The 140,537-nt window shown below is 49.4% G+C and overlaps 8 protein-coding genes across 9 annotated transcripts; all 8 read right to left on the reverse strand.

Moving 5' to 3' along the window:
• Positions 1–14,972: 14,972 nt before the first annotated feature.
• LOC147090558 (zona pellucida sperm-binding protein 3-like) lies at positions 14,973–17,888 on the reverse strand. Its single transcript, XM_085977304.1, has 9 exons — positions 17,441–17,888; positions 16,793–16,908; positions 16,602–16,705; positions 16,334–16,511; positions 16,117–16,243; positions 15,613–15,701; positions 15,407–15,528; positions 15,201–15,335; positions 14,973–15,122 (listed from the first exon to the last, which is right to left on the reverse strand). The coding sequence occupies exons 1-9, from the start codon at positions 17,840–17,842 to the stop codon at positions 14,998–15,000; spliced, it is 1,398 nt and encodes a 465-aa protein (XP_085833430.1). The 5' UTR covers positions 17,843–17,888; the 3' UTR covers positions 14,973–14,997.
• An 11,911-nt stretch (positions 17,889–29,799) lies between these two features.
• On the reverse strand, positions 29,800–31,965 carry LOC147090559 (zona pellucida sperm-binding protein 3-like). Its single transcript, XM_085977065.1, has 6 exons — positions 31,899–31,965; positions 30,587–30,651; positions 30,419–30,510; positions 30,181–30,332; positions 29,983–30,114; positions 29,800–29,906 (listed from the first exon to the last, which is right to left on the reverse strand). The coding sequence occupies exons 1-6, from the start codon at positions 31,963–31,965 to the stop codon at positions 29,800–29,802; spliced, it is 615 nt and encodes a 204-aa protein (XP_085833191.1).
• Positions 31,966–35,657: 3,692 nt separating this feature from the next.
• On the reverse strand, positions 35,658–36,582 carry LOC147090560 (zona pellucida sperm-binding protein 3-like). Its single transcript, XM_085977308.1, has 4 exons — positions 36,293–36,582; positions 36,087–36,208; positions 35,881–36,015; positions 35,658–35,802 (listed from the first exon to the last, which is right to left on the reverse strand). Exons 1-4 carry the CDS (start codon positions 36,406–36,408, stop codon positions 35,678–35,680), a joined length of 498 nt encoding a protein of 165 aa, XP_085833434.1. The 5' UTR covers positions 36,409–36,582; the 3' UTR covers positions 35,658–35,677.
• Positions 36,583–36,749: 167 nt separating this feature from the next.
• On the reverse strand, positions 36,750–38,565 carry LOC147090561 (zona pellucida sperm-binding protein 3-like). The gene is made up of 5 exons (XM_085977066.1): positions 38,121–38,565; positions 37,474–37,589; positions 37,283–37,386; positions 37,015–37,192; positions 36,750–36,924 (listed from the first exon to the last, which is right to left on the reverse strand). The coding sequence occupies exons 1-5, from the start codon at positions 38,520–38,522 to the stop codon at positions 36,750–36,752; spliced, it is 975 nt and encodes a 324-aa protein (XP_085833192.1). The 5' UTR covers positions 38,523–38,565.
• A 15,122-nt stretch (positions 38,566–53,687) lies between these two features.
• LOC147090562 (zona pellucida sperm-binding protein 3-like) lies at positions 53,688–60,716 on the reverse strand. The gene is made up of 7 exons (XM_085977312.1): positions 60,293–60,716; positions 55,107–55,222; positions 54,916–55,019; positions 54,648–54,825; positions 54,430–54,556; positions 53,929–54,017; positions 53,688–53,844 (listed from the first exon to the last, which is right to left on the reverse strand). The coding sequence occupies exons 1-7, from the start codon at positions 60,692–60,694 to the stop codon at positions 53,703–53,705; spliced, it is 1,158 nt and encodes a 385-aa protein (XP_085833438.1). The 5' UTR covers positions 60,695–60,716; the 3' UTR covers positions 53,688–53,702.
• Positions 60,717–65,315: 4,599 nt separating this feature from the next.
• LOC147090563 (zona pellucida sperm-binding protein 3-like) lies at positions 65,316–74,749 on the reverse strand. Its single transcript, XM_085977067.1, is given in 14 exon segments — positions 65,316–65,422; positions 65,754–65,818; positions 65,905–65,996; positions 66,073–66,178; positions 71,842–71,962; positions 72,039–72,173; positions 72,245–72,366; positions 72,451–72,539; positions 72,958–73,087; positions 73,200–73,377; positions 73,468–73,495; positions 73,497–73,572; positions 73,660–73,775; positions 74,308–74,749. Coding segments are annotated over 14 exon segments (1,800 nt in total). The 5' UTR covers positions 74,743–74,749.
• Positions 74,750–85,232: 10,483 nt separating this feature from the next.
• Positions 85,233–107,792, reverse strand: LOC147090564 (zona pellucida sperm-binding protein 3-like). 2 transcript variants are annotated; one of them, XM_085977310.1, is made up of 9 exons: positions 107,345–107,792; positions 106,694–106,809; positions 106,503–106,606; positions 106,235–106,412; positions 106,007–106,133; positions 105,503–105,591; positions 105,299–105,420; positions 85,461–85,595; positions 85,233–85,382 (listed from the first exon to the last, which is right to left on the reverse strand). In XM_085977310.1, exons 1-9 carry the CDS (start codon positions 107,744–107,746, stop codon positions 85,258–85,260), a joined length of 1,398 nt encoding a protein of 465 aa, XP_085833436.1. In that variant the 5' UTR covers positions 107,747–107,792; the 3' UTR covers positions 85,233–85,257. The 2 variants fall into 2 exon arrangements, with proteins under 2 accessions (XP_085833436.1, XP_085833435.1); XM_085977309.1 differs by lacking the exons at positions 105,299–105,420; positions 105,503–105,591; positions 106,007–106,133; ... (2 more) ...; positions 106,694–106,809; positions 107,345–107,792 and adding exons at positions 85,667–85,788; positions 85,871–85,959; positions 86,372–86,498; ... (2 more) ...; positions 87,048–87,163; positions 92,798–93,236.
• Positions 107,793–123,844: 16,052 nt separating this feature from the next.
• LOC147090565 (zona pellucida sperm-binding protein 3-like) lies at positions 123,845–133,101 on the reverse strand. The gene is made up of 12 exons (XM_085977070.1): positions 132,654–133,101; positions 132,002–132,117; positions 131,811–131,914; positions 131,543–131,720; positions 131,326–131,452; positions 130,820–130,908; positions 130,616–130,737; positions 130,410–130,544; positions 124,632–124,696; positions 124,464–124,555; positions 124,226–124,377; positions 123,845–123,951 (listed from the first exon to the last, which is right to left on the reverse strand). Exons 1-12 carry the CDS (start codon positions 133,053–133,055, stop codon positions 123,845–123,847), a joined length of 1,689 nt encoding a protein of 562 aa, XP_085833196.1. The 5' UTR covers positions 133,056–133,101.
• Positions 133,102–140,537: the final 7,436 nt, after the last annotated feature.

Genomic DNA, 140,537 nt, shown 5'->3' on the forward strand with positions numbered 1-140,537 from the left:
TACTCGTGTCAATAAGACTCTCCATTCCCTGCGGTGCCCACTGGTCACAGGAGGCCTCGAGTGTACCAGTGGGCATTGCCCACTCCCTCTCCAGGGAGCCTGGCACGCACACACTTGGAGTCCAATGGGTTTTCCAGAAGCTTCTACAAATGGCTGGATGCGGACGGGATCATTGCCTCATTGTACCGGATCGAAAAGTTGGACCTTAATCAGTTGATATGTACTGTGGGACATTAGTTTGGACAGACACTTTGTTCTTGTTGGTGGTGTCCTGTCTCTTGTGGGGAGGACCTCTTATAGATGATCAGTGTGGGACTGAGCTTCACCCATTGCCCCTAACTCGTAGTCTGTAAAACAGGACAAGCTCCCCCGCCCCTGCTGATAACAGAAAGGACATCACGAGGGAGAAACAGTCTGATGCGCTATCAATTACTCATAAAAGACTGAGAGTTAAGAGAGTAACTAAAGGCTTTTATTAACAAAAGAATGAAGGTCTGCCTCGAGTGGTCGACCGGTCCAGAATACAAAGGGGCTGGGGAGCAGTCACCTTTATACTAGGACTTGTGGGAGGAGTCAGCCGAGGCATGTCCAGGCATGTACACAGTGGAATACAAACAGTGGTTTACCACATTCACCCCTTGTTTAAAATTGAGTCCGGCGGGGTGAAGTGTATTAAAAGTTAGTGTATTGGAGTCTCTCCGGAGGTCTTGTCTGCCGCTGTGATCGGCGTGGCGGCGGCAGGGGTAGTGGAGCTTCCGGCGTCGAGTCCCGCGTAGGCTGTGGCACAGGCGTGTCGTCCTCGTAGGTGTCGAGCGGGCCGCTGGGCCCAGGCCTGCCGTCTGCTGGGGCTGGATATCGGATCGTGGGGGGGGGGTGGTAGTGAGTAGTGGGTTACTGCGGCCCCCGAGGGTGCAAGGTCTCTTATGGAGACTGTGTCCTCCCGCCCGTCCGGGTATGCAATGTAAGCCTACTGGGGGTTGGCGTGGAGGAGGTCGACCCTCTCGACCAGGGGGTCCATTTTATGGGTCCTCACGTGCCTTCCCAGTAGGACCGGCCCTGGGGACGTCAGCCATGGCGGTAGCGATGTCCCCGATGTGGACTTCCTTGGGAAGACAAACATTTTCTCATGAGGGGTGGCGTTAGTGGCAGTGCAGAGCAGTGACCGAATAGAGTGGAGCGCATCGGGGAGCATATCCTGCCAGCGGGAGGTTGGAAGGCCCCTAGACTTTAAGGCTAGCAGGGCGGCCTTCCAAACTGTCGCATTTTCTCTTTCCACCTGTCCGTTCCCCCGGGGGTTGTAACTGGTGGTCCTGCTTGTGGCAATACCCCTAGTTAGCAGGTACTGACGGAGTTCGTCTCTCATAAACGATGAGCCCCGGTCGCTATGGATATAGCTGGGGAAACCGAACAGGGTGAAGAGGTCGTTCAGACATTTAATGACCGTGGCACTGGTCATGTCCGGGCAGGGGATGGCGAACGGGAAACGGGAGTACTCATCAATAATATTGAGGAAGTACACATTGCGGTCGGAGGAGGGGAGAGGCCCTTTAAAATCAACGCTCAGGCGCTCGAAGGGGCGAGTGGCTTTTATCAGGTGGGCCCTGTCTGGTCTATAAAAGTGCGGTTTGCACTCAGCGCAGACTTGGCAGTTCCTGGTCATGGTCCTGACCTCCTCAATAGAGTAAGGCAGGTTGCGGGCCTTGATGAAGTGGAAGAACCTGGTGACCCCCGGGTGGCAGAGGTCATTGTGGAGGGCCCGCAGTCTATCGATCTGCGCGCTGGCGCAGGTGCAACGCGATAGCGCATCCGGGGGTTCATTGAGCTTCCCGGGCCGGTACAAGATCTCGTAATTGTAGGTGGAAAGTTCGATTCTCCACCTCAAGATCTTGTCATTTTTGATTTTGCCCCTCTGCTTGTTGTTAAACATGAAAGCAACTGAACGTTGGTCAGTGAGCAGGGTAAATCGTTTTCCGGCCAGGTAGTGCCTCCAATGACGCACAGCCTCCACAATCGCCTGGGCCTCCTTCTCAACAGCGGAGTGTCTGGTCTCCGGGCCTTGGAGGGTTCGTGAAAAGAAGGCCACGGGTCTCCCCGCCTGATTGAGGGTAGCGGCCAGGGCAAAGTCGGACGCGTCGCTTTCCACCTGGAAGGGGATGGATTCGTCCACTGCGTGCATGGTGGCTTTGGCAATGTCTTCCTTGATACGGTGGAAGGCTAAGCGGGCCTCTGCCGTCAAGGGAAAAGAGGTGGACTTGATCAGCGGATGGGCCTTGTCCGCATAGTAGGGGACCCACTGGGCATAATAGGAGAAAAACCCTAGGCACCTCTTCAGGGCCTTGAGGCAGTGGGGCAGTGGGAGTTCCATAAGGGGACGCATCCGGTCGGGGTCGGGGCCGATGACTCCGTGTTCCACAACACAGCCAAGGATGGCGAGGCGGTTTGTGCGGAATATGCGCTTCTCCTTGTTATATGTCAGGTTCAGGAGTTGGGCGGTGCGGAGGAATTTTTCGAGGTTTGCGTCATGGTCCTGCAAGTCACGGCCGCAGATGGTCACATTGTCCAGATATGGGAAAGTGGCCTGCAACGCATTTTGATCTACCATCCGGTCCATCTCCCTTTGGAAGACGGAGACCCCGTTGGTGACGCCAAAGGGAACCCTAAGGAAGTGATAGAGGCGGCCGTTTGCCTCAAAGGCAGTATACTGGCGGTCCTCAGGGCGGATAGGGAGCTGGTGGTACGCTGATTTCAGGTCAATGGTCGAGAAGACGCGGTACTGCGCGATCTGGTTGACCATATCAGCTATGCGGGGGAGTGGGTAGGCGTCCAGCAGGGTGTAGCGATTTATTGTCTGGCTGTAGTCGATGACCAGGCGCTGCTTCTCGCCGGTCTTAACGACCACAACCTGGGCTCGCCAGGGGCTGGTGCTGCCCTCAATAATCCCTTCCTTCAGGAGCCGCTCCACTTCGGTTTTAATGAAAACCCTGTCCCCGGCACTGTATCGCCTGCTCTTTGTGGCGATGGACTTACAGTCGGGGGTGAGGTTAGCAAACAGTGGGGGGGGGGGGGGGGTGACTCTGAGTGTGGAGAGGTTGCACCTGGTGCGCGGCGGGCAATTTGGGAGCTGCTGGCTGCGGACTGTGAGTGGGGGTAGGGGTCCACCGTACGCCATCGTAACACTTTTAAGGTGGCACTGAAAATCTAACCCCAGCAGGACGGCAGTGCAGAGGTCGGGCAGGACCAGAAGTTTAAAATGATCGTACACGGTCCCGTCTACTACGAGTGTCACCACGCAGTAGCCGCCGATGTCCGCCGACTGGGACTCGGAGGCCATAGAAATCCGCTGGTGCGCAGGCAGGACTGGGAGAGAGCAACGCCGCACCGTGTCGGGGTGGATGAAGCTCTCCGTGCTCCCAGAGTCAAAAAGGCAGATTGTATCGTGGCCATTTACCTTAATGTCCATTGTGGAGCTGGCCAGCTGGTGCGGTCTCGCTTGGTCCAGTGTAACGGATGCCAGCGTAGGGGTCGGTGTGTCGCTGCGGGTATCAGATGAGGCGGTGTTGGGGGCCTGCTGCATTCCGGCTGTCGTCCAAGATGGCGGCGTCCATGATCCCCATGTGGCTGGAGGCATCCAAAATGGCTGCTGTACCGGTGGTTCGCACATGGCCGGGGAGGCCCAAGATGGCGGCCCGCATGGCCCACACGCGGCACTGCTGGGGTTCGGGGTGGCTTTGGCCCTGCAGACGTTAGCGTAGTGTCCCTTCTTCCCGCAGCCCGAGCAGATCGCGTTTTTCGCCGGGCAGCGCGCTCTGGGGTGTTTTGCCTGGCCACAGAAAGTAGCATTTCTGGCCTTGGGGCACTGCTGTCTGGCCTTGGGACACTGCTGCGGTAGTTGGGCCGTTGCTGGGGTGTGGCTGGGGTGGCACGGCGCTATGAGGCGGTCCTACCGTGTCCCAGGCTGTCATTCCCCGCGGCGTCCACGGTGCAGAGGAGTAGGCATCCATGCCCCGGTAGGCTGCATCCAGTGATAGTGCGAGTTCAGAGGCCTTGTTGAGGTCGAGGTCACTCTGCTCCAACAGTCGCTGTCGGGTGTAATTGGATCTGTGGCCCGCTACAAAAGCGTCCCGGATAAGTTCCTCTGTGTACACGGCGGCCTTTACATCCTTACAACCACAGGCCCGGCCAAGCACAGACAGTGCCTGAAGGTATTCCACGGTCGATTCCCCAGGTTGTTGTTTACGACTCCCCAGAAGGTGCCTGGCGTACACTTCGTTCACTGGGCGCGTGTGCTGGTCCTTGAGGAGCTTGATAGCGTCCGCGTACGAGGTCGCGTCTTGGATGACCGAGTACACTCGGTGGTCCACTTTGGAGGTCAGGACATCCAGTTTGTCCTCGTCCGATTTGATTGCTGCGGAGGCGGTCAGGAATTTTTCGAAACACTTAAGCCAGTGAGTAAACTTGGTGGATGAGTCCGCCTCCCGATGATCTAAGTCCAGGCATGCTGGTGTGAGGATCTTCTCCATTATAAAAATTTTGTTAATAAAATTGATGCGCTATCAATTACTCATAAAAGACTGAGAGTTAAGAGAGTAACTAAAGGCTTTTATTAACAAAAGAATGAAGGTCTGCCCCGAGTGGTCGACCGGTCCAGAATACAAAGGGGCTGGGGAGCAGTCACCTTTATACTAGGACTTGTGGGAGGAGTCAGCCGAGGCATGTCCAGGCATGTACACAGTGGAATACAAACAGTGGTTTACCACACAGTCTATCCAATTAAAACCCCAAAATAGAGGCAAAGTCACTCTAAGTACAATTGTCCAGTTTCATACAGACTGATCAAGGGTGTGATGGTAAATGGAGACTGTCACACTGGAACAACAACACCAACTTGTCATCATATCGCACCTTTAATGCAGAAGAACATCCCAAGGTGCCAATGGTGGAGTGAAGGAAGGGGAGGATCCAGAAAAGACCAGAGCTGTGGGAACATGAGATCTGAGGGAGGTGGTTAATAGGGTGTGATCCTCTGAGGTTGGGATTTGGTACCTTGTTTGCGCAGAGCAGAGGGAGCTTTACTCTGTATCTAACACGCGCTGTACCTGCCCTGTGAGTGTTTGATGGGACAGTGTAGAGGGAGCTTTACTCTGTATCTAACCCCGTGCTGTACCTGCCCTGGGAGTGTTTGATGGGACAGTGTAGAGGGAGCTTTACTCTGTATCTAATCCAGCAGTAACCTGTATCTAACTCATGCTGTATCTGCCCTGGGAGTGTTGGATAAGACAGTGTAGAGGGAGCTTTAATCTTTTTCTAACCCGTGCTGTACCTGCCAAGGAAGTGTTTGATGGGACTGTGTAGAGGGAGCTTTACTCTGTATCTAACCCATGCTGTACCTGCCCTGGGAGTGTTTGATGGGACATTGTAAAGGGAGCTCTACTCTGTATCTAACCCATGCTGTACCTGCCCTGGGAGTGTTTGATGGGACTGTGTAGAGGGAGCTTTACTCTTGTAGGGGGTGGTGGTGTGGGGTGGCGCGTACGCCCAGTCAGTTATGCCTCTGACTGTTTGTGAGCGGTTTGAATTGCTCCCACGCCCCTGGGTTCTAGACACCGGACTTAGGTACAGGTGGCGATACAGAAAAGACTCGAGTACACAGGTGGTTTGGATGTGAGAAAACCAAGATTTTTATTGAAACAGAAATTAACACAATCTTACGAGAAGTTACTAGTATAAAATTACAGGCAAATACGAAATAACTATACTTATACAGGGAATGGGGAACACACGGCACATCGAGGGAAAACAGCTATCTTAACAATCCCCTTATCCTTATCCCACCCCTTATACCTAACTAGATTAAGCTATGAGGGGCCAGAATTCATGCTCGCCAATCCAAAGATAAAAGCCAACTGTTGACGAGTGTGAATTTTGAAGTCTGGTTTCTGGTCCTTCTAGGTACCCCGTCGCCACGTGGTCTTCAGGGGTGCGGTGCTGGGTCAGCTACTGCGACACACCTTCTCCCCTCCACGACCGTCGTCGTCTTGTCTCGATGGGTTGTCCTCTTCTCCCTCGGGCGGTCGTCGACGGTAACGTTATATTTACCGGACAGTCACCAGTCGTTACCGTTTAGATTTTACTAGCCATGCACCAACGCCTGTATATTCATTGTGGCGTAGACACCTGCGTTATCGCATTGTTCAACAAGATGTTTGTCTTCACCGTCCTCAAGGACTTTCTTCCCCAAGCGTCAGCTTATAACTAGGCGCTTGGTTTACTTATCGATACGTTTTTCGCTGCCCTGCTCTGCCCTTATCGAGTTATTATCATCTTCTTCGTCTCCACTCGTCTCGTCTCGTCGGACTACTATACGAGTCCTGGGCTACCTGCTCAACTTCGTCTCGCCCCTTTCTGTGGCCTGGGCGTCCTGGATGGCTGCGGACTTGGGCCTCGCTCCCCTTCCTAACAGTTGGTATGGTGTTACTGGCAACTGAAAATCTGCTCCGGGGAGAGAACCCGCCATGAGGCCAGGGCACGAGTACAAGTGGCAGCCCAAGAGGCCGGAGCCACGAGAGCAGAGTCAAGGGCAAGAGCAAGAGAGCAAGAGAGCGAGATTGCTACCCGGGGCCTTCAGCTATACTCCTCACGATAACCCTTATCTGCGCGCCAAATCAGGTTAGTTCTTTGTCCCAATCTTGGCGGGCTAGTTTAAATAATTGTCGCAATCTAAACTAACTGTTTTTAGATGGCCGGTAATCGCACCTACTGGCCCGATTTCTGAGTTGTTTTGTTATTAATACATCTTAATCGGCCTGACCAGCCTCGATGGCTTCCCTAAGCTGTTTCTGATTATTTATGCAAACAACTTGATGGCCTTAAGTATAGGCCTAACTGGTTTTGGTCTGCCTGCGATTTGGCTTAAAGCATAATTCAAAGTCCTGTCTGCTTTTCAAAATACAAAAGTCTCTCTTCACAGAAACTGCAGCTTTGGTTTCGATTTCCCAAAAGCTGCTTGTGCCACAGAGACCAAGCTTTTTAAATCTTGCAGGCTTTTGGCCACGAGGTGCGGACACCATCTTTGGGTACCCTTTTTAAAATGTCCACGCAGGGTCCCTTTTATTAATAATAATCTTGGGGAAATGTGGAAGTTTGGCGAATCTTACACTCTGTATCTAACCTGTGCTGTAGCTGCCCTGGGAGTGTTTGATGGGACAGTGTCGAGGGAGCTTTACTCTGCATCTAACTCGTGCTGTAACCTGTATCTAACTCGTGCTGCAACCTGTATCCAACTCATGCTGTATCCTGCACTGGGAGTGTTTGATGGGACAGTGTAGAGCGTCCTTTACTTTGTATCTAAACCCCGACCCCATCGAGCCCTCTATTTCATTCTCCCTCATCTATGCTACCAGCCTCCCTTACAAATGAACAGGAGGAGTCCATTCAGGCCCTCGAGCCTGTTCCGCCATTCAATTCGATCATGGTCGATCTGTATCTCAACTCCAAATGTATCTACTTCAACCACTCCATTTCCACATTCTGTGTAAAGAATGTCCTCCTAAATTCTTAATTTGATCTGTTAATGGCCATCTTATATTCCTGCCCCTTTGTCCTCACCATCTTGTTGAAGTGGTGCCTTGTTACACCGCCCAATGTTCAACTAAGCAAAGGATTCAACTCACGTAAATCAGACAAAAACCTGACAGAGTCAAAGGAGGAGACATTAGGACAGGTAAATGCCTGGACACTGATGTAGGTTTGAAGCAATGTATTAGGAGGAGAGGTTGAGGGTTTTAGGGAGAGAATGTCTGAGCTGAGGTGCCAGATGTCTGAAGGCACGGCCACCAACAGGGGGTGATGGGAGGTGGGGTGGGCGAAGGATTTTGGGCGGGTGGGGGAAATGCACCAGAGGCCAGAGTGCAATGAAAAGATAATTGATCATTTACCAATCCCCTCAGCACTGTTTGATTCCACTACCCACCCATGTGTGATGGTGGGTGGTAGGTTACATCACTATATTCAAAAAGGCAATTGTAATTAACCTTTAAGGGATGTTAAATGTGGAACAGAGCCAGCAGAGTGACAGTACCAGGCCAAGACACACCTACCGCCAGTGGACAAGGAGCAAGATGGCCAATTAAGGAGATGCTGCTTTGGTCTAGTCTCTTGACCCCGATGTGGGACTGGAACCTTCTCACAGCGGACTCTTGCTGGGTGTCTGTAACCCCATCTACTCGCTCTAGAAAGATGGCAGAAACTCCCCATCGCTTTCATCCCTTTACAAAGGTCACAATATTACTGCAGAGAAGCTGGGATTGTTCTCCTTAGAGCAGAGAAGGTCAAGGGAGGGGTTCAAAATGGTAAGGGTTTTGATTAAAGTAAATAAGGAGAAACGGTTTCCACTGACAGAAGGGTTAGTAAATAACGTCATTGACAAGAGAGCCAGAGATGAGGAGACTTCTAATATAAAGAAGAAGTTGTGATCTGGAACACGCTGCCTGAAAGGGCGGTGGAAGCAGATTCAATAGTGTCTTTCAAAAATGGGAATTGGATAAATACAAAGAGGTGAAAATGGCAGGGATATGGGGAAGAGCCGGGGGGAGTGGGACTAATTGGAGAGCTCTTTCAAAGAGCTAGCACAGGCATGATGGGCCGAATGGCCTCCTTCTGTGTTGTATGATTCTAGTTGCCATCCTATTAAGGCCACAATCTTATTCCAGGTGCAAATGCCTTCTTTCAACTGCCGAAAACTCAGTGTGTGGTGAAATTGTCAGTCAAATATAGGCCTCCAAAACTGGTCTAGTGTCATTTAGACAACTTAGTTCAAACCACCATGACAGTGTATTTAAAATCCAGTTCAACACCAAAGACTGTAACTCAACCAAGTCACATTTCAATTTTATTGAAGCATTTTTTGACAAACAAAGCAGCTCAATTGAGGGAGAGGATTCAGTTGTGTTTCCTGGACAGTAGGAAGGCCACCAGAGAGGTGGAGATCAGGACCCCAGCTGCCAACGTCACAGCCACGACCAGAAGCAGCTCAGAACACACATCACCTGCCAAGAACGAGAAGCCAATATGGAGTCAGGAGTCACAGGACTGGAATTGGGTTTTCATGCAATCAAAACTCACCACGATAAGAACTCGGAACATCCTCACGAGTCCCAACAGCTTCACTATCCACCGAATGAACTAGGTCCAGATCTACATCCAGAACAATCAGAGGTCCAAGTGAGGCCTCACTCTCCCACACAGGCTCAGACTCTGCAACAATTAGTTCCATCCAGTTACAAAACATCCTTCTTCACCCTCAACACCCAACACAACATTCCAAGCTCAGATGGGACCTCCCTCCTGCACCTGGAGTGTGGTCTTCCTCCAGATCGCAATCTCTCGCCCCTGCAGTTGCCCCCATCACAACAGGCACAAACCTCATTGGATCCTTCCAGCAGGGACAGGTCCAACTCGTTCACCAGGGACCATCTAAACAAGGAAGCAAGCCATCGGTCAGAATGCATCCATACGCCAAAAAGAAAGAGGTCCACCATTCGGGGGTAGATTCCTCTCACCGGTTGGCTGGCTTCTGGAAGGAACAGGCTTTGTTGACCGAATCCGTCCTTTGATCTGCTGCAGCTACTCTCAGGTGGCAACTGATGAAGATCTGCAGGAGACACATCCAGGAGTTACTCAGCGTCAACGCTCACCGTCTTACCTTCCAACATCTGGCCAACTCTTACCAGGTCCCTGGCATCCTCAAAGAAGCGGAACGCATCCAAGTTGAACCGGAGCTTGTCCCGGTGATCTCGCGGCGACACAAAAGACGAAAGGGAGTTTTCGCCTCAGCTGTGTCAACAGGCAACTGGAAAGAGGGTGGGAAAGAGCTGCCCGATTGCCTGCCTGTCTTCCGCGGCCACGTTCGCGCCCGCGTGGCCCTGGATATGGAGTACGCGGTATCCACTGGCACGCTTGAGTCCTTCCGCGACCGGTGGACGCCGCGGAGAATGGAGTGCATCATCACCCCCGGCAACCAAATTTTAATTTGATTTGTTAAGGTTCCTTTCAAATTTATGTTAATTTACAGACCTTATCGTTTGTGACCCTTTAAAAAGGGAGCACATGGTTGACTTTTAATAGGCCGTTGCCTATGATAAAGAAAGAGGCAGAGATTGGGTTGACCTTCTCCAAAACCATCACTAGGAAGACACTGGGTGATGTCATCAACCAAAAACCAAACCAGAGTGCCCCCATTGGGTGGAGAGCTTTGGGAACCATCGGCCCAAAGTCGCCTGTAAAAGAAAGAAAGACTTGCATTTATATCGCGCCTTTCACAGCCTCAGGACATCCCAAAGCGCTTTACAGCCAATGAGGTACTTTTTGGAGCGCAGTCACTATTGTAATGTCGGAAAGAAAGCAGCAATTTGCGCACAGCAAGCTCCCACAAACAGCAACGTGATAATGACCAGATCATCTGTTTTTAGTGATGTTGATTGAGGGATAAATATTTGCCAGGACACCTGGGGAAAACTCCCCTGCTCTTCTACGAAATAGTGGCCATGGGATCTTTTACGCCCGTCTGAGAGGGAAGACGGGGCCTCAGTTTAGCATTGCGGCCGAAAGACAGCACCTCCGACAGTGCAGCACTCCCTCAGTCCTGCCCTGGGGTGTCAGCCTAGATTATTATGCTCGAGTCTCTGGAGTGGGACTTAAATCCACAACCCTCTAAGTCAGAGGCAAGGGTGAGTTTGGGATCGATACAGGGTTATGGAGAGAGCAGGGTAGTGGGATTAGTTTGGGATTGATACAGGGCTATGGGGAGAGAGCGGGGTAGTGGGATTAGTTTGGGATTGATACAGGGCTATGAGGAGAGAGAGGGACAGTGAGATTAGTTTGGGATTGATACAGGGCTATGGGGAGAGAGCGGGGCAGTGGGATTAGTTTGGGATTGATACAGGGCTATGGGGAGAGAGCGGGGAAGTGGGATTAGTTTTGGATTGATACAGGGCTATGGGGAGAGAGCGGGGCAGTGGGATTAGTTTGGGATTGATCCAGGGCTATGGGGAGAGAGCAGGGCAGTGGGATTAGTTTGGGATCGATACAAAACTATGGGGAGAGAGCAGGGCAGTGGGATTAGTTTGGGATTGATACAGGGCTATGGGGAGAGAGCGGGGCAGTGGGATTAGTTTTGGATTGATACAGGGCTATGGGGAAGAGAGCAGGGCAGTGGGATTAGTTTGGGATTGATACAAAACTATGGGGAGAGAGCAGGGCAATGGGATTAGTTTGGGATTGATCCAGGGCTTTGGGGAGAGAGTAGGGCAGTGGAATTAGCTTGGGATTGATACAGGGCTATGGGGAGAGAGCGGGGCAGTGGAATTAGTTTGGGATTGATACAGGGCTGTGGAGAGAGAGCGGGGCAGTGGGATTAGTTTGGGATTGATACAGGGCTATGGTGACCATGTGGGGCAGTCAGGTTAGTTTGGGATTGATACAGGGCTATGGGGAGAGAGCGGGGCAGTGGGATTAGTTTGGAGATTGATACAGGGCTATTCGGGTAGAGCGGGCCAGTGGGATTAGTTTGGGATTGATACAGGGCTATGGAGAGAGAGAGCGGGGCAGTGGGGTTATTTTGGCATTTATACAGGGCTATGGGAAGAGAGTAGATCAGTGGGATTAGTTTTGGACAGTGACGGCTGATTTACCATTTTGGACAGGTGTGGCCTACACTGCCTAACCAAGCCAGCTTGTTCCCATGGCAATGGGGCCTTGGCACAGTCCTCCCAGCAATCTGCCTGACACTTTTTGCATAGTCTTAGTGATGAAATGCCAACAAAAAAGACAGGGCTGAAGTGGGAACTGCCTGACCATCGTGAGCCGGAACGCTCAACCGCTGAGTCGAGGACATGACTACGACCCCTGCACTGGAAGTCTCGGAGAGGCAGGTTTGGATTGCTGCATCGGAGAGAGAGAGCTGGCACTGATTTGATGGGCTGAACGGCCTCCCGCTGCGCTGCGAACCTCGGGGGTTCAGAGACACCCGAGCCAACAAACTCATCTGATTGGCGGTCCGACAGAAAACCGCTCCCACCGCACGTGCTCAAAAGTTTCTACCCCCATCGCAGGCAGAAGAGTCTCTGATCTTCAAATGTAATTCACTGCCTGAAGTGTTGTGAGGCATTTTAACGTGGTAAGGAACCATATAATTGCAGATGTTATCAATAAACCTGAAACCTGCCCCAACAGTAGATCATCTTAAAGGTGTCAGCTGGTAGCACACTTGCCTCGGAGTCAGAAGGTCGAGGGTTCAAGTCCCACTCCAGAGACTTGAGCCCATAATCCAGGCTGACACTCCCAGTGCAATGCTGAGGGAGTGCTGCACTGTCAGAGGTGCCATCTTTTGGGTGAAACGTTAAACCGAGGTCCCATCTGCCCTCTTAGGTGAATGTAAAAGATCCTACGGCTGCTATTGGAAGAAGAGCAGGAGGAGTTCTCCCCAGTGTCCTGGGGACAATATTTATCCCTCAATCAACATCACTAAATACAGATTATCTGGTCATTTTCACATTGCTGTTTTTGGAAGCTTGCAAATTGGCTGCTGCGTTTCCCACATTACGACAGTGACTCCATTTCAAAAGTACTTCATTGGCTGTAAAGCGCTTTGGGACATCCTGAGGCCTCCAGCCCTACAACACCCCCGTCTCCGAGATATCTGCACTTCTCCAATTCTGCCCTCTGGAGGATCCCAGATTTCAATCGCTCCACCGTTGGCGGCCTTGTCTTCAGCTGCCTGGGCCCCAAGCTCTGGAATTCCCTCCCTAAACCTCTCCAGCGCTCCATGCTCCTTAATAACTCCCTCTTTGACCAAGCTTTTGGTTATCTGCCTTAATATCTCCTTATGTGGCTTGGTGTCAAATTTTAATTGAAAGCGCTTCTGGGACATTTCAGTACGTTGAAGGGGCGACATAAATGTAAGTGGTTAAGTATTGACAACAGTCCTACTGCAGATTTCAGCCAGCATTCACTGACCAGAGTTGGCCACGAGAGATACAAAAGTGTGCTCGTTAAGTTTGTGTGGATTCTAGCCCCACCTGATGTTGGAGATCCAGTACGGCAACTCAATCCCACTTGGGGACCTAGTATGTTGGTTAGACATAATTATTTTTTATTGTAGGTCCCACACTCACGTCAGAGAGAGATGTTTAGAAAGAACAATCTTTTATTTATACAGCACCATACCATGTTCAGGATGTCCCACCAACACCTTAAACATTCACTCCCTCCACCACCGGCACACTGTGGCTGCAGTGTGTACCATCTACAAGATGCACTGCAGCAACTCACCAAGGCTTCTTCGGCAGCATCTCCCAAATCCATGACCTCTACCAGCTAGAAGGACAAGGGCAGCAGGCGCATGGGAACACCAGCACCTCCAAGTTCCCCTCCAAGTCACACACACCATCCTGACTTGGAAATATATCACCGTCCCTTCATATAGTCGCTGGGTCAAAATCCTACAACTCCCTGCCCAACTGCACAAACTGCAGCTGGACTAGAAAGCAGCTCACCACCACCTTCAAGCCTAACTAGGCATGGGCAATAAATGCAGGTCTTGGCAGTGACACCCACATCCCATGAACAAATTAAAAAATGCACTTCATAACCAATGAATTACTTCTGAAATGTAGTCACTGTTGTCAGAAACATGGCAGCCCATCAAGAGCCTACAAACAGCAATGTGATAATGGCCAGATCATCTTATGATGTTGGCTGATGGATAACAATTGGTCAGAGGGAAGAACTCCCCTGCTCTTCTTCCAAAAAGTGCCACAGGATCTTTTACATCCACCCGAGGGGCCAGAAGTGGCCTCGGTTTAACTTCTCATCCGAAAGATGGCACCTCCGACAGTGCAGCACTGGGAGTGTCAGCCTGGCTTTTGTACGCAAGCTTTCTATAGTGGGATTTGAACCTACGACCTTCCGACTCAGGCTAGAGTGCTGTCCACTGAGCCACGGCCAAGACCGAAAGCCATTTAAGGGGCCTTCAGAGATGCAATTCCTCAGGTGACTAATCCTGCAGGTTAACAAGCCATCGACAGCACAGAAACAGGCTATTCAGCCCAATTGTCCACGCCAGTGTTTATGCTCCACACGAGCCTCCTCCCACCCTTCATCTCACCCAAACAGCATATCCTTCCTCCCTCATGCTTAGAGCTCCCCCTTAAATGCAGCTACACCATTCGCCTCAACCACTCCGTGATAGCGAGATCCACATTCTCACCACTCTCTGGGTAAAGAAGTTTCTCCTGAATTCACCATTGGAGTCATTAGTTAGTTACTACCTTGTAGTTACAGGCCCCTAGTCCTGGTCTTGCCCCCAAGTGGAAACATCGATATCTAACCCATCGCACCCAGTCATAATTTTAAACACCCTCAGCCTTCTCTTTCCTAGAGAAGGCAACCCAAACAGGTCAATCTTTCCTAATAAGTCAAATCTCAGTTCTGGCATCAGCCTAATAAAGGTTTTGCACCCTCTCTAGTGCTGCTATCATTTTTAGAATATGGACATCTACCCCATTTAGACTCATTATCCCAGTCAGTTATAGAGGACTAAACAACCTCCACTTCTAGTAATAAACTAATCCCAGCATTAAAATTTCCAGGAACGTTGCAATTTCATGGGGCTCAATAATCAGTCCCACTAACCTCAATCCACAAGAGCCCCACAAAGCTCCTTAACAAGGGACAAACAGCAGGCCAAGATAACTAGCTCCAGGCAAACACTTCCAAGTTGCTGTTAATAAACTAGTGAAATGGGGCAGATACCCCAGTAGCCTGATATCTGGTGAAAAGCTTAAATACACTCAGCAGGCATGCCACTGGGTCAAGAATCATTAATGGAAGTAAATAAATATGGAAAACTTCCCATATTCAGAATGCAAATCCCCAGCCGTGATCAATGACCAAATGCAAGCAATAACCATGACAGATTTGCTAATTTCACCACTTTATTAATCACAAGTTGTTGCGCAGGGTTTGCTTGTGTTTCCTGTACAGGAACAAGGCGATCAAAGAAGCAGAGATCAGAGAGACAGCAGTCACAGTCAGGGCCACCATCAGGACCACCTCAGACTCAGCACCTAAACAGCAATGAGAAACCAACAGTGAGTGAAAGAAATACTGAGGGGGAAATGGAAACTAGCAGTCGGCCAACTCACCACCTGGAGACCTCTCCGCCATCCGTTGCTCAACCTCATTAAGGGACGCAGTTGCCAGGTCTGTCACATCAGTGTCCAGAATGACCAGGGGTCCAAGGGAGGCCTCACCCTCCCACTTCAATTCAGCATCACTCCCTGCAATATCAAACATTCCAGTTAGAGAGGGTAAAGGGCAACCTCCAACATCTAGAGAATCAATGTCCTACCAGCGTCAGGTACAAGATCCCTCCTTGCTCTGGAATCAAATCCAAACTCCCTTGTGGCACTGCAGTTGCCCAAGTGACAACAGGCACAAACGTCATTGTTAGAGACTTCCAATGGGGTCCAGCTAAACAAGAGAATCAGTTTCACAATCAGGTTGGGCATCACTTCCCCACACAACACATCCCTGAGGGAGAGAGGGGGCACTTACACATTCTGCATCTTCTGGAAAGTACAAGCTTTGCTCATGGAATCTCTCCGATCCACTGCAGCAACCTTCAGGTGACAGGAGATGAAAATCTGAGGGACACAGTCAACACAAGTCATTATATAGTGACTCCCTCCCAACTTGGGAACTCAATGAACAGGTGGATTCAGGGGACAAGTAGCAGAATGGATAGCAAGCTGGCTAGAAACAGAGAAAAGTGGTTAATGTTAGTGATTCATAGGATCACAGGATATACAGCAGAGGGATTTCAGGGGAAACTTCTTTACCAGAGAGTGGTGAGAATGTGGAACTCGCTACCACAGGGAGTGGTTGAGGCGAATAGTGTAGATTCATTTAAGGGGAAGCTAGATAAACACAGGTGGGAGAAAGGAATAGAAGGATATGTTGGAGAGTTAGATGAAGAGGAGATGGAGGACACTCATGTGGAGCACAACCCAGTTATGCAGATTGGCTGTAAATACTTTGCAGTGGTCGGCTTCCTCTTACCAAGGAACGATCATCGCCAAAGAAGCGGAAGGCATCCAAGTCAAAGTGGAGCTTGTCCAGCTCACGCTCGTCTCTTGGCAACACGAAGGTTGAGAAGGAGTCCTCAGCTTTGCTGTCCAGGAGGCAACTGAAGAAATAATTTTAAGAAAGGGACATGGAGTGAATCAAGAGAAGCCATTGAGACAGGATCAGCTGGAGAAAGCAGAGTGCTCCTTACCCATTGTAGTCAATGATGCTGTATCTCGGGGCGGAGTCCTCGTCTGGGCTCAACGTAGCGACACAGCGATCAATGTAGAGCTTCAGGGGCATGTGGTTGGTCATTGAAACAGAGGCCTCAATGTGAATGAGGTCACCCAGGTAGTAGACAGTCGAGGTGCGCTCTGTGAGCCAGTCATCTGAAGTACAAGAGGGACAAGGGTTGGAGACTGGGTACAACTGCCAGTGGGTGACTACAGGAAGTCATTCCCCATCCACCCATCACATACCGTTCATTAGGCGCAGAGAGAATGACAGAAGCCCCTCTCCAGACTTGGTGGAGCTGAACGGGATCCAGGTGGGCTTGATCGGGTTACTGCTCACATTGCCCTTCCTGGAAAGACAATGGAGCCATTTTAGGACAAGGTCAGAGAACTACACCAGCTGTAGACGTTATTCGCGACAGTGTAAAGAATCTTACCTAAAATAGTGGCACTCAATGGGAACGACAGCTCCATTAGTTCTCACAATGACAGATCCATGGGCCTTGGGGGTGTGGTTCAGGTGGTTGGCATAGACCAGGAAATCTCCAGACATCTGAAAGACATCAGGTTCAGAAATGGACAACATTCTACTCAGGTGGTTGGAAGTTGTGCAGCCTCAGTAGCTAAAGCAAGGAGGGGGATTGCAAGCACAAGACAATTAAACAGAATAAAGATTCAATGAAAGGACAGCTTCACTTCAATAAAAGGAGCCACAGGTTGATAATTTAGAGCAATGAATAGAACAAGATTAAAGCCTCATTTAAGCCAGACTCCCCTGTATTCTGATACAAAGGAGTGGAAGAAAAAAAACTCAATATTGTCGATAACTAAACCCCCAGTGACCTGAAAATCCACAAGACAGGATGTAAGGAAGGAAAAGTTAAGAACTAAGTGAAGGATCAAGGCCAATAAGGCCGAGATCAAAGTTGGAGACACTCAGGAAAACCAGTTAAAGCAAAGGACAATACATAATTCAACACAAGTCTGGAGGTTTTAAAAGCAGGAGACAGGAATCAGGGTAGGAAAAACAAGTTGGGTCTATTCCAGACACCAAGCTTAGAGCAAGAGTTGAGGAATCACATTACCTTCACTCTGCTGCCACACTCATGCAGCCCATAGTCAAAGAGGACAGTGTGGTTCTGAGAGTAGATCCCGGTTGACGGACAACCTGCCGTCCCCAGGGTCAGGTCAGCAGCTTTAATCAGGTGCCTGGTTCCAAATAAATCCATCTGTACCCTGACCAGCAGGTTGTGCTCTCCACACTGCACCCTCACAGTCTGCAGTGGAGACACACTGCGCCCCTCAGACACACTGAAACCGGAGCCAAAGGGAGACCCAGGAGAAGGGACTCGCTGAGGCCCAGGGGTGGCTTTTACTCTTCTCCATGGAAACCTCTGGCCCCCAAACTGTTGCCAAATATCAGAGGAACAAACAGCTCCAACTAACACCAGCACTGGGAGCAAACCCCTCACTACAAAATCCCCCATGATACTAAACAACTCAACTATCCCTGCACCCACCAACAAGCACCTTTTATACACACAACCTGCAGTCACATTGAGCCGATTAACCCCAATCTCCACAATTTCGACCAATCACAGAACTGTTGGAGCACTCGTTGCCTCATTCTCTGGCTTGCTCTGAGTGCTGCAGGTTGTCTCGGGCTTCCTCTGAGCTGCAGGTTGTCTCTGGCTTGCCCTGAGCTGCAGGAGGAAAGAAGAGCGTGCTGGCCTCCTGACCTGGCAGGAAGGAGAAGGAGAAGCACCGCCAGCAGCCAGACCATCTACAACTGAGGTGCCTGGAGGGAGAGGAGGAGAGGAGAGGCCTCCATCTCAGGAGAGGAGAGAGGGGAGAGGAACACCAGCCAACTTCTACCTGGAAGGAGGGGAGGAGCTGCTTCGTTACTCCCAACATCTGCAGGTGGGTATGTTCTTGTGCATTCCCCAAGAGACTGTGTATTCTAGGCGGGGGGAGGAAAGAAGACGGGCCGGGAAGCCTGGCCTGGGTCGGCTGGAGCTGCCCAGGTGAAGCCTCTTACTCGCTTACCTACACCAAGAAGACCTGGTGTGGGGCTGAGCCTGGGCTTCTTCCAGCCTACCCAGGCGAAGACATCTTCTCCCCCTGCCCGAAGACCATCTGCATAGACTTTGTCACCATCGGGGAGTGCACCCCTGCTGACACCCACCCACCAACAACCACCTAGAGTGCGGACCCTGCCTTTGCGGCCCCCCCCTCTCTCTCTCTCTTTATCCCTCTCCTTTGTCTCTCTCAGAGGGCACCTCCTTTAAAACCACAAATAGCCACTTGGAGCAGAGAGGAGGAGGCCCCTCTCCCAATCATTCCATCAAGGGGAGAGGCGGGCCATTGGCTTTAAGCTCCCTCTGCTCGGTGGCAGACATTAAAATTACTCCCGAGGCCACTTAATATCACAGGGCCTGTGACTTGGGGTGTGTGTAGCTCCCAAAAAACAAACCACCCCAGTATGGCTTCGACGTCTTCGGCGGTGACGGGGCCAGCCAGAACGTATGCGGCGGTGGCGGCCAAAGCCGCGGCTGCTCCCGCTCCTTCCGCTGCCCTGTCGCCGTTCCGACTTATTACAAAGAAGCTCGGGGTGAAGAGCTACACTCACCCCAACATGACAATCGAGGATTGTGTGAAGGCGATGGCTGGGGTTGTCGGCCCTTCAGCCATCCTCGCCGCCTCGAGGATGTATGGGAAGGCTGTGTTCTTCCTGGAGTCCGAGCGGGCGGTGGCCCTGGCCATCGCCCAGGGGCTCACCGTGGGCGGGACCTTCCTGCCGGTGGACCCTCTTGAGGCCACCGCGCAGAGGGTCGTGTTGTCAAACATCCCGCCCTTCATCTCCGGTGAGCTCCTCCTCCCCCACTTGCACCAACTTGGGGAGGTGAGGTCGGCGATTACGCCAATCCCGCTCGGATTCCGGGAACCCAGCCTTCGCCATGTCTTCTCCTTCCGGCGCCAGGCATTTATCCAGCTGGCGCGGGAGGGGGAGACGGACGGGGCCTTTACAGTCCTCCACGAGGGCACCCCGTACCGCGTCTTCTACACGACGGACGGCGTGCGGTGCCACGCCTGCAGGGAGGTGGGGCATATCCGTAAGAACTGCCCCGCCTCCAAGGCCGCCAGATCATCTGGCGTGGCCGTAGCTGGCGCCGCCGCCGCTCCTCCCCCCGGGTCTAGCCGTGCCCCCCCTCAAACAAATACCACCGGGGTGCGGTCGTCGTCGGAGGTCGATGCCATCCTGGCCTCCGGCGGGGGGGGGGAGGGTTGTCCGGTCGGGAGGAAGGCGCGGGGGAAAAGCAAATACCGGAGGGCGGGTCCCCCCGGGAAGGGCGTGCCCCACAATATGGAGCCCCTGACGCCAGAGAGCGTCGCCGCGCTAGTCGCGGAGTGCGGGGGGGGGGGGCCCTCGTGTCCGAGCCTGTGGCCGCGACCGCCGAGGCGGTAGCGCCAGAATCTGCGGCCGGGCTCGGGCCCGGGGGACCCGAAGAACTCGCTCCGCCGGAGGGAGCAGGGGTGGCCTCTGCGGAAATGGAGGTCTCCCTCTGCCCCTCCGCCCTTAAAAGAAGGCGCGACCCCCTGGATGAGGAGGAGGACCGGGAGGAGGAAGGTCCCTCCGGTCAGGGGGAGTCGTCGCCCGCCGCGGGTACTGCGCCCCACCCCACCGCTAATACCATCACGGGCGAACGGCAGGGGTCGCCTGTCCCTAGGGGGGCTGAGGCAGAGGTGTCTGCCCAGCTCGTGCCTCCCGGGGATGGGGACGAGACCCTGCCCGTGGGGGTGGTCGCGGAGCAACCCGCGGCAGTAGACCCCTTATCGGTACCGTTACCCCTCGACGGGTCGGGCGGCCTGGGGTCCGGGTCGGGCGAGTCCTCGGATGATGAGCTCGCCCAAAGTGACCCGGTCGTCTCCCAGGTGCTGCTCGACCTCGTCCAGGGGTTGACCGAAATTACCCCATCCGCTGGGTCGGAGGCCGGTGGCGCGGAAGAGGGGGGCCCTCTGTCTCTGTCTCTGTCTCCGGCGCCGGCCAACATGGAGGAGTTCGTTTTTACCTACTCTCCGATCTCTCCGGTCGTTCTGGCGCCTGGGGCGGAGGGGGGCTCTGAACCGCCGCCGTCTTCTGGCCCGGCGCCCCTAGAGGAGCCCAGGGAGGAATCCTCCGCTACCGATCCTGGGGGTGGGATCCGGGCGGAGGCGGGGCCGGCCGTCGCGGCCGAGCCGCTCGCTGCGCTCCGCGTGGCGGACGGGTCGGCCGCCGGTGGCGACCCCCCGGAGGAGGAGGGGGACTCGGTGGTGGGGGCGGAGGAGGAATGCGACTCCATCGCTGATGAGGAGATGGAGGACCTCGCGCCCCTCGCCGGGACCCCCCTCATTCCCATTGAGGATCTCCGGGACTTTGTGGCCACGTGCCAGGGTCGTCAAAGGACCCGGCTGGCCCTCGATAGATGGTCGGGGCTGGCGCTGCTCGTCGGGTCGGCCCGCGTCGCCTTCAAGACCATGGTCGCGGACGCGGGCGTGGACCCGCTCGAGCTGCGTCAGTTCCGGTCCTTCCTCACTGGGCTGCAAAGGGAGTGGCGGTCGACTAGCGGCCGCCCTCCCTTCCCCCGTTAGAGTTAAGTAGGGGTTGGATTATGCTTCTGAAATGAAGATAACCATAGCCAGCCTCAACATCAACGGCAGCAGGGAAGCTAGCCGCAGATTTAATAACTTTTCGGTCCTTCGGGACGGGAAGTATGCGGTGTGCTTCCTGCAAGAAACCCACACCGTTCCGGGAGACGAGGCCACGTGGCTCCTGGAGTGGCAAGGAGGGGTCAGCATGAGTCACCTCTCCAATGTTTCCAGTGGGGTGGCTATTTTGCTGGCCCCGCATTTTCAGCCGGAGATCTTGGGGGTCAAGGAGCTCGTGCCGGGCCGCTTGCTCCAGGTCACTGTTCGCCTGGGGGGCGTGCCGCTCCATTTAGTGAACGTGTACGCCCCTGGGGCCGGTGCGCAGCAAGCGCGCTTCTTTGAAGAAGTGTCCACTCTTCTGGGCTCCATCGACGCGGGCGAGTGCGTCGTCCTCGGGGGGGATTTTAATTGCACCCTCGAGGCAAGGGACCGCACCGGCCACCTGCGATGCCCGGCGGCGATGGAGAAGTTGAGGGATCTGGTCGGGTCCCTCGACTTGGTGGACGTCTGGCGAAATCTCCATCCCGACTCCAGCGCTTTCACTTGTGTGAGGCCTGGGAGAGGTGCGTCCAGAATCGACCGCCTCTACATTTCCAGGGCATACGTTTCCTGCGTTCCGGCGGCTTCCATGCGGCCGGTGCCGTGCGCGGACCACCACCTGGTGTGGGCGGAGCTCGTTCCGCTGCGCGCGGGGGGGGGGGGGGTCCGCGTACTGGCATTTTAACAACCTGCTGCTGGAGGACGCGCGGTTCCAGGATTCGTTTCGTCGGTTCTGGGCCGGCTGGAGAAGGAAGCAGGGGGGCTTCCCCTCCTTGAGGCTATGGTGGGACGTGGGCAAGGCTCACGTCCGTCTCTTCTGTCAGGAGTATGCGAGGGGGTCGACCAAGAGGCGGGAAGCCAGGGTCGGGCGGTTGGAGAAGGAGGTGCTCGACCTGGAGTCCCGTCTCGGTCAAGTCGTCGAGGACCCGGCCCTGCGGTTGGTGTACGAAGAGAAGAAGGGCGCGCTGAAGGACCTGCAGCTCGTCGGGTCCCGAGGCGCGTTCGTGAGGTCGCGGATTCAGTTCCTGCGGGACCTGGACCGCGGCTCCCCCTTCTTCTACTCGCTGGAAAAAAGACGGGGGGTCCGTAAGCAGCTCCTGGAGCTGCTGGCCGACGACGAATCTCCGGTCTCGGATCCGGAGGGAATCCGCGCGGAGACCCGCGCCTATTACGGGGCTCTGTTCTCTCCGGATCCGTCCAGCGAGGACGCGCGCAGAGTTTTGTGGGAGGACCTGCCGAAGGTCGGCCTGGAGGGCGCCGAAAAATTGGATGCTCCTCTGTGTCTGGAGGAGCTGACCGGCGCCCTCCGCCAGCTCTCTAGGGGGAAGTCCCCGGGGCTGGACGGGCTGACCGTGGAGTTCCACAGGGCGTTCTGGGACGTCCTGGGGGGCGACTACGCGCGGGTCCTGGGGGAAAGTTTGGCGACCGGGGAGATGCCCCTCTCGTGGCGCAGGGCAGTGATTGTCCTGCTGCCTAAGAAGGGCGATCTCCGGCTTCTTAAGAACTGGCGCCCGGTCTCCCTCCTCAGCACGGATTATAAAATTTTTGCCAGGGCCATGTCTGCTCGCCTTGGCACCGTGCTGGCCCACATGATCCACCCCCGACCAGTCCTACACGGTCCCGGGCCGGTCTATTCATGATAACATCCATCTGGTCCGGGACCTGCTCCACCATTCCCAGAGGGCTGGTCTGTCGGTCGCCTTCCTTTCCCTAGATCAGGAGAAGGCGTTCGACAGGGTGGATCACGAGTATCTTTTCGGGACTCTGCGCGCATTCGGGTTCGGGACGCATTTTGTCGCCCGGATCCGACTTCTGTACGCTGCCGCGGAGTGTCTGATTAAAGTTAACGGGTCCTTGACGGCGCCCCTTCGCTTCGGGAGGGGGGTGCGTCAGGGATGCCCCATGTCCGGCCAGTTATATGCCATTTGCGTGGAGCCTTTCCTGCGCCTCTTGCGGAAGAGGTTGACGGGACTGGCTCTGCAAGGGCCGGGCGTGGAGGTGGTCCTCTCGGCTTACGCCGATGACGTGCTCCTCATGGTCACGGATCCCGTTGACTTGCGGAGGATGCGGGAATGCCAGCAGATTTACTCGGACGCATCCTCCGCCAGGATCAACTGGGGGAAATGTTCTGGACTCCTGGTGGGTCAGTGGCAGGTGGACTCCCTGCCGGAGGAGTTCAGGCCCTTCGCCTGGAGCACTACGCACCTCCTCTACTTGGGAGTCTACCTCAGCCCGGCCGAGGACGCCTGGCCGGCGAACTGGCACGAGTTGGAGGCCAAAGTCGCCACTCGCTTAGGTCGCTGGACGGGATTGCTCCGAGTGTTGTCCTACAGGGGTCGGGCGTTGGTCATAAACCAACTGGTGGCCGCCATGTTGTGGTACCGGTTGGTTACTCTGATCCCTCCCCCTGCGTTTGTCGCCAAGATACAGAAGAAGCTCGTCGACTTCTTCTGGAACAACAGGATGCACTGGGTCTCTGCCGCGGTTCTGAGTCTCCCGCTTAGGGAGGGCGGTCAGGCGCTGGTGTGCCTTCGCACCCAGGCTGCGACTTTCCGTCTTCAGACGCTGCAGAGATACCTGTACGTTGAGATTCCTCCAAGATGGTGCGCGCTGGCGACGTATTTTTTCCGCCAGCTGCGTGGCCTCAATTATGACACGCAGCTCCTGTTTGTGGAAGTGGGTGGCACGCGTGCCAGCCTGCGGGGGCTGCCTGTCTTCTACCAGGAACTGCTATGGGTTTGGAACCGGGTCGCTTCCAGGCGCAGCTCTCCCCCGACAGGAATGGTGGCTGTCCTTCGGGAGCCACTGTTCAGGAATCCGCACCTCCACGTCCGCAGGTTCGGGTGGCTGGCGGAGCACAGAGCTGTGGCTGGCAAGGTGACTCGAGTCGGGGACCTGCTCGATGGCGGAGGAGTGGGCTGGATGGCGCCGGAGGAGTTGGCGAGGCGCATGTCTTGGGTAAACGTCCGGCTCGCGGCCGATGCCATCGAGTCGATAAAGGCGAAAGTACGCCCCGGCACCACTAGGTGTATCGAGGCGGCTCAGGCGTGTGGGGCGATCCCGTCTGAGCTTTCCCCCGTTCGGACGGAATTCCTTGTCGGCGCCCAGCCCCGACCCCCCCCTCGGGAGCCGGCGCCTCACAACTTGAGCCGTCTCGAGGAAATACCCTCCGTGCCTTTTCATTCCGCACGGAGGGGTTTCCTGTACGGGCTGCTCCTGCACACCTTCCACTTTGCCATCTTCGCCTGCCGTCCGGACACGCCGTGGCGTGCCGTTTTACCTTCCGACGGAGGCGGAGGTCCCCAATGGGGGGCTCTCTATGCGGGAGTCCTCCCTTGTTCTATTGGGGACTTGGCCTGGAGGGTGTTGCACAGGGCAGTCCCGTGCAATAGGTATTTAAGTAGGTTCACGGACTCCCAGACCGCATGTTTGTTCTGCGGTCTGGAGGAGTCCGTGTTTCATATTTATATCGAGTGTGAGAGGTTGCAGCCCCTCTTTCATTATTTGAAGGGGCTGCTCCTCAAGTTTTGGTTGCACTTCAGTCCCACGCTCTTGATCTACGGCCACCCGGTGCGGAGGGGAGCGGGCAGGTCGGAGGACCTCCTCGTGGGTCTGCTCCTGGGGCTGGCGAAGAAGGCCATTAATTGGTCCAGGCAGCGGGCGGTCGAGGGGGTCGTCCGGCCGGATTGCCTCCCTCTCTTCCGTGGCCATGTTCGCGCCCGGGTGGCCCTAGAGCTGGAGCACGCGGTGTCCGCCGGCGCGCTAGATCACTTTCGTGACCGGTGGGCGCCGCGGGGACTGGAGTGCATGATTGGGCTGGAGAACCAAATTTTAATTTGATTATTAAGGTTTATTTGAAGTTTTATTGGTTTATTACAGTTTTATTGGTTTATTTACAGTTTTAATGGTTTATTTACAGTTTTTATCTGTCTAAATTTATGGTTTTACCAAAAGAGGAATCACAGAACTCATGGATTTATTGCCAGGAGGGCCTATTTTAATTCAACCAATCGGAGTGACCCTTTTGATTGGGTGGTTAAGCAAATCAACAGTACTCTTTTTTGTGTGGGTGATTAACCAATTAGTTTATAAATAAAACTTTAAAGGAACCTTAACAAATTAATTTAAAATTTGGCTGCTCTTTTTGATTAAAGCAATTGACTGTAACTTAAGAAAAAAATCGACCAATAGGGGTGCTCTTTTGATTAAACTAATCAACTGTAAATTAATAAAACTTTAAATAAAACTTGACAAAAGAAGAAAAAAAAATAATAAAAAAAGGAAAAAAAAGACAGAACTCACAGATTTATTGCCAGGAGGGCCTATTACAATTTGGTCAATCACCCCCACCTGAAAGAGTCACACAAGGGCACATTTTGATGGGCACCATTAATACAGTAGTCATCCACTTTGCATCTAAAAAGGATAGATCAGCGTACCTTCCCAATGGTGGAAAGCTCGGAATTTACAATGTTAAGGGGGGATTTGATTGACGTTTTCAAGATATTAAGGGGAACCGATAGGGTACACAGAGACAAACTATTTCCGCTGGTTGGGAGTTCAGGACAAGGGGACATGGCCTAAAAATTACAGCCAGATCTTTCAGAAGTGAAGTTAGGAAACATTTCTACACACAAAGGGTGGGAGAGGTTTGGAACTCTCTTCCGCTAACGGCAGTTGTTGCTGGGTCAATTGTTAATTTTAGATCTGAGATTGATAGATTTTTGATAACCAAAGGTATTAAGGGATTTGGGCCAAAGACGGGTATGTGGGGTTAGGTCCCAGATCAGCCACGATCTCATTGAATGGAGCGACAGGCTCGAGGGGCTGAATGGCCTCCTCCTGTTCCGATGTTCCTATGTCTAATGTGGATTTTGAAAAATTGAGCCATAAAATGACATGGGTTGTCCCGGTGTCATCAACAGAGGAACGAATTTACACCTGGCCTCCCTCTTTAAGTTGGCACAATTAACAAAGGAACTCAAACGCAGAATGTTCTTTCGACTAAACAACAGGAAACTCATAAAAGTAAATCATAATATTATTACTCGTGCCGATAAGACTCTCCATTCCCTGCGGTGCCCACCGGTTGCGGGAGGCCTTGAGTGTACTGGTGGGCGTTGCCCGCTCCCTCTCCAGGGAGCCTGGCACGCAAACACTCGGCGTCCAATGGGTTTTCCAGAAGCTTCTACAAATGGCTGGATGCGGACGGGATCATTGCTTCATTTTACCGGATCGGAAAGTTGGACCTTAATCAGTTGATATGTACTGTGGGACATTAGTTCGGACAGACTCTTTGTTCTTGTTAGCAGTGTCCTGTCCCTTGTGGGGAGGACCTCTTATAGATGATCGGTATGGGCCTGAGCTTCACCCACTGCCCCTAACTCGTAGTCTGCAAAACAGGACAAGCTCCCCCGTCCTTGCTGATAAGTAAAAGGACATCATCAGGGGGAAACAGTCTATCCAAACTAAAACTCTAAAATAGAGGCAAAGTCACTCTAATTACAATTGTCCTGTTTCATACAGACTGATAAAGGTTGTGATGGGAAATGGAGACTGTCACACTGGAACAACAACACCAACTTGTCATCATTGTAGGGGGTTTCTCTTGCTCGTTCTGGTCTCCTGCCAGGCTTTGTGCAATAATTACCCTTGAGTGGTTCGACCCACTCTCCCCTACGGTTCTAGACCTTGGACTTAGATGCAGAGAACTGTAGTGCAGAGAAAGGACTCAATAGACCAGGTTGAATAGCATGAAATGGATGCTTTTATTTTTAAACAGTTTGAAGCATTACAAAATACATGTCATAGGCACAGATTAAAGTAACTACAATCATGCACAAATTTATGAACTTGACTCTATGGAAATGGGGAACACACGGCACGTCGTAAAAGGGGAAACACATTACGATTTAACCTTACCCCCTCCCCTAATACCTAAACTAAGTTTCGACTTGAGGAACTCGGGATCATGCTCACCGCTATCAGAATCGCAAAAAGGAGGGGTTCGCAGCCTTTCTGGCACAGCTTTCCGTCGTCACGTGGATTTGGAAACTTCTGGCGCAGCTTGTTTTTCCCTCTCTCTCTCAGGCGATGAGGCAGTGGACACAGCCTCGGTGAGCGCTCGTCATGGCTGAAATCCACCAAGTCTGTTGTGGATTTGGGTTCATGGAACAGAACAACACCTCGATGGGATGTTGAGGCACGGAAGTGCTAGGCCCGGAATGTCCTTTCTCTCCGGCCTGGATCGTCGGTTTTCCTGAGGGTGTCTTCTTCTTCGGCCTGGGTCGTCGATGATCTCCCGACAACGGTACCCGGGCCACCCTCGTCATCTTCTCGTCGCGGCCGAGCCTTGTCTGGCTGAACACCGACCGCGTTGTCCTTTCTGAAATGTCCGTCCGAAACTTCCTGATCGAATTCCGAAGCTACCGAGGTAGAAGAGGCGCTGATGGACTTTTCAAAATCCATATTTATACCCTTTTTGGGACAGCCTTATCTCCCGCCAGATCATAGTCCAGTCTTTGTAATATTTTGGCGGGCAGAAATCTCTGCAGGGGCGCTTTGTCTTGTAACGGGAGCCGGTGACAACTTAACTGGCCTTCCTGGCCGATAATGTCTTTTAATGTCTTTTACTTTGTCACCGTAACTCGGTTCGCATATTGATCGGTCTGGAGATTTCCCTTGATGGCTGTTAAACGGTTTCTCCTTTGTACATTAAATGGGTTTAAGTGTTCATTCATTGTCTGCCCATATCTTGATGGGCCCCATCCTGTTTGCCTGAAACTGTCTTGTACTTAGAATCTATTGAATATGTATGCTGTTTCCCTGAGTTTCGGTTTCCCGATACTGGCTTTCGCGGGCTTACTGTCTTCAATCCACAAGCCTGTCTGGCTTGCAGTAACAGAAATCAAATGGTCCAGAAACTGATCACGAGGCCCGGCGGCCATTTTGTATGCCCTTTTATCAAAGGTTTTTCTGTGCAAGCTTACTTTGGTCAATAAACTGTCTTATTTTATCCTGTTTTCTTGCGTGATTATTGCTGAAAATTTCAAATCTTACATCATATCGCACCTTTAATGCAGAAAAACATCCCAAGGTGCCAATGGTGGAGTGAAGGAAGGGGAGGATCCACAAATGGCCAGAGCTGTGGGAACATGAATTCTGAGGGAGGTGGTTAATAGGGTGTGATCCTCTGAGGTTGGGATTTGATAACTTTTTTGCGCAGAGCACAGGGAGCTTTACTCTGTATCTGACCCATGCTCTACATGCCCTGGGAGTGTTTGATGGGACCGTGTAGAGGGAGCTTTACTCTGTATCTGACCCGTGCTCTACCTGCCCTGGGAGTGTTGGATGAGACATTGTAAAGAGAGCTTTACTCTGTACCTAACCTGTGCTGTACCTGCCCTGGGAGTGTTTGATGGGACAGTTTAAAGGGAGCTTTACTCTGTATCTAACGTGTGCTGTAACCTGTATCTAACTCGTGCTGTACCTGCCCTGGGAGTGTTTGATGGGACAGCGTAGAGGGAGCTTTACTCTGTATCTAACTTGTGCTGTCCCTGCCCTGGGAGTATTTGATGGGACAGTGTAGAGGGAGCTTTACTCTGTATCTAACCCATGCTGTACCTGCCCTGGGAGTATTTGATGGGACAGTGTAGAGCGTGCTTTACCTTGTATCTAACCCCCCGCCCCCACAGAGCCCTTTATTTCATTCTCCCTTATCTATGCTACCAGCCTCCCCTTACATAGGAGCAGGAGGAATCCATTCAGGCCCTCGAGCCTGTTCTGCCATTCCATTCGATCATGGTCAATCTGTATCTCAACTCCTAATGTATCTGCTCCAACCACTCCCTGTTCCACATTCTGTGTAAAGAATGTTCTCCTAAATTCTTAACTTGATCTGTTAATGGCCATCTTATATTCCTGCCCCTTTGCCCTCACCATCTGGTTGCAGTGGTGCCTTGTTACACCGCCCAATGTTCAACTAAGCAAAGCATTCAACTCACGTAAATCAGACAAAAACCTGACAGAGTCAAAGGAGGAGACATTAGGACAGGTAAATGCCTGGACACTGATGTAGGTTTGAAGCAATGTATTAGGAGGAGAGGTTGAGGGATTTAGGGAGAGAATGTCTGAGCTGAGGTGCCAGATGTCTGAAGGCACGGCCACCAACAGGGGGTGATGGGAGGTGGGGTGGGCGAAGGATTTTGGGCGGGTGGTGGAAATGCACCAGAGGCCAGAGTGCAATGAAAAAGATCATTGATCCTTTACCAATCCCCTCAGCACTGTTTGATTCCACTACCCACCCATGTGTGATGGTGGGTGGTAGGTTACATCACTATATTCAAAAAGGCAATTGTAACTAACCTTTAAGGGATGTTAAATGTGGAGAGCTCTTTCAAAGAGCCAGCACAGGTATGATGGGCCGAATGGCCTCTTTCTGTGCTGTATGATTCTAGTTGCCATCCTATTAATGTCACAATCTTATTCCAGGTGCAAATGCCTAATTTCAACGACCGAAAACGCAGCAGTGTGTGGTGAAATTGTCAGTTAAATATAGGCCTCCAAAACTGGTCTAGTGTCATTTAGACAACTTAGTTCAAACCACCATGACAGTGTATTTAAAATCCAGTTCAACACCAAAGACTATAACTCAACCAAATCACATTTCAATTTTATTGAACCATTTGACAAATAAAGCAGCGCAATTTAGGGAGAGGATTCAGTTGTGTTTCCTGGACAGTAGGAAGGCCACCAGAGAGGTGGAGATCAGGACCCCAGCTGCCAACGTCACAGCCACGACCAGAAGCAGCTCAGAACACACATCACCTGCCGAGAACGAGAAGCCAATATGGAGTCAGGAGTCACAGGACTGGAATTGGGTTTTCATACAATCAACACTCACCTCGATAAGAACTCGGAATATCCTCACGAGTCCCAACAGCTTCACCTTCCACCGAATGAACTAGGTCCAGATCTACATCCAGAACGATCAGAGGTCCAAGGGAGGCCTCACCCTCCCACACAGGCTCAGACACTGCAACAATTAGTTCCATCCAGTTACAAAACATCCATTATCACCCTCAACACCACCACAACATACCAAGCTCAGATGGGACCTCCCTCCTGCCCCTGGAGTGTGGTCTTCCTCCAAATCGCAATCTCTGGACCCTGCAGTTGCCCCCATCACAACAGGCACAAACCTCATTGGATCCTTCCACCAGGGACAGGCCCACATCGTTCACCAGGGACCATCTAAACAAGGAAGCAAGCCATCGGTCAGAATGCATTCATGCGCCAAAAAGAAAGAGGTCCACCATTCGGGGGTAGATTTCTCTCACCGGTTGGCTGGCTTCTGGAAGGAACAGGCTTTGTTGACCGAATCCGGCCTTTGATCTGCTGCAGCTACTCTCAGGTGGCAACTGATGAAGATCTGCAGGAGACACATCCAGGAGTTACTCAGCGTCAACGCTCACCGTCTTACCTTCCAACATCTGGCCAACTCTTACCAGGTCCCTGGCATCCTCAAAGAAGCGGAACGCATCCAGGTTGAACCAGAGCTTGTCCCGGTGATCTCGCGGCGACACAAAAGATGAAAGGGAGTTTTCGCCTCGGCTGTGTCAACAGGCAACTGGAAAGAGGGTGGGAAAGAGCTGCCCGATTGCCTGCCTCTCTTCCACGGCCACGTTCGCGCCCGGGTGGCCCTGCATACGGAGTGCGCGGTATCCACTGGCACGCTTGAGGCCTTCCGCGACCGGTGGGCGCCGCGGAGAATGGAGTGCATCATCACCCCCGGCAACCAAATTTTAATTTGATTTGTTAAGGTTCCTTTCAAATTTATGTTAATTTACAGACCTTATCGTTTGCGACCCTTTAAAAAGGGAGCACATGGTTGACTTTTAATAGGCCGTTGCCTATGATAAAGAAAGAGGCAGAGATTGGGTTGACCTTCTCCAAAACCATCAATAGGAAGACACTGGGTGATGTCATCAACCAAAAACCAAACCAAAGTGCCCCCATTGGGTGCAGAGCTTTGGGAACCATCGGCCCAAAGTCGCCTGTAAAAGAAAGAAAGACTTGCATTTATATCGCGCCTTTCACAGCCTCAGGACATCCCAAAGCGCTTTACAGCCAATGAGGTACTTTTTGGAGCGCAGTCACTGTTATAATGTAGGAAACGCGGCAGCCAATTTGCACACAGCATGCTCCCACAAACAGCAATGTGATAATGACCAGATAATCTGTTTTTAGTGATGTTGATTGAGGGATAAATATTTGCTAGGACACCAGGGGATAACTCCCTGTTCTTCTACGAAATAGTGGCCATGGGATCTTTTACATCCACCCGAGGGGGCAGACGGGCCCTCGGTTTAACGTCTCATCCGAAAGATGACACCTCCGACAGTGCGGCGCTCCCTCAGCAGTAGCACTAGAGTGTCAGCCTGCATTAATGCGCTCGTCACTGGAGTGGGACTCGAACCTACAACCTGCTGGGAATACCGCACCTATCATGAACTCAGGACGTGCCAGGCTCCCAGAGATGAATCTTTTAATTCCTGGAGACTCTGGGACAATCCTGGAGGGCTGCTAACCCGAGCACAGACCCACAAAATAATACAGCAACTGGGCTTTGATGGCAGATGTTTACGGGGTGAGGCGGGGTGTGCTGGCTGTGTATAAAATGTTAACTGGTTTACTCAAACAAGCACTTCTGTGATTATACATATTTATTGGGAGACTTCAGTGTGAATGCACATCAACTTTTTGTATGTTGTGTATGAGGCTTTGTGTAGACACTCACTAAACCCAGGTGAGACTGACTGCCACATCTCCATTCGCCTGTAGTCTCGACTATTCCAATGCTGACCTTCCACGCACTACACGCCATTTACTTGAGGCCGTCCAAAACTCAGCTGCCCGTATCCTAACTCGCACCAAGTCCCATTCACCCATCGCTGACCTACATTGATTCCCGGTTAAGCAACGCCTTGATTTTAAAAATTCTCATCCTTGTTTTGAAATCCCTCCAACCTTCTCCAGCCCCACAACCCTCCGCAAGCTCTGCGCTCCTTCAATTTTGGCCTCTTGAGCATCCCCAACTGGGGAATTTATAATGGGGAACAAAGAAATGGCAGACCAATTAAATACATATTTTGGTTCTGTCTTCACAAAGGGGGACACAAATAACCTCCCAAAAATGTCGGGGAACATAGGGATCCGACGAAAGGGAGGAACTGAAAGAAATCAGTATTTGTAGGGAAATGGTGTTAGGGAAATTGATGGGATTGAAGGCCGATAAATCCCCAGGGCCTGATAATCTACATCCTAGCGTAATTAAGGAAGTGGCCCTAGAAATAGTAGATGCATTGCTGATCATCTGCCAACATTCGATAGACTCTGGAACAGTACCCATGGATTGAAGGGTAGCTAATGTTACCCCACTATTCCAAAAAGGTGGTAGAGAGAAAACGGGGAATTACAGATCTCGGTAAGCCTGACATCGGTAGTGGGGAAAGTGCTACAGTCCATTATAAAAGATGTAATAGCAGAGCACTTGGAAAACAGAGACAGGATCGGACAAAGTCAACATGGATTTACAAAAGGTAAATCGTGCTTGACTAATCTACTGGAATTTTTTGAGGATGTCACTAGTAAAATAGATAAGGGAGAACCAGTGGATGTGGTGTATTTGGACTTCCAGAAGGCTTTCGATAAGGTCCCACATAAGAGATTTGTATGTAAAGTTAAGGCACATGGGATTGGGAGCAAGGTACTGACTTGGATGGAGAACTGGTTGGCAGATAGAAAGCAAAGAGTTGGAATAAACGGGCCTTTTTCTGAGTGGAAGGCAGTGAGTAGTGGGGTACCGCAGGAATAGGTCCTTGGACCCCAGCTATTCACAATATATATTAATGATGATCTAGACAAGGGAACTAGATGCAATATCTCTAAATTTGCAGACGACACAAAGCTGGGCGGGCGTGTGTGCTGTGAGGAGGATGCCGAGAAACTACAGGACGTTTTACAGGTTGGGTGATTGGGCAGAAGCAATAGAACGTGGATAAATGTGAGGTTATCTTGGTGGCAAAACCAGGAAGGCAGATTATCTGAATGCATTTCCCCTTCTCCCAATCTATTGCCAACGAGACCTGGGTGGCCTTGTGCACCAGTCGCTGAGGGAGGAATTTCTTCACCCACAGTGTGGTGAACCTGTGGAATTCTCTACCACAGAAGGCAGCAGAGGCCAATTCATTAGATATATTCAAGGAGGAGTTGGATACATTTCTTAAGGCTAAAGGGATCAAGGGGTTATGGGGAGATAGCAGGGATCAGGTACTGAATTTGGATGATCAGCCATGATCGCATTGAATGGCAGAGCAGGCTCAAGTGGCCTACTCCTATCTTGCTATGTAATCGCTCCACCATTGGCAGCCTTGCCTTCAGCTGCCTGGGCCCCAAACTCTGGCACTCCCTCCTCCTTAAAATCTACCTCTTGAACAAGCTTTTGCTCATCTGCCTCAATATCTCCTTAATGTGGCTTGGCGTCAAATTTTATTCAATAGGGCTTCTGTGAAGCACCTTGGGACATTTCAGTACGTTGAAAGGGCGATATAAATGTAAGTGGGTAAGTATTGACAACAGTTCTACTGCAGATTTCAGCCAGCATTCACTGACCAGGGTCAGCCACAAGAGATACAAAACTCTGCTCGTTAAGTTGGTATGGATTCTATCCCCACCTGCTGTTGGAGATCCAGTACGGCAACTGAATCCCAATTGGGGACCTAGTATGTTGGTTAGGGATAATTATATTTTATTGTAGGACCCAAACTCACGTCAGATGTTTAGAAAGAACAATCTTATTTATACAGCAACATACCCAGAATCAGGATGTCACACCAACACCTTAAACATTCACTCCCTCCACCACTGGCGCACTCGCCAAGGCTTCTTCGGCAGCACCTCCCAAACCCGCGACCTCTACCACCTAGAAGGACAAGGGCAGCAGGCATATGGGAACACCACCACCTCCAAGTTCCCCTCCAAGTCACACACCATCCCGACTTGCAAGTATATCGTCGATCCTTCATCGTCACTGGGTCAAAATCCTGGAACTCCCCAACAGCATACTGACCAACTGGACTAGAAGGCAGCTCACCACCACATTCTCAAGGCTAACTAGGGATGGGCAATAAATGCAGGCCTTGCCAGTGACAACCACACTCCATGAACAAATTTAAAAATGCATTTCATAACCAATGAATTACTTTTGCAATGTAGTCACTATTGTCAGAAACATGGCGGCCCATCAAGAGCCTACAATCAGCAATGTGATAATGGCCAGATCATCTAATGATGTTGGCTGATGGATAACAATTGGTCAGAGGGAAGAACTCCCCTGCTCTTCTTCCAACAGTGCCATAGGATCTTTTACATCCACCCGAGGGGGCAGAAGTGGCCTCAGTTTAACTTCTCATCCGAAAGATGGCACCTCCGACAGTGCAGCACTGGGAGTGTCAGCCTGGATTTTGTACCCAAGGTTTCTGTAGTGGGATTTGAACCTACGACCTTCCGACTCAGGCTAGAGCGCTCTCCACTGAGCCACGGCCAAGACCGAAAGCCATTTAAGGGGCCTTCAGAGATGCAATTCCTCAGGTGACTAATCCTGCAGGTTAACAAGCCATCGACAGCACAGAAACAGGCTATTCAGTCCAACTAGTCCATGCTCCACACGAGCCTCCGCCCACCCTTCATCTCACCCAAACAGCATATCCTTCTATTCCTCCCTCATGCTTAGAGCTCCCCCTTAAATGCAGCTACACCATTCGCCTCAACCACTCCGTGATAGAGAGATCCACATTCTCACTACTCTCTGGGTAAAGAAGTTTCTCCTGAATTCGCCATTGGAGTCATTAGTTAGTTACTACCTTGTAGTTACAGGCCCCTAGTTCTGGTCTTGCCCCCAAGTGGAAACATCTCGATATCTAATCCATCGCACCCAGTCATAATTTTAAACACCCTCAGCCTTCTCTTTCCTAGAGAAGGCAACCCAAACAGGTCAATCTTTCCTAATAAGTCGAATCTCAGTTCTGGCATCAGCCTAATAAATGTTTTGCACCCTCTCTAGTGCTGCTATCATTTTTAGAATATGGACATCTACCCCATTTAGACTCATTATCCCAGTCAGTTATAGAGGACTAAACAACCTCCACTTCTAGTAATAAACTAATCCCAGCATTAAAATTTCCAGGAACGTTGCAATTTCATGGGGCTCAATAATCAGTCCCACTAACCTCAATCCACAAGAGCCCCACAAAGCTCCTTAACAAGGGACAAACAGCAGGCCAAGATAACTCGCTCCAGGCAAACACTTCCAAGTTGCTGTTAATAAACTAGTGAAATGGGGCAGATACCCCAGTAGCCTGATATCTGGTGAAAAGCTTAAATACACTCAGCAGGCATGCCACTGGGTCAAGAATCATTAATGGAAGTAAATAAATATGGAAAACTTCCCATATTCAGAATGCAAATCCCCAGCCGTGATCAATGACCAAATGTAAGCAATAACCATTACAGATTTGCTAATTTCACCACTTTATTAATCACAAGTTGTTGCGCAGGGTTTGCTTGCGTTTCCTGTACAGGAACAAGGCGATCAAAGAAGCAGAGATCAGAGACACAGCAGTCACAGTCAGGGCCACCATCAGGACCACCTCAGACTCAGCACCTAAACAGCAATGAGAAACCAACAGTGAGTGAAAGAAATACTGAGGGGGAAATGGAAACTAGCAGTCGGCCAACTCACCACCTGGAGACCTCTCCGCCATCCGTTGCTCAACCTCATTAAGGGACTCGGTTGCCAGGTCTGTCACATCAGTGTCCAGAATGACCAGGGGTCCAAGGGAGGCCTCACCCTCCCACTTCAATTCAGCATCACTCCCTGCAATATCAAACATTCCAGTTAGAGAGGGTAAAGGGCAACCTCCAACATCTAGAGAATCAATGTCCTACCAGCGTCAGGTACAAGATCCCTCCTTGCTCTGGAATCAAATCCAAACTCCCTTGTGGCACTGCAGTTGCCCAAGTGACAACAGGCACAAACGTCATTGTTGGATACTTCCAATGGGGTCCAGCTAAACAAGAGAATCAGTTTCACAATCAGGTTGGGCATCACTTCCCCACACAACACATCCCTGAGGGAGAGAGGGGGCACTTACACATTCTGCATCTTCTGGAAAGTACAAGCTTTGCTCATGGAATCTCTCCGATCCACTGCAGCAACCTTCAGGTGACAGGAGATGAAAATCTGAGGGACACAGTCAACACAAGTCATTATATAGTGACTCCCTCCCAACTTGGGAACTCAATGAACAGGTGGATTCAGGGGACAAGTAGCAGAATGGATAGCAAGCTGGCTAGAAACAGAGAAAAGTGGTTAATGTTAGTGATTCATAGGATCACAGGATATACAGCAGAGGGATTTCAGGGGAAACTTCTTTACCCAGAGAGTGGTGAGAATGTGGAACTCGCTACCACAGGGAGTGGTTGAGGCGAATAGTGTAGATTCATTTAAGGGGAAGCTAGATAAACACAGGTGGGAGAAAGGAATAGAAGGATATGTTGGAGAGTTAGATGAAGAGGAGTGGGAGGACACTCATGTGGAGCACAACCCAGTTATGCAGATTGGCTGTAAATACTTTGCAGTGGTCGGCTTCCTCTTACCAAGGAACGGTCATCGCCAAAGAAGCGGAAGGCATCCAAGTCAAAGTGGAGCTTGTCCAGCTCACGCTCGTCTCTTGGCAACACGAAGGTTGAGAAGGAGTCCTCAGCTTTGCTGTCCAGGAGGCAACTGAAGAAATAATTTTAAGAAAGGGACATGGAGTGAATCAAGAGAAGCCATTGAGACAGGATCAGCTGGAGAAAGCAGAGCGCTCCTTACCCATTGTAGTCAATGATGCTGTATCTCGGGGCGGAGTCCTCGTCTGGGCTCAACGTAGCGACACAGCGATCAATGTAGAGCTTCAGGGGCATGTGGTTGGTCATTGAAACAGAGGCCTCAATGTGAATGAGGTCACCCAGGTAGTAGACAGTCGAGGTGCGCTCTGTGAGCCAGTCATCTGAAGTACAAGAGGGACAAGGGTTGGAGACTGGGTACAACTGCCAGTGGGTGACTACAGGAAATCATTCCCCATCCACCCATCACATACCGTTCATTAGGCGCAGAGAGAATGACAGAAGCCCCTCTCCAGACTTGGTGGAGCTGAACGGGATCCAGGTGGGCTTGATCGGGTGACTGCTCACATTGCCCTTCCTGGAAAGACAACGGAGCCATTTTAGGACAAGGTCAGAGAACTACACCAGCTGTAGACGTTATTTGCGACAGTGTAAAGAATCTTACCTAAAATAGTGGCACTCAATGGGAACGACAGCTCCATTAGTTCTCACAATGACAGATCCATGGGCCTTGGGGGTGTGGTTCAGGTGGGTGGCGTAGACCAGGAAATCTCCAGACATCTGAAAGACATCAGGTTCAGAAATGGACAACATTCTACTCAGGTGGTTGGAAGTTGTGCAGCCTCAGCAGCTAAAGCAAGGAGGGGGATTGCAAGCACAAGACAATTAAACAGAATAAAGATTCAATGAAAGGACAGCTTCACTTCAATAAAAGGAGCCACAGGTTGATAAGTTAGAGCAATGAATAGAACAAGATTAAAGCCTCATTTAAGCCAGACTCCCCTGTATTCTGATACAAAAGGGAGTGGAAGAAAAAAAACTCAATATTGTAGATAACTAAACCCCCAGTGACCTGAAAATCCACAAGACAGGATGTAAGGAAGGAAAAGTTAACTAAGTGAAGGATCAAGGCCAATAAGGCAGAGATCAAAGTTGGAGACACTCAGGAAAACCAGTTAAAGCAAAGGACAATACATAATTCAACACAAGTCTGGAGGTTTTAAAAGCAGGAGACAGGAATCAGGGTAGGAAAAACAAGTTGGGTCTATTCCAGACACCAAGCTTAGAGCAAGAGTTGAGGAATCACATTACCTTCACTCTGCTGCCACACTCATGCAGCCCATAGTCAAAGAGGACAGTGTGGTTCTGAAAGTAGATCCCGGTTGACGGACAACCTGCCGTCCCCAGGGTCAGGTCAGCAGCTTTAATCAGGTGCCTGGTTCCAAATAAATCCATCTGTACCCTGACCAGCAGGTTGTGCTCTCCACACTGCACCCTCACAGTCTGCAGTGGAGACACACTGCGCCCCTCAGACACACTGAAACCGGAGCCAAAGGGAGACCCAGGAGAAGGGACTCGCTGAGGCCCAGGGGTGGCTTTTACTCTTCTCCATGGAAACCTCTGGCCCCCAAACTGTTGCCAAATATCAGAGGAACAAACAGCTCCAACTAACACCAGCACTGGGAGCAAACCCCTCACTACAAAATCCCCCATGATACTAAACAACTCAACTATCCCTGCACCCACCAACAAGCACCTTTTATACACACAACCTGCAGTCACATTGAGCCGATTAACCCCAATCTCCACAATTTCTACCCAATCACAGAACTCATGGATTTATTGCCAGGAGGGCCTATTTTAATTCAACCAATCGGAGTGACCCTTTTGATTGGGTGGTTAAGCAAATCTACAGTAATCTTTTTTGTGTGGGTGATTAACCAATTAGTTTATAAATAAAACTTTAAAGGAACCTTAACAAATTAATTTAAAATTTGGCTGCTCTTTTTGATTAAAGCAATTGACTGTAACTTAAGAAAACATTCGACCAATTAGGGGTGCTCTTTTGATTAAACTAATCAACTGTAAATTAATAAAACTTTAAATAAAACTTGAAAAAAAAGAAAAAAAGATAATAAAAAAAGGAAAAGAAAGACAGAACTGATGGATTTATTGCCAGGAGGGCCTATTACAATTTGGTCAATCACCCCCACCTGAAAGAGTCACACAAGGGCACATTTTGATGGGCACCATTAATACAGTAGTCATCCACTTTGGATCTAAAAAGGATAGATCAGCGTACTTTCCCAATGGTGAGAAGCTCGGAATTTAGAAAGTTAAGGGGTGATTTGATTGAAGTTTTCCAGATATTAAGGGGAACCGATAGGGTACACAGAGACAAACTAATTCCGCTGGTTGGGAGTTCAGGACAAGGGGACATAGCCTAAAAATTACAGCCAGATCTTTCAGAAGTGAAGTTAGGAAACACTTCTACACACAAAGGGTGGGAGAGGTTTGGAACTCTCTTCCGCTAACGGCAGTTGTTGCTGGGTCAATTGTTAATTTTAAATCTGAGATTGATAGATTTTTGATAACCAAAGGTATTAAGGGATATGGGCCAAAGGCGGGTATATGGAGTTAGGTCCCAGATCAGCCATGATCTCATCGAATGAGGCGACAGGCTTGAGGGGCTGAATGGCCTCCTCCTGTTCCGATGTTCCTATGTCTAATGTGGATTTCTTTAATTGAGCCATAAAATGACATGGGTTGTCCCGGTGTCATCAACAGAGGAACGAATTTATACCTGGCCTCCCTCTTTAAGTTGGCACAACTAACAAAGGAACTCAAACGCAGAATGTTCTTTCGACAAAACAACAGGAAACTCATAAAAGTAAATCATAATTATGTTACTCGTGTCGATAAGACTCTCCATTCCCTGCGGTGCCCATCGGTTGCGGGAGGCCTCGAGTGTACCGGTGGGCATTGCCCGCTCCCTCTCCAGGGAGCCTGGCGTGCAAACACTCGGAGTCCAATGTGTTGTGTATGTAACCGTTTACCTTTAAGGGAACTATAGAATGTGACCGTTCGCCTTTAAGAGCACTACTTTAGGGTGGCACTATTTATTGGCTCATGTATACTGTAATACCGATAGTGACCACACCAGTATATAAGGGTTGTGATACGTTAACTAGATCAGAAATCGCCCAGACCACTGAATAGTAAAGACCTGTTTTGTTTGTACTTCTAAAGTCTCTGAAGTTATTTACTGCACAACCTACAGACTTTACAGTGGCGACGAGTCCGATCGTACCCTGCGGCAAGACTAACCAGTAGCAGAGAGCTTCAAAAAGAAAACACGAGGCTCCGTCTACTAAAAGTATAGTACTTACTGGAAGCTGGAAGATTAACAGCAAAGCTGCGGCAGCAACAGGCACAGATTACCCTGCTACCACATCTTGAGCGAGCCAATCAGCCTAAAACAAGGCGGCCGAAGAGACTGTGAGTAGTTAAAACAAATAAATTTAAAAAAAACGGGGTAGAAGTATTTGGAGGAGAAGGGCAAAGCATTCGGGTCCAACGGCGTCGGGTGACAGCCGGACCGCGGGCAATGTGAGAAGCCGTGCAGCAACCGCTGCCACGAAGCGCTGAGCCTGCGAGTAGGCGCGGGAGTGTCAGAGCCGAGAGCCGCGCGAGCGGGGGAGCCAGAGCCGAGCGGGAGGCGTTGCAAGCCAGCGATCGCATCTCCAGATAAGGGTCGAGAGCCGCGAGAGCGATCGGATCTACAGATAAGGGCCGGCAGCCGCTTCGCGATCCAGCGATCGCATTATAGATAAGGGCCGCACTCGGGCTGACAGACGGCGTCGGGGGACCGGGTGAAGACCGCCAAGCGCGGGAAAACCGCCATTGAAGTGGGCGGGGAGAGCGAGAAGCGCGGGAAAGCCGCCATTTTTCGGGGAAAACCGCTGAAGAAGAAGGAAGAAGCGGGAAACCGCCATCTTGGAAATTATTAAGAATTTCAGAAAAGTAATAAGATTTTTCAGAAAGGCTGGTGTGTTCTCAAGAAGAGAGAAGAAAATTAATAATAAGTAAAGTAATACTTGTACTGTTCTCAAAAAGAGAAGAAGATGCCTAAGCGAGGAAATATTAATGACTTTAATGCAGAAATAGAAGACTGGGCCACGTATGTGGAACGCATAGAAATATATTGCGTAGCCAACGAAATTGAGGATGACAACAAGGCAATAACTTTGTTAAATTCGATGGGAGCAAAAACATACGGGCTTTTGAAACATCTAATAGCACCAGTTAAACCAGTGGACCAGACCTTCGAAGAGATCGTAACAGTGTTGAAGGATCACTTGAACCCCACACCGTTGATGCTGGCTGAACGATTTAAATTTTACGCCAGAACCCAGAGGCAAGATGAAAGCAATGCGGAATACTTAGTCGAACTGCGTAAGCTAGCGAAATACTGCCAGTTTGGAGGGAATTTGACAGAGGCGCTGCGGGACAAGTTCGTATGCGGCTTGGCCAAAGAAGGAACGCAGAAGCGACTTCTGGAAGAAAACGACCTCACACTGGACAGGGCTGTCCTCATAGCTTCATCGCACGAAGCCGCAGCGAAAGGGACGGCGGAAATGCAGCTAAAGGCGGCGGCACTCGGGGTGGACCAAATTACAGCAAGCACTCCCAAATGCTACCGTTGTGGAAAGACAACGCACGACCAGAATCAGTGCTGGTTTAAGAACCAAGAGTGCAGGAAATGTGGCAAACTGGGTCACATCGCGAAGGTATGCAGGTCCGGAAAGAAGACCAACAAGCAAAGGAAGCCACCACCACAAGGAAAGTACAACAAGGTGCATCAGGTGGCTGAAAAGAGTTCAGACGAACAAAATTCAGACTCAGACCCAAACAGCCAGGAGCTGGATAGTCTGAGAATCCACCATGTGGGTAAAGTAACTGATCTACAGTTGATCTGGGTCACACTAAAAATAGCGGGAGTCCAAGTACGAATGGAGCTGGACACGGGATCAGCTGTATCCGTCATCAACCAAAAGGACTATCACCGGCTATTCTCTCACATACCCTTAAGAAATACCAAATTCGTATTACAGACATACACGGGGCATCATGTATACCCCCTGGGAAAAATACGAGTCAAGGTGAGAGATAGGGGTAAAGAACACCCACGAATGTATCTGTATGTACTACCTGAGGGAGGACCACCACTTCTGGGACGGGAGTGGATCAAGAAAATAGACATGGAATGGCACTACCGACAAGCAATGACGAGTGAGGACTCGGTGCAGACAAGCAGCTCAGACTCCGAGCCGGAAGACGATAAGTCCAGCTTATGTATGAAAAACAAGATTAACATGAACTCACGGACTAAGGTTGGGAAATCGATGGCGTGCATAAAGACAGAGAATTCTGAGTCTGTTCAAGCTACAGACATATGCATTACGGAGGAACACCGGGCTAGAACTCAACGTTATGTCAAAGTACAACGACAATTAGAACAGTTGAGTGCCCGTCTCCTACAAGAGATGGAAAAGGTGAAAAAGTTCTGGGACACCGAATGGGAGTCCCTGGAAAGACAACAGAGACAGCTCGCTCAAGCAGAGAGCGACCATAGAGCCATCGTGGCCAAGTACCAATCACATCTCCCTGAGGCTGTTCAGGAACTAGAATATACACAGAATGATCCAAAGGAAGAGGAATCTTCAGGAAGTCAGGATGGTATTCCAGTTCACCTCTACGACTTGTTGCAAGCAGAGTGTAACGAGTTGAAAGAACAGTATGAACAGGCTCGGACTACAATCCTGGAAGGGGTTAACTTGGCAACGTCCGAAAAGCTCGTGTTAGTGAAAGCATATGAGCAACTAAAGGTTGAACATGAACGACTAAAGGTTGACCATAAGCAAGAATTACAAAGTCTGCAGGAAATGTTTGATGAGCTTCAGGCCAAGGCTGACTCATCGTTAGGGATTCAATCCATAGGAAAAAAATTAGTGGTGGAAGACATACCAGAACAGGGAATACAGGATGTCCAAGAACTCGTTAAATTATTAAAGGAAACACAAAATAAATATGAAGCGGCAATGGCCGAGGTCCAACGACTTGAAGAACAGATGCAACTGGAAATCTTTTCAGTGGAAGAAAAGGGAACTGTAAGAAACACAGAGACCGTAAGAATGGGCCATGAACATGAGCTTAAATCGTCAGAGGAGAAGGGTTTGGAGCTCTCAAAAGTTATTGAAATAGCCGAGGTTGCAACACAGACTGAGAAGATGGCAGCAGAGCAACCCTTAGATACCAAAAGTACGCTGACTCATGTCAAGGTTGAACAACAGAACGCTGAAACAACTGCTCCGGTAGAGGGATTGAATAGTCTGATCAATCAATCTCCAAAGGAAGTTGAAGTATTAAAATCACAAATGAGGTCATTAGTAAACAACTTGCTGAAAGCCCAGAAAAAGTTAGAGGAAGCGGAACACGTGAAGAAGTCTCTTCAGGAAAGATGTCTGGATTTGGAACAAAAGCTGGCTGACGTCCAGCTGGGTAGGGAGGACATAGAAGACCCTCTCGCTGGCCTAGCTCAGGACGACTCCGAATATTACTATGTCCTGTCCTGCCCAACTTGTAACTTCGACTCCCACCATACAGAAATCATGGAGGAGCACCGAAAGTCTACGGAACATCGGGAGAAGGTGGCTCTACTACGGAAAAAGGAGGAAGAGAAGGAGGAACTGCGCATGCAGCTGGCAGCTGACAGTGGAGCCCAGAGAGTCTCCAAGAAGCAGAAAAGGAAAAGTCGAAACAGAAGATGACCCATCTGAACCATTATTACCTCTACCAGATCACACACGTGGTCCCTCCGAACGGAGCCAATTCAGTTCGGAAGTTCAAACTGTTAAACCCATGGAAGGACTATTGAATGAGTCACTCCAGCAATGTGAACCGACTACACCACAGAAACTGAATCTATGAACTGTTTTCCACAGAGACTGAATCTGTGATCTGTTTTGACATGAAGTTATATATGTTATTATGTTATGTTAAACATGAAGTTATATGACGTTGACTCCATCGAGAGTATATCTGTAAATTGTTATATGACGTTGACTCCATCGAGAGTATATCTGCAAACTGTTTATATAAAATTGAAGATTGTATGTTTAACGGGATTCTGTAAGTAATAAGCTAGGAAGGGAGGAGTGTTGTGTATGTAACCGTTTACCTTTAAGGGAACTATAGAATGTGACCGTTCGCCTTTAAGAGCACTACTTTAGGGTGGCACTATTTATTGGCTCATGTATACTGTAATACCGATAGTGACCACACCAGTATATAAGGGTTGTGATACGTTAACTAGATCAGAAATCGCCCAGACCACTGAATAGTAAAGACCTGTTTTGTTTGTACTTCTAAAGTCTCTGAAGTTATTTACTGCACAACCTACAGACTTTACACAATGGGTTTTCCAGAAGCTTCTACAAGTGGCTGGATCCGGACGGGATCATTGCCTCATTGAACCGGATCGGAAAGTTGGACCTTAATCAGTTGATATGTACTGTGGACATTAGTTCGGACAGGCTCTTTGTTCTTGTTAGTGGTGTCCTGTCCCTTGTGGGGAGGACCCCTTATAGATGATCAGTGTGGGCCTGAGCTTCACCCACTGCCCCTAACTCGTAGTCTGCAAAACAGGACAAGCTCCCCCGTCCCTGCTGATAACTAAAAGGACATCACGAGGGGGAAACAGTCTATCCAATTAAAACCCCCAAATAGAGGCAAAGTCACTCTAATTGCAATTGTCCTGTTTCATACAGTCGGATAAAGAGTGTGATGGTAAATGGAGACCGTCACACTGGAACAACAACATCAACTTGTCATCATATCGCACCTTTAATGCAGAAAAACATCCCAAGGTGCCAATGGTGGAGTGAAGGAAGGGGAGGATCCACAAATGGCCGAGCTGTGGGAACATGAAATCTGAGGGAGGTGGTTAATAGGGTCTGATCCTCTGAGGTTGGGATTTGGGACCTTTTTTGCGCAGAGCACAGGGAGCTTTACTGTGTATCTAACCGTGCGCTACCTGCCCTGGGAGTGTTTCATGGGACAGTGCAGAGGGAGCTTTACTCTGTATCTAACCCATGCTGTGCGTGTCCTGGGACTGTTTGAAGTGACAGTGTAGAGGGAGCGTTACTCTATATCTAACCCGTGCTGTACCTGCCCTGGGAGATTTTGACGTGACATTGTAAAGGGAGCTTTATTCTGTATCTAACCCGCGCTGTAGCTGCACTGGGAGTGCTTGATGGGACAGTGTAGAGGGAGCTTTACTCTGTATCTAACTCATGCTGTAACCTGTATCTGTTACATCGTTATATTATCACATTGTTAAATGGAACTACTTGTTACATTGTTATATGGAACTACTTTGGTTAGTGCATTTATACTGCTATGTGGCACACTGTGTCAGGCAGTGCACAGTGCAAGGTCGGACATCTTGTATCACTCCGCACCATGCGGCAGCAACATCATGAAAGCACTGAGTAAAAGCTGTAAACCAGAAATGAGTTAAAAGTGCCTGTATTACATAGTAATAAAAACACAAGGGGACACAACAGTATCTAACTTATGCTGTACCTGCGCTGGGAGTGATTGATGAGACAGTGTAGACGGAGCTTTACTCTGTATCTAACCCGTACTCTCGCTGCCCTGGGAGTGTTTGATGGGACAGCGTAGAGCGTGCTTTGCTTTCTATCTAACTCCCCACCCCACAGAGCCCTCTATTTCATTCTCCCTCATCTATGCTACCAGCCTCCTTTACAAATGAACAGGAGGAGTCCATTCAGGCCCTCGAGCCTGTTCTGCCATTCAATTCGATCATGGTCGATCTGTATCTCAACTCCAAATATATCTGCTTCAACCACTCCATGTTCCACATTCTGTGTAAAGAATGTCCTCCTAAATTCTTAATTTGATCTGTTAATGGCCATCTTATATTCCTGCCCATTTGCCCTCACCATCTTGTTGCAGTGGTGCCTTGTTACACCGCCCAATGTTCAACTAAGCAAAGCATTCAACTCACGTAAATCAGACAAAAACATGACAGAGTCAAAGGAGGAGACATTAGGACAGGTAAATGCCTGGACACTGATGTAGGTTTTAAGCAATGTATTAGGAGGAGAGGTTGAGGGATTTAGGGAGAGAATGTCTGAGCTGAGGTGCCAGATGTCTGAAGGCACGGCCACCAACAGGGGGTGATGGGAGGTGGGGTGGGCGAAGGATTTTGGGCGGGTGGGGGAAATACACCAGAGGCCAGAGTGCAATGAAAAAGATAATTGATCATTTACCAATCCCCTCAGCACTGTTTGATTCCACTACCCACCCATGTGTGATGGTGGGTGGTAGGTTACATCACTATATTCAAAAAGGCAATTGTAACTAACCTTTAAGGGATGTTAAATGTGGAACAGAGCCAGCAGAGTGACAGTACGAGGCCAAGACACACCTACCGCCAGTGGACATGGAGCAAGATGGCCAATTAAGGAGATGCTGCTTTGGTCTAGTCTCTTGACCCCGATGTGGGACTGGAACCTTCTCACAGCAGACTCCTAGCTGGGTGTCTGTAACCCCATCTACTCGCTCTGGAAAGATGGCAGAAACTCCCCATCGCTTTCATCCCTTTACAAAGGTCACAATATTACTGCAGAGAAGCTGGGATTGTTCTCCTTAGAGCAGAGAAGGTCAAGGGAGGGGTTCAAAATGGTAAGGGTTTTGATTAAAGTAAATAAGGAGAAACGGTTTCCACTGACAGAAGGGTTAGTAAATAACGTCATTGACAAGAGAGCCAGAGATGAGGAGACTTCTAATATAAAGAAGAAGTTGTGATCTGGAACACGCTGCCTGAAAGGGCGGAGGAAGCAGATTCAATAGTCTCTTTCAAAAATGGGAATTGGATAAATACAAAGAGGTGAAAATGGCAGGGATATGGGGAAGAGCCGGGGGGAGTGGGACTAATTGGAGAACTCTTTCAAAGAGCTAGCACAGGCATGATGGGCCGAATGGCCTCTTTCTGTGCTGTATGATTCCAGTTGCCATCCTATTAAGGCCACAATCTTATTCCAGGTGCAAATGCCTACTTTCAACTACCCAAAACTGAGCGGTGTGTGGTGAAATTGTCAGTTAAATATAGGCCTCCAAAACTGGTCTAGTGTCATTTAGACAACTTAGTTCAAACCACCATGACAGTGTATTTAAAATCCAGTTCAACACCATAGACTGTAACTCAACCAAGTGACATTTCAATTTCATTGAAGCATTTTTTGACAAATAAAGCAGCTCATTTGAGGGAGAGGATTCAGTTGTGTTTCCTGGACAGTAGGAAGTCCACCAGAGAGGCGGAGATCAGGACCTCAGCTGCCAACGTCACAGCCGCAACCAGAAGCAGCTCAGAACACACATCACCTGCGGAGAACGAGAAGCCAATATGGAGTCAGGAGTCACCTCGATAAGAACTCGGAACATCCTCACGGGTCCCAACAGCTTCACTATCCACCGAATGAACCACGTCCAGATCTACATCCAGAACGATCAGAGGTCCAAGTGAGGCCTCACTCTCCCACACAGGCTCAGACTCTGCAACAATTAGTTCCATCCAGTTACAAAACATCCTTCTTCACCCTCAACACCACCACAACATTCCAAGCTCAGATGGGACCTCCCTCCTGCACCTGGAGTGTGGTCTTCCTCCAGATCGCGATCTCTGGGCTCTGCAGTTGCCCCCATCACAACAGGCACAAACCTCATTGGATCCTTCCAGCAGGGACAGGCCCAACTCGTTCACCGGGGACCATCTAAACAAGGAAGCAAGCCATCAGTCAGAATGCATCCATACGCCAAAAAGAAAGAGGTCCACCATTCGGGGGTAGATTTCTCGCACCGGTTGGCTGGCTTCTGGAAGGAACAGGCTTTGTTGACTGAATCTGTCCTTTGATCTGCTGCAGCTACTCTCAGGTGGCAACTGATGAAGATCTGCAGGAGACACATCCAGGAGTTACTCAGCGTCAACGCTCACCGTCTTACCTTCCAACATCTGGCCAACTCTTACCAGGTCCCTGGCATCCTCAAAGAAGCGGAACGCATCCAGGGTGAACCAGAGCTTGTCCCGGTGATCTCGCGGCGACACAGAAGACGAAAGGGAGTTTTCGCCTCGGCTGTGTCAACAGGCAACTGGAAAGAGGGTGGGAAAGAGCTGCCCGATTGCCTGCCTCTCTTCCGCGGCCGTGTTCGCGCCCGGGTGGCCCTGGATATGGAGGACGCGGAATCCACTGGCACGCTTGAGGCCTTCCGCGACCGGTGGGCGCCGCGGAGAATGGAGTGCATCATCACCCCCGGCAACCAAATTTTAATTTGATTTGTTAAGGTTCCTTTCAAATTTATGTTAATTTACAGACCTTATCGTTTGCGACCCTTTAAAAAGGGAGCACATGGTTGACTTTTAATAGGCCGTTGCCTATGATAAAGAAAGAGGCAGAGATTGGGTTGACCTTCTCCAAAACCATCAATAGAAAGACATTGGGCGATGTCATCAACCAAAAACCAAACCAAAGTGCCCCCATTGTTTGGAGAGCTTTGGGAACCATCGGCCCAAAGTCGCCTGTAAAAGAAAGAAATAAAGACTTGTATTTATATAGCGCCTTTCACAACCTCAGGACATCCCAAAGCACTTTACAGCCAATGAGGTACTTTTTGGAGTGCAGTCACTATTGTAATGTCGGAAAGAAAGCAGCAATTTGCGCACAGCAAGCTCCCACAAACAGCAACGTGATAATGACCAGATCATCTGTTTTTAGTGATGTTGATTGAGGGATAAATATTTGCCAGGACACCTGGGGATAACTCCCCTGCTCTTCTACGAAATAGTGGCCATGGGATCTTTTACGCCCGTCTGAGAGGGAAGACGGGGCCTCAGTTTAGCATTGCGGCCGAAAGACGGCACCTCCGACAGTGCAGCACTCCCTCAGTCCTGCCCTGGGGTGTCAGCCTAGATTATTATGCTCGAGTCTCTGGAGTGGGACTTAAATCCACAACCGTCTGAGTCAGAGGCAAGGGTGAGTTTGGGATCGATACAGGGTTATGGAGAGAGCAGGGCAGTGGGATTAGTTTAGGATTGATACAGGGCTATGGGGAGAGAGCGGGGCAGTGGGATTAGTTTGGGATTGATACAGGGCTATGGGGAGAGAGCAGGGCAGTGGGATTAGTTTGGGATTGATACAGGGCTATGGGGAGAGGGCGGGGCAGTGAGATTAGTTTGGGATTTATACAGGGCTATGGGGAGAGAGCGGGGCAGTGGGATTAGTTTGGGATTGATACAGGGCTATGGGGAGAGAGCGGGGCAGTGGGATTAGTTTGGGATTGATACAGGGCTATGGGGAGAGAGCAGGGCAGTGGGATTAGTTTAGGATTGATCCAGGGCTGTGGGGAGAGAGTGGGGCAGTGGGATTAGTTTGGGATTGATACAAAACTATGGGGAGAGAGCAGGGCAGTGGGATTAGTTTGGGATTGATCCAGGGCTTTGGGGAGAGAGTGGGGCAGTGGAATTAGTTTGGGATTGATCCAGGGCTTTGGGGAGAGAGTGGGGCAGTGGAATTAGTTTGGGATTGATACAGGGCTGTGGAGAGAGAGCGGGGCAGTGGGATTAGTTTGGGATTGATACAGGGCTATGGGGAGAGAGTGGGGCAGTGGAATTAGTTTGGGATTGATACAGGGCTGTGGAGAGAGAGCGGGGCAGTGGAATTAGTTTGGGATTGATACAGGGCTGTGGAGAGAGAGCGGGGCAGTGGGATTAGTTTGGGATTGATACAGGGCTATGGGGACCATGTGGGGCAGTCAGGTTAGTTTGGGATTGATACAGGGCTATGGGGAGAGAGCGGGGCAGTGGGATTAGTTTGGAGATTGATACAGGGCTATTCATGTAGAGCGGGCCAGTGGGATTAGTTTGGGATTGATACAGGGCTATGGAGAGAGAGCGGGGCAGTGGGGTTAGTTTGGAGATTGATACAGGGCTATTCGGGTAGAGCGGGCCAGTGGGATTAGTTTGGGATTGATACAGGGCTATGGAGAGAGAGCGGGGCAGTGGGGTTAGTTTGGCATTGATACAGGGCTATGGGAAGAGAGTAGATCAGTGGAATTAGTTTTGGACAGTGACGGCTGATTTACCATTTTGGACAGGTGTGGCCTACACTGCCTAACCAAGCCAGCTTGTTCCCATGGCAATGGGGCCTTGGCACAGTCCTCCCAGCAATCTGCCTGACACTTTTTGCGTAGTCTTTGTGATGAAATGCCAACAAAAAAGACAGGGCTGAAGTGGGAGCTGCCTGACCATCGTGAGCCGGAACGCTCAGCCGCTGAGTCGAGGACATGACTACGACCCCTGCACTGGAAGTCTCGGAGAGGCAGGTTTGGATTGCTGCATCGGAGAGAGAGAGCTGGCACTGATTTGATGGGCTGAACGGCCTCCCGCTGCGCTGCGAACCTCGGGGGTTCAGAGACACCTGAGCCAACAAACTCATCTGATTGGCGGTCCGACAGAAAACCGCTCCCACCGCACGTGCTCAAAAGTTTCTACCCCCATCGCAGGCAGAAGAGTCTCTGATCTTCAAATGTAATTCACTGCCTGAAGTGTTGCGAGGCATTTTAACGTGGTAAGGAACCATATAATTGCAGATGTTATCAATAAACCGGAAACCTGCCCCAACAGTAGATCATCTTAAAGGTGTCAGCCGGTAGCACACTTGCCTCTGAGTCAGAAGGTCGAGGGTTCAAGTCCCACTCCAGAGACTTGAGCCCATAATCCAAGCTGACACTCCCAGTGCAATGCTGAGGGAGTGCTGCACTGTCAGAGGTGCCATCTTTTGGGTGAAACGTTAAACCGAGGTCCCATCTGCCCTCTTAGGTGAATGTAAAAGATCCTACGGCTGCTATTGGAAGAAGAGCAGGAGGAGTTCTCCCCAGTGTCCTGGGGACAATATTTATCCCTCAATCAACATCACTAAATACAGATTATCTGGTCATTTTCACATTGCTGTTTTTGGAAGCTTGCAAATTGGCTGCTGCGTTTCCCACATTACGACAGTGACTCCATTTCAAAAGTACTTCATTGGCTGTAAAGCGCTTTGGGACATCCTGAGGCCTCCAGCCCTACAACACCCCCGTCTCCGAGATATCTGCACTTCTCCAATTCTGCCCTCTGGAGGATCCCAGATTTCAATCGCTCCACCGTTGGCGGCCTTGTCTTCAGCTGCCTGGGCCCCAAGCTCTGGAATTCCCTCCCTAAACCTCTCCAGCGCTCCATGCTCCTTAATACCTCCCTCTTTGACCAAGCTTTTGGTTATCTGCCCTAATATCTCCTTATGTGCCTTGGTGTCAAATTTTAATTGAAAGCGCTTCTGGGACATTTCAGTACGTTGAAGGGGCGACATAAAATGTAAGTGGTTAAGTATTGACAACAGTCCTACTGCAGATTTCAGCCAGCATTCACTGACCAGGGTCGGCCACGAGAGATACAAAAGTGTGCTCGTTAAGTTTGTGTGGATTCTAGCCCCACCGGATGTTGGAGATCCAGTACGGCAACTCAATCCCACTTGGGGACCTAGTATGTTGGTTAGACATAATTATTTTTTATTGTAGGTCCCACACTCACGTCAGAGATGTTTAGAAAGAACAATCTTTTATTTATACAGCACCATACCATGTTCAGGATGTCCCACCAACACCTTAAACATTCACTCCCTCCACCACCGGCACACTGCGGCTGCAGTGTGTACCATCTACAAGATGCACTGCAGCAACTCACCAAGGCTTCTTCGGCAGCATCTCCCAAATCCATGGCCTCTACCAGCTAGAAGGACAAGGGCAGCAGGCGCATGGGAACACCAGCACCTCCAAGTTCCCCTCCAAGTCACACACCATCCTGACTTGGAAATATATCGCCGTCCCTTCATAGTCGCTGGGTCAAAATCCTCCAACTCCCTGCCCAACTGCACAAACTGCAGCTGGACTAGAAAGCAGCTCACCACCACCACCACCACCTTCAAGCCTAACTAGGCATGGGCAATAAATGCAGGTCTTGGCAGTGACACCCACATCCCATGAACAAATTAAAAAATGCACTTCATAACCAATGAATTACTTCTGAAATGTAGTCACTGTTGTCAGAAACATGGCAGCCCATCAAGAGCCTACAAACAGCAATGTGATAATGGCCAGATCATCTTATGATGTTGGCTGATGGATAACAATTGGTCAGAGGGAAGAACTCCCCTGCTCTTCTTCCAAAAAGTGCCACAGGATCTTTTACATCCACCCGAGGGGCCAGAAGTGGCCTCGGTTTAACTTCTCATCCGAAAGATGGCACCTCCGACAGTGCAGCACTGGGAGTGTCAGCCTGGCTTTTGTACTCAAGCTTTCTATAGTGGGATTTGAACCTACGACCTTCCGACTCAGGCTAGAGCGCTGTCCACTGAGCCACGGCCAAGACCGAAAGCCATTTAAGGGGCCTTCAGAGATGCAATTCCTCAGGTCACTAATCCTGCAGGTTAACAAGCCATCGACAGCACAGAAACAGGCTATTCAGTCCAACTAGTCTATGCTCCACACGAGCCTCCTCCCACCCAAACAGCATATCCTTCCTCCCTCATGCTTCGAGCTCCCCCTTAAATGCAGCTACACCATTCGCCTCAACCACTCCGTGATAGCGAGAGCCACATTCTCACCACTCTCTGGGTAAAGAAGTTTCTCCTGCATTCACCATTGGAGTCATTAGTTAGTTACTACCTTGTAGTTACAGGCCCTGAGTTCTGGTCTTGCCCACAAGTGGAAACATCTCTATCGAACCCAGTCATAATTTTAAACACCCTCAGCCTTCTCTTTCCTAGAGAAGGCAACCCAAACAGGTCAATCTTTCCTAATAAGCCAAATCTCAGTTCTGGCATCATCCTAGTAAATGTTTTTTGCACCCTCGCTAGTGCCTCTATCATTTTTAGAGTATGGACATCTACCCCATGTAGACTTATTATCCCAGTCAGTTATAGAGGACTAAAGAACCTCCACTTCTAGTAATAAACTAATCCCAGCATTAAAATTTCCAGGAACGTTGCAATTTCATGGGGCTCAATAATCAGGCCCACTAACCTCACTCCACAAGAGCCCCACAAACCTCCTTAACAAGGGACAAACAGCAGGCCAAGATAACTCGCTCCAGGCAAACACTTCCAAGTTGCTGTTAATAAACTAGTGAAATGGGGCAGATACCCCAGTAGCCCAATATCTGGTGAAAAGATTAAATACACTCAGCAGGCATGCCACTGGGTCAAGAATCATTAATGGAAGTAAATAAATATGGAAAACTTCCCATATTCAGAATGCAAATCCCCAGCCGTGATCAATGACCAAATGCAAGCAATAACCATGACAGATTTGCTAATTTCACCACTTTATTAATCACAAGTTGTTGCGCAGGGTTTGCTTGCGTTTCCTGTACAGGAACAAGGCGATCAAAGAAGCAGAGATCAGAGAGACAGCAGTCACAGTCAGGGCCACCATCAGGACCACCTCAGACTCCGCACCTAAACAGCAATGAGAAACCAAGTGAGTGAAGGAAATACTGAGGGGGAAATGGAAACTAGCAGTCGGCCAACTCACCACCTGGAGACCTCTCCGCCATCCGTTGCTCAACCTCATTAAGGGACTCGGTTGCCAGGTCTGTCACATCAGTGTCCAGAATGACCAGGGGTCCAAGTGAGGCCTCACCCTCCCACTTCAATTCAGCATCACTCCCTGCGATATCAAACATTCCAGTTAGAGAGGGTAAAGGGCAACCTCCAACATCTAGAGGATCAATGTCCTACCAGCTTCAGGTACAAGATCCCTCCTTCCTCTGGAATCAAATCCAAACTCCCTTGTGGCACTGCAGTTGCCCAAGTGACAACAGGCACAAACGTCATTGTTGGATACTTCCAATGGGGTCCAGCTAAACAAGAGAATCAGTTTCACAATCAGGTTGGGCATCACTTCCCCACACAACACATCCCTGAGGGAGAGAGGGGGCACTTACACATTCTGCATCTTCTGGAAAGTACAAGCTTTGCTCATGGAATCTCTCCGATCCACTGCAGCAACCTTCAGGTGACAGGAGATGAAAATCTGAGGGACACAGTCAACACAAGTCATTATATAGTGACTCCCTCCCAACTTGGGAACTCAATGAACAGGTGGATTCAGGGGACAAGTAGCAGAATGGATAGCAAGCTGGCTAGAAACAGAGAAAAGTGGTTAATGTTAGTGATTCATAGGATCACAGGATATACAGCAGAGGGATTTCAGGGGAAACTTCTTTACCCAGAGTGGTGAGAATATGGAACTCGCTACCACAGGGAGTGTTTGAGGCAAATAGTGTAGATGCATTTAAGGGGAAGCTAGATAAATAAATCAGGGAGAAAGGAATAGAAGGATATGTTGGAGTTAGATGAAGAGGGGTGGGAGGACACTCGTGTGGAGCACAAGCCAGTTATGCAGATTGGCTGTAAATACTTTGCAATGGTCGGCTTCCTCTTACCAAGGAACGGTCATCTCCAAAGAAGCGGAACGCATCCAGGTCAAAGTGGAGCTTGTCCAACTCACGCTCGTCTCTTGGCAACACGAAGGTTGAGAAGGAGTCCTCAGCTTTGCTGTCCAGGAGGCAACTGAAGAAATAATTTTTTAAAAAGGGACATTGAGTGAATCAAGAGAAGCCATTGAGACAGGACTAGCTGGAGAAAGCAGAGTGCTCCTTACCCATTGTAGTCAATGATGCTGTATCGCGGGGTGGAGTCCGTGTCTGGGCTCAACGTAGCGACACAGCGATCAATGTAGAGCTTCAGGGGCATGTGGTTGGTCATTGAAACAGAGGCCTCAATGTGAATGAGGTCACCCAGGTAGTAGACAGTCGAGGTGCGCTCTGTGAGCCAGTCATCTGAAGTACAAGAGGGACAAGGGTTGGAGACTGGGTACAACTGCCAGTGGGTGACTACAGGAAGTCATTCCCCATCCACCCATCACATACCGTTCATTAGGCGCAGAGAGAATGACAGAAGCCCCTCTCCAGACTTGGTGGAGCTGAACGGGATCCAGGTGGGCTTGATCGGGTCACTGCTCACATTGCCCTTCCTGGAAAGACAACGGAGCCATTTTAGGACAAGGTCAGAGAACTACACCAGCTGTAGACGTTATTCGCGACAGTGTAAAGAATCTTACCTAAAATAGTGGCACTCAATGGGAACGACAGCTCCATTAGTTCTCACAATGACAGATCCATGGGCCTTGGGGGTGTGGTTCAGGTGGGTGGCATAGACCAGGAAATCTCCAGACATCTGAAAGACATCAGGTTCAGAAATGGACAACATTCTACTCAGGTGGTTGGAAGTTGTGCAGCCTCAGTAGCTAATGCAAGGAGGGGGATTGCAAGCACAAGACAATTAAACAGAATAAAGACTCAATGAAAGGACAGCTTCACTTCAATAAAAGGAGCCACAGGTTGATAATTTTAGAGCAATGAAAAGAACAAGATTAAATCCTCATTTAATCACAGCTCCTCTGTATGAGAGAGAGAGAGAGACAAAAACTGAATATTGTAGATAACTGAACCATTAAACTGAATCCCCAGGGACCTGAAAATCCACAAGACAAGGGCCTAGAAATTCAGCTGTTTGCGCCAGCCGTTAGCGCCAGATTTCCGGCGCTATCCACTTAGCGCCCGGGCACCGCCGGATCTGCGCCTACGCCAAAATTCAGCTGGGCTTTAGCGCCGGCGCAAAGTGTTAGCGCCCACTCAGCTGCGCGCGCATCTTATGACGTCATTCCGTCGTGCAACGCCGTTTGTGCGCCCCAAACCGGAAATTCAGTGGCGCCCGGCCGATGTGGCCGTGGCGCTGCTAAGAACTGTGAAATGGAACTCAACAGAGGCCCTGTGGGATTCGGGGAGCGCTAATTAAAGGGCACATCCACTCACCCATAAAAGCCAGCCATTTCGCTGCAATGACTTGACTGGTTTGGATTTCTGCACAGAGAGCAAGGCACAGAGATTACTGATTTCGGACACCATAGGAGAGGTATTTTTGGCTTCTAGCCAGTGCTTTGACATTTGCATCCTTGTGATTTTGCTGTTTGGAACTTTGTAATGGGGGCTGCATGGGGGGCCAACCCTCAGTTCCTACATTTTGTGCGAAGGGCTCGCAGACGCTTTGAGAGAGGGCCAGGCATGCCTAGATGCAGAGGGGCCATTAGGCGTCGCCAACGTAGGCCTTACCCAGTCAGGCAATACCGGGAGCAGGTCTCATATCTCACCATGACTGCGGCGCATTGTTTTAAGAGGCTGCGCTTCAGAAGGGAGGTGGTTGAAGAGATCTGCCAGCTGCTTCATGCAGATTTGCAGCCACAGCTCATGTCCAGGGCGCCTCTCTCGGTGGAAGTGAAGGTCACGGTGGCTCTCAGCTTTTATGCAAGCGGCTCCTTCCAAGCCGCTGCTGGGGACATCGCGAACATCTCCCAGTTCGCCGCGCATCGCTGCATCCGACAGGTCACCGAAGCACTTTTCGCGAGGAGGCACCAATTCATCTCCTTCCCCATGACCCAACACAAGCAGGAGCAGCGTGCATTCGGATTTGCCAAGATCGCGGCCTTCCCCATGGTGCAGGGCGCCATTGACTGCACGCATGTGGCTATGCGGGCACCTATCCACAATGCCGAGCAATACCGCAACCGGAAGGGCTACCATTCCCTAAATGTGCAGCTGGTGTGTGACCACAGGCAGCGCATCCTAGCTGTCAATGCCCACTTCCCAGGAAGCAGCCACGATGCCTTTATCCTGCGCCAGACTACTGTGGCTGACATGTTCCAGGCACAGCCTCCACCAAGGGGCTGGCTTATCGGGGACAAGGGCTACCCTTTGTGCAGATGGCTCATGACCCCGCTCCGCGCGGTCAGGACCCCAGCGGAGCTGACATACAACGAAAGCCATCAAGCCACAAGGAACCTAATAGAGCAAACGATAGGCGTCCTCAAGCAACGGTTCCGTTGCCTGGATCGTTCGGGCGGGTCTCTTCAGTATTCGCCGGATAGAGTCTCCCAGTTCGTCGTGGTGTGCTGCATGCTCCACAACCTGGCTATCCGCAGGACTCAGGCACTGCCACCCGACATTGCCCCACCACCTCAGGAGGACGAGCAGGAGGACCCTGAGGAGGAGCACCAGGCCAGGAGGGAGCGACAAGGTCCAAGGGCCGTCCGCCGGGGGCTTATTGCTCGACACTTCTAGGCCCCCTGTCAGGGAATGGCCTGGCCCACTGAACGCAGCCGCTTCGCAAGCCCTCAGCCGGTTAACCCAACAACCACTTGAAACATGACACCTGCACATGGTGAATAAATAAACATCTTTATTTCAAAAACTCAGGGCCCTTCCCACATGGAAGCGCAAAACAGAGAAGACCCCCAAAAAACAGTAACAAACTTCTGTCACTCCCAAAACCTGGGGAGGACTAACATAACATCACCATCCAAATGGCCTTCGTCACTGGCCTAACAAAAACAAGCCCCCCCCACAACACAAAGACCCCCATAAAACCAAACCACATAATGCCCCCCAGAACAGAAGCCCCCGCATCACCCAAACCCTCGCTCAACACACTCTATTCGGTGTGGCGAGAGGGCGAGTCTGTCGACAGCCGTCTTTTGCCCCGGCCCGTCCTGCTGCTGCGCCTCAAGCTGGGCCGTGAGGCTGTGGCGAGGCTGGGGGAAGGATCCTCAGGGCGACAAGGCGTCTCGCCAGATGCCCTTGGGGGTCGGCCTACACGAGGGCGGGCCCGGGAGGGGCCGGCTGGTGGCTGCTGCAGCTGTGGGTGGCCCTCTTCACTGGCTGCAGTAGCTCCTTGCACCCTGGCTGGGGGAGTCGCAGGCTCGCCTGCACCAATGGGGACAAGGTGGGTGATGCCAGGCGCGCGCTGGTCGCCAGACACACGTGCACTCGGCCGGCCTGGCCGGGGAGCAAGCGCGCCAAACTGTTGGTCGCCAGACCGGTGTGCGGCAGCAGGGCGGCGGCTGGCCTGGCGACGCCTCCGCGCCAGTGCGAGGGTGGCAGAAGTCAGTGCCCCAACTGCGCCGGCATGTCCCCGCATCTGCAGTGCCATTGTCTGCACAGCACCTCTCAGCTGGCGACTGGCGTGCTGCGCTGCCTCGAGTTGTTCGACCCCCCTCATGCGCTGCCACAAGGAGCTCCACCCCCCTGGCGTGCGCTGCTGCGAATAGCTCTAGGCCCCTGGCCTGGGATTGGCCGAAAGCCACCACACTTTGAGCGAGGCTTTCGATGGCGTGAGGCATCTGTGCCACCACCTCCATGATTTCGACGTGCCGGCGCTCCGACGCCGCCGACATCTCGTCCAGGAGGCGCACCTCCTGGGCGACGTCCGAGTCCGGACTGGAGGGCGCCTCCACCCTCTGGCCAGAAGGCTGGCGTGCCGCCGGAGCGTTGCCGCGTGTGGCCACGCCACTGGGACCAGGTTCTGCCCTCCCCTCCACCGCCTCCCCCCTCTGGGCAGAAGGCTGGTGTGCCGCCGGAGCCTTGCCGCGTGCGTCCATGCCACTGGGACCAGGTTCGGGGCTCCCCTCCCCCGCCTCCCCCTGGCTCTCCGGCACGCCAGACGTCTCCCCTTCATTGCCATCTCCTGGAGCGGAGGAGGGTTCCCCCGAGGTGGCGCCTTCCTGCTGCTCCTCGACGTCCTCCTCCTCCGAGGGCCTGGCTGTGTGGGCTTCAGGGAGCACCTCCTCCTCACCAGCTGAAAGCAGGAAGGCACAAGTGTAGCTTTAGAGTGAGGACAGGCCGACAGCGAGGGAGGCCGCACTGGTGCATTATGCGCATTTTTCGGCCAGTGGGGAAGGATGTAGATCTGATGCGCGAGGGCAAGGAGAGAGGTGCACCCGATCCTGTCCTTACCAGTGGGTTCCAGTATAGGGTCGGCGTCGCCGAGCGCCACAGGCCCAATCACCGGGTGACGCAGCAGTCGGGCCACCCTCTCTTCCAGAGCCGTTAGCTCCTGGTAATCGCGAGGGCCTCCACCAGTGACACGCAGGCTCCTGGCGTTCCTCGCCAGCTTGGCCTGCAAGAGAAAGGAGGGCGTCTAAGTACAGTGTGGTGCCCCGTTGCTGTGTGTGAGGCCTCCCATGGTGGAATAGCTTGCACAGTGTGGTGCCCCGTTGCTGTGTGTGAGGCCTCCCATGGTGGAATAGCTTGCACAGTGTGGTGCCCTGTTGCTGTGTGAGGCCTCCCATGGTGGAATAGCTTGCACAGTGTGGTGCCCTGTTGCTGTGTGTGAGGCCTCCCATGGTGGAATAGCTTGCACAGTGTGGTGCCCTGTAGCTGTGTGTGAGGCCTCCCATGGTGGAATAGCTTGCACAGTGTGGTAAGTGCAGAAAGAGCTATTGATTAACATGCAAGTGCCATTCCAGCGGCAGCAGGGCTGGGCATTAGACCTTGAATGTCCCTTTGGCCCTAATGGGAGGTGCACATGCAAGGATGAGGGGGACATTGGAAAGGGTACTCACCTTGACCAGCCGACATAGGTCATTGTATTTCTTGCGGCACTGGTCCGCACTCCTGGGAACATCGGAGTTGGAGGAGACCCTCCGGGCAATTTTGGTCCACGCCTCCCTGAACTGGCTCCTGGGAGCCTTCCTGCCACTAGCCGGGCACACGACCCGTCTTCTTTTGCGCACCCCATGAAGGAGCACACCCAGCGCATGCTCAGAGAACCGCTGGGCTCTTTCACGGGCCCTCTCCATGACCTCCAGGCGTTGATATGGCACACAACCAGTCCTGAGGCCTAGTTGCAGGGCTACAGCATGCAGGGCGTGGCTGCAGTCAAAGTTGACCCTTCCCCCTTTAAGAGCTGGCCGGCGTCAGGGTGTCTGCTGACACTCACCACATGATCGCACCTGCGCTGCGCCCGGAATCGGCGTTATCTGGCTGCATCGCCGGATTAGCGCCTGAACACAGGGTTCCAACGCCTTTTGCAGCGCTCGGCCAAAAAGTTGGCCAAATCTACTGAATTTCGGCGAGCTCGCCTGCACTTTCCGGCGGCCGCTAAATTTGACGAGCGCCCGACTTTAGCGCCGCAATAGCGTCCGAACTGAATTTCTAGGCCAAGATGTATGGAAGGAAAAGTTTGAAGAACTAAGTGAAGGCTCAAAGCCAATAGGGCTGAGATCACAAGGTTGGAGACTCAGGAAGACCAGTTAAAGCCAAGGACAATGCATAATTCAACACAAGTCTGAGGATTTAAAAGCAGGAGACAGGAATCTCCTCAACATCAATGACATTTCACCAAAGGTAGGAATAAAGAGTTGGGTCTAATCCATACTCCAAGCTTAGAGCAAGAGTTGAGGAATCACATTACCTTCACTCTGCTGCCACACTCATGCAGCCCATAATCAAAGAGGATGGTGTGGTTCTGAGAGTAGATCCCAGTTGGCCGACAACCTGCCGTCCCCAGGGTCAGGTCAGCAGCTTTAATCAGGTGCCTGGTTCCAAATAAATCCATCTGTACCCTGACCAGCAGGTTGTGCTCTCCACACTGCACCCTCACAGTCTGCAGTGGAGACACACTGCGCCCCGCAGACACACTGAAACCGGAGCCAAAGGGAGACCCAGGAGAAGGGACTCTCTGAGGCCCAGGGGTGGCTTTTACTCTTCTCCATGGAAACCTCTGGCCCCCAAACTGTTGCCAAATATCAGAGGAACAAACAGCTCCAACTAACACCAGCACTGGGAGCAAACCCCTCACTACAAAATCCCCCATGATATTAAACAACTCAACTATCCCTGCACCCATCAACAAGCACCTTTTATACACACAACCTGCAGTCACATTGAGCCAATTAACCCCAAGCTCCACAATTTCTACCCAATGCCAGAACTCATGTATTTATTGCCAGGAGGGCCTATTTTAATTCGACCAATCGGAGTGACTCTTTTGATTGGGTGGTTACACCAATCAACTGTACACTTTTATGTGTGGGTGATTAACCAGTTAGTCTGTAAATAAATAAAACTTTAAAGGAACCTGAACAAACTAATTTCAAATTTGATTGCTCTTTTTGATTAAAGCAATTGACTGTAACTTAAGAAAACATTCGACCAATAGGGGTGCTCTTTTGGTTAAACTAATCAACTGTAAATTAATAAAACTTTTAATAAAACTTGACAAAAAAAGAAAAAATAAGAAGAATAAAAAAAGGAAAAAAATGCCAGAACTGATGGATTTATTGCCACGAGGGCCTATTGCAATTTGGTCAATCACCCCCACCTGAAAGAGTCGCACAAGGGCACATTTTGATGGGCACCATTAATACAGTAGTCATCCACTTTGGATCTAAAAAGGATAGATCAGCGTACTTTCCCAATGGTGAAAAGCTCGGGATTTAGAAAGTTAAGGGGTGATTTGATTGAAGTTTTCAAGATATTAAGGGGAACCGATAGGGTACACAGAGACAAACTATTTCCGCCGGTTGGGAGTTCAGGACAAGGGGACATGGCCTAAAAATTAGAGCCAGATCTTTCAGAATTGAAGTTAGGAAACACTTCTACACACAAAGGGTGGGAAAGGTTTGGAACTCTCTTCCGCTAACAGCAGTTGTTGCTGGGTCAATTGTTAATTTGAAATCTGAGATTGATAGATTTTTGATACCCAAAGGTATTAAGGGATACGGGCCAAAGACAGGTATATGGAGTTAGGTCCCAGATCAGCCATGATCTCATTGAATGGGGCGACAGGCTCGAGGGGCTGAATGGCCTCCTCCTGTTCCCATGTTCCAATGTCTAATGTGTTTTTTTTTTAAATTGAGCCATAAAATGACATGGGTTATCCCGGTGTCATCAACAGAGGAACGAATTTACACCTGGCCTCCCTCTTTAAGTTGGCACAACTAACAAAGGAACTCAAACACAGAATGTTCTTTCGACAAAACGACAGGAAACTCATAAAAGTAAATCATCATATTATTACTCGTGTCGATAAGACTCTCCATTCCCTGCGGTGCCCACCGGTCGCGGGAGGCCTCGAGTGTACCGGTGGGCACTGCCCGCTCCCTATCCAGGGAGCCTGGCGCACAAACACTCGGAGTCCAATGGGTTTTCCAGAAGCTTCTACAAGTGGCTGGATCCGGACGGGATCATTGCCTCATTTTACCGGATCGGAAAGTTGGACCTTAATCAGTTGATATGTACTGTGGGACATTAGTTCGGACAGACTCTTTGTTCTTATTAGTGGTGTCCTGTCCCTTGTGGGGAGGACCCCTTATAGATGATCAGTGTGGGCCTGAGCTTCACCCACTGCCCCTAACTCGTAGTCTGCAAAACAGGACAAGCTCCCCCGTCCCTGCTGATAACTAAAAGGACATCACGAGGGGGAAACAGTCTATCCAATTAAAACCCCAAAATAGTGGCAAAGTCACTCTAATTGCAATTGTCCTGTTTCATACAGTCTGATAAAGAGTGTGATGGTAAATGGAGACTGTCACACTGGAACAACAACACCAACTTGTCATCATATCGCACCTTTAATGCAGAAAAACATCCCAAGGTGCCAACGGTGGAGTGAAGGAAGGGGAGGATCCACAAATGGCCGAGCTGTGGGAACATGAAATCTGAGGGAGGTGGTTAATAGGCTCTGATCCTCTGAGGTTGGGATTTGGTACCTTGTTTGCGCAGAGCACAGGGAGCTTTACTGTGTATCTAACCCGTGCTCTACCTGCCCTGAGAGTGTTTGATGGGACAGTGTAGAGGGAGCTTCACTCTCCATCTAACCCGTGCTGTACCTGCCCTGGGAGTGTTTGATGGGACATTGTCAAGAGAGCTTTACTCTGTGTCTAACCCGTGCTGTACCTGCCTTGGGAGTGTTTGATGGGGTAGTGCAGAGGGAGCTTTACTCTGTATCTAACTCATGCTGTATCTGCCATGGGAGAGTTTGATGCGACAGTCTAAAGGGAGCTTTACTCTGTATCTAACCTATGCTGTACCTGCCCTGGGAGCGTTTGATGGGACAGTTTAAAGGGAGCTTTACTCTGTATCTGACCCGTGCTGTACCTGTCCTGGGAGTATTTGATGGGACAGTGTAGAGGGAGCTTTACTCTGTATCTAACCGTGCGCTACCTGCCCTGGGAGGGTTTCATGGGACAGTGCAGAGGGAGCTTTACTCTGTATCTAACCCATGCTGTGCGTGTCCTGGGACTGTTTGAAGTGACAGTGTAGAGGGAGCGTTACTCTATATCTAACCCGTGCTGTACCTGCCCTGGGAGATTTTGACGTGACATTGTAAAGGGAGCTTTATTCTGTATCTAACCCGCGCTGTAGCTGCACTGGGAGTGCTTGATGGGACAGTGTAGAGGGAGCTTTACTCTGTATCTAACTCATGCTGTAACCTGTATCTGTTACATCGTTATATTATCACATTGTTAAATGGAACTACTTGTTACATTGTTATATGGAACTACTTTGGTTAGTGCATTTATACTGCTATGTGGCACACTGTGTCAGGCAGTGCACAGTGCAAGGTCGGACATCTTGTATCACTCCGCACCATGCGGCAGCAACATCATGAAAGCACTGAGTAAAAGCTGTAAACCAGAAATGAGTTAAAAGTGCCTGTATTACATAGTAATAAAAACACAAGGGGACACAACAGTATCTAACTTATGCTGTACCTGCGCTGGGAGTGATTGATGAGACAGTGTAGACGGAGCTTTACTCTGTATCTAACCCGTACTCTTGCTGCCCTGGGAGTGTTTGATGGGACAGCGTAGAGCGTGCTTTGCTTTCTATCTAACTCCCCACCTCACAGAGCCCTCTATTTCATTCTCCCTCATCTATGCTACCAGCCTCCTTTACAAATGAACAGGAGGAGTCCATTCAGGCCCTCGAGCCTGTTCTGCCATTCAATTCGATCGTGGTCGATCTGTATCTCAACTCCAAATATATCTGCTTCAACCACTCCATGTTCCACATTCTGTGTAAAGAATGTCCTCCTAAATTCTTAATTTGATCTGTTAATGGCCATCTTATATTCCTGCCCCTTTATCCTCACCATCTGGTTGCAGTGGTGCCTTGTTACACCGCCCAATGTTCAACTAAGCAAAGCATTCAACTCACGTAAATCAGACAAAAACGTGACAGAGTCAAAGGAGGAGACATTAGGACAGGTAAATGCCTGGACACTGATGTAGGTTTTAAGCAATGTATTAGGAGGAGAGGTTGAGGGATTTAGGGAGAGAATGTCTGAGCTGAGGGGCTAGATGTCTGAAGGCACGGCCACCAACAGGGGGTGATGGGAGGTGGGGTGGGCGAAGGATTTTGGGCGGGTGGGGGAAATGCACCAGAAGCCAGAGTGCAATGAAAAAGATCATTGATCTTTTACCAATCCCCTCAGCACTGTTTGATTCCACTACCCACCCATGTGTGATGGTGGGTGGTAGGTTACATCACTATATTCAAAAAGGCAATTGTAACTAACCTTTAAGGGATGTTAAATGTGGAACAGAGCCAGCAGAGTGACAGTACGAGGCCAAGACACACCTACCGCCAGTGGGCATGGAGCAAGATGGCCAATTAAGGAGATGCTGCTTTGGTCTAGTCTCTTGACCCCGATGTGGGACTGGAACCTTCTCACAGCGGACTCCTAGCTGGGTGTCTGTAACCCCATCTACTCGCTCTAGAAAGATGGCAGAAGCTCCCCATCGCTTTCATCCCTTTACAAAGGTCACAATATTACTGCAGAGAAGCTGGGATTGTTCTCCTTAGAGCAGAGAAGGTCAAGGGAGGGGTTCAAAATGGTAAGGGTTTTGATTAAAGTAAATAAGGAGAAACGGTTTCCACTGACAGAAGGGTTAGTAAATAACGTCATTGACAAGAGAGCCAGAGGTGAGGAGACTTCTAATATAAAGAAGTTGTTGTGATCTGGAACACGCTGCCTGAAAGGGCGGTGGAAGCAGATTCAATAGTCTCTTTCAAAAATGGGAATTGGATAAATACAAAGAGGTGAAAATGGCAGGGATATGGGGAAGAGCCGGGGGGGGAGTGGGACTAATTGGAGAGCTCTTTCAAAGAGCTAGCACAGGCATGATGGGCCGAATGGCCTCTTTCTGTGCTGTATGATTCCAGTTGCCATCCTATTAAGGCCACAATCTTATTCCAGGTGCAAATGCCTACTTTCAACTACCCAAAACTGAGCGGTGTGTGGTGAAATTGTCAGTTAAATATAGGCCTCCAAAACTGGTCTAGTGTCATTTAGACAACTTAGGTCAAACCACCATGACAGTGTATTTAAAATCCAGTTCAACACCATAGACTGTAACTCAACCAAGTGACATTTCAATTTCATTGAAGCATTTTTTGACAAATAAAGCAGCTCATTTGAGGGAGAGGATTCAGTTGTGTTTCCTGGACAGTAGGAAGTCCACCAGAGAGGCGGAGATCAGGACCTCAGCTGCCAACGTCACAGCCACGACCAGAAGCAGCTCAGAACCCACATCACCTGCGGAGAACGAGAAGCCAATATGGAGTCAGGAGTCACCTCGATAAGAACTCGGAACATCCTCACGAGTCCCAACAGCTTCACTATCCACCGAATGAACCACGTCCAGATCTACATCCAGAACGATCAGAGGTCCAAGTGAGGCCTCACTCTCCCACACAGGCTCAGACTCTGCAACAATTAGTTCCATCCAGTTACAAAACATCCTTCTTCACCCTCAACACCCAACACCACCACAACATTCCAAGCGCAGATGGGACCTCCCTCCTGCACCTGGAGTGTGGTCTTCCTCCAGATCGCAATCTCTGGGCTCTGCAGTTGCCCCCATCACAACAGGCACAAACCTCATTGGATCCTTCCAGCAGGGACAGGCCCAACTCGTCCACCGGGGACCATCTAAACAAGGAAGCAAGCCATCGGTCAGAATGCATCCATACGCCAAAAAGAAAGAGGTCCACCATTCGGGGGTAGATTCCTCTCACCGGTTGGCTGGCTTCTGGAAGGAACAGGCTTTGTTGACTGAATCTGTCCTTTGATCTGCTGCAGCTACTCTCAGGTGGCAACTGATGAAGATCTGCAGGAGACACATCCAGGAGTTACTCAGCGTCAACGCTCACCGTCTTACCTTCCAACATCTGGCCAACTCTTACCAGGTCCCTGGCATCCTCAAGGAAGCGGAACGCATCCAGGTTGAACCAGAGCTTGTCCCGGTGATCTCGCGGCGACACAAAAGACGAAAGGGAGTTTTCGCCTCGGCTGTGTCAACAGGCAACTGGAAAGAGGGTGGGAAAGAGCTGCCCGATTGCCTGCCTCTCTTCCGCGGCCACGTTCGCGCCCGGGTGGCCCTGGATATGGAGTACGCGGAATCCACTGGCACGCTTGAGGCCTTCCGCGACCGGTGGGCGCCGCGGAGAATGGAGTGCATCATCACCCCCGGCAACCAAATTTTAATTTGATTTGTTAAGGTTCCTTTCAAATTTATGTTAATTTACAGACCTTATCATTTGCGACCCTTTAAAAAGGGAGCACATGGTTGACTTTTAATGGGCCATTGCCTATGATAAAGAAAGAGGCAGAGATTGGGTTGACCTTCTCCAAAACCATCAATAGAAAGACATTGGGCGATGTCATCAACCAAAAACCAAACCAAAGTGCCCCCATTGGTTGGAGAGCTTTGGGAACCATCGGCCCAAAGTCGCCTGTAAAAGAAAGAAATAAAGACTTGTATTTATATAGCGCCTTTCACAACCTCAGGACATCCCAAAGCGCTTTACAGCCAATGAGGTACTTTTTGGAGTGCAGTCACTATTGTAATGTCGGAAAGAAAGCAGCAATTTGCGCACAGCAAGCTCCCACAAACAGCAACGTGATAATGACCAGACCATCTGTTTTTAGTGATGTTGATTGAGGGATAAATATTTGCCAGGACACCTGGGGATAACTCCCCTGCTCTTCTACGAAATAGTGGCCATGGGATCTTTTACGCCCGTCTGAGAGGGAAGACGGGGCCTCAGTTTAGCATTGCGGCCGAAAGACGGCACCTCCGACAGTGCAGCACTCCCTCAGTCCTGCCCTGGGGTGTCAGCCTAGATTATTATGCTCGAGTCTCTGGAGTGGGACTTAAATCCACAACCGTCTGAGTCAGAGGCAAGGGTGAGTTTGGGATCGATACAGGGTTATGGAGAGAGCAGGGCAGTGGGATTAGTTTAGGATTGATACAGGGCTATGGGGAGAGAGCGGGGCAGTGGGATTAGTTTAGGATTGATACAGGGCTATGGGGAGAGAGCGGGGCAGTGGGATTAGTTTGGGATTGATACAGGGCTATGGGGAGAGAGCAGGGCAGTGGGATTAGTTTGGGATTGATACAGGGCTATGGGGAGAGAGCGGGGCAGTGAGATTAGTTTGGGATTGATACAGGGCTATGGGGAGAGAGCGGGGCAGTGGGATTAGTTTGGGATTGATCCAGGGCTTTGGGGAGAGAGTGGGGCAGTGGAATTATTTTGGGATTGATACAGGGCTGTGGAGAGAGAGCGGGGCAGTGGGATTCGGTTGGGATTGATACAGGGCTATGGGGAGAGAGTGGGGCAGTGGAATTAGTTTGGGATTGATACAGGGCTGTGGAGAGAGAGCGGGGCAGTGGAATTAGTTTGGGATTGATACAGGGCTGTGGAGAGAGAGCAGGGCAGTGGGATTAGTTTGGGATTGATACAAAACTATGGGGAGAGAGCAGGGCAGTGGGATTAGTTTGGGATTGATACAAAACTATGGGGAGAGAGCAGGGCAGTGGGATTAGTTTGGGATTGATCCAGGGCTTTGGGGAGAGAGCAGGGCAGTGGAATTAGTTTGGGATTGATACAGGGTTATGGAGAGAGCGGGGTAGTGGGATTAGTTTGGGATCGATACAGGGTTATGGAGAGAGCGGGGTAGTGGGATTAGTTTTGGATTGATACAGGGCTATGGGGAGAGAGCGGGGCAGTGGGATTAGTTTGGGATTGATACAGGGCTATGGGGAGAGAGCGGGGCAGTGGGATTAGTTTGGGATTGATACAGGGCTATGGGGAGAGAGCGGGGCAGTGAGATTAGTTTGGGATTGATCCAGGGCTTTGGGGAGAGAGTGGGGCAGTGGAATTAGTTTGGGATTGATACAGGGCTATGGGGAGAGAGCGGGGCAGTGAGATTAGTTTGGGATCGATACAGGGTTATGGAGAGAGCGGGGTAGTGGGATTAGTTTTGGATTGATACAGGGCTATGGGGAGAGAGCGGGGCAGTGGAATTAGTTTGGGATTGATACAGGGTTATGGAGAGAGCGGGGTAGTGGGATTAGTTTTGGATTGATACAGGGCTATGGGGAGAGAGCGGGGCAGTGGGATTAGTTTGGGATTGATCCAGGGCTTTGGGGAGAGAGTGGGGCAGTGGAATTAGTTTGGGATTGATACAGGGCTATGGGGAGAGAGCGGGGCAGTGGGATTAGTTTGGAGATTGATACAGGGCTATTCGGGTAGAGCGGGCCAGTGGGATTAGTTTGGGATTGATACAGGGCTATGGAGAGAGAGCGGGGCAGTGGGGTTAGTTTGGCATTGATACAGGGCTATGGGAAGAGAGTAGATCAGTGGGATTAGTTTTGGACAGTGACGGCTGATTTACCATTTTGGACAGGTGTGGCCTACACTGCCTAACCAAGCCAGCTTGTTCCCATGGCAATGGGGCCTTGGCACAGTCCTCCCAGCAATCTGCCTGACACTTTTTGCGTCGTCTTTGTGATGAAATGCCAACAAAAAAGACAGGGCTGAAGTGGGAACTGCCTGACCATCGTGAGCCGGAACGCTCAGCCGCTGAGTCGAGGACATGACTACGACCCCTGCACTGGAAGTCTCGGAGAGGCAGGTTTGGATTGCTGCATCGGAGAGAGAGAGCTGGCACTGATTTGATGGGCTGAACGGCCTCCCGCTGCGCTGCGAACCTCGGGGGTTCAGAGACACCTGAGCCAACAAACTCATCTGATTGGCGGTCCGACAGAAAACCGCTCCCACCGCACGTGCTCAAAAGTTTCTACCCCCATCGCAGGCAGAAGAGTCTCTGATCTTCAAATGTAATTCACTGCCTGAAGTGTTGTGAGGCATTTTAACGTGGTAAGGAACCATATAATTGCAGATGTTATCAATAAACCGGAAACCTGCCCCAACAGTAGATCATCTTAAAGGTGTCAGCCGGTAGCACACTTGCCTCTGAGTCAGAAGGTCGAGGGTTCAAGTCCCACTCCAGAGACTTGAGCCCATAATCCAGGCTGACACTCCCAGTGCAATGCCGAGGGAGTGCTGCACTGTCAGAGGTGCCATCTTTTGGGTGAAACGTTAAACCGAGGTCCCATCTGCCCTCTTAGGTGAATGTAAAAGATCCTACGGCTGCTATTGGAAGAAGAGCAGGAGGAGTTCTCCCCAGTGTCCTGGGGACAATATTTATCCCTCAATCAACATCACTAAATACAGATTATCTGGTCATTTTCACATTGCTGTTTTTGGAAGCTTGCAAATTGGCTGCTGCGTTTCCCACATTACGACAGTGACTCCATTTCAAAAGTAAAGCGCTTTGGGACATCCTGAGGCCTCCAGCCCTACAACACCCCCGTCTCCGAGATATCTGCACTTCTCCAATTCTGCCCTCTGGAGGATCCCAGATTTCAATCGCTCCACCGTTGGCGGCCTTGTCTTCAGCTGCCTGGGCCCCAAGCTCTGGAATTCCCTCCCTAAACCTCTCCAGTGCTCCATGCTCCTTAATACCTCCCTCTTTGACCAAGCTTTTGGTTATCTGCCCTAATATCTCCTTATGTGGCTTGGTGTCAAATTTTAATTGAAAGCGCTTCTGGGACATTTCAGTACGTTGAAGGGGCGACATAAATGTAAGTGGTTAAGTATTGACAACAGTCCTACTGCAGATTTCAGCCAGCATTCACTGACCAGGGTCGGCCACGAGAGATACAAAAGTGTGCTCGTTAAGTTTGTGTGGATTCTAGCCCCACCGGATGCTGGAGATCCAGTACGGCAACTCAATCCCACTTGGGGACCTAGTATGTTGGTTAGACATAATTATTTTTTATTGTAGGTCCCACACTCACGTCAGAGATGTTTAGAAAGAACAATCTTTTATTTATACAGCACCATACCATGTTCAGGATGTCCCACCAACACCTTAAACATTCACTCCCTCCACCACCGGCACACTGTGGCTGCAGTGTGTACCATCTACAAGATGCACTGCAGCAACTCACCAAGGCTTCTTCGGCAGCATCTCCCAAATCCATGACCTCTACCAGCTAGAAGGACAAGGGCAGCAGGCGCATGGGAACACCAGCACCTCCAAGTCACACACCATCCTGACTTGGAAATATATCGCCGTCCCTTCATATAGTCGCTGGGTCAAAATCCTACAACTCCCTGCCCAACTGCAGCTGGACTAGAAAGCAGCTCACCACCACCACCACCACCACCACCTTCAAGCCTAACTAGGCATGGGCAATAAATGCAGGTCTTGGCAGTGACACCCACATCCCATGAACAAATTAAAAAATGCACTTCATAACCAATGAATTACTTCTGAAATGTAGTCACTGTTGTCAGAAACATGGCAACCCATCAAGAGCCTACAAACAGCAATGTGATAATGGCCAGATCATCTTATGATGTTGGCTGATGGATAACAATTGGTCAGAGGGAAGAACTCCCCTGCTCTTCTTCCAAAAAGTGCCACAGGATCTTTTACATCCACCCGAGGGGCCAGAAGTGGCCTCGGTTTAACTTCTCATCCGAAAGATGGCACCTCCGACAGTGCAGCACTGGGAGTGTCAGCCTGGCTTTTGTACTCAAGCTTTCTATAGTGGGATTTGAACCTACGACCTTCCGACTCAGGCTAGAGCGCTGTCCACTGAGCCACGGCCAAGACCGAAAGCCATTTAAGGGGCCTTCAGAGATGCAATTCCTCAGGTGACTAATCCTGCAGGTTAACAAGCCATCGACAGCACAGAAACAGGCTATTCAGCCCAACTAGTCCATGCTCCACACGAGCCTCCTCCCACCCTTCATCTCACCCAAACAGCATATCCTTCCTCCCTCATGCTTAGAGCTCCCCCTTAAATGCAGCTACACCATTCGCCTCAACCACTCCGTGATAGCGAGATCCACATTCTCACCACTCTCTGGGTAAAGAAGTTTCTCCTGAATTCACCATTGGAGTCATTAGTTAGTTACTACCTTGTAGTTACAGGCCCCGAGTTCTGGTCTTGCCCCCAAGTGGAAACATCGATATCTAACCCATCGCACCCAGTCATAATTTTAAACACCCTCAGCCTTCTCTTTCCTTGAGAAGGCAACCCAAACAGGTCAATCTTTCCTAATAAGTCGAATCTCAGTTCTGGCATCAGCCTAATAAATGTTTTGCACCCTCGCTGGTGCTGCTATCATTTTTAGAATATGGACATCTACCCCATTTAGACTCATTATCCCAGTCAGTTAGAGGACTAAACAACCTCCACTTCTAGTAATAAACTAATCCCAGCATTAAAATTTCCAGGAACGTTGCAATTTCATGGGGCTCAATAATCAGTCCCACTAACCTCAATCCACAAGAGCCCCACAAAGCTCCTTAACAAGGGACAAACAGCAGGCCAAGATAACTAGCTCCAGGCAAACACTTCCAAGTTGCTGTTAATAAACTAGTGAAATGGGGCAGATACCCCAGTAGCCTGATATCTGGTGAAAAGCTTAAATACACTCAGCAGGCATGCCACTGGGTCAAGAATCATTAATGGAAGTAAATAAATATGGAAAACTTCCCATATTCAGAATGCAAATCCCCAGCCGTGATCAATGACCAAATGCCAGCAATAACCATGACAGATTTGCTAATTTCACTACTTTATTAATCACAAGTTGTTGCGCAGGGTTTGCTTGTGTTTCCTGTACAGGAACAAGGCGATCAACGAAGCAGAGATCAGAGACACAGCAGTCACAGTCAGGGCCACCATCAGGACCACCTCAGACTCAGCACCTAAACAGCAATGAGAAACCAACAGTGAGTGAAAAAAACTGAGGGGGAAATGGAAACTAGCATTCGGCCAACTCACCACCTGGAGACCTCTCCGCCATCCGTTGCTCAACCTCATTAAGGGACTCAGTTGCCAGGTCTGTCACATCAGTGTCCAGAATGACCAGGGGTCCAAGGGAGGCCTCACCCTCCCACTTCAATTCAGCATCACTCACTGCAATATCAAACATTCCAGTTAGAGAGGGTAAAGGGCAACCTCCAACATCTAGAGGATCAATGTCCTACCAGCGTCAGGTACAAGATCCCTCCTTCCTCTGGAATCAAATCCAAACTCCCTTGTGGCACTGCAGTTGCCCAAGTGACAACAGGCACAAACGTCATTGTTGGATACTTCCAATGGGGTCCAGCTAAACAAGAGAATCAGTTTCACAATCAGGTTGGGCATCACTTCCCCACACAACACATCCCTGAGGGAGAGAGGGGGCACTTACACATTCTGCATCTTCTGGAAAGTACAAGCTTTGCTCATGGAATCTCTCCGATCCACTGCAGCAACCTTCAGGTGACAGGAGATGAAAATCTGAGGGACACAGTCAACGCAAGTCATTATATAGTGACTCCCTCCCAACTTGGGAACTCAATGAACAGGTGGATTCAGGGGACAAGTAGCAGAATGGATAGCAAGCTGGCTAGAAACAGAGAAAAGTGGTTAATGTTAGTGATTCATAGGAGTACACAGGATATACAGCAGAGGGATTTCAGGGGAAACTTCTTTACCCAGAGAGTGGTGAGAATGTGGAACTCGCTACCACAGGGAGTGGTTGAGGCGAATAGTGTAGATTCATTTAAGGGGAAGCTAGATAAATACATCAAGGAGAAAGGAATAGAAGGATATGTTGGAGAGTTAGATGAAGAGGAGATGGAGGACACTCATGTGGAGCACAACCCAGTTATGCAGATTGGCTGTAAATACTTTGCAGTGGTCGGCTTCCTCTTACCAAGGAACGATCATCTCCAAAGAAGCGGAACGCATCCAAGTCAAAGTGGAGCTTGTCCAGCTCACGCTCGTCTCTTGGCAACACGAAGGTTGAGAAGAAGGAGTCCTCAGCTTTGCTGTCGAGGAGGCAACTGAAGAAATAATTTTTTTTTTTTTTTTTTTTTTTTTTTAAAAAACGACATGGAGTGAATCAAGAGAAGCCATTGAGACAGGATCAGCTGGAGAAAGCAGAGTGCTCCTTACCCATTGTAGTCAATGATGCTGTATCTCGGGGCAGAGTCCTCGTCTGGGCTCAACGTAGCGACACAGCGGTCAATGTAGAGCTTCAGGGGCATGTGGTTGGTCATTGAAACAGAGGCCTCAATGTGAATGAGGTCACCCAGGTAGTAGACAGTCGAGGTGCGCTCTGTGAGCCAGCCATCTGAAGTACAAGAGGGACAAGGGTTGGAGACTGGGTACAACTCCCAGTGGGTGACTACAGGAAATCATTCCACATCCACCCATCACATACCATTCATTAGGCACAGAGAGAATGACAGAAAGCCCCTCTCCAGACTTGGTGGAGCTGAACGGGATCCAGGTGGGCTTGATCGGGTTGCTGCTCACATTGCCCTTCCTGGAAAGACAATGGAGCCATTTTAGGACACGGTCAGAGAACTACACCAGCTGTAGACGTTATTTGCGACAGTGTAAAGAATCTTACCTAAAATAGTGGCACTCAATGGGAACGACAGCTCCATTAGTTCTCACAATGACAGATCCATGGGCCTTGGGGGTGTGGTTCAGGTGGGTGGCGTAGACCAGGAAATCTCCAGACATCTGAAAGACATCAGGTTCAGAAATGGACAACATTCTACTCAGGTGGTTGGAAGTTGTGCAGCCTCAGCAGCTAAAGCAAGGAGGGGGATTGCAAGCACAAGACAATTAAACAGAATAAAGACTCAATGAAAGGACAACTTCACTTCAATAAAAAAGGAGCCACAGGTTGATAATTTAGAGCAATGAAAAGAACAAGATTAAAGCCTCATTTAAGCCAGACTCCCCTGTATTCTGATACAAAAGGAGTGGAAGAAAAAAAACTCAATATTGTAGATAACTAAACCCCCAGTGACCTGAACATCCACAAGACAGTTAACTTTTCCTTCCTTACATCCTAAGTGAAGGATCAAGGCCAATAAGGCCGAGATCAAAGTTGGAGACACTCAGGAAAACCAGTTAAAGCAAAGGACAATACATAATTCAACACAAGTCTGGAGGTTTTAAAAGCAGGAGACAGGAATCAGGGTAGGAAAAACAAGTTGGGTCTATTCCAGACACCAAGCTTAGAGCAAGAGTTGAGGAATCACATTACCTTCACTCTGCTGCCACACTCATGCAGCCCATAGTCAAAGAGGACGGTGTGGTTCTGAGAGTAGATCCCAGTTGGCCGACAACCTGCCATCCCCAGGGTCAGGTCAGCAGCTTTAATCAGGTGCCTGGTTCCAAATAAATCCATCTGTACCCTGACCAGCAGGTTGTGCTCTCCACACTGCACCCTCACAGTCTGCAGTGGAGACACACTGCGCCCCTCAGACACACTGAAACCGGAGCCAAAGGGAGACCCAGGAGAAGGGACTCGCTGAGGCCCAGGGGTGGCTTTTACTCTTCTCCATGGAAACCTCTGGCCCCCAAACTGTTGCCAAATATCAGAGGAACAAACAGCTCCAACTAACACCAGCACTGGGAGCAAACCCCTCACTACAAAATCCCCCATGATACTAAACAACTCAACTATCCCTCCACCCATCAACAAGCACCTTTTATACACACAACCTGCAGTCACATTGAGCCGATTAACCCCAATCTCCACAATTTCTACCCAATCACAGAACTCATGGATTTATTGCCAGGAGGGCCTATTTTAATTCAACCAATCGGAGTGACCCTTTTGATTGGGTGGTTAAGCAAATCTACAGTAATCTTTTTTGTGTGGGTGATTAACCAATTAGTTTATAAATAAAACTTTAAAGGAACCATAACAAATTAATTTAAAATTTGGCTGCTCTTTTTGATTAAAGCAATTGACTGTAACTTAAGAAAACATTCGACCAATTAGGGGTGCTCTTTTGATTAAACTAATCAACTGTAAATTAATAAAACTTTAAATAAAACTTGAAAAATAAGAAAAAAAAATAATAAAAAAAGGAAAAAGTCAGAACTGATGGATTTATTGCCAGGAGGGCCTATTACAATTTGGTCAATCACCCCCACCTGAAAGAGTCGCACAAGGGCACATTTTGATGGGCACCATTAATACAGTAGTCATCCACTTTGGATCTAAAAAGGATAGATCAGCGTACTTTCCCAATGGTGAGAAGCTCGGAATTTAGAAAGTTAAGGGGTGATTTGATTGAAGTTTTCCAGATATTAAGGGGAACCGATAGGGTACACAGAGACAAACTAATTCCGCCGGTTGGGAGTTCAGGACAAGGGGACATAGCCTAAAAATTAGAGCCAGATCTTTCAGAAGTGAAGTTAGGAAACACTTCTACACACAAAGGGTGGGAGAGGTTTGGAACTCTCTTCCGCTAACGGCAGTTGTTGCTGGGTCAATTGTTAATTTTAAATCTGAGATTGATAGATTTTTGATAACCAAAGGTATTAAGGGATATGGGCCAAAGGCGGGTATATGGAGTAAGGTCCCAGATCAGCCATGATCTCATCGAATGAGGCGACAGGCTCGAGGGGCTGAATGGCCTCCTCCTGTTCCGATGTTCCTATGTCTAATGTGGATTTCTTTAATTGAGCCATAAAATGACATGGGTTGTCCCGGTGTCATCAACAGAGGAACGAATTTATACCTGGCCTCCCTCTTTAAGTTGGCACAACTAACAAAGGAACTCAAACACAGAATGTTCTTTCGACAAAACAACAGGAAACTCATAAAAGTAAATCATAATTATGTTACTCGTGTCGATAAGACTCTCCACTCCCTGCGGTGCCCATCGGTTGCGGGAGGCCTCGAGTGTACCGGTGGGCATTGCCCGCTCCCTCTCCAGGGAGCCTGGCGTGCAAACACTCGGAGTCCAATGGGTTTTCCAGAAGCTCCTACAAGTGGCTGGATCCGGACGGGATCATTGCCTCATTGAACCGGATCGGAAAGTTGGACCTTAATCAGTTGATATGTACTGTGGGACATTAGTTCGGACAGACTCTTTGTTCTTGTTAGTGGTGTCCTGTCCCTTGTGGGGAGGACCCCTTATAGATGATCAGTGTGGGCCTGAGCTTCACCCACTGCCCCTAACTCGTAGTCTGCAAAACAGGACAAGCTCCCCCGTCCCTGCTGATAACTAAAAGGACATCACGAGGGGGAAACAGTCTATCCAATTAAAACCCCCAAATAGAGGCAAAGTCACTCTAATTGCAATTGTCCTGTTTCATACAGTCTGATAAAGAGTGTGATGGTAAATGGAGACTGTCACACTGGAACAACAACACCAACTTGTCATCATATCGCACCTTTAATGCAGAAAAACATCCCAAGGTGCCAATGGTGGAGTGAAGGAAGGGGAGGATCCACAAATGGCCGAGCTGTGGGAACATGAAATCTGAGGGAGGTGGTTAATAGGGTCTGATCCTCTGAGGTTGGGATTTGGTACCTTGTTTGCGCAGAGCACAGGGAGCTTTACTGTGTATCTAACCCGTGCTCTACCTGCCCTGGGAGTGTTTGATGCGACAGTGTAGAGGGAGCTTCACTCTCCATCTAACCCGTGCTGTACCTGCCCTGGGAGTGTTTGATGGGACATTGTAAAGAGAGCTTTACTCTGTGTCTAACCCGTGCTGTACCTGCCTTGGGAGCGTTTGATGGGGTAGTGTAGAGGGAGCTTTACTGTGTATCTAACTCGTGCTGTATCTGCCATGGGAGAGTTTGATGCGACAGTCTAAAGGGAGCTTTACTCTGTATCTAACCTATGCTGTACCTGCCCTGGGAGTGTTTGATGGGACAGTTTAAAGGGAGCTTTACTCTGTATCTGACCCGTGCTGTACCTGTCCTGGGAGTATTTGATGGGACAGTGTAGAGGGAGCTTTACTCTGTATCTAACCGTGCTGTACCTGCCCTGGGAGTGTTTCATGGGACAGTGCAGAGGGAGCTTTACTCTGTATCTAACCCATGCTGTGCGTGTCCTGGGACTGTTTGAAGTGACAGTGTAGAGGGAGCGTTACTCTATATCTAACCCGTGCTGTACCTGCCCTGGGAGATTTTGACGTGACATTGTAAAGGGAGCTTTATTCTGTATCTAACCTGCGCTGTAGCTGCACTGGGAGTGCTTGATGGGACAGTGTAGAGGGAGCTTTACTCTGTATCTAACTCATGCTGTAACCTGTATCTGTTACATCGTTATATTATCACATTATTCAATGGAACTACTTGTTACATTGTTATATGGAACTACTTTGGTTAGTGCATTTATACTGCTATGTGGCACACTGTGTCAGGCAGTGCACAGTGCAAGGTCGGACATCTTGTATCACTCCGCACCATGCGGCAGCAACATCATGAAAGCACTGAGTAAAAGCTGTAAACTAAAAATGAGTTAAAAGTGTCTGTATTACATAGTAATAAGAACACAAGGGGACACAACAGTATCTAACTTATGCTGTACCTGCGCTGGGAGTGATTGATGAGACAGTGTAGACAGAGCTTTACTCTGTATCTAACCCGTACTCTTGCTGCCCTGGGAGTGTTTGATGGGACAGTGTAGAGCGTGCTTTGCTTTCTATCTAACTCCCCACCCCACAGAGCCCTCTATTTCATTCTCCCTCATCTATGCTACCAGCCTCCTTTACAAATGAACAGGAGGAGTCCATTCAGGCCCTCGAGCCTGTTCTGCCATTCAATTCGATCATGGTCGATCTGTATCTCAACTCCAAATATATCTGCTTCAACCACTCCATGTTCCACATTCTGTGTAAAGAATGTCCTCCTAAATTCTTAATTTGATCTGTTAATGGCCATCTTATATTCCTGCCCCTTTATCCTCACCATCTGGTTGCAGTGGTGCCTTGTTACACTGCCCAATGTTCAACTAAGCAAAGCATTCAACTCACGTAAATCAGACAAAAACGTGACAGAGTCAAAGGAGGAGACATTAGGACAGGTAAATGCCTGGACACTGATGTAGGTTTTAAGCAATGTATTAGGAGGAGAGGTTGAGGGATTTAGGGAGAGAATGTCTGAGCTTAGGGGCCAGATGTCTGAAGGCACGGCCACCAACAGGGGGTGATGGGAGGTGGGGTGGGCGAAGGATTTTGGGCGGGTGGGGGAAATGCACCAGAGGCCAGAGTGCAATGAAAAAGATCATTGATCCTTTACCAATCCCCTCAGCACTGTTTGATTCCACTACCCACCCATGTGTGATGGTGGGTGGTAGGTTACATCACTATATTCAAAAAGGCAATTGTAACTAACCTTTAAGGGATGTTAAATGTGGAACAGAGCCAGCAGAGTGACAGTACGAGGCCAAGACACACCTACCGCCAGTGGACATGGAGCAAGATGGCCAATTAAGGAGATGCTGCTTTGGTCTAGTCTCTTGACCCCGATGTGGGACTGGAACATTCTCACAGCAGACTCCTAGCTGGGTGTCTGTAACCCCATCTACTCGCTCTAGAAAGATGGCAGAAACTCCCATCGCTTTCATCCCTTTACAAAGGTCACAATATTACTGCAGAGAAGCTGGGATTGTTCTCCTTAGAGCAGAGAAGGTCAAGGGAGGGGTTCAAAATGGTAAGGGTTTTAATAAAAGTAAATAAGGAGAAACGGTTTCCACTGGCAGACGGGTTAGTAAGTGACGTCATTGACAAGCGAGCCAGAGATGAGGTGACGAGACTTCTAATATAAAGAAGAAGTTGTGATCTGGAACACGCTCCCTGAAAGGGCGGTGGAAGCAGATTCAATAGTATCTTTCAAAAATGGGAATTGGATAAATACAAAGAGGTGAAAATGGCAGGGATATGGGGAAGAGCCGGGGGGAGTGGGACTAATTGGAGAGCTCTTTCAAAGAGCTAGCACAGGCATGATGGGCCGAATGGCCTCCTTCTCTTCTGTATGAATCTAGTTGCCATCCTATTAAGGCCACAATATTATTCCAGGTGCAAATGCCTACTTTCAACTACCCAAAACTCAGCAGTGTGTGGTGAAATTGTCAGTTAAACATAGGCCTCCAAAACTGGTCTAGTGTCATTTAGACAACTTAGTTCAAACCACCATGACAGTGTATTTAAAATCCAGTTCAACACCAAAGACTGTAACTCAACCAAGTCACATTTCAATTTTATTGAACCATTTGACAAATAAAGCAGCTCAATTGAGGGAGAGGATTCAGTTGTGTTTCCTGGACAGTAGGAAGGCCACCAGAGAGGCTGAGATCAGGACCCTAGCTGCCAACGTCACAGCCGTGACCAGAAGCAGCTCAGAACCCACATCACCTGCGGAGAACCAGAAGCCAATATGGAGTCAAGAGTCACAGGACTGGAATTGGGTTTTCATTCAATCAACACTCACCTGGAGAAAAACTCAGAACCTCCTCACGAGACCCAACAGCTTCACTTTCCACCAAATGAACTAGGTCCAGATCTACATCCAGAACGATCAGAGGTCCAAGGGAGGCCTCACTCTCCCACACAGTCTCAGACTCTGCAACAATTAGTTCCATCCAGTTACAAAACATCCATCTTCACCCTCAACACCTAACACCACCACAACATACCAAGCTCAGATGGGACCTCCCTCCTGCCCCTGGAGTGTGGTCTTCCTCCAGATTGCAATCTCTCGGCCCTGCAGTTGCCCCCATCACAACAGGCACAAACCTCATTGGATCCCTCCACCAGGGCCACGTTCGCGCCCGGGTGGCCCTGGATATGGAGTACGCGGTATCCACTGGCACGCTTGAGGCCTTCCGCGACCGGTGGGCGCCGCGGAGAATGGAGTGCATCATCACCCCCGGCAACCAAATTTTAATTTGATTTGTTAAGGTGCCTTTCAAATTTATGTTAATTTACAGACCTTATCGTTTGCGACCCTTTAAAAAGGGAGCACATGGTTGACTTTTAATAGGCCGTTGCCTATGATAAAGAAAGAGGCAGAGATTGGGTTGACCTTCTCCAAAACCATCAATAGGAAGACACTGGGTGATGTCATCAACCAAAAACCAAACCAAAGTGCCCCCATTGGGTGGAGAACTTTGGGAACCATCGGTCCAAAGTCGCCTGTAAAAGAAAGAAATAAAGACTTGTATTTATATAGCGCCTTTCACAGCCTCAGGACATCCCAAAGCGCTTTACAGCCAATGAGGTAATTTTCAAAGTGTAGTCACTGTTGTAATGTAGGAAACGCCACAGCCAATTTGCACACAGCAAGCTCCCACAAACAGCAATGTGATAATGACCAGATAATCTGTTTTTAGTGATGTTGATTGAGGGATAAATATTGGCCCAGGACACCGGGGAGAATTCCCTTGCTCTTCTACGAAATAGTGCCCGTGGGATCTTTTACGTCCATCTGAGAGGGAAGATGGGGCCTCAGTTTAAGGTCTGATCCGAAAGACGGCACCTCCGACAGTGCAGCGCTCCCTCAGCAGTGGCACTAGAGTGTCAGCCTGCATTAATGTGCTCGTCACTGGAGTGGGACTCGAACCCACAACCTTCTGGGAATACCGCACCTTTCGTGAACTCAGGACATGCCAGGCTCCCAGAGATGAATCTTTTAACTCCTGGAGACTCTGGGACAATCCTGGAGGGCTGCTAACCCGAGCACAGACCCACAAAATAATACATCAACTGGGCTTTGATGGCAGCTGTTTACGGGGTGGAGCGGGGGGGGGGCTGCTGGCTGTGTATAAAATGTTAACTGGTTTACTCAAACAAGCGCTTCTGTGATTATACATACGTATTGGGAGACTTCAGTATGAATGCACATCAACTTTTTGTATGTTGTGTATGAGGCTTTGTGTAGACACTCACTAATCCCAGGTGAGACAGACTGCCACATCTCTATTCGCCTGTAGTCTCGACTATTCCAATGCTGACCTTCCACGCTCTACCCTCCATTATCTTGAGGCCGTCCAAAACTCTGCTGCCCGTATCCTAACTCGCACCAAGTCCCATTCACCCCTCGCTGACCTACATCGATTCCCGGTTAAGCAACGCCTTGATTTTAAAAATTCTCATCCTTGTTTTGAAATCCCTCCAACCTCCTCCAGCCCCACAACCCTCCGCGCCTCCAATTTTGGCCTCTTGAGCATCCCCAACTGGGGAATTTATAATGGGAAACAAAGAAATGGCAGACCAATTAAATACATACTTTGGTTCTGTCTTCACAAAGGGGGACACAAATAATCGCCCAGAAATGTCGGGGAACATAGGGTTCGATGAAAGGGAGGAACTGAAAGAAATCAGTATTTGTAGGGAAATGGTGTTAGGGAAATTGATGGGATTGAAGGCCGATAAATCCCCAGGGCCTGATAATCTACATCCTAGGGTACTTAAGGAAGTGGCCCTAGAAATAGTAGATGCATTGCTGATCATCTTCCAACATTCGATGGAATCTGGAACAGTACCCACGGATTGAAGGGTAGCTAATGTTACCCCACTATTCAAAAAAGGTGGTAGAGAGAAAACGGGGAAATACAGACATCGGTAGTGGGGAAAATGCTAGAGTCCATTACAAAAGATGTAATAGCAGAGCACTTGAAAAACAGAGAACGGATTGGACAAAGTCAACATGGATTTACAAAAGGTAAATCGTGCTTGACTAATCTACTGGAATTTTTTGAGGATGTAACTAGTAAAATAGATAAGGGAGAATCACTGGATGTGGTGTATCTGGATTTTCAAAAGGCTTTCGATAAGGTCCCACCTAAGAGATTAGCGTGTAAAGTTAAGGCACATGGGATTGGGGGCAAGGTATTGACTTGGATGGAGAACTGGTTGGCAGATAGAAAGCAGAGTTGGAATAAACGGGTCTTTTTCCGAGTGGCAGGCAGTGACTAGTGGGGTACCGCAAGGATCGGTCCTTGGACCCCAGCTATTCACAATATATATTAACGATCTAGACAAGGGAACGAGATGTAATACCTCCAAATTTGCAGATGACACAAAGCTGGGTGGGCGTGTGTGCTGTGAGGAGGATGCCGAGAAACTACAGGATGATTTGGACAGGTTGGGTGATTGGGCAGAAGCATGGCAGATGCAATATAACGTGGATAAATGTGAGGTTATCCACTTTGGTGGCAAAAACAGGAAGGCAGATTATTATCTGAATGGCAATAGATTGGGAGAAGGGGAAGTGCAACGAGACCTGGGTGACCTTGTGCACCAGTCGCTGAAGGTAAGCATACAGGTGCAGCAGGCGGTTAAGGCGGCAAATGGTATGTTGGCCTTCATAGCGAGAGGGTTTGAGTACAGGAACAAGGATGTCTTGCTGCAGTTGTACAGGGCCTTGGTGAGACCACATCTTGAGTATTGTGTGCAGTTCTGGTCGCCTTATCTGAGGAAGGTTATTCTTGCCTTGGAAGGAGTTCAGCGAAGATTCACCAGGCTGATACCCGGGATGGCAGGAATGACGTATGAGGAGAGATTGGGTCGATTGGGCTTGTACTCGCTGGAGTTTAGAAGAATGAGAGGGGATCTCATTGACACTTATCAAATTCTGGCAGGACTGGACAGAGTAGATGCAGGGAGGATGTTCCCGATGGTCGGGGAATCCAAAACCAGCGGTCGCAGTCTAAGGATAACGGGTAGGCATTTTAGGACAGAAATGAGGAGGAATTTCTTCACCCAGAGAGTGGCGAACCTGTGGAATTCTCTACCACAGAAGGCAGTAGAGGCCAATTCATTAAATATATTCAAGGAGGTGTTGCATATATTTAAGGCTAAAGGGATCAAGGGGTGTGGGGGAAAAAAGCAGGGACCGGGTACTGAACTTGGATGATCAGCCATAATCGCATTGAATGGTGGAGCAGGCGCGAGGGGCCGAATGGCCTACTCCTGCTCCTATTTTCTATGTAATCGCTCCCCCATTGTTGGCCTTGCCTTCAGCTGCCTGGGCCCCAAACTCTGGAATTCCCTCCCTAAACCTCTCCAGTGCTCTATGCTCCTTAAAACCTACCTCTTTCACCAAGCTTTTGGTCATCTGCCCTAATATCTCCTTATGTGGCTTGGTGTCAAATTTTATTCGATAGGGCTTCTGTGAAGCACCTTGGAATATCTCAGTACGTTGAAGGGGCTACATGAATGTAAGTGGTTAAGTATTGACAACAGTTCTACTGCAGATTTCAGCCAGCATTCACTGACCAGGGTCGGCCACGAGAGATACAAAAGTGTGCTCGTTAAGTTGGTGTGGATTCTATCCCCACCTGCTGTTGGAGATCCAGTACGGCAACTGAATCCCCATTTGGGGACCGAGTATGTTGGTTAGGCATAATTATTTTTTTATTGTAGGTCCCACACTCACGTCAGATGTTTAGAAAGAAGAATCTTTTATCTATACAGCACCATACCCAGATTCAAGACGTCCCACCAACACCTTAAAACATTCACTCCCTCCACCACCGGCGCACCGTGGCTGCAGTGTGTACCATCTACAAGATGCACTGCAGCAACTCGCCAAGGCTTCTTCGGCAGCACCTCCCAAACCCATGACCTCTACCACCTAGAAGGACAAGAGCAGCAGGCATATGCGAACACCGCCACCTCCAAGTTCCCCTCCAAGTCACACACCACCCTGACTTGCTAGTTTATTGTCAATCCTTCATAGTCACTGGGTCAAAAATCCTGGAACTCCCCAACAGCACACTGACCAACTGGACTAGAAGGCAGCTCACCACCACATTCTCAAGGCTAACTAGGGATGGGCAATAAATGCAGGCCTCGCCAGTGACACCCACATCCCATGAACAAATTGAAAAATGCATTTCATAACCAATGAATTACTTTTGAAATGTAGTCACTGTTGTCAGAAACATGGCGGCCCATCAAGAGCCTACAAACAGCAATGTGATAATGGCCAGATCATCTTATGGTGTTGGCTGATGGCTAACAATTGGTCAGAGGAAGAACTCCCCTGCTCTTCTTCCAAAAGTGCCATAGGATCCTTTACATCCACCCGAGGGGCCAGAAGTGGCCTCAGTTTAACTTCTCATCTGAAAGATGGCACCTCCGACAGTGCAGCACTGGGAGTGTCAGCCTGGATTTTGTACTCAAGGTTTCTATAGTGGGATTTGAACCTACGACCTTCCGACTCAGGCTAGAGCGCTGCCCACTGAGCCACAGCCAACACCGAAAGTCATTTAAGGGGCCTTCAGAGATGCAATTTCTCAGCAGACTAATCCTGCAGGTTAACAAGCCATCGACAGCACAGAAACAGGCTATTCAGCCCAACTAGTCCACGCCAGTGTTTATGCTCCACACGAGCCTCCTCCCACCCTTCATCTCACCCAAACAGCATATCCTTCCTCCCTTATGCTTAGAGCTCCCCCTTAAATGCAGCTACACCATTCGCCTCAACCACTCCGTGATAGCGAGATCCACATTCTCACCACTCTCTGGGCAAAGAAGTTTCTCCTGAATTCACCATTGGAGTCATTAGTTAGTTACTACCTTGTAGTTACAGGCCCCGAGTTCTGGTCTTGCCCACAAGTGGAAACATCTATATCTAACCTAGTCACAATTTTAAACACCCTCAGCCTTCTCTTTCCTAAAGAAGGCATCCCAAACAGGTCAATCTTTCCTAATAAGAATAATCTCAGTTCTTGAATCATCCTAGTAAATGTTTTTTGCACCCTCGCTAGTGCCGCTATCATTTTTAGAATATGGACATCTACCCCATGTAGACTCATTATCCCAGTCAGTTATAGAGGACTAAAGAACCTCCACTTCTAGTAATAAACTAATCCCAGCATTAAAATTTCCAGGAACGTTGCAATTTCATGGGGTTCAATAATCAGTCCCACTAACCTCACGCCACAAGAGCCCCACAAACCTCCTTAACAAGGGACAAACAGCAGGCCAAGATAACTCGCTCCAGGCAAACACTTCCAAGTTGCTGTTACTAAACTAGTGAAATGGGGCAGATACCCCAGTAGCCTGATACCTGGTGAAAAGATTAAACACTCAGGAGGCATGCCACTGGGTCAAGAATCATTAATGGAAGTAAATAAATATGGAAAACTTCCTGTATTCAGAATGCAAATCCCCAGCCTTAATCAATGACCAAATGCAAGCAATAACCATGACAGATTTGCTAATTTCACCACTTTATTAATCACAAGTTGTTGCGCAGGGTTTGCTTGTGTTTCCTGTACAGGAACAAGGCGATCAAAGAAGCAGAGATCAGAGAGACAGCAGTCACAGTCAGGGCCACCATCAGGACCACCTCAGACTCCACACCTAAACAGCAATGAGAAACCAACAGTGAGTGAAGGAAATACTGAGGGGGAAATGGAAACTAGCAGTCGGCCAACTCACCACCTGGAGACCTCTCCTCCATCCGTTGCTCAACCTCATTAAGGGACTCGGTTGCCAGGTCTGTCACATCAGTGTCCAGAATGACCAGGGGTCCAAGGGAGGCCTCACCCTCCCACTTCAATTCAGCATCACTCGCTGCAATATCAAACATTCCAGTTAGAGAGGGTAAAGGGCAACCTCCAACATCTAGAGAATCAATGTCCTACCAGCTTCAGGTACAAGATCCCTCTTTCCTCTGGAATCAAATCCAAACTCCCTTGTGGCACTGCAGTTGCCCAAGTGACAACAGGCACAAACGTCACTGTTGGATACTTCCAATGGGGTCCAGCTAAACAAGAGAATCAGTTTCACAATCAGGTTGGGCATCACTTCCCCACACAACACATCCCTGAGGGAGAGGGGGCACTTACACATTCTGCATCTTCTGGAAAGTACAAGCTTTGCTCATGGAATCTCTCTGATCCACTGCAGCAACCTTCAGGTGACAGGAGATGAAAATCTGAGGGACACAGTCAACACAAGTCATTGTATAGTGACTCCCTCCCAACTTGGGAACTCAATGAACAGGTGGATTCAGGGGACAAGTAGCAGAATGGATAGCAAGCTGGCTAGAAACAGAGAAAAGTGGTTAATGTTAGTGATTCATAGGATCACAGGATATACAGCAGAGGGAATTCAGGAGAAACTTCTTTACCCAGAGTGGTGAGAATGTGGAACTCGCTACCACAGGGAGTGGTTGAGGCAAATAGTGTAGATGCATTTAAGGGGAAGCTAGATAAATACATGAGGGAGAAAGGAATAGAAGGATATGTTGGAGTTAGATGAAGAGGGGTGGGAGGACACTCGTGTGGAGCACAAGCCAGTTATGCAGAATGGCTGTAAATACTTTGCAATGGTCGGCTTCCTCTTACCAAGGAACGGTCATCTCCAAAGAAGCGGAACGCATCCAGGTCAAAGTGGAGCTTGTCCAGCTCACGCTCGTCTCTTGGCAACACGAAGGTTGAGAAGGAGTCCTCAGCTTTGCTGTCCAGGAGGCAACTGAAGAAATAATTATAAAAAAGGGACATTGAGTGAATCAAGAGAAGCCATTGAGACAGGACTAGCTGGAGAAAGCAGAGCGCTCCTTACCCATTGTAGTCAATGATGCTGTATCTCGGGGTGGAGTCCGTGTCTGGGCTTAACGTAGCGACACAGCGATCAATGTAGAGCTTCAGGGGCATGTGGTTGGTCATTGAAACAGAGGCCTCAATGTGAATGAGGTCACCCAGGTAGTAGACAGTCGAGGTGCGCTCTGTGAGCCAGTCATCTGAAGTACAAGAGGGACAAGGGTTGGAGACTGGGTACAACTGCCAGTGGGTGACTACAGGAAGTCATTCCCCATCCACCCATCACATACCATTCATTAGGCGCAGAGAGAATGACAGAAGCCCCTCTCCAGACTTGGTGGAGCTGAACGGGATCCAGGTGGGCTTGATCGGGTCACTGCTCACATTGCCCTTCCTGGAAAGACAATGGAGCCATTTTAGGACAAGGTCAGAGAACTACACCAGCTGTAGACGTTATTCGCGACAGTGTAAAGAATCTTACCTAAAATAGTGGCACTCAATGGGAACGACAGCTCCATTAGTTCTCACAATGACAGATCCATGGGCCTTGGGGGTGTGGTTCAGGTGGGTGGCGTAGACCAGGAAATCTCCAGACATCTGAAAGACATCAGGTTCAGAAATGGACAACATTCTACTCAGGTGGTTGGAAGTTGTGCAGCCTCAGCAGCTAAAGCAAGGAGGGGGATTGCAAGCACAAGACAGTTAAACAGAATAAAGATTCAATGAAAGGACAGCTTCACTTCAATAAAAGGAGCCACAGGTTGATAATTTAGAACAATGAAAAGAACAAGATTAAATCCTCATTTAATCGCAGCTCCTCTGTATTCTATACAGAGAGAGAGAGACAGGCAGAGACAGAGACAAAAAAAAAACTGAATATTGTAGATAACTGAACCATTAAACTGAATCCCCAGGGACCTGAAAATCCACAAGACAAGATGTATGGAAGGAAAAGTTTGAAGAACTAAGTGAAGGCTCAAGGCCAATAGGGCTGAGATCACAAGGTTGGAGACTCAGGAAGACCAGTTAAAGCGAAGGACAATGCATAATTCAACACAAGTCTGAGGATTTAAAAGCAGGGGACAGGAATCTCCTCAACATCAATGACATTTCACCAAAGGTAGGTGTAGTGTATGTACCCGTCTACCTTTAAGGGAACTATTGAATGTAACCGTTCACCTTTAAGAGAACTACTTTAGGTGTGGCACTATTTGTTTGGCTTCTGTATACTGTAATACCGATAGTGACCACACCAGTATATAAGTGTTGTGGCAGGATTGCTGGGGCAGATTCGCCCGGACCTTCGAATAATAAAGACCTGTTTGTTTGTTACTCCTGAAGTCTGTGTCGTTATTAACCGCACAACCCACAGACTTTACAGTGGCGACGAGTCCGATCGTACCCTGCGGCAAGACTACCAAAGCAGCGAAGAGCGTCGAAGAGAGGCAACCGCCCTCGTCGTGCTGCTGGGAGAAAAGACGAGGCTGCAGCAACAGAAAGAGAAAACACAAGGCGGCAGCAACAGAAAGGAAGCAGACTAGCAACAAAAGTTCATCAGCAACAGGCACTGACTACCCTTTTACCACGGTGCGGAGTGAGCCGATCAGCAGGAAACAAGGCGGCCGCGGAGACTGTGAGTAGGGGAAGAGGTAGAGAATATCCGGAGGATAAGGGCTGTGCACTCGACCACGGTCGAGGGGGGAACGGAGCCGGTCAGAAAGTCGGGTCCAACGGCGTCGTGAGACAGTCGGACCTCGATCGGCGGGAAAAGCCGGGCAGCGACCGCAGCCACGAAGCGCTGAGACTGGGAGTAGGCGCGGGAAGAGAAACCCAGCCGCAGCCGGGGGAGGGAAACACCGGTCTGCGAGAGGGCTGGGAGGCGAACAGGAACCGTGCGGGTGGGAGAGAGAGACAGAGCCGAGCAAGGGGAGAGAGACTGCGCGAGAGCCAGTCCAGCGGCTGAGCTGTCCTCCACCAACGGGGTAACCAGAGCCGGTAGAACCTAACGTGCGGGAGAGGGAGAGACAGAGCCGAGCAAGGGGAGAGAGACTGTGCGAGAGCCAGTCCAGCGGCTGAACTGTTCTTCACCAACGGGGCACCCAGGGCCGGTAGAACCGAACGTGCGGGAGAGAGAGCGACAGAGCCGGGTACGGAGAGAGAGGCTGCGCGAGAGCCAGTCCAGCGGCTGAACTGTCCTCCGTTAACGGGGTGTACCCAGCGCCGGTAGAGCCGTGCGGGCGGGAGGAAAAGACAGAGCCGAGTAAGGGGAGCTGTGCGAGAGCCAGCCCAGCGGCTGAACCTGTCCGCTGTGGGGAAAGCGTACCCCTTCCACCAGGAAGAAACGCGGGAAGCCGCCATTAGGCGGAGGAGACGACAGAAGCGGGAAACCGCCATTGAAGGGGGCGGGGAGAGAAAGGAAGAGCGGGAAACCGCCATTTTTGCGGGAAAACCGCCATCTTAACTGACATACCGCCAGTGAAGTGGGCGGGGAGAGAAGGAAAGAGCGGGAAACCGCCATTTTCACGGGAAAACCGCCATCTTAAAAATAAACAAATAAATAAGAATACTTAAAGAAATACTGGTGCTGCTCCCAAGGGAAGAAAGATGCCTAAGCGAGGGAATATTAACGACTTTAATTCTGAAATAGAAGACTGGGCCACGTACGTGGAACGCATAGAGATCTATTGCGAAGCCAACAAAATAGAGGAAGACGACAAGGCGATAACATTGCTAAACTCGATGGGGGCAAAAACATACGGGCTCTTGAAGCATCTAATAGCACCAAATAAACCAGCGGATCAGACCTTCGAAGAGATTGTGGCTGTGCTGAAGGACCACTTGAACCCCACACCGTTGATGCTGGCTGAACGATTCAAATTCTACGCAAGAACGCAGAGGAAAGATGAAAGCAATGCGGAATATTTGGTCGAACTGCGTAGGCTAGCGAAATACTGCCAGTTCAGAGGGAATCTGACAGAAGCGCTGCGGGACAAGTTCGTATGCGGATTGTCCAAAGAAGGGACGCAGAAGCGACTACTGGAAGAGAACGACCTCACACTGGACAGGGCTGTCCTTATAGCTGCATCGCACGAAGCCGCAGCGAAAGGAACGGCGGAAATGCAACTAAAGGCGGCGGCACTCGGGGTGGACCAAATTACTTCAAGCACAACAAAATGCTACCGTTGTGGGAAGACAACGCATGACCAGAATCAATGCTGGTTTAAGAACCAAGAGTGTAGGAAATGTGGCAAACTGGGTCACATCGCGAAGGTATGCCGGTCCGGGAAAAAGACCAACAATCAAAGGAAGCCACCACAAGAAAAGTACAACAAGGTACACAAGGTGGCTGAGAAGAGTTCAGACGAACAGAATTCAGACTCAGACCCAAACAACCAGGAGCTGGGTAGTCTGAGAATCCACAATGTGGGTAAAGAAACGGATCTACAGACCATCTGGGTCATACTAAAAATAGCTGGAGTCCAAGTAAGAATGGAGCTGGACACTGGATCAGCTCTATCAGTCATCAACCGAAGGGACTACCACCGGCTATTCTCTCACCTACCTTTAAGAAATACCAAGTTCGTATTACAGACATACACGGGGCATAACGTATACCCCGTGGGGAAAATAAGAGTCAAGGTGAGAGATAGGGGTAAAGAACACCCAAGAATGAACTTGTACGTATTACCTGAGGGAGGACCACCACTTCTAGGACGGGAGTGGATTAAGAAAATAGACATGGAATGGCATTACCTAAAAGCCATAATGAGGGAGGACTCGGTGCAAGCTATTAGCTCAGATTCTGAAATGGATGATGATAAGACCAATTCGAATATGGAAGACAAGGCTAAAAGGGACTTGCCGACGATGGGGAAGTAAACGAAGACATGCAGAAGGACTTATGGTACCAAGAAGAATAAAGCGGCAGAGCAGAACTCCAGGTTGACAGAGAATTCTGAGCCTGTTCAAGCAAAGGATTCATCCACGACGGAAGAACACCGAGCTCGGACGCAAACTTATGTCAAAGTACGACAACAATTAGAACAGTTGCGTGACCGTCTCGTACAAGAGATGAAAAATATGGAAAAGTTCTGGGACACCGAATGGGAGAACCTGGAAAGACTACAGAGACAGCTAGCTCAAGCAGAGAGCGACCATAGAGCCATCGTGGCCAAATACCAATCACATTCCCCTGATGCTGTTCAGGAACTAGAATATTTACAGAACGAACCAAAGGAAGAGGAATCTTCAGGAAGCCAGGATTTTATTCCAGTTCTTCTCTACGACTCCTTACAAGCAGAGTGTGAGAAGTTGAAAGAACAGTATGAACAGGCCCAGGCCACAATTCTGGAGGGGGTTAACTCGGCAACCTCCGAAAAGCTAGTTTCAGTAGAAGCATATGAACAACTAAAGGTTGAACATGAGCAAGAAGTCCAAAGGCTGCAGGAAATTCTTGATGAGCTCAAGGTCAAGACAGACTCATCGGTAGAAGTTCCATCCATAGATGAGAAATTAGAGGTGAAAAACATGGCAGAGCATGAAAGACAGGATGTCCAAGAACTCATAAAAACATTGAAGGACACCCAAGACAAATATGAGGCGGCAATGACCGAGGTTCAACAACTTGAAGAACAGATTCAACTGGGAATCCTTTCAGTGGAAGAAAAGGAAACTGTAAGAATGGTCCCTGAACATGAACTAGAGAGCATCAGGGCGCAACTTTTCCGAGCGCTGAAAGCCAAAGCTCAAGAGGAACAGAAGGTGGAAGTATTGGAGGAAAAGGTGGATGAAATGGAGAAGACTCTGATCCACCGTGTTCCCAGGGAAGAGTTAACGGTCAGCCAACTCCTTCAGATGCTGAAGGACAAGACTCTGCAAGGGGAACAATCTGAACACGAGCTTCAATCTTCAGGGGGAACGAGTTCGGAGCTCTCAAAAGTCACGGAGATAGCTGAGGTGGCAACACAAATTTTACAAGGATGCCAAAAGTACGTTGAATCACGTCAAGGTGAACAGAAGAATGTGGAAACCGTTACTTCAGTAGAAGGATTAAATAGCCTGATAACGCAATTCCCGATGGAAGGGAAGGTATTGAACTCACAAATGAGGTCCGTCGTGAAGGAATGGCAGATAACCCAGGAAGAGCGGGATGAATATGAATGCATGAAGAAGTCTTTTCAAGAAAGATGTCTAGGGAAGGAACCACCGTCAGCTAACGTCCAGACGGGTGAGGAGGAAGAAGAAGGCTCTCTCGCTGGCCTAACTCAGGACGAACCCGAATATTACCACGACCTGTTGAGTGACACAGAATATTACGAGGATGTGGTCTGGCCAGCTTGTGATGAAAACTCCCGAAGTGCTGAAATCCGGATGAAGCACTTAAGGTCTAAGGAACATAGAGAGTTGGTGGCGCTACAGCTGGCAGCCGAGAAAGGAGCTCCGAGAGTTTCAAAAAGGCAGAAAAGAAAAAGAAGAAGCAGAAGATAATAACTGCCTAAAATATTAGCACTTCTACCATCTCAGGCGGGACACTACGAAAGGAGCTAAATTAGTTGAAAAACTGGAAAATGTCAAGACAGCCAGTTGGTTGTAAAAGTCCGCACTGCTGGTTCAACAGGACGAAAGTTCAAGCTGTTACGTCAAGAAAAAGGCTATGGAGGAGTCACGCTAGCCAGGTGAACCGGCGACACCAAAGAAATGTTGTTCGGAACGAGTCAAGATCAGAGACTGAATCTATGAACTGTTTCCGCAGAGACTGAACCTGTGAACTGTTCCCACCGAGATTATATCTGTAAATTGTTTTATATGACATTGACTCCACCGAGATTATATCTGTAATTTGTTTTATAGGAAGTTGAAGATATGTATGTTTAACGGGGACTCTAAGTAATAAGCTAAAAAGGGAGGATTGTAGTGTACGTACCCGTCTACCTTTAAGGGAACTATTGAATGTAACCGTTCACCTTTAAGAGAACTACTTTAGGGGTGGCACTATTTGTTTGGCTTCTGTATACTGTAATACCGATAGTGACCACACCAGTATATAAGTGTTGTCGCAGGATTGCTGGGGCAGATTCGCCCGGACCTTCGAATAGTAAAGACCTGTTTGTTTGTTACTCCTGAAGTCTGTGTCGTTGTTAACCGCACAACCCACAGACTTTACAGTAGGAATAAAGAGTTGGGTCTAATCCATACTCCAAGCTTAGAGCAAGAGTTGAGGAATCACATTACCTTCACTCTGCTGCCACACTTATGCAGCCCATAATCAAAGAGGACAGTGTGGTTCTGAGAGTAGATCCCAGTTGGCCGACAACCTGCCGTCCCCAGGGTCAGGTCAGCAGCTTTAATCAGGTGCCTGGTTCCAAATAAATCCATCTGTACCCTGACCAGCAGGTTGTGCTCTCCACACTGCACCCTCACAGTCTGCAGTGGAGACACACTGCGCCCCTCAGACACACTGAAACTGGAGCCAAAGGGAGACCCAGGAGAAGGGACTCGCTGAGGCCCAGGGGTGGCTTTTACTCTTCTCCATGGAAACCTCTGGCCCCCAAACTGTTGCCAAATATCAGAGGAACAAACAGCTCCAACTAACACCAGCACTGGGAGCAAACCCCTCACTACAAAATCCCCCATGATACTAAACAACTCAACTATCCCTACACCCATCAACAAGCACCTTTTATACACACAACCTGCAGTCACATTGAGCCAATTAACCCCAAGCTCCACAATTTCTACCCAATGACAGAACTCATGTATTTATTGCCAGGAGGGCCTATTTTAATTCGACGAATCAGAGTGACTCTTTTGATTGGGTGGTTACACCAATCAACTGTACACTTTTATGTGTGGGTGATTAACCAGTTAGTCTGTAAATAAATAAAACTTTAAAGGAACCTGAACAAACTAATTTCAAATTTGATTGCTCTTTTTGATTAAAGCAATTGACTGTAACTTAAGAAAACATTCAACCAATAGGGGTGCTCCTTTGGTTAAACTAATCAACTGTAAATTAATAAAACTTTTAATAAAACTTGACAAAAAAAGAAAAAATAAGAAGAATAAAAAAAGGGAAAAAATGCCAGAACTGATGGATTTATTGCCACGAGGGCCTATTACAATTTGGTCAATCACCCCCACCTGAAAGAGTCGCACAAGGGCACATTTTGATGGGCACCATTAATACAGTCGTCATCCACTTTGGATCGAAAAGGATAGATCAGCGTACTTTCCCAATGGTGAAAAGCTCGGGATTTAGAAAGTTAAGGGGTGATTTGATTGAAGTTTTCCAGATATTAAGGGGAACCGATAGGGTACACAGAGACAAACTAATTCCGCTGGTTGGGAGTTCAGGACAAGGGGACATGGCCTAAAAATTAGAGCCAGATCTTTCAGAAGTGAAGTTAGGAAACACTTCTACACACAAAGGGTGGGAGCGGTTTGGAACTCTCTTCCGCTAACGGCAGTTGTTGCTGGGTCAATTGTTAATTTTAAATCTGAGATTGATAGATTTTTGATAACCAAAGGTATTAAGGGATATGGGCCAAAGGCGGGTATAAGGAGTTACGTCCCAGATCAGCCATGATCTCATTGAATGGAGCGACAGGCTCGAGGGGCTGAATGGCCTCCTCCTGTTCCGATGTTCCTATGTCTAATGTGGATTTTTAAAAATTGAGCCATAAAATGACATGGGCTGTCCCGGTGTCATCAACAGAGGAACGAATTTACACCTGGCCTCCCTCTTTATGGTGGCACAACTGACAAAGGAACTCAAACACAGAACGTTCTTTCGACAAAACAACAGGAAACTCATTAAAGTAAATCATAATTATATTACTCGTGTCAATAAGACTCTCCATTCCCTGCGGTGCCCACTGGTCACGGGAGTCCTCGAGTGTACCAGTGGGCATTGCCCGCTCCATCTCCAGGGAGCCTGGCACGCACACACTCGGAGTCCAATGGGTTTTCCAGAAGCTTCTACAAATGGTTGGATGCGGACGGGATCATTGCCTCATTGTACCGGATCGAAAAGTTGGACCTTAATCAGTTGATATGTACTGTGGGACATTAGTTTGGACAGACACTTTGTTCTTGTTAGTGGTGTCCTGTCTCTTGTGGGGAGGACCTCTTATAGATGATCAGTATGGGACTGAGCTTCACCCATTGCCCCTAACTCGTAGTCTGTAAAACAGGACAAGCTCCCCCGTCCCTGCTGATAACAGAAAGGACATCACGAGGGAGAAACAGTCTATCCAATTAAAACCCCAAAATAGAGGCAAAGGCACTCTAAGTACAATTGTCCAGTTTCATACAGACTGATCAAGGGTGTGATGGGAAATGGAGACTGTCACACTGGAACAACAACACCAACTTGTCATCATATCGCACCTTTAATGCAGAAAAACATCCCAAGGTGCCAATGGTGGAGTGGAGGAAGGGGAGGATCCAGAAAAGACCAGAGCTGTGGGAACATGAGATCTGAGGGAGGTGGTTAATAGGGTGTGATCCTCTGAGGTTGGGATTTGGTACCTTGTTTGCGCAGAGCAGAGGGAGCTTTACTCTGTATCTAACACGCGCTGTACCTGCCCTGGGAGTGTTTGATGGGACAGTGTAGAGGGAGCTTTACTCTGTATCTAACCCCGTGCTGTACCTGCCCTGGGAGTGTTTGATGGGATAGTGTAGAGGGAGCTTTACTCTGTATCTAACCCGGCTGTAACCTGTATCTAACTCATGCTGTATCTGCCCTGGGAGTGTTGGATAAGACAGTGTAGAGGGAGCTTTAATCTTTTTCTAACCCGTGCTGTACCTGCCAAGGAAGTGTTTGATGCGACAGTTTAAAGGTAGCTTTACTCTGTATCTAACCCCGTGCTGTACCTGCCCTGGGAGTGTTTGATGGGACATTGTAAAGGGAGCTCTACTCTGTATCTAACCTATGCTGTACCTGCCCTGGGAGTGTTTGATGGGACTGTGTAGAGGGAGCTTTACTCTTGTAGGGGGTGGTGGTGTGGGGTGGCGCGTACGCCCAGTCAGTTATGCCTCTGACTGTTTGTGAGTGGTTTGAATCGCTCCCACGCCCCTGGGTTCTAGACACCGGACTTAGGTACAGGCGGCGATACAGAAAAGACTCGAGTACACAGGTGGTTTGGATGTGAGAAAACCAAGATTTTTATTGAAACAGAAATTAACACAATCTTATGAGAAGTTACTAGTATAAAATTACAGGCAAATACGAAATAACTATACTTATACAGGGAATGGGGAACACACGGCACATCGAGGGAAAACAGCTATCTTAACAATCCCCTTATCCTTATCCCACCCCTTATACCTAACTAGATTAAGCTATGAGGGGCCAGAATTCATGCTCGCCAATCCAAAGATAAAAGCCAACTGTTGACGAGTGTGAATTTTGAAGTCTGGTTTCTGGTCCTTCTAGGTACCCTGTCGCCACGCGGTCTTCAGGGGTGCGGTGCTGGGTCAGCTACTGCGACACACCTTCTCCCCTCCACGACCGTCGTCGTCTCGTCTCGATGGGTTGTCCTCTTCTCCCTCGGGCGGTCGTCGACGGTAACGTTATATTTACCGGACAGTCACCAGTCGTTACCGTTTAGATTTTACTAGCCATGCACCAACGCCTGTATATTCGTTGTGGCGTAGACACCTGCGTTATCGCATTGTTCAACAAGATGTTTGTCTTCACCGTCCTCAAGGACTTTCTTCCCCAAGCGTCAGCTTATAACTAGGCGCTTGGTTTACTTATCGATACGTTTTTCGCTGCCCTGCTCTGCCCTTATCGAGTTATCATCTTCTTCGTCTCCACTCGTCTCGTCTCGTCGGACTACTATACGAGTCCTGGGCTACCTGCTCAACTTCGTCTCGCCCCTTTCTGCGGCCTGGGCGTCCTGGATGGCTGTGGACCTGGGCCTCGCTCCCCTTCCTAACAGTTGGTATGGTGTTACTGGCAACTGAAAATCTGCTCCGGGGAGAGAACCCGCCATGGGGCCAGGGCACGAGTACAAGTGGCAGCCCAAGAGGCCGGAGCCACGAGAGCAGAGTCAAGGGCAAGAGCAAGAGAGCAAGAGAGAGATTGCTACCCGGGGCCTTCAGTTATACTCCTCACGATAACCCTTATCTGCGCGCCAAATCAGGTTAGTTCTTTGTCCCAATCTTGGCGGGCTAGTTTAAATAATTGTCGCAATCTAAACTAACTGTTTTTAGATGGCCGGTAATCGCACCTACTGGCCCGAATTCTGAGTTGTTTTGTTATTAATACATCTTAATCGGCCTGACCAGCCTCGGTGGCTTCCCTAAGCTGTTTCCGATTATTTATGCAAACAACTTGATGGCCTTAAGTATAGGCCTAACTGGTTTTGGTCTGCCTGCGATTTGGCTTAAAGCATAATTCAAAGTCCTGTCTGCTTTTCAAAAGACAAAAGTCTCTCTTCACAGAAACTGCAGCTTTGGTTTCGATTTCCCAAAAGCTGCTTGTGCCACAGAGACCAAGCTTTTTAAATCTTGCAGGCTTTTGGCCACGAGGTGCGGACACCATCTTTGGGTACCCTTTTTAAAATGTCCACGCAGGGTCCCTTTTATTAATAATAATCTTGGGGAAATGTGGAAGTTTTGCGAATCTTACACTCTGTATCTAACCTGTGCTGTAGCTGCCCTGGGAGTGTTTGATGGGACAGTGTCGAGGGAGCTTTACTCTGCATCTAACTCGTGCTGTAACCTGTATCTAACTCGTGCTGCAACCTGTATCCAACTCATGCTGTATCCTGCACTGGGAGTGTTTGATGGGACAGTGTAGAGGGTGCTTTACTTTGTATCTAAACCCCCACCCCACCGAGCCCTCTATTTCATTCTCCCTCATCTATGCTACCAGCCTCCCTTACAAATGAACAGGAGGAGTCCATTCAGGCCCACGAGCCTGTTCCGCCATTCAATTCGATCATGGCCAATCTGTATCTCAACTCCAAATGTATCTACTTCAACCACTCCATTTCCACATTCTGTGTAAAGAATGTCCTCCTAAATTCTTAATTTGATCTGTTAATGGCCATCTTATATTCCTGCCCCTTTGTCCTCACCATCTTGTTGCAGTGGTGCCTTGTTACACCGCCCACTGTTCAACTAAGCAAAGCATTCAACTCACGTAAATCAGACAAAAACCTGACAGAGTCAAAGGAGGAGACATTAGGACAGGTAAATGCCTGGACACTGATGTAGGTTTGAAGCAATGTATTAGGAGGAGAGGTTGAGGGATTTAGGGAGAGAATGTCTGAGCTGAGGTGCCAGATGTCTGAAGGCACGGCCACCAACAGGGGGTGATGGGAGGTGGGGTGGGCGAAGGATTTTGGGCGGGTGGGGGAAATGCACCAGAAGCCAGAGTGCAATGAAAAGATAATTGATCTTTTACCAATCCTCTCAGCACTGTTTGATTCCACTAACCACCCATGTGTGATGGTGGGTGGTAGGTTACATCACTATATTCAAAAAGGCAATTGTAACTCACCTTTAAGGGATGTTAAATGTGGAATAGAGCCAGCAGAGTGACAGTACCAGGCCAAGACACACCCACCACCAGTGGACATGGAGCAAGATGGCCAATTAAGGAGATGCTGCTTTGGTCTAGTCCCTTAACCCCGATGTGGGACTAGAACCTTCTCACAGCGGACTCCTAGCTGGGTGTCTGTAACCCCATCTACTCGCTCTAGAAAGATGGCAGAAACTCCCCATCGCTTTCATCCCTTTACAAAGGTCACAATATTAATGCAGAGAAGCTGGGATTGTTCTCCTTAGAGCAGAGAAGGTCAAGGGAGGGGTTCAAAATGGTAAGGGTTTTAATTAAAGTAAATAAGGAGTAACGGTTTCCACTGGCAGAAGGGTTAGTAAATAACGTCATTGACAAGAGAGCCAGAGGTGAGGTGACGAGACTTCTAATATAAAGAAGAAGTTGTGATCTGGAACACGCTGCCTGAAAGGGCGGTGGAAGCAGATTCAATAGTGTCTTTCAAAAATGGGAATTGGATAAATACAAAGAGGTGAAAATGGCAGGGGTATGGGGAAGAGCCGGGGGGAGTGGGACTAATTGGAGAGCTCTTTCAAAGAGCTAGCACAGGCATGATGGGCCGAATGGCCTCTTTCTGTGCTGTATGATTCCAGTTGCCATCCTATTAAGGCCACAATCTTATTCCAGGTGCAAATGCGTACTTTCAACTATCAAAAACTCAGTGTGTGGTGAAATTGTCAGTCAAATATAGGCCTCCAAAACTGGTCTAGTGTCATTTAGACAACTTAGTTCAAACCACCATGACAGTGTATTTAAAATCCAGTTCAACACCAAAGACTGTAACTCAACCAAGTCACATTTCAATTTTATTGAAGCATTTTTTGACAAATAAAGCAGCTCAATTGAGTGAGAGGATTCAGTTGTGTTTCCTGGACAGTAGGAAGTCCACCAGAGAGGTGGAGATCAGGACCCCAGCTGCCAACGTCACAGCCACGACCAGAAGTAGCTCAGAACACACATCACCTGCCGAGAACGAGAAGCCAATATGGAGTCAGGAGTCACAAGACTGGAATTGGGTTTTCATGCAATCAAAACTCACCACGATAAGAACTCGGAACATCCTCACGAGTCCCAACAGCTTCACTATCCACCGAATGAACTAGGTCCAGACCTACATCCAGAACAATCAGAGGTCCAAGTGAGGCCTCACTCTCCCACACAGGCTCAGACTCTGCAACAATTAGTTCCATCCAGTTACAAAACATCCTTCTTCACCCTCAACACCCAACACACCAAGCTCAGATGGGACCTCCCTCCTGCGCCTGGAGTGTGGTCTTCCTCCAGATCGCAATCTCTCGCCCCTGCAGTTGCCCCCATCACAACAGGCACAAACCTCATTGGATCCTTCCAGCAGGGACAGGTCCAACTCGTTCACCAGGGACCATCTAAACAAGGAAGCAAGCCATCGGTCAGAATGCATCCATACGCCAAAAAGAAAGAGGTCCACCATTCGGGGGTAGATTCCTCTCACCGGTTGGCTGGCTTCTGGAAGGAACAGACTTTGTTGACCGAATCCGTCCTTTGATCTGCCGCAGCTACTCTCAGGTGGCAACTGATGAAGATCTGCAGGAGACACATCCAGGAGTTACTCAGCGTCAACGCTCACCGTCTTACCTTCCAACATCTGGCCAACTCTTACCAGGTCCCTGGCATCCTCAAAGAAGCGGAACGCATCCAAGTTGAACCGGAGCTTGTCCCGGTGATCTCGCGGCGACACAAAAGACAAAAGGGAGTTTTTGCCTCGGCTGTGTCAACAGGCAACTGGAGAGAAGGTGGGAAAGAGCTGCCCGATTGCCTGCCTCTCTTCCGCGGCCACGTTCGCGCCCGGGTGGCCCTGGATATGGAGTACGCGGAATCCACTGGCACGCTTGAGGCCTTCCGCGACCGGTGGACGCCGCGGAGAATGGAGTGCATCATCACCCCCGGCAACCAAATTTTAATTTGATTTGTTAAGGTTCCTTTCAAATTTATGTTAATTTACAGACCTTATCGTTTGCGACCCTTTAAAAAGGGAGCACGTGGTTGACTTTTAATAGGCCGTTGCCTATGATAAAGAAAGAGGCAGAGATTGGGTTGACCTTCTCCAAAACCATCAATAGGAAGACACTGGGTGATGTCATCAACCAAAAACCAAACCAAAGTGCCCCCATTGGGTGGAGAGCTTTGGGAACCATCGGCCCAAAGTCGCCTGTAAAAGAAAGAAAGACTTGCATTTATATCGCGCCTTTCACAGCCTCAGGACATCCCAAACGCTTTACAGCCAATGAGGTACTTTTTGGAGCGCAGTCACTGTTGTAATGTAGGAAACACAGCAGCCAATTTGCACACAGCATGCTCCCACAAACAGCAATGTGATAATGACCAGATAATCTGTTTTTAGTGATGTTGATTGAGGGATAAATATTTGCTGGGACACCAGGGGACAACTCCCTGCTCTTCTACGAAATAGTGGCCATGGGATCTTTTACATCCACCCGAGAGGGCAGACGGGCCCTCGGTTTAACGTCTCATCCGAAAGATGACACCTCCGACAGTGCGGCGCTCCCTCAGCAGTGGCACTAGAGTGTCAGCCTGCATTAATGTGCTCTCGTCACTGGAGTGGGACTCGAACCCACAACCTTCTGGGAATACCGCACCTATCATGAACTCAGGACGTGCCAGGCTCCCAGAGATGAATCTTTTAATTCCTGGAGACTCTGGGACAATCCTGGAGGGCTGCTAACCCGAGCACAGACCCACAAAATAATACAGCAACTGGGCTTTGATGGCAGCTGTTTACGGGGTGAGGCGAGGTGTGCTGGCTGTGTATAAAATGTTAACTGGTTTACTCAAACAAGCACTTCTGTGATTATACATATTTATTGGGAGACTTCAGTGTGAATGCACATCAACTTTTTGTATGTTGTGTATGAGGCTTTGTGTAGACACTCACTAAACCCAGGCGAGACTGACTGCCACATCTCCATTCGCCTGTAGTCTCGACTATTCCAATGCTGACCTTCCACGCACTACCCGCCATTTACTTGAGGCCGTCCAAAACTCAGCTGCCCGTATCCTAACTCGCACCAAGTCCCATTCACCCGTCGCTGACCTACATTGATTCCCGGTTAAGCAACGCCTTGATTTTAAAAATTCTCATCCTTGTTTTGAAATCCCTCCAACCTCCTCCAGCCCCACAACCCTCCGCAAGCTCTGCGCTCCTTCAATTTTGGCCTCTTGAGCATCCCCAACTGGGGAATTTATAATGGGGAACAAAGAAATGGCAGACCAGTTAAATACATATTTTGGTTCGGTCTTCACAAAGGGGGACACAAATAACCTCCCAAAAATGTCGGGGAACATCGGGATCCGACGAAAGGGAGGAACTGAAAGAAATCAGTATTTGTAGGGAAATGGTGTTAGGGAAATTGATGGGATTGAAGGCCGATAAATCCCCAGGGCCTGATAATCTACATCCTAGCGTAATTAAGGAAGTGGCCCTAGAAATAGTAGATGCATTGCTGATCATCTTCCAACATTCGATGGACTCTGGAACAGTACCCATGGATTGAAGGGTAGCTAATGTTACCCCACTATTCAAAAAAGGTGGTAGAGAGAAAACGGGGAATTACAGATCTCGGTAAGCCTGACATCGGTAGTGGGGAAAGTGCTTCAGTCCATTATAAAAGATGTAATAGCAGAGCACGTGGAAAACAGAGACAGGATCGGACAAAGTCTACACGGATTTACAAAAGGTAAATCGTGCTTGACTAATCTACTGGAATTTTTTGAGGATGTCACTAGTAAAATAGATAAGGGAGAACCAGTGGATGTGGTGTATTTGGACTTTCAGAAGGCTTTCGATAAGGTCCCACATAAGAGATTTGTATGTAAAGTTAAGGCACATGGGATTGGGGGGCAAGGTACTGACTTGGATAGAGAACTGGTTGGCAGATAGAAAGCAAAGAGTTGGAATAAAAGGGTCTTTTCCCTGAGTGGAAGGCAGTGACTAGTGGGGTACCGCAGGGATCGGTCCTTGGACCCCAGCTAGTCACAATATATATTAATGATCTAGACAAGGGAACTAGATGCAATATCTCTAAATTTGCAGACGACAGAAAGCTGGGTGGGCGTGTGTGCTGTGAGGAGGATGCCAAGAAACTACAGGACGATTTACATGTTAGGTGATTGGGCAGAAGCAATAGAACGTGGATAAATGTGAGGTTATCCACTTGGTGGCAAAACCAGGAAGGCAGATTATCTGAATGCATTTCCCCTTCTCCCAATCTATTGCCAACGAGACCTGGGTGACCTTGTGCACCAGTCGCTGAAGGAGGAATTTCTTCACCCACAGCGTGGTGAACCTGTGGAATTCTCTACCACAGAAGGCAGCAGAGGCCAATTCATTAGATATATTCAAGAAGGAGTTGGATACATTTCTTAAGGCTAAAGGGATCAAGGGGAGATAGCAGGGGTCGGGTACTGAATTTGGATGATCAGCCATGATCGCCTTGACTGGCAGAGCAGGCTCAAGCGGCCTACTCCTATCTTCCATGTTTCTATGTAATCGCTCCACCATTGGCAGCCTTGCCTTCAGCTGCCTGGGCCCCAAACTCTGGAATTCCCTCCCTAAACCTCTCCAGCACTCCCTCCTCCTTAAAACCTACCTCTTGCACAAGCTTTTGGTCATCTGCCCTAATATCTCCGTATGTGGCTTGGTGTCAAACTTTATTCAATAGGGCTTCTGTGAAGCACCTTGGGACATTTCAGTACGTTGAAGGGGCTACATAAGTGTAAGTGGGTAAGTATTGACAACAGTTCTACTGCAGATTTCAGCCAGCATTCACTGACCAGGGTCAGCCACAAGAGATACAAAACTGTGCTCGTTAAGTTGGTATGGATTCTATCCCCACCTGCTGTTGGAGATCCAGTACGGCAACTGAATCCCAATTGGGGACCTAGTATGTTGGTTAGGGATAATTATATTTTATTGTAGGTCCCAAACTCACGTCAGATGTTTAGAAAGAACAATATTTATACAGCACCATACCCAGATTCAGGATGTCACACCAACACCTTAAACATTCACTCCCTCCAGCACTGGCGCACTGCAGCATCTCGCCAAGGCTTCTTCGGCAGCACCTCCCAAACCCGCGACCTCTACCACCTAGAAGGACAAGGGCAGCAGGCATATGGGAACACCACCACCTCCAAGTTCCCCTCCACATCACACACCATCCCGACTTGCAAGTATATCGTCGATCCTTCATCGTCACTGGGTCAAAGTCCTGGAACTCCCCAACAGCCCACTGACCGACTGGACTAGAAGGCAGCTCACCACCACATTCTCAAGGCTAACTAGGGATGGGCAATAAATGCAGGCCTTGCCAGTGACACCCACATCCCATGAACAAATTAAAAAATGCATTTCATAACCAATGAATTACTTTTGAAATGTATTCACCATTGTCAGAAACATGGCAGCCCATCAAGAGCCTACAAACAGCAATGCGATAATGGCCAGATCATCTTATGATGTCGGCTGATGGATAACAATTGGTCAGAGGGAAGAACTCCCCTGCTCTTCTTCCAAAAGTGCCATAGGATCTTTTACATCCACCCGAGGGGCCAGAAGTGGCCTCGGTTTAACTTCTCATCCGAAAAGATGGCACCTCCGACAGTGCAGCACTGGGAGTGTCAGCCTGGCTTTTGTACTCAAGCTTTCTATAGTGGGATTTGAACCTACGACCTTCCGACCCAGGCTAGAGTGCTGTCCACTGAGCCACGGCCAAGACGGAAAGCCATTTAAGGGGCCTTCAGAGATGCAATTCCTCAGGTGACTAATCCTGCAGGTTAACAAGCCATCGACAGCACAGAAACAGGCTATTCAGTCCAACTAGTCCATGCTCCACACGAGCCTCCTCCCACCCTTCATCTCACCCAAACAGCATATCCTTCCTCCCTCATGCTTAGAGCTCCCCCTTAAATGCAGCTACACCATTCGCCTCAACCACTCTGATAGAGAGATCCACATTCTCACCACTCTCTGGGTAAAGAAGTTCCTCCTGAATTCACCATTGGAGTCATTAGTTAGTTACTACCTTGCAGTTACAAGGGCCTAGTTCTGGTCTTGCCCCCAAGTGGAAACATCGCGATATCTAACCCATCGCACCCAGTCATAATTTTAAACACCCTCAGCCTTCTCTTTCCTTGAGAAGGCAACCCAAACAGGTCAATCTTTCCTAATAAGTCGAATCTCAGTTCTGGCATCAGCCTAATAAATGTTTTGCACCCTCGCTAGTGCTGCTATCATTTTTAGAATATGGACATCTACCCCATTTAGACTCATTATCCCAGTCAGTTATAGAGGACTAAACAACCTCCACTTCTAGTAATAAACTAATCCCAGCATTAAAATTTCCAGGAACGTTGCAATTTCATGGGCTCAATAATCAGTCCCACTAACCTCAATCCACAAGAGCCCCACAAAGCTCCTTAACAAGGGACAAACAGCAGGCCAAGATAACTAGCTCCAGGCAAACACTTCCAAGTTGCTGTTAATAAACTAGTGAAATGGGGCAGATACCCCAGTAGCCTGATATCTGGTGAAAAGCTTAAATACACTCAGTAGGCATGCCACTGGGTCAAGAATCATTAATGGAAGTAAATAAATATGGAAAACTTCCCATATTCAGAATGCAAATCCCCAGCCGTGATCAATGACCAAATGCAAGCAATAACCATGACAGATTTGCTAATTTCACCACTTTATTAATCACAAGTTGTTGCGCAGGGTTTGCTTGCGTTTCCTGTACAGGAACAAGGCGATCAAAGAAGCAGAGATCAGAGAGACAGCAGTCACAGTCAGGGCCACCATCAGGACCACCTCAGACTCCGCACCTAAACAGCAATGAGAAACCAACAGTGAGTGAAGGAAATACTGAGGGGGAAATGGAAACTAGCAGTCGGCCAACTCACCACCTGGAGACCTCTCCTCCATCCGTTGCTCAACCTCATTAAGGGACTCGGTTGCCAGGTCTGTCACATCAGTGTCCAGAATGACCAGGGGTCCAAGGGAGGCCTCACCCTCCCACTTCAATTCAGCATCACTCCCTGCGATATCAAACATTCCAGTTAGAGAGGGTAAAGGGCAACCTCCAACATCTAGAGAATCAATGTCCTACCAGCTTCAGGTACAAGATCCCTCCTTCCTCTGGAATCAAATCCAAACTCCCTTGTGGCACTGCAGTTGCCCAAGTGACAACAGGCACAAATGTCATTGTTGGATACTTCCAATGGGGTCCAGCTAAACAAGAGAATCAGTTTCACAATCAGGTTGGGCATCACTTCCCCACACAACACATCCGAGGGAGAGAGGGGGAACTTACACATTCTGCATCTTCTGGAAAGTACAAGCTTTGCTCATGGAATCTCTCCGATCCACTGCAGCAACCTTCAGGTGACAGGAGATGAAAATCTGAGGGACAGTCAACACAAGTCATTATATAGTGACTCCCTCCCAACTTGGGAACTCAATGAACAGGTGGATTCAGGGGACAAGTAGCAGAATGGATAGCAAGCTGGCTAGAAACAGAGAAAAGTGGTTAATGTTAGTGATTCATAGGATTACAGGATATACAGCAGAGGGATTTCAGGGGAAACTTCTTTACCCAGAGAGTGGTGAGAATGTGGAACTCGCTACCACAGGGAGTGGTTGAGGCGAATAGTGTAGATTCATTTAAGGGGAAGCTAGAGAAACACAGGAGGGAGAAAAGGAAGAGAAGGATATGTTGGAGTGTTAGATGAAGAGGAGTGGGAGGACACTCATGTGGAGCACAACCCAGTTATGCAGAATGGCTGTAAATACTTTGCAGTGGTCGGCTTCCTCTTACCAAGGAACGATCATCGCCAAAGAAGCGGAAGGCATCCAAGTCAAAGTGGAGCTTGTCCAGCTCACGCTCGTCTCTTGGCAACACGAAGGTTGAGAAGGAGTCCTCAGCTTTGCTGTCCAGGAGGCAACTGAAGAAATAAATTTTTTTTTTTTTTTTTTTAAAACGACGGAGTGAATCAAGAGAAGCCATTGAGACAGGACTAGCTGGAGAAAGCAGAGTGCTCCTTACCCATTGTAGTCAATGATGCTGTATCTCGGGGCGGAGTCCTCGTCTGGGCTCAGCGTAGCGACACAGCGATCAATGTAGAGCTTCAGGGGCATGTGGTTGGTCATTGAAACAGAGGCCTCAATGTGAATGAGGTCACCCAGGTAGTAGACAGTCGAGGTGCGCTCTGTGAGCCAGTCATCTGAAGTACAAGAGGGACAAGGGTTGGAGACTGGGTACAACTGCCAGTGGGTGACTACAGGAAATCATTCCCCATCCACCCATCACATACCATTCATTAGGCGCAGAGAGAATGACAGAAGCCCCTCTCCAGACTTGGTGGAGCTGAACGGGATCCAGGTGGGCTTGATCGGGTTACTGCTCACATTGCCCTTCCTGGAAAGACAACGGAGCCATTTTAGGACAAGGTCAGAGAACTACACCAGCTGTAGACGTTATTTGCGACAGTGTAAAGAATCTTACCTAAAATAGTGGCACTCAATGGGAACGACAGCTCCATTAGTTCTCACAATGACAGATCCATGGGCCTTGGGGGTGTGGTTCAGGTGGGTGGCGTAGACCAGGAAATCTCCAGACATCTGAAAGACATCAGGTTCAGAAATGGACAACATTCTACTCAGGTGGTTGGAAGTTGTGCAGCCTCAGCAGCTAATGCAAGGAGGGGGATTGCAAGCACAAGACAATTAAACAGAATAAAGATTCAATGAAAGGACAGCTTCACTTCAATAAAAAAAGGAGCCACAGGTTGATAATTTAGAGCAATGAATAGAACAAGATTAAAGCCTCATTTAAGCCAGACTCCCCAGTATTCTGATACAAAGGAGTGGAAGAAAAAAAACTCAATATTGTAGATAACTAAACCCCCAGTGACCTGAAAATCCACAAGACAGGATGTAAGGAAGGAAAAGTTAAGAACTAAGTGAAGGATCAAGGCCAATAAGGCCGAGATCAAAGTTGGAGACACTCAGGAAAACCAGTTAAAGCAAAGGACAATACATAATTCAACACAAGTCTGGAGGTTTTAAAAGCAGGAGACAGGAATCAGGGTAGGAAAAACAAGTTGGGTCTATTCCAGACACCAAGCTTAGAGCAAGAGTTGAGGAATCACATTACCTTCACTCTGCTGCCACACTCATGGAGCCCATAGTCAAAGAGGACGGTGTGGTTCTGAGAGTAGATCCCGGTTGACGGACAACCTGCCGTCCCCAGGGTCAGGTCAGCAGCTTTAATCAGGTGCCTGGTTCCAAATAAATCCATCTGTACCCTGACCAGCAGGTTGTGCTCTCCACACTGCACCCTCACAGTCTGCAGTGGAGACACACTGCGCCCCTCAGACACACTGAAACCGGAGCCAAAGGGAGACCCAGGAGAAGGGACTCGCTGAGGCCCAGGGGTGGCTTTTACTCTTCTCCATGGAAACCTCTGGCCCCCAAACTGTTGCCAAATATCAGAGGAACAAACAGCTCCAACTAACACCAGCACTGGGAGCAAACCCCTCACTACAAAATCCCCCATGATACTAAACAACTCAACTATCCCTGCACCCACCAACAAGCACCTTTTATACACACAACCTGCAGTCACATTGAGCCGATTAACCCCAATCTCCACAATTTCTACCCAATCACAGAACTCATGGATTTATTGCCAGGAGGGCCTATTTTAATTCAACCAATCGGAGTGACCCTTTTGATTGGGTGGTTAAGCAAATCTACAGTAATCTTTTTTGTGTGGGTGATTAACCAATTCGTTTATAAATAAAACTTTAAAGGAACCTTAACAAATTAATTTAAAATTTGGCTGCTCTTTTTGATTAAAGCAATTGACTGTAACTTAAGAAAACATTCGACCAATTAGGGGTGCTCTTTTGATTAAACTAATCAACTGTAAATTAATAAAACTTTAAATAAAACTTGACAAAAGAAGAAAAAAAAATAATAATAAAAAAAGGAAAAAAAAGACAGAACTCACAGATTTATTGCCAGGAGGGCCTATTACAATTTGGTCAATCACCCCCACCTGAAAGAGTCACACAAGGGCACATTTTGATGGGCACCATTAATACAGTAGTCATCCACTTTGCATCTAAAAAGGATAGACCAGCGTACTTTCCCAATGGTGGAAAGCTCGGAATTTACAATGTTAAGGGGGGATTTGATTGACGTTTTCAAGATATTAAGGGGAACCGATAGGGTACACAGAGACAAACTATTTCCGCTGGTTGGGAGTTCAGGACAAGGGGACATGGCCTAAAAATTACAGCCAGATCTTTCAGAAGTGAAGTTAGGAAACATTTCTACACACAAAGGGTGGGAGAGGTTTGGAACTCTCTTCCGCTAACGGCAGTTGTTGCTGGGTCAATTGTTAATTTTAGATCTGAGATTGATAGATTTTTGATAACCAAAGGTATTAAGGGATTTGGGCCAAAGACGGGTATGTGGGGTTAGGTCCCAGATCAGCCACGATCTCATTGAATGGAGCGACAGGCTCGAGGGGCTGAATGGCCTCCTCCTGTTCCGATGTTCCTATGTCTAATGTGGATTTTGAAAAATTGAGCCATAAAATGACATGGGTTGTCCCGGTGTCATCAACAGAGGAACGAATTTACACCTGGCCTCCCTCTTTAAGGTGGCACAATTAACAAAGGAACTCAAACGCAGAATGTTCTTTCGACAAAACAACAGGAAACTCATAAAAGTAAATCATAATATTATTACTCGTGCCGATAAGACTCTCCATTCCCTGCGGTGCCCACCGGTTGCGGGAGGCCTTGAGTGTACCGGTGGGCGTTGCCCGCCCCCTCTCCAGGGAGCCTGGCACGCAAACACTCGGCGTCCAATGGGTTTTCCAGAAGCTTCTACAAATGGCTGGATGCGGACGGGATCATTGCTTCATTTTACCGGATCGGAAAGTTGGACCTTAATCAGTTGCTATGTACTGTGGGACATTAGTTCGGACAGACTCTTTGTTCTTGTTAGTGGTGTCCTGTCCCTTGTGGGGAGGACCTCTTATAGATGATCGGTATGGGCCTGAGCTTCACCCACTGCCCCTAACTCGTAGTCTGCAAAACAGGACAAGCTCCCCCGTCCTTGCTGATAAGTAAAAGGACATCATCAGGGGGAAACAGTCTATCCAAACTAAAACTCTAAAATAGAGGCAAAGTCACTCTAATTACAATTGTCCTGTTTCATACAGACTGATAAAGGTTGTGATGGGAAATGGAGACTGTCACACTGGAACAACAACACCAACTTGTCATCATTGTAGGGGGTTTCTCTTGCTCGTTCTGGTCTCCTGCCAGGCTTTGTGCAATAATTACCCTTGAGTGGTTCGACCCACTCTCCCCTACGGTTCTAGACCTTGGACTTAGATGCAGAGAACTGTAGTGCAGAGAAAGGACTCAATAGACCAGGTTGAATAGCATGAAATGGATGCTTTTATTTTTAAACAGTTTGAAGCATTACAAAATACATGTCATAGGCACAGATTAAAGTAACTACAATCATGCACAAATTTATGAACTTGACTCTATGGAAATGGGGAACACACGGCACGTCGTAAAAGGGGAAACACATTACGATTTAACCTTACTCCCTCCCCTAATACCTAAACTAAGTTTCGACTTGAGGAACTCGGGATCATGCTCACCGCTATCAGAATCGCAAAAAGGAGGGGTTCGCAGCCTTTCTGGCACAGCTTTCCGTCGTCACGTGGATTTGGAAACTTCTGGCGCAGCTTGTTTTTCTCTCTCTCAGGCGATGAGGCAGTGGACACAGCCTCGGTGAGCGCTCGTCATGGCTGAAATCCACCAAGTCTGTTGTGGATTTGGGTTCATGGAACAGAACAACACCTCGATGGGATGTTGAGGCACGGAAGTGTCAGGCCCGGAATGTCCTTTCTCTCCGGCCTGGATCGTCGGTTTTCCTGAGGGTGTCTTCTTCTTCGGCCTGGGTCGTCGATGATCTCCCGACAACGGTACCCGGGCCACCCTCGTCGTCTTCTCGTCGCGGCCGAGCCTTGTCTGGCTGAACGCCGACCGCGTTGTCCTTTCCGAAATGTCCGTCCGAAACTTCCTGATCGAATTCCGAAGCTACCGAGGTAGAAGAGGCGCTGATGGACTTTTCAAAATCCATATTTATACCCTTTTTGGGCCAGCCTTATCTCCCGCCAGATCATAGTCCAGTCTTTGTAATATTTTGGCGGGCAGAAATCTCTGCAGGGGCGCTTTGTCTTGTAACGGGAGCCGGTGATAACTTAACTGGCCTTCCTGGCCGATAATGTCTTTTAATGTCTTTTACTTTGTCACCGTAACTCGGTTCGCATATTGATCGGTCTGGAGATTTCCCTTGATGGCTGTTAAACGGTTTCTCCTTTGTACATTAAATGGGTTTAAGTGTTCATTCATTGTCCGCCCATATCTTGATGGGCCCCATCCTGTTTGCCTGAAACTGTCTTGTACTTAGAATCCATTGAATATGTATGCTGTTTCCCTGAGTTTCGGTTTCCCGATACTGGCTTTCGCGGGCTTACTGTCTTCAATCAACAAGCCTGTCTGGCTTGCAGTAACAGAAATCAAATGGTCCAGAAAACTGATCACGAGGCCCGGCGGCCATTTTGTATGCCCTTTTATCAAAGGTTTTTCTGTGCAAGCTTACTTTGGTCAATAAACTGTCTTATTTTATCCTGTTTTCTTGCGTGATTATTGCTGAAAATTTCGAATCTTACAGGCCCCCCTGTGATACTGATAGCTTGCTAGAGGTATCAATGATCCTTGGTGAGCAAATTTTCCCTGATTCCCCACATCCAAACATTCCTGGCACTTAACTATCTATGACCCTCACGACACATGCAGTTCCCATTTCCGAAAAAAACGAAAATGACCTTGTGCACATTTGGACAATCATAGGCAGTACTTCTTAAACTATAACACATTCATCTGTCAGATGTGCAGGGGTTGATACCCTCTTGCACCACCTGCATACACCTTTTATTAATCCAAAAACTTAACAACGACTAATAACATAACAATATTCATACACTTAAAAGAAAACGCGCAAATGGCCAAAATCTAAAAATGGAGGAACGCCTAACTTTCAATACTAGCAGCTTAAAGTGGGGTGTCTTCTTCCCCCATTCGCACATAGCGTTCTCTCCATTCTCCTGTGTTCTCGTGCCTCTGGAGGCGTTTGCCTCTCTTGCAATGCACGAACAGCAAAAATATCACAATTAAAACCTGACACACTACTAGGATGTGGGATGCTATTCTAATCCAGGCCGGGATTTCTATGTCAGTGAACAAGTCCCACCATGGTGGGATGACTATGTCCAATATGTCTTTTCCTATCTCTAAGGTCTTCTGCTCCAGTGTGTCAAAATGTTTCTGTGAAACTATAACGGCTTTTAAAATCTTGGTGAGGTGTTCGGGAAGAGGGGGAATGACATAACCAAAATGCGCGACGAATCGTTGCAAGTCCGTGAAATTCTCTTTGACAGTGAGGTGAACGGTGGAGGGTGCAGGAATGGGGACAATTCGTTGTTGTGCCACTTGAACCTCGGCCCTGGGTTTGAAACAGAAACTGCTATCACTGATCGAACACCACTCATGCTGTCCGTAGCGGTAGTGAGGCGCTGCAGTGGTGACGCAGTATGTCCCACCCCCGATATATGCTACCTGCGGGGGCACATGGTCCTCTGCCATTGCCTCCATGGTGCAATTTATCGGCTTCGCGCTAGCGGTTCTGAACCCGCACTGTGGTTTCAAAAAGGCATTCAAGTGCTGGGGACACAGGATGATGTGTGCTCCCCGGCTCCGACACCCCGAGAGGTCGGTGCCTGTCATCGTACGCTCCCATCTGATGACGTAAGGCGGGACCACTGCGTAACGAATGTGCGCGCCCCCCTGAATGACTCCAATGTTCTCCACCCTGTATACCGGGGCGGGCTTTGCTGCGGGACCCAACACCGGCATTCTTACCACTATTCCCATGATAGTATGATTCGAACGTCCGCAGTCCACTGGGACTGGGTACGCTTCTGCAGCTAGCCTGAGCTGGCACGGGCTTAATGCATTCTCAAAAGGGTGGAGCGCTTGCAAGTGCTTGTTGCTGATCCAGGACGGGACCAAACCCTGTTTTAAATCCTCAAGATTACTGCGGCCCTCGCCCAGTAACCACGCCCCGTATAGCACACAGGCCTCGTTTTGCGCAGCTTGATCGGACGCATTCCGATCCTCCTTAATGAGCGCATTTACCGTTCTCGCGTGTTTCTCCAGCTCAGCTATTATTTCCTTAAAGTGTAGTGTCATGGCCTGGTCTTCATGTAACTCAGAACCCACTACCTTATTTTCGTCTGTTAGTATGTTCCTTAACTGGGCTTTTAAACCGTTGATCTGTGTCTGCAGCTCCACGTTATCTAGAGCGTTGACGACAGATGTCCCGGTATTAAAAGCAGTGAATATGTCATTTACTGTACCCCTTCTTTGCCTCCCGACTCGATCCAAAACTTCCGGTGGTGTGGTGTATAATTTGTCTTTGTCGATGTCGGCAAAGTCAAACTCGTAAAACTGTCTAAACATTCGGGTTAACAGGACCTGGTATAATTGTTCCGTTTCTTTGGGACACCACTCCGGCAATCGTACCTCAGTGAGGTTTAAAATCACTGAGGCTACCGCGTAGTGTACCCCTTGGTACAGCACCTGACCGGTGGCTACCAATACTAAACCGTTCCCGGGTCCCTTGGTGGTGGTGGGGCACCCTTCTTTCTGGGCTAGTGCCGCCGGAAGCGTGGGCAGGGGCTTGCGTGGGCGGGTGATGAGTTCAGTGGCGTTTACCAGAATAGGGGAGTATGGGGCTCCACACGCCCGAGTGCTGACATCCCATCTCATCCCCTTTCCTTCATCCTGCCACTGCCTCTGGAAGAAGATGGATACGCCCTTGGGGCAAACGCGTTTTGAACCCCACATACAGACATATATTCCTTCATCTGGTTCCCACCATTTGTCCCAACACACACGTAATTGTCCGTGAGTCCCCGTAATAGTCCGATGGGTCTTATTACCCAGTCGCTCCCACTCGACCGTAGAGTTCTTCATGTCCTTTCCCAGCTTTCGCAGCCACCACCATCGCCTTAGTGGTACGTTCCCATTACACACCAGACAGATCCTCTTTCCCACGGTAACGCTGACTCTGGGTGCAAGGATCCTCACCCGAGGGCACGTTAACGAAGTCTCTTGGTAGGCAAAACCGAAACTGCTGGAGTATTCCGTAGAATTCGTCCCCAGCCAACCTGGCCATCTCCCCTGGTGGAAGTAGGTGGCGGTTTCCTCAACCTCTCGCTCCCCTGTCCCATCCGTCGCGATGGGGGCCGTGTCCCCGGAACACCCGAAGATGATGACGTCCTTGGTGCGGCCCCGGTAGGCCCACCCGCACCCGATCGCTACGAACACGATGAGAATCTTTTTCATCATATCCCAGGTTTCTGTAACCAATAAAATGATGTAGCCAGGCTCCCAATAGGTGCTGGCCTAATTAAATGGACGCGCGGGTTCCTAGACCCCGCTTCCAAACAAGCACACGTACCGGGCAGACTTCAAAATCGTACTCTTAACATTTCTTAACACCGTAAACTTTATATTCCTTAAACTATCATCATAATTACCTAACTTAACTTATGTACAGCACCGCCCTCCGCCGGGCGGCCTACTGAATTCCTGTGAGGGCTGCAGCGTGCTGCACCCTGTGGTGGGGCTGCACTGACCTTCGGCTTTGATCCCCTGCAGCCTGTCGCTGTTGAACGGGAACCATACCTTTCTGGGGCTGCTCTAGACCGAGGTTGGGAAGGATGGGGAGAATCTGACCAAAACTTTCTGGGCTGGGGCGCTCGAGTCGACCTACGAGGGGCTGCTTTGGGTGAGGCTCCCGGGGCTGATGGACCAGGGGTTGGGACTGTCACCGTCACAGCCTGTGGTTCCACCACAGCTGCCGGCTCCAGCTCCCCTCCCTCAGGCTCCGCCCCCCCGGGGCCGGGATTTGTGGCTTCCGACTCCACCTCACCTGTCCCTACAGGTAGTGAGTCTCCGCCCCCATTCCCCACCTCCCCCAAGCATGAGTCGAGGGCGGGATCGTCGTCCTCTGACTCTTCCTCCTCCGTGATTGGGTCTAAGGCGAGGTCGAGCTGTTCGGGCTCTTCCTCGTCCGAATCCCAAATTAGAGGGGAGACCTCCCACTCCGATGGGGTGGCCCCTCCCTTCACGCAGGCTACTGTTCCAGCCTGTGTGGTCTGTGACTCTGTTACAGGCTGAGGATTTTTGTTCTCAGACCTGGTCCCTGTTGTTGGCCCTTGTGCACCCGATTTAAACAGTTTACACTGGTTAATGTGAAACCATTTGGTACGTCGGGGCACCTTCACTGCATAAACCATGGGGCTGGCCTTGTCTACAATGCTGTAAGGCCCCATGTACAATGGTTCAAAACTCCCTACCCTGGCATCGTTTCGGACCATGACCTGGTCTCCGACTACCCACTCTTGTTGCTTACGAGGTTCCAGTAACAGTCGGTTTCCCCGATGCTGTCTTCCCATGTTCCCAGCCGCCTGCCCATAAATCTGTTTCAGGCGCTCCAAAAGGGTTTGGACGAATTTGTCTCGCTTCACCTCTCGGAGCTGGCCCTCAGTGAGCACCGGGGCTAGTACATGGGTGGGTGTTCGCATGATCCTTCCAGTCATTAATTCGTGCGGGGAATACCCCGTACTTTTGGACTGGCCGGCCCGGATCCCCATGAGGTCTAAAGGCAGGACCTCCGCCCATTTCTGGGGCGAGCCCATTGTCTCTTTCCTCAGCTTTTCCTTGAGGGTCCGATTCATGCGTTCAACAATCCCGGATGACTGGGGATTGTATGCTACGTGCCACTTCCCCTCAATGCCCAAGAGCATGAGGGCGTTCTGCATTACTTGACCGGTGAACTGACTCCCTTGGTTGGACTCTACACAACGGGGGAGTCCCCACCGTGAGAACACTTCCCGAATCAAGATCTTAGCATTGCCCAGTGCCGTAGCTGTTCTGCACGGGAAAGCTTCTACCCATTTGGTGAACACATCTACCAGGACAAGGGGCCCTATGTAGTCTACCTGAATCGACTGCCATGGTCCCTCTACCCTCCTGATGTGCCCCATGGGCACCTTCCTTTTGTGGGGGTCTGGGTTGTTTGCAGCGCACACAAGACAGCTTGTGCAGAACTCGCGGACATCGTCCCGAAGTCCCGGCCACCATCCCGCCTGCTCTACCCGTTGCCAGGTAACCTCAGGCCCGGGGTGTCCCGCCCTTGGACCCTCGTGGGCCAGTTGCAGGAATTCCCTCCGGTGCTGCTGCGGCACAACCCACTGCTCCTCTCGGAACAGCATGCCTTCTTTGACTGAGAGGGCTGCCGTACTGTACGGACCCTCTACCTGCTTGCCTTCTGTGATGGCTTTTAGGACTGTTTTTAGGGCGGGATCCAGGGTTTGGACGGTCTTTAGGTCTGGGGGCGGTGTCACCCCTGTGTTCCCTGGAATTCCCTCCCTGCCTTGGATCGCCGCCACGGATCCGGGTCCATAGGGGTCCCAGAGAATGCCGTTGCGGGCACCCTCCCTGGCTAGCGCATCCGCCTGCTGGTTGCCCTGACTGCGGGGTTCTGTGGTGGAATGAGCCTTCACCTTATGGATGAACACTTTCCCTTCCTCCCCCACAGCTGCCAGGATCTTTTCCAGCAAGGTCTTAACTGTTAAAGGCCGCCCGTCCGCAGAGGTATATCCGCGGCGGGACCAGATGGCGAGGTACTCCGTACACAAATTGCATGTGAACATGCTGTCTGAGCAAATCGTGTATGGGGTTGGGAAAATCTCGGGGTGGGTAACCACGTACGCCACCGCGGACAGTTCAGCCTGCTGTGCGCTCATAGTGCTGGGGAGCTTAATTGCCAGGGCAATGTTTGCCGCAGAGTCATAAGCTCCACACCCTGTGAGTCGTTCGCCAGCAGATACAGTGCTGGAACCGTCTACGTAGATTTCGCGGCCTGTGGGCTGTATCCCGGCCCGTAAACCTATGTTGACCTCCCATACCCCTTCTACGGAACACCGATGGGCTGTTCCGGGATATACCATGTTGGCTGCGAGCTTTGGCTCGCAGAGGCCTTTAACTTTGAGATCCATCTGGGAAAGGAGGAGGGTCCAGCGCGCAATCCGAGCGCTGCTTACGGTCCCATCCTTAATCCTTCCATCCAGAAGCATCTTTGTGGGGGTGTGATGGGTGAGGAGCGTGATGGGAGAGGTTCCTGTGAAGATCACTGATCTGTTCACAGCCCAATGCGTGGCCAGGAGATGCCGTTCGCAATTGGAGAAACTCCTCTCTACATCCGTGAGCACCCTGGAGGAATAAGCTACCGGTCTCAGCTTGCCGTGCCGCTCCTGGAGCAGCACGGCGCTCAGGCTGTCCCCACTAGCGGCTACCTCCAGGAAAAACTCCTCTCCCCTATCTATGGCCCCTAGGGCTGGCACGGTCTGCAGATCTCTTTTCAACTTCTCAAATGCTGCCTGGCACCCCTTCTCCCAAGACCACTCGATTCCCTTGTGTAAGAGTCGGAGTAGCGGGGCTGCTGTGGCAGCATAGTCCTCGATGAAACCTCTGCAGTACCCGGTCAATCCCAAAAAGGACCTTACACCCGTTACTGTGTTGGGGATCGGCAGATCTTGTACTGATTCCCTTCTGGCCTTATCTATGGCTCTTTCTCCAGCGCGGATGGCCAGACCCAGGAATTTGACTTCCTGCTGGCCGATCTGTGCTTTCTTTGGGTTTACTTTGAAACCCTTCCTTTCTAACAGCTCCAATAATTCGGCTGATAGTGGGCCGTGCTCCTCCCTTGTGTCCGTGAACAGGAGTAAGTCGTCCACATACTGTACTATCTGGTTGGGCTGGCTAAATTCTTTTAAACTCCCCGCCATGCATTGATGGAAAATGCTGGGGCTGTTGTGAAAACCCTGTGGCAAGCAGTTCCAAGTGTACTGTTGCCCTTTGAAAGTAAAGGCAAACTTGTACTGATCCTCCCGCCGCAGCGGAATGGACCAAAAACCGTTCGAGATATCCAGCACCGTGAACGTGGTCGCAGATGCTGGAATACTCCCTATTAGGTCGGCAACTGCTGCTACCGTGGGCGCGCAGGCTGGGATGTTACTATTGAGGACTCTGTAGTCCACCGTGGCTCTCCACGAATTGTCCGGCTTCTTTACCGGCCATAAGGGGGAGTTCACGTGAGTGGCTATTGGTCTCAATACGCCCTGCTGCACCAATGAAGATATTGCGGTCTCCATGTCGGGTTCTGCCTCCTTGGGGAAGTTATACTGTTTTTGGGGTCGGATCATGGGGTCCCCGTCTACGCTGACTTCAAACCCAGTGACTCTCCCACAGTCGTGCTTGTGGGTGGCAAACGCGGTCAGATTTTCCGACACACACGCCTGCAAGTCCGTTGGGACGTTCGCTACCATGAGCTCGAGATCGTAACCTCCTGACGGCTTCATGGTGCACAGGGCCCCCTTTTCTTCCCTCCCTGGGATTACAACTACCTTACCTAAACCGCTCTCGGCTCCCCAGAGACAGTGATTTCTCAGGTCCACGAGGATCCCGTGTTCCACCAAGAAATCAGCCCCGAGGATGCCTTTTCCACCCCCCTCACTCCACTTCAATAGGATACACGTCCATGTGGTGTGGAGTGCTCCCAAATGAATGGAGAGCGGGATGGAGTACGCGCCAGCCTGTTCTCTGCCTGTGAAACCCGCTACTGAGAATGGAGCCTGGGTGGACAGAGGTGAGGCAAAAGGTCTAGCTGTGTGGATCACGGTGCACGAAGCTCCCGTATCCAACAGGTAACTACCCTTTTCCCTTTCCACCTCCATTTCCACCACAGGTCTTCTCCAGGCGTCATAGCGGAGCGGACACAAGTAGACGGGCTGCGCAGGCGTCAGTCATTTAGGTGCTTCAGTTGGGGTCTCGGGAGCGATAGGGCTGTTGGCGACTGCTACCTTCCCCTGCGAGGTCATCAGAGACCGCATAGTCTCTAAAATTGACTCAATCGTAGCGGGATCCACAACCGCACCACCTCCTGTTGCTGGGGCAGGGGCTACGGTTGGGTTTTGGGCTGGTGCTGGGGCAACGGTCTGGGCTTGGGCTTGGGCTTGGGCTGCGGGGAATCTCCCCCTATTATCCTTCCATGGATTTCTACAGTCCTTGCGCCAATGACCCTCCTTCCCACACCCGTAACAACTGCTTTTGGCTTGGGGAGGGCGATTCCCCTCCTGATGCCATTCCTTTTTAGCAGAAGCTGCAGGCCTCACCTCATGCACCTTTCCTTTTAAAACAGGCGTTTTCCTACCCTTGTTGTTCCTGTAACTGATCGTGAGCTGATCGAGCACTACGTCTTCCGTGGAGCGGGCGTTAGTGGGGTCAAACCATGCTTTGGCCTGCTCCCTCACTATTGGCAAGCAACCTGCTACCAGGCACCGGAGCCAATGAGCCCTTTGTTCATCATTTAGCGCGTTCCGGTCCGGTCCTCCCGGGCAGCTGCGCCGATACACGGGCCACAACCTTCCGGCGAAAACCCGTGGGGGTTCTCCTTCTAGCTGCACTGTCTTTTCTAAACGGAGGAACGGAGTTCCATCACCCTCTCCTATAATCTCCAGGATCTCGTCCCGTAACAACCCATATTCCCTGTGCCCTCTCTTGCTCTCGTCAGGGAGACACTGGAGGAGCGAGCTGTCCAGGGAGAACAGCAGCATCTTAGACTGTTCAACCCCGTCGCAGTCATTAACGGCTGCGGTCTGCTCCACGTCCCTAAAATGGACGGAGGGATCTCCTGACTCGGTGAGTTTTGGGACGTGACTTATCATTGCCCTCAGCTGTTGTGCGCTGTGGGGCATTATGATCTGGTTCACAAGGGGTCCGTCCTCGCCATCGTTGGCGCCTGGACCGAGCCTCCGGTGTCGCGTGGGACACATCGGTGCCGGTCCTGACTCTGCTACCTGGGGTGGCTCTTCCTCAAGAATCTCTTCATCTACCGTCTCCGTTTCCTTTCCCGGAGTCCAAGACTCATCATAAGCAGGAGGCGCAGAGGGTTCGGGGGTTGGTTCCTGAACTATCTCTTGTGGAATCGGTCTTTTGGATTCCTTGGCTAGCAATAGCTGGCTCGCTGGTGGGTTTATGAGACACACCAACCCGTTTGCCTTGGCTAGGGCCGTTCTCAGGTCCTCTTGCTCCCAGCGGCAAGCGCTGTGGTCAGTGCTCTCAGATCTATCCTCCGTGGCCATCTTATATGCTGCCCTGGCTCCCAGAAGTTTTTCCTCTTGGGTCTCTATTTGCTTAGCTAGACGGAAACACCTTTCTCTCATTCTACCTTCACAGGCCTTGGCTTCAATGACCTGACATTTTAAATACTCTACCCGGGTTTCGTGGCGGTGAGTTGTGGATTGGCGTTCCTGATTCAGCGCGTTAAGCGATTCAATCAGTTTTTGACCTCCCGCAACCTTTTCCTCTACTTCTGCTAATAACCCTTTGATCTGGGCCGTCTGTGCTACAACGACTTGGTCCAAAAGCTGGACTTGCTTCTTGTAGCACATCAGCCAGACCGCCTTTTCTACAGATCTTTTGTGCTCTTTGCTTTCTGTCCACTTGATGGCTGCGTCTAACGGGCGCCTATCCCTTAATAGGTCAGATATCCATTGTTTTGTGAGGTTTACCTTTCCAAAAACATAATCCGCTATTCTTTCATCCATCACATTTCGTTTATTCAGACCTTGATCTAACACACTACGTTCCTGCTGCCAAGGTCCTGCCGCGGTCGCCATTTCTGTAGGGGGTTTCTCTTGCTCGTTCTGGTTTCCTGCCAGGCTTTGTGCAATAATTACCCTTGAGTGGTTCGACCCACTCTCCCCTACAGTTCTAGACCTTGGACTTAGATGCAGAGAACTGTAGTGCAGAGAAAGGACTCAATAGACCAGGTTGAACAGCACGAAATGGATGCTTTTATTTTTAAACAGTTTGAAGCATTACAAAATACATGTCATAGGCACAGATTAAAGTAACTACAATCATGCACAAATTTATGAACTTGACTCTATGGAAATGGGGAACGTCGTAAAAGGGGAAACACATTACGATTTAACCTTACTCCCTCCCCTAATACCTAAACTAAGTTTCGACTTGAGGAACTCGGGATCATGGTCACCACTATCAGAATCGCAAAAAGGAGGGGTTCGCAGCCTTTCTGGCACAGCTTTCCGTCGTCATGTGGATTTGGAAACTTCTGGCGCAGCTTGTTTTTCTCTCTCTCTCTCTCAGGCGATGAGGCAGTGGACACAGCCTCGGTGAGCGCTCGTCATGGCTGAAATCCACCAAGTCTGTTGTGGATTTGGGTTCATGGAACAGAACAACACCTCGATGGGATGTTGAGGCACGGAATTGCTAGGCCCGGAATGTCCTTTCTCTCCGGCCTGGATCGTCGGTTTTCCTGAGGGCGTCTTCTTCTTCTGCCTGGGTCGTCGATGATCTCCCGACAACGGTACCCGGGCCACCCTCGTCGTCTTCTCGTCGCGGCCAAGCCTTGTCTGGCTGAACACCGACCACGTTGTCCTTTCCGAAATGTCCGTCCGAAACTTCCTGATCGAATTCCGAAGCTACCGAGGTAGAAGAGGCGCTGATGGACTTTTCAAAATCCATATTTATACCCTTTTTGGGCCAGCCTTATCTCCCGCCAGATCATAGTCCAGTCTTTGTAATATTTTGGCGGGCAGAAATCTCTGCAGGGGCGCTTTGTCTTGTAACGGGAGCCGGTGATAACTTAACTGGCCTTCCTGGCCGATAATGTCTTTTAATGTCTTTTACTTTGTCACCGTAACTCGGTTCGCATATTGATCGGTCTGGAGATTTCCCTTGATGGCTGTTAAACGGTTTCTCCTTTGTAAATTAAATGGGTTTAAGTGTTCATTCATTGTCCGCCCATATCTTGATGGGCCCCATCCTGTTTGCCTGAAACTGTCTTGTACTTAGAATCTATTGAACATGTATGCTGTTTCCCTGAGTTTCGGTTTCCCGATACTGGCTTTCGCGGGCTTACTGTCTTCAATCCACAAGCCTGTCTGGCTTGCAGTAACAGAAATCAAATGGTCCAGAAACTGATCACGAGGCCCGGCGGCCATTTTGTATGCCCTTTTATCAAAGGTTTTTCTGTGCAAGCTTACTTTGGTCAATAAACTGTCTTATTTTATCCTGTTTTCTTGCGTGATTATTGCTGAAAATGTCAAATCTTACATCATATCGCACCTTTAATGCAGAAAAACATCCCAAGGTGCCAATGGTGGAGTGAAGGAAGGGGAGGATCCACAAATGGCCGGAGCTGTGGGAACATGAATTCTGAGGGAGGTGGTTAATAGGGTGTGATCCTCTGAGGTTGGGATTTGATAACTTTTTTGCGCAGAGCACAGGGAGCTTTACTCTGTATCTGACCCGTGCTCTACATGCCCTGGGAGTGTTTGATGGGACAGTGTAGAGGGAGCTTTACTCTGTATCTAACTCGTGCTGTAACCTGTATCTAACTCGTGCTGTACCTGCCCTGGGAGTGTTTGATGTGGACAGTGTAGAGGGAGCTTTACTCAGTATCTAACCTGTGCTGTTCCTGCCCTGGGAGTATTTGATGGGACAGTTTAAAGGGAGCTTTACTCTGTATCTAACGCGTGCTGTAGCTGCCCTGGGAGTGTTTGATGGGACAGTGTAGAGGGAGCTTTACTCTGTATCTGACCCGTGCTCTACCTGCCCTGGGAGTGTTGGATGAGACATTGTAAAGAGAGCTTTACTCTGTACCTAACCTGTGCTGTACCTGCCCTAGGAGTGTTTGATGGGACAGTTTAAAGGGAGCTTTACTCTGTATCTAACGCGTGCTGTAACTGCCCTGGGAGTGTTTGATGGGACAGTGTAGAGGGAGCTTTACTCTGAATCTAACTCGTGCTGTAACCTGTATCTAACTCGTGCTGTACCTGCCCTGGGAGTGTTTGATGTGGACAGTGTAGAGGGAGCTTTACTCTGTATCTAACCTGTGCTGTTCCTGCCCTGGGAGTATTTGATGGGACAGTTTAAAGGGAGCTTTACTCTGTATCTAACCCGTGCTGTAGCTGCCCTGGGAGTGTTTGATGGGACAGTGTAGAGGGAGCTTTACTCTGTATCTAACCCGTGCTGTACCTGCCCTGGGAGTGTTTGATGGGACAGTGTAGAGGGAGCTTTACTCTGTATCTGACCCGTGCTCTACCTGCCCTGGGAGTGTTGGATGAGACATTGTAAAGAGAGCTTTACTCTGTACCTAACCTGTGCTGTACCTGCCCTGGGAGTGTTTGATGGGACAGTTTAAAGGGAGCTTTACTCTGTATCTAACGCGTGCTGTAGCTGCCCTGGGAGTGTTTGATGGGACAGTGTAGAGGGAGCTTTACTCTGTATCTAACCTGTGCTGTTCCTGCCCTGGGAGTATTTGATGGGACAGTGTAGAGCGTGCTTTACCTTGTATCTAACCCCCTGCCTCCACAGAGCCCTTTATTTCATTCTCCCTTATCTATGCTACCAGCCTCCCCTTACATAGGAGCAGGAGGAATCCATTCAGGCCCTCGAGCCTGTTCTGCCATTCCATTTGATCATGGTCGATCTGTATCTCAACTCCAAATATATCTGCTTCAACCACTCCCTGTTCCACATTCTGTGTAAAGAATGTTCTCCTAAATTCTTAATTTGATCTGCTAATGGCCATCTTATATTCCTGCCCCTTTGCCCTCACCATCTTGTTGCAGTGGTGCCTTGTTACACCGCCCAATGTTCAACTAAGCAAAGCATTCAACTCACGTAAATCAGACAAAAACGTGACAGAATCAAAGGAGGAGACATTAGGACAGGTAAATGTTTGGACACTGATGTAGGTTTTAAGCAATGCCTTAGGAGGAGAGGTTGAGGGTTTTAGGGAGAGAATGTCTGAGCTGAGGTGCCAGATGTCTGAAGGCACGGCCACCAACAGGGGGTGATGGGAGGTGGGGTGGGCGAAGGATTTTGGGCGGGTGGGGGAAATGCACCAGAGGCCAGAGTGCAATGAAAAAGATCATTGATCCTTTACCAATCCCCTCAGCACTGTTTGACTCCACTAACCACCCATGTGTGATGGTGGGTGGTCGGTTACATCACTATATTCAAAAAGGCAATTGTAACTAACCTTTAAGGGATGTTAAATGTGGAGAGCTCTTTCAAAGAGCCAGCACAGGTATGATGGGCCGAATGGCCTCTTTCTGTGCTGTATGATTCTAGTTGCCATCCTATTAATGTCACAATCTTATTCCAGGTGCAAATGCCTAATTTCAACTACCCAAAACGCAGTAGTGTGTGGTGAAATTGTCAGTTAAATATAGGCCTCCAAAACTGGTCTAGTGTCATTTAGACAACTTAGTTCAAACCACCATGACAGTGTATTTAAAATCCAGTTCAACACCAAAGACTATAACTCAACCAAGTCACATTTCAATTTTATTGAACCATTTGACAAATAAAGCAGCGCAATTGAGGGAGAGGATTCAGTTGTGTTTCCTGGACAGTAGGAAGGCCACCAGAGAGGCTGAGATCAGGACCCCAGCTGCCAACGTCACAGCCACGACCAGAAGCAGCTCAGAACCCACATCACCTGCTGAGAACGAGAAGCCAATATGGAGTTAGGAGTCACAGGACTGGAATTGGGTTTCCATACAATCAACACTCACCTCGATAAGAACTCGAAACCTCCTCACGAGTCCCAACAGCTTCACCTTCCACCGAATGAACTAGGTCCAGATCTACATCCAGAACGATCAGAGGTCCAAGGGAGGCCTCACCCTCCCACACAGGCTCAGACACTGCAACAATTAGTTCCATCCAGTTACAAAACATCCATTATCACCCTCAACACCACCACAACATACCAAGCTCAGATGGGACCTCCCTCCTGCGCCTGGAGTGTGGTCTCCCTCCAGATCGCAATCTCTCGGCCCTGCAGTTGCCCCCATCACAACAGGCACAAACCTCATTGGATCCTTCCAGCAGGGACAGGTCCAACTCGGTCACCAGGGACCATCTAAACAAGGAAGCAAGCCATCAGTCAGAACGCATTCATGCGCCAAAAAGAAAGAGGTCCACCATTCGGGGGTAGATTTCTCGCACCGGTTGGCTGGCTTGTGGAAGGAACAGGCTTTGTTGACCGTATCCGGCCTTTGGTCTGCTGCAGCTACTCTCAGGTGGCAACTGATGAAGATCTGCAGGAGACACATCCAGGAGTTACTCAGCGTCAACGCTCACCGTCTTACCTTCCAACATCTGGCCAACTCTTACCAGGTCCCTGGCATCCTCAAAGAAGCGGAACGCATCCAAGTTGAACCGGAGCTTGTCCCGGTGATCTCGCGGCGACACAAAAGACGAAAGGGAGTTTTCGCCTCGGCTGTGTCGACAGGCAACTGGAAAGAGGGTGGGAAAGAGCTGCCCGATTGCCTGCCTCTCTTCCGCGGCCACGTTCGCGCCCGGGTGGCCCTGCAGATGGAGTACGCGGTATCCACTGGCAGGCTTGAGGCCTTCCGCGACCGGTGGGCGCCGCGGAAAATGGAGTGCATCATCACCCCCGGCAACCAAATTTTAATTTGATTTGTTAAGGTTCCTTTCAAATTTATGTTAATTTACAGACCTTATCGTTTGCGACCCTTTAAAAAGGGAGCACATGGTTGACTTTTAATAGGCCGTTGCCTATGATAAAGAAAGAGGCAGAGATTGGGTTGACCTTCTCCAAAACCATCAATAGGAAGACACTGGGTGATGTCATCAACCAAAAACCAAACCAAAGTGCCCCCATTGGGTGGAGAGCTTTGGGAACCATCGGCCCAAAGTCGCCTGTAAAAGAAAGAAATAAAGACTTGTATTTATATAGCGCCTTTCACAGCCTCAGGACATCCCAAAGCGCTTTACAGCCAATGAGGTAATTTTCAAAGTGTAGTCACTGTTGTAATGTAGGAAACGCCACAGCCAATTTGCACACAGCAAGCTCCCACAAACAGCAATGTGATAATGACCAGATAATCTGTTTTTAGTGATGTTGATTGAGGGATAAATATTAGCTGGGACACCAGGGGATAACTCCCTGCTCTTCTACGAAATAGTGGCCATGGGATCTTTTACATCCACCTGAGAGGGCAGACGGGCCCTCGGTTTAACGTCTCATCCGAAAGATGACACCTCCGACAGTGCAGCGCTCCCTCAGCAGTGGCACTAGAGTGTCAGCCTGCATTAATGTGCTCTCGTCACTGGAGTGGGACTCGAACCCACAACCTTCTGGGAATACCGCACCTATCATGAACTCAGGACGTGCCAGGCTCCCAGAGATGAATCTTTTAATTCCTGGAGACTCTGGGACAATCCTGGAGGGCTGCTAACCCGAGCACAGACCCACAAAATAATACATCAACTGGGCTTTGATGGCAGCTGTTTACGGGGTGAGGCGGGGGGTGCTGGCGGTGTATAAAATGTTAACTGGTTTACTCAAACAAGCACTTCTGTGATTATACATATTTATTGGGAGACTTCAGTGTGAATGCACATCAACTTTTTGTATGTTGTGTATGAGGCTTTGTGTAGACACTCACTAAACCCAGGTGAGACTGACTGCCACGTCTCTATTCGCCTGTAGTCTCGACTATTCCAATGCTGACCTTCCACGCTCTACCCTCCATTATCTTGAGGCCGTCCAAAACTCTGCTGCCCGTATCCTAACTCGCACCAAGTCCCATTCACCCCTCGCTGACCTACATTGATTCCCGGTTAAGCAACGCCTTGATTTTAAAAATTCTCATCCTTGTTTTGAAATCCCTCCAACCTCCTCCAGCCCCACAACCCTCCGCAAGCTCTGCGCGCCTCCAATTTTGGCCTCTTGAGCATCCCCAACTGGGGAATTTATAATGGGGAACAAAGAAATGGCAGACCAATTAAATACATATTTTGGTTCTGTCTTCACAAAGGGGGACACAAATAACCGCCCAGAAATGTCGGGGAACATAGGGTTCGATGAAAGGGAGGAGCTGAAAGAAATCAGTATTTGTAGGGAAATTGAAGGCCGATAAATCACCAGGGCCTGATAATCTACATCCTAGGGTACTTAAGGAAGTGGCCCTAGAAATAGTAGATGCATTGCTGATCATCTTCCAACATTCGATGGAATCTGGAACAGTACCCACGGATTGAAGGGTAGCTAATGTTACCCCACTATTCAAAAAAGGTGGTAGAGAGAAAACGGGGAAATACAGACATCGGTAGTGGGGAAAATGCTAGAGTCCATTATAAAAGATGTCATAGCAGAGCACTTGGAAAACAGAGACCGGATTGGACAAAGTCAACATGGATTTACAAAAGGTAAATCGTGCTTGACTAATCTACTGGAATTTTTTGAGGATGTAACTAGTAAAATAGATAAGGGAGAATCAGTGGATGTGGTGTATCTGGATTTTCAAAAGGCTTTCGATAAGGTCCCACCTAAGAGATTAGCGTGTAAATTTAAGGCACATGGGATTGGGGGCAAGGTGTTGACTTGGATGGAGAACTGGTTGGCAGATAGAAAGCAGAGTTGGAATAAACGGGTCTTTTTCCGAGTGGCAGGCAGTGACTAGTGGGGTACCGCAGGGATCGGTCCTTGGACCCCAGCTAGTCACAATATATATTAACGATCTAGACAAGGGAACGAGATGTAATATCTCCAAATTTGCAGCCGACACAAAGCTGGGTGGGCGTGTGTGCTGTGAGGAGGATGCCGAGAAACTACAGGATGATTTGGACAGGTTGGGTGATTGGGCAGAAGCACGGCAGATGCAATATAACGTGGATAAATGTGAGGTTATCCACTTTGGTGGCAAAAACAGGAAGGCAGATTATCTGAATGGCAATAGATTGGGAGAAGGGGAAGTGCAACGAGACCTGGGTGACCTTGTGCACCAGTCGCTGAAGGTAAGCATACAGGTGCAGCAGGCGGTTAAGGCAGCAAATGGTATGTTGGCCTTCATAGCGAGAGGGTTTGAGTACAGGAACAAGGATGTCTTGCTGCAGTTGTACAGGGCCTTGGTGAGACCACATCTTCAGTATTGTGTGCAGTTCTGGTCGCCTTATCTGAGGAAGGTTATTCTTGCCTTGGAAGGAGTTCAGCGAAGATTCACCAGGCTGATAGCCGGGATGGCAGGAATGACGTATGAGGAGAGATTGGGTCGATTGGGCTTGTACTCGCTGGAGTTTAGAAGAATGAGAGGGGATCTCATTGAAACTTATCAAATTCTGGCAGGACTGGACAGAGTAGATGCAGGGAGGATGTTCCCGATGGTCGGGGAATCTAAAACCAGCGGTCACAGTCTAAGGATAACGGGTAGGCATTTTAGGACAGAAATGAGGAGGAATTTCTTCACCCAGAGAGTGGCGAACCTGTAGAATTCTCTACCACAGAAGGCAGTAGAGGCCAATTCATTAAATATATTCAAGGAGGTGTTGGATATATTTAAGGCTAAAGGGATCAAGGGGTGTGGGGGAAAAAAGCAGGGACCGGGTACTGAACTTGGATGATCAGCCATAATCGCATTGAATGGTGGAGCAGGCTCGAGGGGCTGAATGGCCTACTCCTGCTCCTATTTTCTATGTAATCGCTCCCCCATTGTTGGCCTTGCCTTCAGCTGCCTGGGCCCCCAAACTCTGGAATTCCCTCCCTAAACCTCTCCAGTGCTCTATGCTCCTTAAAACCTACCTCTTTCACCAAGCTTTTGGTCATCTGCCCTAATATCTCCTTATGTGGCTGGGTGTCAAATTTTATTCAATAGGGCTTCTGTGAAGCACCTTGGAACATCTCAGTCCGTTGAAGGGGCTACATGAATGCAAGTGGTTAAGTATTGACAACAGTTCTACTGCAGATTTCAGCCAGCATTCACTGACCAGGGTCGGCCACGAGAGATACAAAAGCGTGCTCGTTAAGTTGGTGTGGATTCTATCCCCACCTGCTGTTGGAGATCCAGTACGGCAACTGAATCCCCATTTGGGGACCTAGTATGTTGGTTAGGCATAATTATTTTTTATTGTAGGTCCCACACTCACGTCAGATGTTTAGAAAGAAGAGTCTTTTATTTATACAGCACCATACCCAGATTCAGGACGTCCCACCAACACCTTAAACATTCACTCCCTCCACCACCGGCGCACCATGGCTGCAGTGTGTACCATCTACAAGATGCACTGCAGCAACTCGCCCAGGCTTCTTCAGCATCACCTCCCAAACCCATGACCTCTACCACCTAGAAGGACAAGGGCAGCAGGCATATGCGAACACCACCACCTCCAAGTTCCCCTCCAAGTCACACACCACCCTGACTTGCTAATTTGTCAATCCTTCATCGTCACTGGGTCAAAAATCCTGGAACTCCTCAACAGCACACTGACCAACTGGACTAGAAGGCAGCTCACCACCACATTCTCAAGGCTAACTAGGGCTGGGCAATAAATGCAGGCCTTGCCAGTGACACCCACATCCCATGAACAAATTGAAAAATGCATTTCATAACCAATGAATTACTTTTGAAATGTAGTCACTGTTGTCAGAAACATGGCAGCCCATCAAGAGCCTACAAACAGCAATGTGATAATGGCCAGATCATCTTATGGCATTGGCTGATGGATAACAATTGGTCAGAGGAAGAACTCCCCTGCTCTTCTTCCAACAGTGCCATAGGATCTTTTACATCCACCCGAGGGGGCAAAAGTGGCCTCGGTTTAACTTCTCATCCGAAAGATGGCACCTCCGACAGTGCAGCACTGGGAGTGTCAGCCTGGATTTTGTACGCAAGGTTTCTGTAGTGGGATTTGAACCTACGACCTTCCGACTCAGGCTAGAGTGCTGCCCACTGAGCCACAGCCAACACCGAAAGTCATTAAGGGGCCTTCAGAGATGCAATTTCTCAGCTGACTAATCCTGCAGGTTAACAAGCCATCGACAGCACAGAAACAGGCTATTCAGCCCAACTAGTCCACGCCAGTGTTTATGCTCCACACGAGCCTCCTCCCACCCTTCATCTCACCCAAACAGCATATCCTTCCTCCCTTATGCTTAGAGCTCCCCCTTAAATGCATCTATACTATTCGACTCAACCACTCCGTGGTAGCGAGTTCCACATTCTCCCCACTTTCTGGGCAAAGAAGTTTCTCCTGAATTCACCATTGGAGTCATTAGTTAGTTACTACCTTGTAGTTACAGGCCCCGAGTTCTGGTCTTGCCCACAAGTGGAAACATCAATATCTAACCTAGTCACAATTTTAAACACCCTCAGCCTTCTCTTTCCTAAAGAAGGCATCCCAAACAGGTCAATCTTTCCTAATAAGAATAATCTCAGTTCTGGAATCATCCTAGTAAATGATTTGCACCCTTGCTAGTGCCGCTATCATTTTTAGAATATGGACATCTACCCCATGTAGACTTATTATCCCAGTCAGTTATAGAGGACTAAAGAACCTCCACTTCTAATAATAAACTAATCCCAGCATTAAAATTTCCAGGAACATTGCAATTTCATGGGGCTCAATAATCAGTCCCACTAACCTCAATCCACAAGAGCCCCACAAACCTCCTTAACAAGGGACAAACAGCAGGCCAAGATAACTCGCTCCAGGAAAACACTTCCAAGTTGCTGTTAATAAACTAGTGAAATGGGGCAGATACCCCAGTAGCCTGATACCTGGTGAAAAGATTAAACACTCAGGAGGCATGCCACTGGGTCAAGAATCATTAATGGAAGTAAATAAATATGGAAAACTTCCCATATTCAGAATGCAAATCCCCAGCCGTGATCAATGACCAAATGCCAGCAATAACCATGACAGATTTGCTAATTTCACCACTTTATTAATCACAAGTTGTTGCGCAGGGTTTGCTTGCGTTTCCTGTACAGGAACAAGGCGATCAAAGAAGCAGAGATCAGAGAGACAGCAGTCACAGTCAGGCCACCATCAGGACCACCTCAGACTCCACACCTAAACAGCAATGAGAAACCAACAGTGAGTGAAGGAAATACTGAGGGGGAAATGGAAACTAGCAGTCGGCCAACTCACCACCTGGAGACCTCTCCTCCATCCGTTGCTCAACCTCATTAAGGGACTCGGTTGCCAGGTCTGTCACATCAGTGTCCAGAATGACCAGGGGTCCAAGGGAGGCCTCACCCTCCCACTTCAATTCAGCATCGCTCCCTGCGATATCAAACATTCCAGTTAGAGAGGGTAAAGGGCAACCTCCAACATCTAGAGAATCAATGTCCTACCAGCTTCAGGTACAAGATCCCTCCTTCCTCTGGAATCAAATCCAAACTCCCTTGTGGCACTGCAGTTGCCCAAGTGACAACAGGCACAAATGTCATTGTTGGATACTTCCAATGGGGTCCAGCTAAACAAGAGAATCAGTTTCACAATCAGGTTGGGCATCACTTCCCCACACAACACATCCGAGGGAGAGAGGGGGAACTTACACATTCTGCATCTTCTGGAAAGTACAAGCTTTGCTCATGGAATCTCTCCGATCCACTGCAGCAACCTTCAGGTGACAGGAGATGAAAATCTGAGGGACACAGTCAACACAAGTCATTATATAGTGACTCCCTCCCAACTTGGGAACTCAATGAACAGGTGGATTCAGGGGACAAGTAGCAGAATGGATAGCAAGCTGGCTAGAAACAGAGAAAAGTGGTTAATGTTAGTGATTCATAGGATTACAGGATATACAGCAGAGGGATTTCAGGGGAAACTTCTTTACCCAGAGAGTGGTGAGAATGTGGAACTCGCTACCACAGGGAGTGGTTGAGGCGAATAGTGTAGATTCATTTAAGGGGAAGCTAGAGAAACACAGGAGGGAGAAAAGGAAGAGAAGGATATGTTGGAGAGTTAGATGAAGAGGAGTGGGAGGACACTCATGTGGAGCACAACCCAGTTATGCAGAATGGCTGTAAATACTTTGCAGTGGTCGGCTTCCTCTTACCAAGGAACGATCATCGCCAAAGAAGCGGAAGGCATCCAAGTCAAAGTGGAGCTTGTCCAGCTCACGCTCGTCTCTTGGCAACACGAAGGTTGAGAAGGAGTCCTCAGCTTTGCTGTCCAGGAGGCAACTGAAGAAATAATTTTAAGAAAGGGACATGGAGTGAATCAAGAGAAGCCATTGAGACAGGACTAGCTGGAGAAAGCAGAGTGCTCCTTACCCATTGTAGTCAATGATGCTGTATCTCGGGGCGGAGTCCTCGTCTGGGCTCAGCGTAGCGACACAGCGATCAATGTAGAGCTTCAGGGGCATGTGGTTGGTCATTGAAACAGAGGCCTCAATGTGAATGAGGTCACCCAGGTAGTAGACAGTCGAGGTGCGCTCTGTGAGCCAGTCATCTGAAGTACAAGAGGGACAAGGGTTGGAGACTGGGTACAACTGCCAGTGGGTGACTACAGGAAATCATTCCCCATCCACCCATCACATACCATTCATTAGGCGCAGAGAGAATGACAGAAGCCCCTCTCCAGACTTGGTGGAGCTGAACGGGATCCAGGTGGGCTTGATCGGGTTACTGCTCACATTGCCCTTCCTGGAAAGACAACGGAGCCATTTTAGGACAAGGTCAGAGAACTACACCAGCTGTAGACGTTATTCGCGACAGTGTAAAGAATCTTACCTAAAATAGTGGCACTCAATGGGAACGACAGCTCCATTAGTTCTCACAATGACAGATCCATGGGCCTTGGGGGTGTGGTTCAGGTGGGTGGCGTAGACCAGGAAATCTCCAGACATCTGAAAGACATCAGGTTCAGAAATGGACAACATTCTACTCAGGTGGTTGGAAGTTGTGCAGCCTCAGCAGCTAATGCAAGGAGGGGGGATTGCAAGCACAAGACAATTAAACAGAATAAAGATTCAATGAAAGGACAGCTTCACTTCAATAAAAAAAGGAGCCACAGGTTGATAATTTAGAGCAATGAATAGAACAAGATTAAAGCCTCATTTAAGCCAGACTCCCCCGTATTCTGATACAAAGGAGTGGAAGAAAAAAAACTCAATATTGTAGATAACTAAACCCCCAGTGACCTGAAAGTCCACAAGACAGGATGTAAGGAAGGAAAAGTTAAGAACTAAGTGAAGGATCAAGGCCAATAAGGCCAAGATCAAAGTTGGAGACACTCAGGAAAACCAGTTAAAGCAAAGGACAATACATAATTCAACACAAGTCTGGAGGTTTTAAAAGCAGGAGACAGGAATCAGGGTAGGAAAAACAAGTTGGGTCTATTCCAGACACCAAGCTTAGAGCAAGAGTTGAGGAATCACATTACCTTCACTCTGCTGCCACACTCATGCAGCCCATAGTCAAAGAGGACGGTGTGGTTCTGAGAGTAGATCCCGGTTGACGGACAACCTGCCGTCCCCAGGGTCAGGTCAGCAGCTTTAATCAGGTGCCTGGTTCCAAATAAATCCATCTGTACCCTGACCAGCAGGTTGTGCTCTCCACACTGCACCCTCACAGTCTGCAGTGGAGACACACTGCGCCCCTCAGACACACTGAAACCGGAGCCAAAGGGAGACCCAGGAGAAGGGACTCGCTGAGGCCCAGGGGTGGCTTTTACTCTTCTCCATGGAAACCTCTGGCCCCCAAACTGTTGCCAAATATCAGAGGAACAAACAGCTCCAACTAACACCAGCACTGGGAGCAAACCCCTCACTACAAAATCCCCCATGATACTAAACAACTCAACTATCCCTGCACCCACCAACAAGCACCTTTTATACACACAACCTGCAGTCACATTGAGCCAATTAACCCCAATCTCCACAATTTCTACCCATTCACAGAACTCATGGATTTATTGCCAGGAGGGCCTATTTTAATTCAACCAATCGGAGTGACCCTTTTGATTGGGTGGTTAAGCAAATCTACAGTAATCTTTTTTGTGTGGGTGATTAACCAATTAGTTTATAAATAAAACTTTAAAGGAACCTTAACAAATTAATTTAAAATTTGGCTGCTCTTTTTGATTAAAGCAATTGACTGTAACTTAAGAAAACATTCGACCAATTAGGGGTGCTCTTTTGATTAAACTAATCAACTGTAAATTAATAAAACTTTAAATAAAACTTGACAAAAGAAGAAAAAAAAAAAATAATAAAAAAAGGAAAAAAAAGACAGAACTCACAGATTTATTGCCAGGAGGGCCTATTACAATTTGGTCAATCACCCCCACCTGAAAGAGTCACACAAGGGCACATTTTGATGGGCACCATTAATACAGTAGTCATCCACTTTGCATCTAAAAAGGATAGACCAGCGTACTTTCCCAATGGTGGAAAGCTCGGAATTTACAATGTTAAGGGGGGATTTGATTGACGTTTTCAAGATATTAAGGGGAACCGATAGGGTACACAGAGACAAACTATTTCCGCTGGTTGGGAGTTCAGGACAAGGGGACATGGCCTAAAAATTACAGCCAGATCTTTCAGAAGTGAAGTTAGGAAACATTTCTGCACACAAAGGATGGGAGAGGTTTGGAACTCTCTTCCGCTAACGGCAGTTGTTGCTGGGTCAATTGTTAATTTTAGATCTGAGATTGATAGATTTTTGATAACCAAAGGTATTAAGGGATTTGGGCCAAAGACGGGTATGTGGAGTTAGGTCCCAGATCAGCCACGATCTCATTGAATGGAGCGACAGGCTCGAGGGGCTGAATGGCCTCCTCCTGTTCCGATGTTCCTATGTCTAATGTGGATTTTGAAAAATTGAGCCATAAAATGACATGGGTTGTCCCGGTGTCATCAACAGAGGAACGAATTTACACCTGGCCTCCCTCTTTAAGGTGGCACAATTAACAAAGGAACTCAAACGCAGAATGTTCTTTCGACAAAACAACAGGAAACTCATAAAAGTAAATCATAATATTATTACTCGTGCCGATAAGACTCTCCATTCCCTGCGGTGCCCACCGGTTGCGGGAGGCCTTGAGTGTACCGGTGGGCGTTGCCCGCCCCCTCTCCAGGGAGCCTGGCACGCAAACACTCGGCGTCCAATGGGTTTTCCAGAAGCTTCTACAAATGGCTGGATGCGGACGGGATCATTGCTTCATTTTACCGGATCGGAAAGTTGGACCTTAATCAGTTGCTATGTACTGTGGGACATTAGTTCGGACAGACTCTTTGTTCTTGTTAGTGGTGTCCTGTCCCTTGTGGGGAGGACCTCTTATAGATGATCGGTATGGGCCTGAGCTTCACCCACTGCCCCTAACTCGTAGTCTGCAAAACAGGACAAGCTCCCCCGTCCTTGCTGATAAGTAAAAGGACATCATCAGGGGGAAACAGTCTATCCAAACTAAAACTCTAAAATAGAGGCAAAGTCACTCTAATTACAATTGTCCTGTTTCATACAGACTGATAAAGGTTGTGATGGGAAATGGAGACTGTCACACTGGAACAACAACACCAACTTGTCATCATTGTAGGGGGTTTCTCTTGCTCGTTCTGGTCTCCTGCCAGGCTTTGTGCAATAATTACCCTTGAGTGGTTCGACCCACTCTCCCCTACGGTTCTAGACCTTGGACTTAGATGCAGAGAACTGTAGTGCAGAGAAAGGACTCAATAGACCAGGTTGAATAGCATGAAATGGATGCTTTTATTTTTAAACAGTTTGAAGCATTACAAAATACATGTCATAGGCACAGATTAAAGTAACTACAATCATGCACAAATTTACGAACTTGACTCTATGGAAATGGGGAACACACGGCACGTCGTAAAAGGGGAAACACATTACGATTTAACCTTACTCCCTCCCCTAATACCTAAACTAAGTTTTGACTTGAGGAACTCGGGATCATGCTCACCGCTATCAGAATCGCAAAAAGGAGGGGTTCGCAGCCTTTCTGGCACAGCTTTCCGTCGTCACGTGGATTTGGAAACTTCTGGCGCAGCTTGTTTTTCTCTCTCTCAGGCGATGAGGCAGTGGACACAGCCTCGGTGAGCGCTCGTCATGGCTGAAATCCACCAAGTCTGTTGTGGATTTGGGTTCATGGAACAGAACAACACCTCGATGGGATGTTGAGGCACGGAAGTGTCAGGCCCGGAATGTCCTTTCTCTCCGGCCTGGATCGTCGGTTTTCCTGAGGGTGTCTTCTTCTTCGGCCTGGGTCGTCGATGATCTCCCGACAACGGTACCCGGGCCACCCTCGTCGTCTTCTCGTCGCGGCCGAGCCTTGTCTGGCTGAACGCCGACCGCGTTGTCCTTTCCGAAATGTCCGTCCGAAACTTCCTGATCGAATTCCGAAGCTACCGAGGTAGAAGAGGCGCTGATGGACTTTTCAAAATCCATATTTATACCCTTTTTGGGCCAGCCTTATCTCCCGCCAGATCATAGTCCAGTCTTTGTAATATTTTGGCGGGCAGAAATCTCTGCAGGGGCGCTTTGTCTTGTAACGGGAGCCGGTGATAACTTAACTGGCCTTCCTGGCCGATAATGTCTTTTAATGTCTTTTACTTTGTCACCGTAACTCGGTTCGCATATTGATCGGTCTGGAGATTTCCCTTGATGGCTGTTAAACGGTTTCTCCTTTGTACATTAAATGGGTTTAAGTGTTCATTCATTGTCCGCCCATATCTTGATGGGCCCCATCCTGTTTGCCTGAAACTGTCTTGTACTTAGAATCCATTGAATATGTATGCTGTTTCCCTGAGTTTCGGTTTCCCGATACTGGCTTTCGCGGGCTTACTGTCTTCAATCAACAAGCCTGTCTGGCTTGCAGTAACAGAAATCAAATGGTCCAGAAAACTGATCACGAGGCCCGGCGGCCATTTTGTATGCCCTTTTATCAAAGGTTTTTCTGTGCAAGCTTACTTTGGTCAATAAACTGTCTTATTTTATCCTGTTTTCTTGCGTGATTATTGCTGAAAATTTCGAATCTTACAGGCCCCCCTGTGATACTGATAGCTTGTTAGAGGTATCAATGATCCTTGGTGAGCAAATTTTCCCTGATTCCCCACATCCAAACATTCATGGCACTTAACTATCTATGACCTTCACGACACATGCAGTTCCCATTTCCGAAAAAAACGAAAATGACCTTGTGCACATTTGGACAATCATAGGCAGTACTTCTTAAACTATAACACATTCATCTGTCAGATGTGCAGGGGTTGATACCCTCTTGCACCACCTGCATACACCTTTTATTAATCCAAAAACTTAACAACGACTAATAACATAACAATATTCATACACTTAAAAGAAAACGCGCAAATGGCCAAAATCTAAAAATGGAGGAACGCCTAACTTTCAATACTAGCAGCTTAAAGTGGGGTGTCTTCTTCCCCCATTCGCACATAGCGTTCTCTCCATTCTCCTGTGTTCTCGTGCCTCTGGAGGCGTTTGCCTCTCTTGCAATGCACGAACAGCAAAAATATCACAATTAAAACCTGACACACTACTAGGATGTGGGATGCTATTCTAATCCAGGCCGGGATTTCTATGTCAGTGAACAATTCCCACCATGGTGGGATGACTATGTCCAATACGTCTTTTCCTATCTCTAAGGTCTTCTGCTCCAGTGTGTCAAAATGTTTCTGTGAAACTATAACGGCTTTTAAAATCTTGGTGAGGTGTTCGGGAAGAGGGGGAATGACATAACCAAAATGCGCGACGAATCGTTGTAAGTCCGTGAAATTCTCTTTGACAGTGAGGTGAACGGTGGAGGGTGCAGGAATGGGGACAATTCGTTGTTGTGCCACTTGAACCTCGGCCCTGGGTTTGAAACAGAAACTGCTATCACTGATCGAACACCACTCGTGCTGTCCATAGCGGTAGTGAGGCGCTGCAGTGGTGACGCAGTATGTCCCACCCCCGATATATGCTACCTGCGGGGGCACATGGTCCTCTGCCATTGCCTCCATGGTGCAATTTATCGGCTTCGCGCTAGCGGTTCTGAACCCGCACTGTGGTTTCAAAAAGGCATTCAAGTGCTGGGGACACAGGATGATGTGTGCTCCCTGGCTCCGACACCCCGAGAGGTCGGTGCCTGTCATCGTACGCTCCCATCTGATGACGTAAAGCGGGACCACTGCGTAACGAATGTGCGCGCCCCCCTGAATGACTCCAATGTTCTCCACCCTGTATACCGGGGCGGGCTTTGCTGCGGGACCCAACACCGGCATTCTTACCACTATTCCCATGATAGTATGATTCGAACGTCCGCAGTCCACTGGGACTGGGTACGCTTCTGCAGCTAGCCTGAGCTGGCACGGGCTTAATGCATTCTCAAAAGGGTGGAGCGCTTGCAAGTGCTTGTTGCTGATCCAGGACGGGACCAAACCCTGTTTTAAATCCTCAAGATTACTGCGGCCCTCGCCCAGTAACCACGCCCCGTATAGCACACAGGCCTCGTTTTGCGCAGCTTGATCGGACGCATTCCGATCCTCCTTAATGAGCGCATTTACCGTTCTCGCGTGTTTCTCCAGCTCAGCTATTATTTCCTTAAAGTGTAGTGTCATGGCCTGGTCTTCATGTAACTCAGAACCCACTACCTTATTTTCGTCTGTTAGTATGTTCCTTAACTGGGCTTTTAAACCGTTGATCTGTGTCTGCAGCTCCACGTTATCTAGAGCGTTGACGACAGATGTCCCGGTATTAAAAGCAGTGAATATGTCATTTACTGTACCCCTTCTTTGCCTCCCGACTCGATCCAAAACTTCCGGTGGTGTGGTGTATAATTTGTCTTTGTCGATGTCGGCAAAGTCAAACTCGTAAAACTGTCTAAACATTCGGGTTAACAGGACCTGGTATAATTGTTCCGTTTCTTTGGGACACCACTCCGGCAATCGTACCTCAGTGAGGTTTAAAATCACTGAGGCTACCGCGTAGTGTACCCCTTGGTACAGCACCTGACCGGTGGCTACCAATACTAAACCGTTCCCGGGTCCCTTGGTGGTGGTGGGGCACCCTTCTTTCTGGGCTAGTGCCGCCGGAAGCGTGGGCAGGGGCTTGCGTGGGCGGGTGATGAGTTCAGTGGCGTTTACCAGAATAGGGGAGTATGGGGCTCCACACGCCCGAGTGCTGACATCCCATCTCATCCCCTTTCCTTCATCCTGCCACTGCCTCTGGAAGAAGATGGATACGCCCTTGGGGCAAACGCGTTTTGAACCCCACATACAGACATATATTCCTTCATCTGGTTCCCACCATTTGTCCCAACACACACGTAATTGTCCGTGAGTCCCCGTAATAGTCCGATGGGTCTTATTACCCAGTCGCTCCCACTCGACTGTAGAGTTCTTCATGTCCTTTCCCAGCTTTCGCAGCCACCACCATCGCCTTAGTGGTACGTTCCCATTACACACCAGACAGATCCTCTTTCCCACGGTAACGCTGACTCTGGGTGCAAGGATCCTCACCCGAGGGCACGTTAACGAAGTCTCTTGGTAGGCAAAACCGAAACTGCTGGAGTATTCCGTAGAATTCGTCCCCAGCCAACCTGGCCATCTCCCCTGGTGGAAGTAGGTGGCGGTTTCCTCAACCTCTCGCTCCCCTGTCCCATCCGTCGCGATGGGGGCCGTGTCCCCGGAACACCCGAAGATGATGACGTCCTTGGTGCGGCCCCGGTAGGCCCACCCGCACCCGATCGCTACGAACACGATGAGAATCTTTTTCATCATATCCCAGGTTTCTGTAACCAATAAAATGATGTAGCCAGGCTCCCAATAGGTGCTGGCCTAATTAAATGGACGCGCGGGTTCCTAGACCCCGCTTCCAAACAAGCACACGTACCGGGCAGACTTCAAAATCGTACTCTTAACATTTCTTAACACCGTAAACTTTATATTCCTTAAACTATCATCATAATTACCTAACTTAACTTATGTACAGCACCGCCCTCCGCCGGGCGGCCTACTGAATTCCTGTGAGGGCTGCAGCGTGCTGCACCCTGTGGTGGGGCTGCACTGACCTTCGGCTTTGATCCCCTGCAGCCTGTCGCTGTTGAACGGGAACCATACCTTTCTGGGGCTGCTCTAGACCGAGGTTGGGAAGGATGGGGAGAATCTGACCAAAACTTTCTGGGCTGGGGCGCTCGAGTCGACCTACGAGGGGCTGCTTTGGGTGAGGCTCCCGGGGCTGATGGACCAGGGGTTGGGACTGTCACCGTCACAGCCTGTGGTTCCACCACAGCTGCCGGCTCCAGCTCCCCTCCCTCAGGCTCCGCCCCCCCGGGGCCGGGATTTGTGGCTTCCGACTCCACCTCACCTGTCCCTACAGGTAGTGAGTCTCCGCCCCCATTCCCCACCTCCCCCAAGCATGAGTCGAGGGCGGGATCGTCGTCCTCTGACTCTTCCTCCTCCGTGATTGGGTCTAAGGCGAGGTCGAGCTGTTCGGGCTCTTCCTCGTCCGAATCCCAAATTAGAGGGGAGACCTCCCACTCCGATGGGGTGGCCCCTCCCTTCACGCAGGCTACTGTTCCAGCCTGTGTGGTCTGTGACTCTGTTACAGGCTGAGGATTTTTGTTCTCAGACCTGGTCCCTGTTGTTGGCCCTTGTGCACCCGATTTAAACAGTTTACACTGGTTAATGTGAAACCATTTGGTACGTCGGGGCACCTTCACTGCATAAACCATGGGGCTGGCCTTGTCTACAATGCTGTAAGGCCCCATGTACAATGGTTCAAAACTCCCTACCCTGGCATCGTTTCGGACCATGACCTGGTCTCCGACTACCCACTCTTGTTGCTTACGAGGTTCCAGTAACAGTCGGTTTCCCCGATGCTGTCTTCCCATGTTCCCAGCCGCCTGCCCATAAATCTGTTTCAGGCGCTCCAAAAGGGTTTGGACGAATTTGTCTCGCTTCACCTCTCGGAGCTGGCCCTCAGTGAGCACCGGGGCTAGTACATGGGTGGGTGTTCGCATGATCCTTCCAGTCATTAATTCGTGCGGGGAATACCCCGTACTTTTGGACTGGCCGGCCCGGATCCCCATGAGGTCTAAAGGCAGGACCTCCGCCCATTTCTGGGGCGAGCCCATTGTCTCTTTCCTCAGCTTTTCCTTGAGGGTCCGATTCATGCGTTCAACAATCCCGGATGACTGGGGATTGTATGCTACGTGCCACTTCCCCTCAATGCCCAAGAGCATGAGGGCGTTCTGCATTACTTGACCGGTGAACTGACTCCCTTGGTTGGACTCTACACAACGGGGGAGTCC

Source organism: Somniosus microcephalus, unplaced genomic scaffold (assembly GCF_052327205.1).
Source record: "Somniosus microcephalus isolate GS21.2 unplaced genomic scaffold, FLI_Smic_1.0 unresolved_chr4, whole genome shotgun sequence".
Classification (NCBI taxonomy): domain Eukaryota; kingdom Metazoa; phylum Chordata; class Chondrichthyes; order Squaliformes; family Somniosidae; genus Somniosus; species Somniosus microcephalus.

What these genes read in the sequence shown, in the direction of transcription:
- LOC147090565 (XM_085977070.1), bottom strand. Translation starts at nt 133,055, where the DNA reads ATGGGGGATTTTGTAGTGAGGGGTTTGCTCCCAGTGCTGGTGTTAGTT. An exon ending in ATTGAGTGCCACTATTTTAG is followed by an intron (nt 131,915 to 132,001) that starts GTAAGATTCTTT and finishes TTGTCTTTCCAG; the next exon opens with GAAGGGCAATGTGAGCAGTA. An exon ending in TTGGCGATGATCGTTCCTTG is followed by an intron (nt 130,909 to 131,325) that starts GTAAGAGGAAGC and finishes TGTGTCCCTCAG; the next exon opens with ATTTTCATCTCCTGTCACCT.
- LOC147090559 (XM_085977065.1), bottom strand. Translation starts at nt 31,965, where the DNA reads ATGGCGTGTAGTGCGTGGAAGGTCAGCATTGGAATAGTCGAGACTACA. An exon ending in TTCCAGAAGCCAGCCAACCG is followed by an intron (nt 30,333 to 30,418) that starts GTGAGAGAAATC and finishes TTCCTTGTTTAG; the next exon opens with ATGGTCCCTGGTGAACGATG. An exon ending in GGAGGTCCCATCTGAGCTTG is followed by an intron (nt 30,115 to 30,180) that starts GTATGTTGTGGT and finishes TAATTGTTGCAG; the next exon opens with TGTCTGAGCCTGTGTGGGAG.
- LOC147090558 (XM_085977304.1), bottom strand. Translation starts at nt 17,842, where the DNA reads ATGGGGGATTTTGTAGTGAGGGGTTTGCTCCCAGTGCTGGTGTTAGTT. An exon ending in AGTGTGGCAGCAGAGTGAAG is followed by an intron (nt 16,909 to 17,440) that starts GTAATGTGATTC and finishes GATGTCTTTCAG; the next exon opens with ATGTCTGGAGATTTCCTGGT. An exon ending in GGATCTTGTACCTGACGCTG is followed by an intron (nt 15,336 to 15,406) that starts GTAGGACATTGA and finishes TTGATATTGCAG; the next exon opens with GGAGTGATGCTGAATTGAAG.
- LOC147090560 (XM_085977308.1), bottom strand. Translation starts at nt 36,408, where the DNA reads ATGACTTGTGTTGACTGTGTCCCTCAGATTTTCATCTCCTGTCACCTG. An exon ending in TTCCAGAAGATGCAGAATGT is followed by an intron (nt 36,209 to 36,292) that starts GTAAGTGCCCCC and finishes TCTCTTGTTTAG; the next exon opens with CTGGACCCCATTGGAAGTAT. An exon ending in GGCGGAGAGGTCTCCAGGTG is followed by an intron (nt 35,803 to 35,880) that starts GTGAGTTGGCCG and finishes ATTGCTGTTTAG; the next exon opens with GTGCTGAGTCTGAGGTGGTC.
- LOC147090562 (XM_085977312.1), bottom strand. Translation starts at nt 60,694, where the DNA reads ATGGGGGATTTTGTAGTGAGGGGTTTGCTCCCAGTGCTGGTGTTAGTT. An exon ending in AGCATCATTGACTACAATGG is followed by an intron (nt 54,557 to 54,647) that starts GTAAGGAGCACT and finishes TTATTTCTTCAG; the next exon opens with TTGCCTCCTGGACAGCAAAG. An exon ending in TTGGAGATGACCGTTCCTTG is followed by an intron (nt 54,018 to 54,429) that starts GTAAGAGGAAGC and finishes TGTGTCCCTCAG; the next exon opens with ATTTTCATCTCCTGTCACCT.
- LOC147090564 (XM_085977309.1), bottom strand. Translation starts at nt 93,232, where the DNA reads ATGGGTGTAGGGATAGTTGAGTTGTTTAGTATCATGGGGGATTTTGTA. An exon ending in ATTGAGTGCCACTATTTTAG is followed by an intron (nt 86,961 to 87,047) that starts GTAAGATTCTTT and finishes TTGTCTTTCCAG; the next exon opens with GAAGGGCAATGTGAGCAGTG. An exon ending in GGAGGAGAGGTCTCCAGGTG is followed by an intron (nt 85,383 to 85,460) that starts GTGAGTTGGCCG and finishes ATTGCTGTTTAG; the next exon opens with GTGTGGAGTCTGAGGTGGTC.
- LOC147090561 (XM_085977066.1), bottom strand. Translation starts at nt 38,522, where the DNA reads ATGGGGGATTTTGTAGTGAGGGGTTTGCTCCCAGTGCTGGTGTTAGTT. An exon ending in AGTGTGGCAGCAGAGTGAAG is followed by an intron (nt 37,590 to 38,120) that starts GTAATGTGATTC and finishes GATGTCTTTCAG; the next exon opens with ATGTCTGGAGATTTCCTGGT. An exon ending in CTCTCTGCGCCTAATGAACG is followed by an intron (nt 37,193 to 37,282) that starts GTATGTGATGGG and finishes CTTGTACTTCAG; the next exon opens with ATGACTGGCTCACAGAGCGC.